We start from the raw sequence: 144,179 nt of genomic DNA on the forward strand, positions 1-144,179 counted from the left end.
CCAATGAAGCATGATTTGTGCCGCGCTCAAAACAACTGTTAAAACTTGATTTCAGTGAGTTCAAGACAACTGGAAATTCTGGGGAAAAAACAAGCTCCGACTGGGAAATACGTTTTGAACAGTCATCCAACTCGGAATTGTAAATTGGGAACTCGGGCCTCTTTCTAGAGCTACAACCAATGACGTCATCATGATTCGACCTTGCTTTTTTCAGAGTTCCCGGTAGTCTTGAAAGCACCATAAATCCAGAGAATGCCAGACTTTGATGACAAAATTTGCACACGAAGGACTGCCGTGCCACCTTCCTGTTCGAGCACAGCACAACAAGGTGAGTCCAAAAATGTCTTGTATGCTGCTGCATAAATTATGTAATATGCCAGGGAGATATGTATACTGTAGCTAAGAAAGTAATACTAAGTATATGTTGTGTAGTAAGCTGTTAGTAGCCCATGTGCCTCACCCTAATCATTTGGTTTATTTACCCCTCTTAATTTCACCTACTGTTCTGACTTGGTGGTGTACATGTAGCCTATAACCTGTTTTAGAGAAATGTAACGATCAAATTTTGTAAGAGCTTTCATTGTCTGCTTATATGTCCCCTTTATTTATCCTACGGTTCTGACTTGGTGTACTGGGAGAACACTGAAAGAATGGCCCATGTTCTGAATTCTGTCGCTGTACATTTTCAAAAGTGCTGAACAAATAGTTATATTGACTACAGTGGTAGTTAGTGCTGTTTATGTACTGCTTATGCTTTCAGTACTAGATTAATTCTCTGATCCTTTGATTGGGTGGACAACATGTCAGTTCATGCTGCACGACCTCTGAAAGGTTGAAGGATGTCCTCTGGAAGTTGACATAATTACTGTGTTAATCTATGGAAGGGGTTGAGAACCAAGTCACTATACCAAGAGGATGAAGGAAGCTAGCCGTCCTCCGGCTACAACATGGTGCTACCCTACAGAGTGCTGTTGAGGCTACTGTAGACATTCATTGCAAAACAGTGTGTTTTAATCAATTATTTGGTGACGTGAATATATTTAGTATAGTTTTATCTCAAAAAGGACAACCTTTTCAATGTCTTACCATTTTTATTTTTATGAAATTCACTGAGGAGGATGGTCATCCCCTTCCTCCACTGATTGACTGATTGAAGGATTGAAGGAAATGTGGCTGAATTAACTGTTTCGCTGCCAGACAAGGCTTGGCTGATCAAATCAAATCAAATGTTATTTGTCACATGCGCCGAATACAGCCTTATTTGCTAGCTAACGTTCCCCTGGACTGAAGTTAGAACCCCTTGCCCAGTACGTTTGTTGCCTTTTACACTATTTACCTGTCTTGTTAGCTAGATGAATAGCTATCTAGCTAATTGTGGTAGTGTTGGCATGACTAAACTGCTTGTCATTTCTCTCATCAGATTTTAAAAGGGATGAAATGTCAGGCTCACTGTGTATACAGTGTCAGACACAAACCACTGTGTTTAGTAAGACCTGCAACAGTTGTTTCTTTAACCATCCAAAAGAGATGTTACAAGCAATGCAGAAGTATGATTACGACTGGGGACACAATGATTGCACCCATTATAATTATAGCTCTCAGATATTGACTTCCACTAAAGTATTGGTAAGTGTTCCCCCTCCTCATATAACAATGTTAAACATAATAATACTCTTTTTCAAATGATAGGCAAGCTACTACTTTAAACCTGAGTGTCTGATTCTGTATTTCAGCTCTACAAATTACATACTCTGGGATTTGTTCCCCTTCTCCTGCTTGGTAAAAGGAGAAATGGAACAAAACATATCGATATGGATTCCTTTTGCCCTCACCCTCAAGTCATAAAAGAAACGGGCTCTATAGAAACTTTGAGAAACATTTATTTAGGTCTTCTGAATGGTAAGTGTACCACGTGTTTTTATTTTTTTATATATATATTTTTTAGAAGGGTTTTCTTTTACAATTTAGTATGGAGTACTAAATTTGTAAAAGAAAACCCTTCTAAAAAAAAAATTAATAATAATTTTTAAAAAACAAACACGTGGTACACTTACCATGTGGTACACTTACTCAGCTGCTAGACAAAGTGGAATATTGCATCAAGGAAAGATTCACCCGTTTTGAAAGTTATGTATTTTATCAATCCCGGGGTCATTTCATGTGTATCTGAGCTATTCGCCATTCAAGCATACAAGCCAGTATGACACATTTTGCATTATATGATGCAATGTGACGATATAACGTTAGAAATCTGTTAATCTTTCCTTTAAGTGTCATCAATATGACAGCTACAACAACAATCGGCGGTCACAATCAGTCTCTATCCAGAAATGGGCCCTAAATCTTAATTTGATTTATTAGGAGCTCCATTAGGTGATGCCAATGGCGACAGCTAGCCTTTCTGGGATCCGACACCAAACGAAAAAGACATTACAGACAAAAGACTTAACAATTTACTTTTATTGAGACATCTGTTGGAGGAATTAGCCTGTAAAAACGAATATTTTCCATGTTTATGGTGTTAATCATTTTTGATAGCTATCTGCGGAAGTAAGTAGGGGTGGGTAGGTGACTTGCATTCTGTGAATCATTTTTTGGGGACAGCCACCATACCAAACATCAGAGCCTGTTGTTCCTCATAGGATGATTTTAAAACAGTCTCTGAGCCACCGAAGAGAGCAAGTTCTGGGTAAGATTCAATGGCCCTCTCATATACCTTTTGAATAGCATTAAAAAATGTTCGCACAAAAGTCATGAAACCTCTAAGGCTTTACATCTGTCACACAGTGGGGAGACCTGGGCGTAAATTCTATGTAGTTTGGTTTTGGAGTAATGAAGCCTATGGATTACTTTGTATCAATTGATATCTGTCATTGGTGGAACATGAGTGAATTCTAGACAGGGTTTCTCCCCGGATATCATCTGAGATCTAAATATTTAACTCTTTAGCTACCCTAGGTCTCCTTGGGGTGACTAGTAGAGGCCTCTGTATAGTTGGAGAAAAAGGAGACAGACTGTGAGACAAGGTGTGTTGAGTTGGGAGGGCACTGTAGCGGGTGATAAAATAAATGTTGTACAGGGTGGATTTCAACATTTTGGATCTTCCCTTTGACATAGTGTCTTACATGTAAATAGCATAACAACAATGGGAATCTGTGTTCAAATGTGTTCTTTTAACTGGTTGAATGATGCAAATTGCTCATCTATTTGTTCTATTGTGGCCAGTCCCTTTCCCCCCCACTCAACAAATACCTTATCAGACCTGGATGGAACAAAATAATAATAATAAAAACATTGACGTGTATAGACGTATCGGGCTCCTTAAAAACATTTCTCAAAAGAAAGGTATTGCTTGTCAGTTTGTTTAGGCACTCTGTTTTTCTCCCGAGTGGCACAGCGGTCTAAGACACTGCATCTCAGTGCTAGAGGAGTCACTACAGACCCTGGTTCGATTCTTGGTTCGATCCCGGGCTGTATCACAACTGGCCGTGATCGGGAGTCCCATAGGGCGGCGCACAATTGGCCTAGCGTCGTCCGGGTTAGAGGAGGGTTTGGCCGGGGTAGGCCGTCATTGTAAATAAGAATATGTTATTAACTGACTTGCCTAGTTCAGTTTTTTTAAATGTATTTCAAAATGCATGGCTGGAAGAGGAATTTGTTGCGGTCTTGACTTCAATATTTAGCCACAGGGGGGCATCAGTGTCCAATTTATCAGGGAAACCTAATGCCCTGGCATTTGCAGCCCATTATTAATGTTTACAGATTGGTAGGCCTAGGCCGCCACTTTCCTTGGGCTTTTGCAAGTGAGCTTTACAGATACAATGGGCTTTGTTACCCCAGACAAATGGCATGATTGTTGAATCCAATGTTTAAAAATATATATATGAAGAGGTAAGGAACCTGGGAAGAGAAACCATTTTTATGGCATTAATGCACCCCATCATGGATAGTCCGTATTCTCCAGCTCTATGTTTTGTTTAAGATTAGTAACCAGCTCACTGTAGTTAAGCTTGAAGATGAGCTTTGGGTTTCTAGGTAGTGTACCTCATGTTTCTTTATTTGACATCTACATTAAAGCTTCTGATGCTCATTGTAGTGATATTTGAATAACTATCATTCTTTATAATGCAGTCACACTCGGCACCGAGTCCCAATGCCAGTGCTCCCCAGTGTCTTCAGAGCCAGACGGGACCCCCGCACCAGCCGAGGTACACAGAATACACATATCCATCCGACTGAACATAATACCCACACCAACAGAGACGTGCAAACCCAACACACTAATCAATCCAGCGGGAACCCCTACAACTATCAATCCAGCGGGAACCCCGGCACCAACCAAGCGAGACGGAATCCCCATATCTTTATGACTGAACCTAATCCCCACACCAACAGAGCCAGGCAAACCCTCCACACCAATCAATCCAGTGGGAATCCCTACCCCAACCAATCTAGTGGGAACTCCTACAGCAATTGATCCATCAGGAACCCCTGCACCAACTGTGCTAGACAGAATCCCCACATCCATCAGCCTGAACAAAATCGCCACACTAACAGAGCCAGGCATATATAAAGCAAAAGCAGACAAGAGAGACCCCTACCTCAGTCTCCTTGAATACCGCAACACTCCAGTTGACAACTTCAAATCACCAGCCCAGCTGTTGATGAGCCGCAGACTTCACTCAATCCTTCCCAGCACCAACCAGCAGCTGCAACCTGACGTCGTCAGCTACAAGGAAATTCATGAAAAACGTGCACAGAGACAACAACAAAAGCGATACTACGACAGGTCAGCTAGACCACTGCCACCACTGATCGACGGAGAGTCAGTTAGAATCCAAGAGCATGGCCTCTGGAAGCCAGCAGTCGTCATCCAGCCAGCTGACACTGAACGTTCATAACACGTCCGCACCGCAGAAGGAGCGGTGTACCGCCGCAATCGTCGTCACCTACTGAACACAAAAGAACACACTGATGAGATGAACTGTTCCCATGAAAGAGAGCGTGATGGACTAAACACACACAGCACAACATACACCATACTTACCTGCAACACCACAAGAACTGTTGACTTACACAGAAGCATGCTCAGCATCATATTGCACAAGGTCAGGAAGAGAGGTCAAGCCCAGAGCTGTCCTAGACCTGTGAAATGTCAAAGGGTGTAGGCGGATCACTGCCCTAAAAGAGTTCCAGACTGTAAACTTGTTATTGAAGGTTCACTTGAAATGCTTTGGTATTGTATTTGTTTGAAATGTTAAGATGTTATTTCTACAGTGAAAGCTGAGTTGCTGAGAATCCCTTGTTTGAAAAGTAACAGTATGTTGGATTATTGTTTGAGTCTGATTCAGTTGGTATAGTATGCAATATAAATGGTTACTTACCTTGAGTTCAAACTACAGAGCATGTATTCAAATGAATAGCTTATAATATGTAAACATCTTTCTTTTGTTTTAAAAGGGGGATGTAATATTCATGTGTAAACATACTGAATTGTAATTAGATGCATTTTACCGCCATATCATACTGTGCTATGATTGGTTAAGACCACCCAAATGGTTAGGTCATGGTCAGTTTGATCCTGGTTGGCGATACGTGAACATGCCAGTTATAGCTAGCTAATAAAGAGCTACGTTAAGAAATATCCTGTAGTACTGCATTTTATTATTTTGTACAAAGCGTGCAAAACAAGACATATGGTATAGCCAGGAGCCAATGGGGTTCAACTACCTTTCATCAATGCTGCCCCGACTGTGCCAGGTATGCTTTTTTTCTAGCAAATTTCGTAACATTTTAATATTCGCTAAATAGCTAAGTTGTACTCATAACTCATCCTGTTGTTGCTTCTTGGCTCACTCACTCTCTTTTTCTCTAGGAGGCTGGTACATTGGGAAAGTACAAGAACAATTGCTTCCGATCTTTGCGCGAGATCATGTCTGAACTGGTAGTTCCTTGAAAAGTTATTGAAAACCATCAATGGACAACAGAAAGAGATGTCAAATAGGCACTATGTGAGTCAAGGCAGTGACACGCTTCAGTTTTACTTCCTACCAGCAACATTGTCTCGGTCTTATACACAAATAGAGGGCTTGACAAGATGCAGACATACATATGGTGAGGACTTTGGACACTGAAGCTAAGGTTTAAAATTTTTTTGCTCTATATTCCAGAATTTTGTATTTAAGATGAATATGCGGTGACAGTCCAGAATGTAACCTTTAAATTGAGGTTATATTTTAGGTATAGATTTTGTTTTGCGCTGTGACTTTACTATTCAGAATTGTAAAGCTTTTTAAGCTTTCTTTTCACCAACAAGTTGTACTCTACTGGAAACTGTTTAACCATAATCATCCATTTAGAAAATGTAAAGTTTAGGAAAAAAATCTCAGCACTACGAAGAATGGATAAGAGGATATAGTTGCTTCTGATGGATAATAGGGGGAATTAATTTTTGTATGAGGATTTCTAAAATATACTTTTGTTTGTGACTGGAAGCAATTTGAGGTTAAACTTCCTAGATCTGTTTTTAAACTGGTAAAAAAAACATGTCTACACCACTTTGTATACCATCTCTTGTGGCAAATGGTCATACTTACAGCTGTTTAACAAATTAATTGTACCCTTCACATAGAAATTATATTTCCCTAATTTACAATTTCTATTGTTTAAAGGTTATATACCAACTATCTAAAATTACCTGTACCCCCTTATTCAAGATTTTGAACTATATATCTCTTTCTCAGAAAGAAATAGAACTAACAAAACAATTGTGCAAGCTATAAGAGTTAAGGTATTAATTAAAACCTCTACTGCTTATCTCTCCCGGATCCGGGATCCTCCTCATCAAAAAAGCTGACTAGCATAGCCTAGCGGGACAGGGATATCATATAATATAATTTTCATGAAATCACAAGTCCAATACAGCAAATGAAAGATAAACAGCTTGTGAATCCAGCCATCATTTCTGATTTTTAAAATGTTTTACAGCGAAAACACTATGTATTTCTATTAGCTAACCACAATAGCCAAACACACAACCGCATATTTTCACCATGTTTCTACCGCATAGGTAGCTTTCACAAAACCTACAAAATAGAGATAAAATTAGTCACTAACCAAGAAACAACTTCATCAGATGAGTCTTATAACATGTTATACAATACATTTATGTTTTGTTCGAAAATGTGCATATTTGAGGTATAAATCATAGTTTTACATTGCAGCTACCATCAAAAATATCACCAAAGCAGCCAGAATAATTACAGAGAGCAACGTGAAATACATAAATACTCATCATAAAACATTTATGAAAAATACATGGTGTACAGCAAATTAAAGATAAACATCTTGTGAATCCAGCCAATATTTCCGATTTTTTTTAAAGTGTTTTACAGCGAAAACACAATATAGAATTATATTAGCTTACCACAATAGACAAACACACAAACGCATTTATTCACCGCAAAAGGTAGCTTTTGCAAAAACCAGCAAAAGATATAAAATTAATCACTAACCTTGAACAAATTCATCAGATGACAGTCTTATAACATCATGTTATACAATACAATTATGTTTTGTTCGAAAATGTGCATATTTAGAGCTACAAATCCTGATTATACATTGTGAATACGTAGCATCGATTCACCAGAATCTCCGGAGATATTTTGGACACTCACCTAATCTGACCAAAGAACTCATCATAAACTTTACATAAAAATACTTGTTTTATGGCAAATGAAAGATACACTGGTTCTTAATGCAACCGCTGTGTTAGATTTTTAACAATAACTTTACCATAACATACAGCTTGCGTTATGGTGAGACAGCGCTCACCAAAACGGCGGAGAATAGGAGTCAACATTTTACACAGAAATACGAAATAACATCATAAATGTTTTCTTACTTTTGCTGAGCTTCCATCAGAATGTTGTACAAGGAGTCCTTGGTCCAGAATAAATCGTTATTTGGTTTTAGAATGTCCATTTCTTCTGTCGAATTCGCGCCACAAACATCCTCTCTTGGCGCAAAGAACGGAAAACTCCAAAAGTCACAATAAACGTTGAATAAACTGATAAAACTCGGTTGAAAAAAAACCTACTTTATGATGTTTTTTCTAATATGTATCAAATAAAATCAGAGCCGGAGATATTCGCTGTGTATACCGATCGCTTATCAGAAGACAATGTCGAGGTCCTTCGCGCGCCTTGGAAAACTGACAAAATGGCTGACCTGCCACTCCAAAAGCTCTTGTTCAACCTCAGATCAAGCTAGACACCCCATTCCACCTTCCACTGCCTGTTGACATCTAGTGGAAGGCGTATGAAGTGCATGTATATCAATAAATATAAGCCAGTTGAATAGGCAGGCCCTGAAACAGAGCCTCGTTTTCAGATTTTTCACTTCCTGCATGGAAGTTTGCTGCAAAATGAGTTCTGTTTTACTCACATACATAATTCAAACAGTTTTAGAAACTTCGGAGTGTTTTCTATCCAATAGTAATAATAATATGCATATTGTATGATCTAGAAAAGAGTACGAGGCCGTTTCATTTGGGCACGATTTTTTCCAAAGTGAAAACAGCGCCCCCCTATTAAGAAGTTTTTAACAAGAAGCATGGAAAACCAGATGAGCCAAACATATGTTGCGGGAAGGAACAAAAGGCCCAAGAGAAGTTGTAAACCATAGGGAACCAGGAATAAGAACGCATCGAGAGAACATTTGATGTAGAATATGAGTAATAACAAGTACATGTATTCTAAAGTGTGTAAGCATAGTGCACTTGATTACATTATAATTCTGGTCTACATGCATAATTGTAGCCTACTTCTCCTTCCCAGCACTAGGACTGCTGAATCAAGTGCACCTACGCTTAACAGCGCAAAACAAATAAATCGGAAAGCAAGGCTTTATCAAAACTAGGATAAGGGATTAAGCCAGGATATCTTGGTGATCCTGGCTCAATTGATCCGTAATCCGGTTGCACTAAAGATGGATAGGGGGCAGGAGGATATGTTATGGTATAAATTACCATGGAGATTTATTCTGTGGAGCTAGCCTGCTCCAGACCAGGCTAAATTCCAGGATCTATTTAATCTCATCCCTAATGTCAGTCAGCAGTCACCACAAATGGAAACCAATAGTTATTTCACTGCTCACTATACATTGTTATCACATATAACTAGACCCACTGTCATTATTTAAACGTTTGTGATCATTAATTTCAATGATTTTGGATAAAAAATAATTTAGATGTTGCTATCATTAGATAATTTACAGTTTCCCATAGACTATAAGGCTATATATAAAATGATAGAATATTAGGGCCACAGAGGGGAAAAAAACACAAGTAATAATATTGTAACCAGTTGTTTTAAAGGAGGACAGTTGTTAAAATGACAGATGTGGGGCATTTCGTGAAATTGTACTTCAGTATGGTTTCATAAACAAAGACATGCTGATGTGCCAGAATATTAAGTATCACATTGTCATAAGTATCAAAACTGTAAAAACAATATGTAGCTTTTCTGCAGAAAGAACCAGCCTCATAAATTTATGACTTTATCCTTTTTCTTCAGTGTGGCCCTAGTACTCTGTCATATAAACAAATACACATTCCATATGAATATAAAAACACAATGTGTAACATTATGTTCCTTTATTGAATAAGGACAAAACAAAGCAGGTAAACCATCAGCTCCTTTCGAAACTGAAGTCACAGTGACTCTACAAGATGGAAAGCACAGAATCCAAGCATATTATACAAAATGATACATACACATTCAAAGGTCTGTATATAACACACCCTGCATGTCTGCACACTAAAATAAATGCAGGACAAATCCATACACATCAACTGAACAGACAAATGAATGGATGCAGTAGCCTCCCTGCAGCCTTGTATTACACACAGTATACCGCACAAACATCATAAGAGGCCAAATTCGTAAAAAAACGAACCCAAAAAAAACCAAATTCCTCTGCCACCGCAGGACATATTTAACCAAAATTGAAAGCACACATACTAACTAAAATAATTCAACACATATTGGTCCCTCAGCAGCCGACCACTGTCGTCATCAGGGAAGATTGCCGGATTGTCCCAGTCCATGGCTGGTGGCACTCTGGGGGCCCTCTCCTTCCTCAGGCAGGCCACATTGTGGAGGACAGCACAAGCCACAGTAATATCACATGCCCTAACAGGGCTGACCCTTAATTTGTGAAGGCAGTGAAAGCGTGCCTTCAGGAGGCCAAAGGTCATTTCAACTCTGGCCCTGGTCCTGGCATGGGCATGGTTGTAGGCCTGCTGTGCTTCCTGGGGGTCTGTGAAAGGTGTCAGGAGAAAAGGCTGGCAGCCATACCCCCTGTCTCCCAGCAACACACCAGAGAATTCACCTGTCAACACAAAATCTCATCATTACTACCTCATAAACACAGTGATATTCTTGACACAGCCATGATGGTTATAAATAGGGGTTGTGTGGCTTACCTTGTGATAGGCACTGATAGATTTCAGAGGCCCGAAAGATTCTGGAGTCATGGACTGAGCCAGGCCATTTTGCCACAACATTGCTGATCACACAGTCAGCATTGCAGACCATCTGAAATCATAAGATGAGGAATATTACACCAATCAATGCACATCACTGGCAATGCAGAGTGTTCGTCAATGGACAATATCAAAAAGTTATGTTCACCTGAACATTAATGCTGTGAAAGGATTTCCTATTCACAAAAATCGGCCTCATGGGCACCTGAGGGGGCTTTTATCCTTATGTGTGTGCAGTCCACTGCACCAATGACATTGGGGAAACCTGTCACACAAAGTAATGAGTATCCTACTATGTGTTAACAGTTGTCCTGTAATTTGTAGATCCTCTTACCTGCAATCCTATAGAACTCCTCTTTGATGTCACAGAGTCTTCTGTGGCCAGGGAAGGAGATGAAGACATCTGCTAATGCTTTGATAGCCAGACACACACTCCTTATTGTGCGGCAAATTGTGGCCTTGTTCAGCTGTTCTGCATCCCCCACTGAGTACAGGAAGGCTCCACTAGCAAAAAAGCGCAAGGCCACACAAACCATTTGCTCCACACTCAGTGCATGGCTCCGTGCAGTGCGGTGCTTAATCCTGGGACCCAGTAGTCTGCATAGATACCTGATGCCATCTGCAGAAAACCTGTATCTTTCATATAGATGGTCATCAGGGAAGGCCAGTGGGTCCAACCGGTCCCTGAAGACCCTTTCTCGCCTGAAGGCTCTCCTCAGCACAAGTGCTTCTTCATCCACCACATCTCGCACGAATGGGCATGCCATTGTCAGAGCAGAAAGGAACACACAATTTTGGGCCTTCATATAGGCTAGTGGCCACACCTGGTGCTGGGGGGGTGGGCAAAAGAGGGCGATGCCTTATAACGATGACTTGGTTGTACTGATTGCTGGGAAAATAAAAAAAACCTTAGAAAGATGCCACAGTCCTGTGTGCTCACAATAAGATCTCATATGTCATGGCTCACTTGACTTTACGAGAATATACCTAATTTTTATTTTGAGCTGTGTCATCTTCTTGGAGCTGGGGGAGGAAAGAAAAATAATGATTAATACATTTGTGTTACAGTTAGCATACAGTGTACATTGAAGGCATATCTCACCTCCCTCTCAAGTTTTTTTATTTCAAGGTCCAGTTTCCTAATTGTCCTCTTTTTTATTTCGGACTCCAGTGCAAGATTTTCCATCTTTTTCTTCTTGTACTGAATGTCTATGTCTGCCAGTTCTATTTGGCGCCGGAGGTGGTTGCCATACAACTTTCTGATAGCTTGTGAGCTCTGTGAACACAATACAATTAGCGCAGCTGGAATTTGGCAGGATGTGGTGTCCTTTTATTAATATGCACTATGTTGCCAGGCTGGTTTTCCCACTGTATAGCATCTGGGTCCTGTAAAAGAAATTAGATTTTTTGATTTTGATGAGGACTCCTCACCATTGTAGAGTAAATAGTACTTTCACAGTCTTAACATGATACCTCATGCCTTCTGGAATCCAGAGAGATGGTCTCCTCCTCATCATCGTCTCCATCATGTGCTGTTGCTGCTGCACTGGGGCCTTCACCCTATCACATTTAATCAGATTCATATTGAAGCTAGTAGACAAGACATGCCAGGCCTACAGTATGCCTTTGATGGAGTACTCACTGGATCAGCATCGTCTGGTGCTTGTGCTGGTGGCTCTAACAGGAACACAGTGCTGCCAGACACTGCAAGGCAATAGGTAAACCAAAGTCAGACAGTCCAAATTGATTCAATATGAATGTGGTTGTATCCCATGTAGAGATGGAAGGACATACCTTGAATGAAGCGGGTGGCATATTGGGAGGAACCTATGCTAGTCTCTTTCCCCCCAGGGATCCCCTCTAAGACGGGCCTGCCTTTATTTAGTTCCAAGGCCATGTCCTCTGCTGGGGTAAGGTCAGCCTTTGGTGACCCACCACCCGTGCCTTGTCTGTGGGTATTCTTTTTCACTGCTAAAACAGTACAGACAATGTGTGAGCAGGCACCTTCTGGGTACAATATATGCTTGTGCTTTGTTAAATATTAGTCAGGGACCATACCATTCTGCAGAATGTTCTTGTATTTGATTTTGACCTGCTGCCATGTCCGTTTTGGCCCGTTCATGTTTAATCTACACACACACACACACACATCTAATGGAGTCACACTGCAAAAAATTACTTGGTATTTTTGTCTTGTTTTCAGTAAAAATATCAAAAAATTTATCATAGCTTTATACAGTGTGATGGAGTTACTATACACAATTTCACTCATATCTGCAGTGCATTTCAATTAAAAATTTAACCGTTTCATAATTACAGTACAACTGCATTTTTGGAGATGTGAATTAAATATTTGAATTGTAATTGTGATGTTTCAGCGGAGCGGTGACTGTGTAATTGTGCACTACTTATGCATTCAGGCGGTCTGCAATACTTTGCCACGCTTTTCCTCTTTGCTTTATCACTGTGGCGGTGTTGCCTTTCTTCTTAATTATATATTTTACCTCCTCGTATGCCTCCATGAGGATTTGTGCTTCCGACGGGGAAAAGTACGCGGCTCTAGTTGCCATGGTAAATCAGTTAATCTGTGATCTGTGGCGGGGTCTATTTGAGTGAGCCGTGAGCGCGCACCTATCCAGGATTGGTTTCACCTGGTTTAATGAATCCGTGTCTGCTCATCCTGGCTTGGTCTTTGTGCAACCAATTAAGCCTGGACGCACATGTTTTGGCTTCATTGAGCTCAGCTGAGTCATTTATCCCGGATGTCTTAATTCTACTTTTGTGCAACAGGCCCCTGGTCTTTGGGCTTATCGTTGTTTTTTACAGAAATGCTTGGAGATCACGATAGACCTGTTGGTAACCACTGTTGTAGCCTTTTACTTACGAAGCACATTGGAGCATAAATTGAAATAACTTTCCCCACTATAGATTGACCGTTTATCAGTAAGGAAGGGCAAAGGCCTGCAAATGACTAAACTTGATATTTGCCCAAAGGTACACAGAAGAATCTGTAGTAAAACCCAGACTCAGAATAAACTAACAAAATGAATAATTAGACGTTCGAAACCACCTGGAACCATTTACAAAATGATTGGAATGACCACACAAACTGAAATTGTCATTCATGGGCTGCGGGCAACCATAACTTGAAGCTGAAACCCACAAATCAGAATGTATATATTGCAGTCAATGACCACCCTGCTACTTGGAGAATATAACCATTATACAAGATGGAACTGTGACTGCAAGGATTGACCTAACATGTCAACGTTGTTTGTAGGAAAATGTTTTGTTTATGAGAATGAATGAAATACCTCGAGTGATGAGTTATGCAGTCATAGGTATACTGAGCTCATAAAGCATGGATGAAAAACGATCACTGAAGAATCATTTGATAAAATGGCAGTATATTGCAAAGTAGACTACGATTATGCGTGTAGGCCAACATAATGTAAAATCTGAATAACTACGCCTATAGACTTCAGGATACTCGTTTTACTATACAATACTGGTCCATGCTTGCCGGCAATGGAGTGTCAGGAAATGTAGAAACTGAAATTCCAAATTCAAGTGTTGTAGTTATCCATCTGACTAGCTTTTAGCTTTTGCACTCAACATGGAAATATAATTTTTGTATTGAAGAATACAAGGCTTATCAAGAGACTACGCATGATTATTCATGTAACACACCGACAGTGTTATAATACGATGAGCTATAATATAATCACTAGGCCTATGCATTGCATGCAGAATGTGATGAGTTACTATGAATGTCGTCAGATCGATAAGCATTAATTTAAAAAAGATTTGGATATATCTATGTTCACTTCCTGCAAAAGAAAGTTTGACACAAGACAACATATTGTTTTAATATATCATTTACAAAAATAAATATTTGAATATTAAAACATATCTCCTTGCAGTGAAGCAGCTCAACATTTACATTACATTCAGTCATGTAACAGACTCCCATCCATAGCGACCCACAGATGCAACCAGCTTCAACACCCTGCTCAAGAGCACGTCGACAGCTCTCCCACAAGGTCAAAAACGGGGACCCGAACCAGCGACCTATCAGCCACCGGCCCAAGCTCCCAACCAGCCCTCCAAGATCCACAGTTCTCCGAGAGCTGCCCCTCAACCATCCAAGACCCTGCCCTCCCATATTCAAAATGTGTGTGTATGTGCACGTGTGTGGGTTTGAATGCAAGTGTGTGTATATGCATGTTGTAACGGTTTTGACTTGAGGTTATTATTTATAGGGGTGCCAGGTAGATTGTGCCTACCAGAGAACACATTGGTTTCTCCTTTTGGTTTGGGAGGGAATGAGTCCCATCTGGTCCGTCAAGTCTACACCAATACAAAGGACTTATGTAAAAGTCAGGATGGAAATACACTTTTCATAAACCCTTAAAACATTGGAAAGAACTTCAAAAACTGTATTCTTTTGCGTGGGTTGTATTACCAACATAAATGATCACACATACACATTACAATATAACAAATAATGAGCTCTGGTTGTCCTGTACCTCGGGACTAAAAGAGTCCAGCCCGGTAAAGGAGTTCAGGGAACTCAAGTGACCTTAGTCACGCAATGTTTGTCCGTTCATACAAGTGTAGCGTAAAGCCAGTATCAAATCATACAATCAAAATAACAATTATTTTACCACACAACCATCGAGCGTATGAACTCTTAATAAGTCCTCAACTACAACTAACTACATAAATCATCGCGGTATACATCACCAAAACAAGTGAAATACAGTATACAAAAAGGTTGTCGTCAGTCGGTCAGACAATCCAATCTGCCAACAGATCTCCAGCGGAGAAAGGCCACGAAGAACAACGGAGAGGTGTAATTCCACGGACGCAAAGAGTGGATCAGATCCTGGGCAAACTTTCTATTAGGCTACAAAACAAACGGAATAGAGACGCTTCGGAACTGAGGGTTGACCACATCCTCTTTCACGTCTCCATCACAACCTCACTTTTGTGCAGCTGATGCTGGCTATTTAATTGGGAATTAAAGGGGAACCACTAATTAATTGGGAATTAAAGGGGAAGCGCCCTATTGGAAGGAGAAGCACTATTTAATTGGGAATTAAAGGGGAAGCGCCCTATTGGAAGGAGAAGCACTATTTAATTGGGAATTAAAGGGGAAGCGCCCTATTGGAAGGAGAAGCACTGAGACGGTTCAGAAAAATTCAGGGCCGTCACAATGTGTACAAACGTACAAAACCTGCGCGGCATCAGCCTCAGGCAAACAGGCATTACTTGTAACAACGTTGCCCCTCAGTGTTATTCAAACTTTATTTATTTTTTCAAAACTTAAAAAAAAACGTTTATCTTTGATGATCATTCTGTCCCCCGCCCAGCAACTCTACTCCCACTTGTCTCCAATTCCACATTACAACCCTCAGCCTATCCCACCCATCTCTGCTGGCCACCCTCTTCTGATTTCTACGTGCCATATATCTTTCAAATATGCTGTGATGTTTAACATACCATTCAAATCTATCTAATTGAATAGAATCCACAGATTGCGTGTTGAAGATAAGTACTTTTACTAAGAGTATTAGTAATTGACTGACCAGGTCTCTCCAGATCTCCCAACTCCCAACAACATCTATTTCTATAGTCAATTTTAGATTAATATTGTAATGACCTGACTAGATCATAAAGGAACAATTGTCCAGACAGAGGGTTGAGTTTACGAATTGACGGTTTATTAACCCAACTTTACACAGGCTACTGTTTGGCCGTAGCCCACGCCAAATAAATGAAAGATAACCTACAAGCCAACCGTGACCTTCTCTTGTGAAGCCCAGACGTAAGAGAGAGAACAATGGCTAAACCTGGTCTTAACTTCCAGTGCTCCATCCCCCTGCCCAGCCCCCCTCCACGCCACTCCGCCAAACACCAGGATGCCTGGCATCAGAACATTCCAGGCATCCCCGTGATTGGCAGATAGCAGGTTGATTGGCATGTCGGACCCCGCGAACACTGGTAAGTACAACACAACCCACTAATAGCCTACCACATAACACACCGCTGTCTGTGCGGGTTGCTACAATATTATGCTTTTTCAGCCATTCCTGAACCTGAGACCAGAAACAGGCTACTTGAGGGCAATACCAAAACAAGTGGTCTATTGATTCTGTATCCTCACAACGAAATCTGCAGAGCTGCGAAGATTGTATGCCCCAAATATTCAACATTTTGTTGGTGGCAAGAATTCTGTACCAACGTTGTAGCTGAAAAGCACGAAGTCTTGAATATTGCGTCGTTTAATGTATCAACTTATATACCCTGTACCATGGAATCGGTACATCAAAAATCTCTTCCCAGCTTTTTTGCTATCTGTATGGCACAGCTGTCAACATCCTGGTCCTCAACTGAAACTGGTATACTTTTCTATCTATGCTATTTTTATTCCTCTGCCACTTTGATGATTTATATTGGGCAGACAGATCAGTTCACTGCCTCCTCAGTTTTTGGGGTGTAATCAATTGGTTGTAATCTTGGATTGAGCAGACCTTCTCATACATTTATGATAACTTCATGAAGGACATTACTCTACCATTCCAATTTACAATATCTTTTAAAAACAAAATACCACTTTCAGACATATTGAATACAGGTATTTTATCAACCAGCACAATTGAGTTCAACCATAATATTTGTTGTGATATTTGTTCTGTCTTTTCAGGGGGATGAAATTGTAACCAGCTGCAAGTGCTTGTTTGAAAAATATAGATAGTAATAGTAATCTACTTGAGAACTGTATAGGGTTCAAGTAAAACTTTTGTGTAAGTGAAGCTTTTCGAGAGCGGTTTAGTGCTTTTGTATTTAATAATCTCAACCCACCCAGTTCATATTCATTACATAGATAGGCACGCTTTATCTTGTCTGGTTTAGCATCTCAGATAAAGTGAAATGTTTTTTGCTCATATGATTTGAAAACGAATCATCAGGAATTTGCAGCGCCATAAGTGAGTACATTGAGAAATTACTAATGAGTTAATCAGTGTAATTTTTCCCATAAATAGACAGGTATTTACTTGTCCATGGTTGCAGGACCTTGTCTATTTTTACTAAGTTTTCTATTGAAATTCATTGTTGAGAGCTCATTTATATCTTTTGTGATATGAATACCAAGTAAATCTACTTCACCGTCTGCCCATTTTATACAGTTGAAGTCGGAAGTTTACATACGCTTAGGTTGGAGTCATTAAAAATCGTTTTTCAACCACTCCACAAGTTTTGGCAAGTCGGTTAAGACATCTACTTTGTGCATGACACAAGTCATTTTCCCAACAATTGCTTACAGACAGATTATTTCACTTATAATTCACTGTATCACAATTGCAGTGTGTCAGGATTTGGCCAGGATTGTTCAGGTTTTGGTCACACTCGTGCTTTTTTGACCCTTTTGTTTTTTCCCTTGTTCCAGTTATTATTTGCACCTGTGCCTCATTTCCCTTGAAAGTATTTAAACCCTTAGTGTTCCTCAGTTCTTTGCTCTGTGTTTGTATGTTAGCACCCAGCCATGCTGTGAACATTTGTTTCTCTAGTTGGATTTTCTTGAGGTACTCTGGTTTTGTTCTTGTTTATTTTTGATTATTCTTTTGAGGTTTGTTTATTTCCCTGCTGTTCTTACCACTTTGTGGATTTTCCTTGTGTCTTGGAGGATATACATTTTTTCTCTTGGAATTACTTTTGACGTTGTGGATTTATATTTTTTGCCTGAAGATCTTTTACTTTTACTTTATTAAACCACCGTCTCTAATACTGCTGTGTCTGCCTCATCTTCTGGGTTCTGCCGACTATTAGTGGCTCAGTTTACTAAGTGACTGATTCTCACACCGGGTCCTGACACAGTGGGTCTGAAGTTTACATACACTAAGTTGACTGTGCCTTTAAACAGCTTGGGAAATTCCAGAAAATGTCATGGCTTTAAAGCTTCTGATAGGCTAATTGACATAATTTGTGTCAAAAAAGTAGTGATCCTAACTGACCTAAAACAGGGAATTTGTACTAGGATTAAATGTCAGGAATTGTGAAAAAGTGAGTTTATATGTATTTGGCTAAGGTGTATGTACACTTCTGACTTCAACTGTAGGTAAACTGCAGGGAAATGTAAAAGTTGTATTTTTTAAAGATCCGATACGTAGTTTTGTACACTTAGGTTTTAGCCCAGAAAAGTTATCTAGATCTTCAATGAGACATTGCAGGGATCTAGCTTGCGGACTTACTATAAAACTTGAGTCATCTGCATACATGGACACCTTTGTTTTTAAGCCTTGGATATCCTCTAAATATTTTACACCTAGGGTTGCTATACACTACTTTTACCCATTTTATAAGAGACTCGCCTAAATTGAAAAAAATCCAGGCATTTATAAATAAAATCCAGTCTTACTTTATCAAAGGCCTTTTCAAAATCTACTATAGATACCAAGCCTGGCTTCGTAGATGTTTCATGTTCTATTATTTCTAGTAGTTGTCGTATATTATCTGCAATGTATCATCCAGGTAAAAACCTGTCTGATCAGGATGAACAATACCTGGTAAAACCTTTTTAATTCTGAGTGCTATGCATTTTGCTAGTATGTTTGCATCACAACATTAAAGTGTGAGAGGCCTCCAGTTTTTTTTAGATGGACTGGATCTTTGTATTTGCCATCTGGGTCTTGTTTTAATAATAGTGAAATCAAACCTGTCTCCTATCAATACTATTGTAACCTTTGATATTAGAGAGAAAGAGACAAGAACGTAGTCAAGACGACTAGCTTGATTTAAGTCTTCAAATATCCACTATTTCTAATGTGTCCATAATATTTGTGATTTCCTTAAGGGCACTGTGATGATAGTTTGTAGAGTGATTTCCTTTATGGTTCATTAATGTGCTTAACACGGTGTTATAGTCTCCCATCATAATGAGTTGATTGTTTGTTATCTGTAAGTTCAATAATTGGTATAAATATTTTCAAAGAAGTATGGATCATCCTGATTTGGACCATATAGATTAATGAGCCAAATCTGTTTTTCATCCACTTTCATATTCAAAAGGAGCCACCTTCCTTGCAAATCATTCCTGACTATTTACAAATTCAGATTGACATTTTTGTAAATTAATATCCTCACACATTTTGAGTTCCTTTGTCCTTGACAGATTATTTTGCCCCCCCATTCTTTTTTCCACGCAACTTCATCTAAGGATGTAGAGTGAGTTTCCTGTATACAATCTATGTTATATTCCTTTTCTTTTAGCCACGTAAAGACTGATCTTCTTTCTTTATAATCTGCTAAGCAGTTACAATTAAAACTGGCTATACTTATTTCACCCCTTACCATAACTAGAGACTATTCTCAGTCTACATTTTTCATAATTAGTGCTTGTAAAGTTACTGCCATTTGAGGTATTATGAGATTTCAAATGTCTGATGTTTAGAATTGAAGAAACAGGTTCTAGCTATATATATGTTTTATTCCCTTGCCTGTTTGCCTTTGAGCCAATGCCACAGATGTTAGAAAATTAAGTCAAGATACTATGTGTGTAGTAGATCTGAGTAGGTTGATGTGTTATATTGGATGTGATTTAGTGAGAATGTATTTGATAAGAGTAAGATAATGTATAATGTGTGATGCCTAAATAAATAATAACCACAGACACTCAGCAATTTGCATGGCTGAGTGTCTGTGTGTAACATGAAATGAGTATAGCCTTGTAATCCATATCATATCACCATCATTGTTACGCTCGTCTGATGAAGAATGAGGAGTGGACCAAAGCGCAGCGTGGTACGTGTTCATGATTTTTATTTCACTCAGAACAATACGAACAAAAATAACAAAGAGACAAACGAACAGTTCTGAAAGGTAACCAAACTAAACAGAAAACAACTACCCACAAAACACAGGTGGGAAAAGGCTACCTAAGTATGGTTCTCAATCAGAGACAACGATAGACAGCTGCCTCTGATTGAGAACCACACCCGGCCAAACACACAGAAAAGAAAACATAGAACACAAAACATAGAATGCCCACCCCAACTCACGCCCTGACCAAACCAAAATGGAGACATAAAAAGGATATCTAAGGTCAGGGCGTGACAATCATAGTTGCATCTTTACATTAAACATCATTTTCATAGAACAACCCATCCCAGCATTTCCATAGCCATTGATGATGATGATTATGAGAGACCTTGCATTACTATAGAGACAGCTTCACCACAGTACAAATGTATCCCGAACAATATGTTATTATTCCCCAACGTCCCTGTTCTGATATCTTCCCATTGCTTGTTGTTGTGCAAACAAGCTAAGTGAGTCTAAATATTTATGATAGTGATTAAGAATCCCTAATGTAAAGAAACCCATTAGCCTATTAAGTGTGCCCCGAGAAATGCCTCGGAGACTACGTAAACATGCATTTACAAGAAGTGGCAGCATGATTGAGTGAATCAAAATGCCAGGGACATGCTAAGCAGTAATGAGAAACAAAAGTCTGCTACAGCAGGGGCGTAGGCACGGGTGGGCACAGGCCCACCCAATCAGATTGAGCTCTACTTGTTGTTCCCAACGGGACATTATTTGTCTTTTTACCTAAGCACAGTACTTGACTTGGGCAGGAGCTCACCATAACTGAGTTCTTGCTCCTCCTGTAGAATATTAGCTCCAAAGTAATTAGGAGTTCCTGCACCTAAATATAACTGGTACCGGCACCCAAAATGAGTACTGGCACCTATTTCAGTCCAAGTCAAGCACTGGCCTAAATATGCATACACCATCAGATTTCATAGCAAGCATTACACCCCAACCTGAGCACTCTGTTCTACCACATCTGGTCTCTTCGCCCTCCCACTCCTACAGGAGGGCAGCTCCCGCTCAGCCCAGTCCAAGCTCTTCTCTCTCCTGGCACCCCAATGGCAATGGTGGAAAGAGTACCCAATCGTCATACTTGAGTAAAAGTTAAGATACCTTAATAGAAAATGACTAAAGTAAAAGTGAAAGTCACCCAGTAAAATACTACTTGAGTAAAAGTCTAAAATGATTTGGTTTTAAATATACTTAAGTATCACAAGTAAATGTAACTGCTAAAAATATACTTAAGTATCAAAAGAAAAAGTATAAATCATTTCAAATTCCTTATATTAAGCAAATCAGACAGCACCATTTAAAAAAAAAAAAAATTATGGATAGCCAGGGGCACGCTCCAACACTTTTACAAATGAAGCATGTGTTTAGTGAGTCTGTCAGGTCAGAGGCAGTAGGGATGACCAGTGATGCTATTCACACACTTAATAAGTGTGTGAATTGGACCATTTTCTTCGTCTGCTAAGCATTCAAAATGTAACGAGTACTTTTGGGTGTCAGGGAAAATGAATGGAGTAAAAATAATACAATTTTCTTTAGGAATGTTGTGAAGGAAAAGGAGTCAAAAGTATAAATAGTTAAGTAAAGTTTAGATACCCCAAATAATTGCTTAAGTAGTACTTTCAAGTACTTTACACCCCTGTCCAATGGTGGAACCACCTTCCCCCTGAAGCCATCTTCCGAAATTACCTGAAACCCTACATCTTGCACTTGACCCCCCACCCCCTTCTAGTCTCACTCTATTAATTACAGGCCTATGGTTTATTATGTGTAGGTTTACGTGAGCCATATGTTAAAGCTAGAATATGTAACTTTTTGGGCGGCCCGACCAAATTCACATAGAAATGTTAGTTATAGATCTTTTATTATCATTGAAAGCAAGTCAAAGAAGCAGTAGATCTGTTCTGTGTGTAATTTCTATGCTTCCCGTTCTTAAGTTTAGTTTCTGCATCTTTTACTTTCGGTATTGTACACCAGCTTCAAACAGATGAAAATACTATATTTGGTTATGGAAAATATATTTCAAAGCAGTTGAGATGGTACAAGATTCTCTACACAATGACTGCTTGTTTTGTGACAAACTGAAATTAGGCGACCTATTATACTTTTAGCAACCAGGAAATGAGGGAGCGATTTCTGCATAGTGCTTCTTTAAATGCAAGAGTCATGGATTCACGTACACCTAAAAGACTATTTGATCTGTAATGGGAAATCACATGTTAGATGGTTGGTTGTGTGCAATCGATTACAGTAGGGTAGGCCTTTATAATTTACAGTGCATTTGGAAAGTATACAGACCCCTTGACTTTTCCCAAATTTTATTACATTAGCCTTATTCTAAAATTGATTAAATAGTGTTTTCCCCCTCAATCTACACACGATACCCCATAATGACAAAGCAAAAACAGGTTTAGAAATGTTGCACTTTTATTACAAATTAAAAACTGAAATATCACATTTACATAGTAAGTATTCAGATCCTTTACTCAGTACTTTGTTGAAACACCTTTGGCAGCGATTACAGCCTCGAGTCTTCTTGGGTATGATGCTACAAGCTTGGCACACCTGTATTTGGGGTTTCTCCCATTCTTCTTTGCAGATCCTCTCAAGCTCTGTCAGGTTGGATGGGGAGCATCGCTGCACATATATTTTCAGGTCTCTCCAGAGATGTTCGATCGGGTTCAAGTCCGTGGTCTGGCTGGGCCACTGAACGACATTCAGAGACTTGTCCTGAAGCCATTCATGCGTTGTCTTGGCTGTGTGCTTAGGCTCGTTGTCATGTTGGAAGTTGAACCGTTGCCCCAGTCTGAGCGCTCTGGAGCAGGTGTTCATCAAGTATCTCACTGTACTTTGCTCCGTTCATCTTTCCCTCGATCCTGATTAGTCTCCCCGTCCCTGCCACTGGAAAACATCCCCACAGCAAAATGCTGCCACCAACATGCTTCACCGTAGGGATGGTGCCAGGTTTCCTCCAGACGTGATGCTTGGCATTCAGGCCAAATAGTTCAATCTTGGTTTCATCAGACCAGAGAATCTTGTTTCTTATGGTCTGTGAGTCCTGGATCTGACTTTTGGCTGTCATGTGCCTTTTACTGAAGAGTGGCTTCCGTCTGGCCACTCTACCATAAAGGCCTGATTGGTGGAGTGCTGCAGAGATGGTTGTCCTTCTGCAAGGTTCTCCCATCTCCACATCTCAAAGTGACCATCAGGTTCTTGGTAACCTCCCTGACCAAGGTCCTTCTCCCCGATTGCTCAGTTTGGCTGGGCAGCCAGCTCTAGGAAGAGTCTTGGTGGTTCCAAAGTTTTGGAACCCTTCCCCAGATCTATGCCTCGACACAATCCTGTCTCGGAGCTCTACGGACAATTCCTTTGACCACATGGCTTGGTTTTTGCTCTGACATACACTGTCAACTGTGGGATCTTATATAGACAAGTGTGTGCCTTTCCAAATCATGTCCAATCAATTTCATTTACCACAGGTTTACTCCAATCAAGTTGTAGAAACATTTCAAGGATGATCAATGGAAACAGTATGCACTTGAGCTCAATTTCGAGTCTCATAGCAAAGGATCTGAATACCTCTGTAAATAAGGCATATACGGTTTCTTATTTTTAATACGTTTGCAAAAATAGTTTTGAACCTTTTATTTAACTAGGCAAATCAGTTAAGAACAAATTATTATTTTACAATGACTGCCCTCCAAAGCCCTCCCCTAACCCGGACGATGCTGGGCCAATTGTGTGCCGCCCTATGGGACTCCCAATCACAGCCGGTTGTCATACAGCCCAGGATCGAACGAAGGTCTGTAGTGACGCCTCTAGCACTGAGATGCAGTGCCCTAGACCGCTGTGCCACTCAGGAGCCATTATGGGGTATTGTGTGTTGATTGAGGGGAAAAAATAATTCAATACATTTTAGAATAAGGCTGCAACGTAAAAGAAAATCTTGAAAAAGTGAAGTGGTCTAAATACTTTCCGAAAGCACTGTATGTCACGGTCGTCTAAGGTGGAAACAGCAGACCAAAGTGCAGCGAGCGTACATACTTTTTTATTTTAAGATGTCGCCAACAAAACAATAAACATCAAAACGAAAAACGTGCCACCAACGTAGTGCTCACAGGCAACTATACACGGACAACTACCCACAAATACAGGTGGGAAAAAAGCTACCTAGGTATGGTTCTCAATCAGAGACAACGATAGACAGCTGCCTCTGATTGAGAACCACACCTGGCCAAACACACAGAAATACAAATCATAGAAAAAGGAACATAGAATGCACACCCAAATCACACCCTGACCAAACCAAAATAGAGATAAAAACCTCTCTAAGTTCAGGGCGTGACACTGTAAGTGCCCAAATTATGGCCGACCTACATTTTTGCTTGCCCTAAAATCAACAGATTTCTGACTATTTACATTTTTACATTACATTTAAGTCATTTAGCAGACGCTCTTATCCAGAGCGACTTACAAATTGGTGCATTCACCTTATGATATCCAGTGGAACAACCACTTTACAATAGTGCATCTAACTCTTTTAAGGGGGGGGGGGTTAGAAGGATTACTTTATCCTATCCTAGGTATTCCTTAAGGAGGTGGGGTTTCAGGTGTCTCCGGAAGGTGGTGATTGACTCCGCTGACCTGGCGCCGTGAGGGAGTTTGTTCCACCATTGGGGTGCCAGAGCAGCGAACAGTTTTGACTGGGCTGAGCGGGAACTGTACTTCCTCAGAGGTAGGGAGGCGAGCAGGCCAGAGGTGGATGAACGCAGTGCCCTTGTTTGGGTGTAGGGCCTGATCAGAGCCTGAAGGTACTGAGGTGCCGTTCCCCTCACAGCTCCGTAGGCAAGCACCATGGTCTTGTAGCGGATGCGAGCTTCAACTGGAAGCCAGTGGAGAGAGCGGAGGAGCGGGGTGACGTGAGAGAACTTGGGAAAGTTGAACACCAGACGGGCTGCGGCGTTCTGGATGAGTTGTAGGGGTTTAATGGCACAGGCAGGGAGCCCAGCCAACAGCGAGTTGCAGTAATCCAGACGGGAGATGACAAGTGCCTGGATTAGGACCTGCGCCGCTTCCTGCGTGAGGCAGGGTCGTACTCTGCGGATGTTGTAGAGCATGAACCTACAGGAACGGGTCACAGTGCCTATCCCACTGTGCTAAAGTAATACTTAAATGTCAAATGTCAGCAGGCAAATTGAAATATGACGGACAACGAGGATCTGTCCCAGTATCCGAGGTCCACCACTTGCATTAATTTTGCGCAAATAGCCTACAGTTATCAGCTCGTAAACCATAAATTCTGGATAGTGAAATGAGGCTGATCGAAATTAAGAAAAGTTTTCTTAGGCAAAGGCATTATAATGTATACTGACAAAATATACAAACACATCATGTAAAGTGTTGGTCCCATGTTTCATGAGCTGAAAAAAAAAATCTAGAATTTACCAAACGCACAAAAAGCTTATCTCTCCAATTTTGTACACAAATTTGTTTACATCCCTGTTGGTGAGCATTTCTCCTTTGCCAAGAAAATCCATCCACCTGACAGGTGTGGAATATGAAGAAGCTGATTAAACAGCATATTCATTACACAAGTGCACCTTGTGCTGGGAACAATAAAAGGCCGCTCTAAGCTGTGCAGTTTTGTGACACAACACATTGCCACAGATGTCTCAAGTTTCGAGGGAGCACGCAATTGGTTTACTGACTGCAGGAATGTGTGAGAGGAAAAATGACGTATTTACCTTTCTTGTTTAATATTAATAGTTAACTATTGATATGCTTATCAACAGTAAAGACATTTATTTAGTGCCAATGCTGTGCTTCTGAGAAAGGATGGTTAATCTCTTCCACATTCAATCCCCGCAGCTGGTCTAGGCGTGTAGTCAAGTACATGGGATAGAAATAAACTTGAGGAACAGATAGACCTGTACTGTTTTCAATCATCTTTGCTTCTGAGTAACCCGGTCACACGGCGTAAGACAAAGAGCCTCTGAGAAGTGACCCCAGTTCTTCAGTCCATCCTGTTCTTTTACTATCTTCCAAGGGCACAGCTGTCGGGAGATAGAAGAGATAGAAGTCTAGCTTGGTAGAGGAAGGAGTAAACGGAACTGCCGTTATCACTTGTTTGTCCACTATGACCTCACACACCCGATACACCTGGCCACAAGAAGAAAACAAGGTAGCTTATGATGCCCTCATCTGCCGGGGAGGGGTGGAACCTACCATGACCAAAAAATGTTGGGGTTTCTATATAAACCCCTTGCGTTTCTGTATTATTCGAGCACTCTATCGATTCACCATATATGTGTGTGTTGTATTGAACTGCTCCCTTGTTAACAAGAATCTCCTGATTCTTTAGAACTTCCACGACAAATGTCTACTGGAGCTGTTGCTAGAGAATTTAATGTTCAGTTCTCTACCATAAGCCACCTCCAACGTTGTTTTAGAGAATTTGGCAGTACGTCCAACCGGCCTCACAACCACAGACCACATGTAACCACGCCAGCCCAGGACCTCCACATCCGGCCTATTCTTCTTCTTTTTTGGGGGCGGCAGGTAGCCTAGTGGTAAAAGTGTTGGGCCAGTAACTGAAAGGTACAAATCTGCCGTTCTGCCCCTGAAAAAGGCAGTTAACCCACTGTTCCTAGGCCGTCATTGTAAATAAGAATTTGTTCTTAACTGACTTGCCTCGTTAAATAAAGGATAAATACATTTTTAAAAAATTGATACTGTGAGGAGATCCTGAGGCCCATTGTCGTGCCATTCATCCGCTGCCATTACCTCGTGTTTTAGCATGATCATGCACGGGCTCATGTTGCAAGGATCTGTACACAATTCCTGGAAGCTGAAAATGTCCCAGTTCTTCCATGGCCTCCATACTCACCAGACATGTCACCTATTAAGCATTTTTGGGATGCTCTGGATCGAGGTGTACAACAGCGTGTTCCAGTTCCTGCCAATATCCAGCAACTTTGCACAGCCATGGAAGAGGAGTACAGCTGTGAAGGACCTCGGCGTTACTCTGGACCCTGATCTCTCTTTTGACGAACATATCAAAACTGTTTCAAGGACAGCTTATTTCCATCTACGTAACATTGCAAAAATCAGACATTTTCTGTCCAAAAAGTATGCAGAAAAATTTATCCATGCTTTTGCAACCTCTAGGTTAGACTACTGCAATGCTCTACTTTCCGGCTACCTGGATAAAGCACTAAATAAACTTAAATTAGTGCTAAATACGGCTGCTAGAATCCTGGCTAGAACCAAAAAATGTGATCATATTACTCCAGTGCTAGCCTCCCTACACTGGCTTCCTGTTAAGGCAAGGGCTGATTTCAAGGTTTTACTGCTAACCTACAAAGCATTACATGGGCTTGCTCCTACCTATCTTTCCGATTTGGTCCTGCCATACATACCTACACGCTCGCTACGGTCACAAGAGGCAGGCCTCCTAATAGTCCCTAGAATTTCTAAGCAAACAGCTGGAGGCAGGGCTTTCTCCTATAGAGCTCAATTTTTATGGAATGGTCTGCCTACCCATGTGAGAGACGCAGACTCTGTCTCAACCTTTAAGTTTTTATTAAAGACTCATCTCTTCAGTAGGTCCTATGATTGAGTGTAGTCTTGCCCAGGAGTGTGAAGGTGAACGGAAAGGCACTGGAGCAACGAACCGCCCTTGCTGTCTCTGCCTGGCCGGTTCCCCTCTCTCCACTGCGATTCTCTGCCTCTAACCCTATTACAGGGGCTGAGTGACTGGCCTACTGGTGCTCTTCCATGCTGTCCCTAGGAGGGGTGCGTCACTTGAGTGGGTTGAGTCACTGATGTGATCTTCCTGTCTGGGTTGGCGCCCCCCCTTGGGTTGTGCCGTGGCGGAGATCTTTGTGGGCTATACTTGGCCTTGAAGATATCCCTCTAGTGGTGTGGGGGCTGTGCTTTCGCAAAGTGGGTGGGGTTATATCCTGCCTGTTTGGCCCTGTCCGGGGGTATCATCGGATGGGGCCACAGTGTCTCCTGACCCCTCCTGTCTCAGGCTCCAGTATTTATGCTGCAGTAGTTTGTGTCGGGGGGCTATGGTTAGTCTGTTATATCTGGAGTATTTCTCCTGTCTTATCCGGTGTCCTGTGTGAATTTAAGTATGCTCTCTCTAATTCTCTCTTTCTCTCCTTCTTTCTCTCTCTCGGAGGAACTGAGCCCTAGGACCATGCCTCAGGACTACCTGGCCTGATGACTCCTTGCTGTCCCCAGTCCACCTGGCCGTGCTGCTGTTCCAGTTTCAACTGTTCTGCCTGCGGCTATGGAACCCTGACCTGTTCACCGGACGTGCTGACCTGTCCCAGACCTGCTGTTTTCAACTCTCTAGAGACATCATTGAGAGTAGAGATACTCTCAATGATCGGCTATGAAAAGCCAACTGACATTTACTCCTGAGGTGCTGACCTGTTGCACCCTCGACAACCACTGTGATTATTATTATTTGACCATGCTGGTCATTTATGAACATTTGAACATCTTGGCCATCTTGGCCAACATCTTGGTTATAACCTCCACCCGGCACAGCCAGAAGAGGACTGGCCACCCCTCATAGCCTGGTTCCTCTCTAGGTTTCTTCCTAGGTTTTGGCCTTTCTAGGGAGTTTTTCCTAGCCACCGTGCTTCTACACCTGCATTGCTTGCTGTTTTGGGTTTTAGGCTGGGTTTCTGTACAGCACTTTGAGATATCAGCTGATGTAAGAAGGGCTATATAAATACATTTGATTTGATTTGACTCTCTGCTACCGCATGGAAAGCGATACCGGAGCACCATGTCTAGGTCCAAAAGCCTCTTTAGAAGCTTCTACTCCCAAGCCATATGAATGCTGAACAACTAATCAAATGGCTACCCGGACTATTTGCATTGACACCGCTGTTTATTATCTATGCATAGTCACTTTACACCTACCTACATGTACATATTACCTTAATTACCTCGACTAAACTGTACCCCCGCACATTGACTCGGTCCAGTACCCGCTGTATATATAGCCTCATTATTGTTATTTTATTGTGTTAGTTTTTTAAAACTTTTGTTTATTTAGTCAATCTTTTCTTAACTCTTATTTTTCTTAAAACTGCATTGTTGGTTAAGGGCTTGTAAGTAAGCATTTCACGTTAAGGTCTACCTACACCTGTTGTATTCGGCGCATACAAATACAATTTGATTTGATTTGTCACATCAACACCTTAAGGTGAAACGCTTACTTACAAGCCCTTAACCAACAATTACGTTTTAAGAAAAAAAGTGAGTTAAGAAAAATTTGTTTGACTAAATAAACTAAAGTTAAAAATAAAAGCAACAATACAATAAAATTACAACAAATAAGATTTGATTTGATTTTGGTTTGGTCGCCCAAAAGTCTTACATAACCATATATACCAAACGTAACATATCATACTCATTTGAGTGAACTTTACTATGTTTCGGCTAGTCTATAAAACTAGGCTGCTATAACAGCATTTTCAGCAGTTAAATGCAACAAGAAAACATTATTAATATGGTTTTTGAAGTCTGATTTGTTTACAAGCATGATAGCTCTACTTTTAATTGATGGTTGACGCAGCTTGTTTGCCATTAGCCAATCAGCGTTTCTCAACGAGTTAAATGCATGTGAATGTACACAACTCCTATTTACCGCTTCACAACTGATGATTACCACCTTTCCACTTGGTTAGGAACGCCGCATTATTATATTCGCAGAACGCCTCACTCGCTTTTGGGTTGGGTTGCCGACGTTTGTAAATTCAACCGATACCTTTCCTAGTGGGCAAGTACACTTCTAGATACACATTGTCTAAAAATGTAAGTCTTTAATAGATAGGGATAAAGATGGATTGAAAATTGGATTTAACAATGGACGTACAGTTGGCTATTTCTGCCGTTCTATTATTCATGGTTGCACATTTGCACATTGTTGGGCCAAATAACCATGTCGATCAGATGGCCACCGGACTAATCGTGAGAAATTATTTCAAGGGATAGATCGTTGTCATTGAGAAGGGCCTTGTTACAGTACCATTGCAACAGGTCTCCAGTAAAGACAACATCCATAATTGTGGAACGGGAGAATGTAAAATTAGAGCGGCTCGTGCGTATAATAGACGGGCGACAGAAAAAAGGAATAAACTAGATCCGATGTCACTGCTCTGTTGGATTATCGAATACGTGAAGGATTTAATATCCTCGAATCGAAGATAGCAGTAGCCAACGTTGCATGCGATACGTTGCCAATATGATGCCGGTGAGTTACTGTAACAGACTACATGTTCCTTTCATGTTCGTGTTATGATTGAGATTTCGATTAGACAAGACAGAATTGTTTAGCATGTGGTCTTACTCCTTAGGCTATGTTGTATCTCGTTCCTCAGCCTATACCATCCCCATTTCTGTTATATTGAGACAAAGGAAGGATAACCACACAAAATCTGAACATGTTTTTAGCACACTGACAGTCAACGTAACGAATAGCAGGTTCTGTAAATACTGTATATTTTTGTCATGTAGCAGATTTATAGGAGCAATTACCGTTAAGTACTGACAGATTTTTGACCTAGTCAAATCGGGATTTGAACCAGCGACGTTTCGGTTACTGGCCCAACGCTCTTAACCTCTAGGCTACCTGCAGCCTTCCATTTCCAATTGATCACTGGCAGCGTCAGTGACACTCAGTAAACTCAGTCGTCCAATCCAGAGTAATAATAATGCACAGTGGGCTATTAACTGTTTGTAACCTTACTAATAAACTCTGAATACCCCACATCTTGGCCAATTATGGGCTTCCTTGACCAGAGTGTTGTATACAACATTAGCGTGATTAACAATAGTGGAATCGGCTATTTGCCTTCAAAATAAAAGTCCCCCATTGAAACTGATGCAAACAGATAAACATTGTGGAATCATGACACAATTGTACTAGATACTGCTAAACAAGGTTGGAGTGTTGTTTTCATTCAACAAAAGACAACAACTCATTAATCTGACACAAAGTAAAAATCTGTTGAAATTGCACTGTGGATGTATAGACTTCAGAATTGCAATGGAGGCATACATATATTGCAATGTACAGCCTTACCTATGGATCTTGGGTCCAATAAAATTGGTGTATCAGCCTACCCAGTGACACCCAGAGAACAGAACTGTAAAGAGTTTTCACAAATATTAGCTGTCGTAGCTGATTGCGGGACTCTGAAACCACTGTGAAATTAGCAACATATTAAAGGAAAGGTTCACCCATTTTGAATGTTATATTGTTTTTGTGCATCTCTGGGTGATGTTCTATTAATTCCCTGGGTTATTTCATGTTTTCATGTGCATCTGAGTTATTGGCAATCAAGCAGGCAGAAATCCGTCTGGCATCCTTTAGCACAGTGATAGTCGCTCTCACTACACTGGAAGTTAATAGGAATACGAGTTTTAGATCGCGAAATGTCTATCATACATGTCAGATTTCAATACTGGCCGATGTCATAACTCGAGAGTATGTCTCCTCTCGAATCTGTCATTGATCATCTTTTTGTGATATTCCTACCTCGAGGAATGTGTCATTTTTAATGGAGGGTCTAGCTAATTTTTCCTGTTTGTCTGTCTCTTAAATCCAGGGTGCATTGCATGGTGTAGTTGACCAAGATATGGATTACAATGACTGAAGAAACGTATAACGCCCCACGCAGCAGACTGTCGACCAATCGCGTTCACGTTTTCATGACGCTTCACGCGGTTGCTAAACTAATCGTCACGCAATCCCGATAGTACGTAAAGTTACGATTCCAAAGCTTTTTTTAATTTTTTTTTTTTTTTTTTTTTACCCCTTTTCTCCCCAATTTTCGTGGTATCCAATCGCTAGTAATTACTATCTTGTCTCATAGCTACAACTCCCGTACGGGCTCGGGAGAGACGAAGGTCGAAAGCCATGCGTCCTCCGAGGCACAACCCAACCAAGCCGCACTGCTTCTTTAACACAGCGCGCCTCCAACCCGGAAGCCAGCCACACCAATGTGTCGGAGGAAACACCGTGCACCTGGCCCCCTTGGTTAGCGCGCACTGCGCCCGGCCCGCCACAGGAGTCGCTGGAGCGCGATGAGACAAGGAAATCCCTACCGGCCAAACCCTCCCAATCCCGGACGACGCTAGCCCAATTGTGCGTCGCCCCACGGACCTCCCGGTCGCGGCCGGCTGCGACAGAGCCTGGGGGCGAACCCAGAGACTCTGGTGGCGCAGTTAGCACTGCGATGCAGTGCCCTAGACCACTGCGCCACCCGGGAGGCCCCACGATTCCAAAGCTATACGATACTACAGATAGATATACAGATCTAACATCTTGTAAAAGATTTGTAATGTTGTACTTCTTGTTGACGAAATTCGTGCTAATGTTGGGTTTTTGAGCTACCGCCCAATAGACTCATTCACTCTTTGACTGAGAGCACTTCTTGTCCCAGAATGCACCCCACGGCCCATTGACGTAGCATGGGCAACGTTTCCCATCACAAAAGTATATCTGCCGTTGCGAATGTCAGACTCCGCTCTGTGAGGCACATCGATCTGCAGGTTGAGATTGTAGACTTCTAAATTGATAGCTGTAAAATTGCCTAAACAAAATACACCAACTATCTACATTACATGCTGATATTTCTTTGGTATTATTGAGTGTAGCTATGTTTGCTAGTTAGTTAGCCAGACAGCCAGCCAGCCAGCCAGCCCATGGAGAGCATTGCATTGTGGATTTTGTAATTGACTTGAGATGCAACAGATCTACACAACAATTTTCATTGTTGCTACCAACCTTTGTAATGCCAAAATGAAACATTTGTTCACAAAAAATATTCTTCTCACATTTGTATTTTTTAACACTGTAAATTCAAGAAATTAGTGGTTTTGGGTGGATTTTTCCATTTAAACTCACCAGTCAACCTACTGTATGTGTATTGAGCATGTACAGCCTTACCTATGGATCCTGGGTCCATAAAATGGGGATTCAGCCTACTCCGTGACACCCACAGATTACAATTCTAAAGAATTTGCACAAATATTAGTGCCGTAGTTCTTATTGCGGGACTTTATTTTCACTTGTTTCATCTGTTTGCATTAGTTTCAATGGCAGACTTTTATTTTGAATGTGACCTGCCGATTCCGCTATTGTTGCTCATTCTAATGTGGTCCAGAAATTCCATGTTTCTCTGAATGTCTAGCTAGCAGGTTTTGCTTTCCTTAAATCATATCTCATGACTAATGAGATACTAATTAAAGAATGGTTTAAAATCATGCTGCATGCATATGAGGTTAACTGCCAATTAGGCTACTACACCATATTTCGCAAGAAAAGCTTCAATGGACCACACACAAGTAAAATCCCAATTTTAAAGGTTTGTGGTTGTCTAACACAAACTAAGTGTACGCTATTCTGTCCGTACACAACATTGTTGGATGACATGGTGATAATGTTTTGACCATTGCCTTTTTGTGTGTAAATCCAATGAGTGTCAAATTGTTTGATTGTAATCTCGTAAATAAACAACAGCCTCCCGAGTGGTGCAGCGGTCTAAGGCACAGCATCGCAGTGCTTGAGGCGTTACTACAGCCCCGGGTTCGATCTCAGGCTGTGTCACAGCCGTCCGTGCCTGGGAGACCCATGAGGCAGCTTACAATTGGCCCAGCGTTGTCCGAGTTTGAGGAGGGTTTGGCCGGCCAAGATTTCCTTGTCCCAACGCGCTCTAGCGACTCCCTGTGGCAGGCCGGGCGCCTGCAAGCTGACGACGGTCGCCAGTTGGACGGTGTTTCCTCTGACAAATTGGTGCGGCTGGCTTCTGTGTTAAGCGAGCTGTGTGTCAAGAAGCACTGTGGCTTGGCAGGGTCGTGTTTTGGAGGACGCATGGCTCTTGACCTTTGCATCTCCCGAGTCCGTAGGGGAGTTGAAGAGATGGGACAAGACTGTGACTACCAATTGGGGAGAAGGTGTAGGCCTTCATTGTAAATAAGATTTTGTTCTTAACTGACTTGCCTAGTTAAATAAAGGTTACATTAAAAAATATATATACACACACACACACACACACAATTAGGCTTTGGTGATTACGTTTGCAATGGCAAAATCGGGAACAACCTCCAGAATCTTAATCTGTCAGATTTTCTTGTGTTTCCAAGTGAGTCTGGTCTGTTGTTTCCAAGTGAGTCTGGTCTGTTGTTTCCAAGTGAGTCTGGTCTGTTGTTTCCAAGCGAGTCTGGTCTGTTGTTTCCAAGCGAGTCTGGTCTGTTGTTTCCAAGCGAGTCTGGTCTGTTGTTTCCAAGCGAGTCTGGTCTGGTGTTTCCAAGCGAGTCTGGTCTGGTGTTTCCAAGCGAGTCTGGTCTGGTGTTTCCAAGCGAGTCTGGTCTGGTGTTTCCAAGCGAGTCTGGTCTGGTGTTTCCAAGCGAGTCTGGTCTGGTGTTTCCAAGCGAGTCTGGTCTGGTGTTTCCAAGCGAGTCTGGTCTGGTGTTTCCAAGCGAGTCTGGTCTGGTGTTTCCAAGCGAGTCTGGTCTGGTGTTTCCAAGCGAGTCTGGTCTGGTGTTTCCAAGCGAGTCTGGTCTGGTGTTTCCAAGCGAGTCTGGTCTGGTGTTTCCAAGCGAGTCTGGTCTGGTGTTTCCAAGCGAGTCTGGTCTGGTGTTTCCAAGCGAGTCTGGTCTGGTGTTTCCAAGCGAGTCTGGTCTGGTGTTTCCAAGTGAGTCTGGTCTGGTGTTTCCAAGTGAGTCTGGTCTGGTGTTTCCAAGTGAGGATGACTGTCCTTATAGACCTTGGACATGGTAGAGTACATAGTTACTGTGTAACAATATACCCTAGTGATGTGAGAATTGGAGCCAACGTGTCATCCTCAACAACATCTAAACATTTTCCCTTTTCCTGTTTAACCAGACACTGTTCTTTAAAAAAAATTGTGACTAATGAGTGGATGACATATATCTTGACAACAACAGTTGAACCCAGTGAAGAAGAAGATAGTTGCCTTATCAGTTGTGTAGTTTTGCTAGCTAAGCATGGGTTGGAAAGTAGACACAAAACAAGAAGTATAACTATTATTTGAAGAACATTGATCCTGCATTGTTAAACTGTAACGATGGTGAGAGAAATATAACTCTGCTTTGTTCCTCTTGGGAGCCCTATGGTGTTGGTCCGACACCTTGTATTTCTTTATATATATGTCGAGATCCTGCAAGATTATTATTAGCCCTGCTAGAATTCATAAATGTTGTGCTAAGGTTAAATATATTCCAGGCTGTTCCATCGTGTGGCTATGTGAACTGAGAATTGATTTTTACTCAACTTGAAAAGGACATCCTATCTATAAGTGAGGTATGAGCCACGGTTGGCACCAAAATAGTGACACCAGTTATATGGGGGACACATTTTGTGGTAACAACGCAAATATTTAGCAGGGTCAGGGGTGACACAGGTAGTAAATAATCAATGAGTTGATAGGCTCCACCTAACTCTGTTATCTGGTTCCAAATGTCATTGATTACCGTTGTTAAACTCATCCCACACCCGAGGTTACGGAGTGCCTTTGCAACTGTTACCAGTAACAGTAAGTGGCCAGTAAGCAAGCAAGCACACAGACAGACATACACACAATCTTCCTGCTGTCACATTTAGGCTATTTATAAATTCATTAGGCGATTAGTCAAAAGTACTGCTCCGTGGCTGTGGTGGAGATTGTCAATGACATTTACCATTGTCCCAAATGCCATTTGAAAATGTCAACTTTTCAGTGACTGGGTTGTGTTTGTTTTCACCCAGTACTGTGTTTCTGCTGCCAGAGTAATGCTCAGCACAGTGGGGGTTGGGAACGGGGGAGGGTTGCTACTGCTACGCTGATTCAATAGTAAAGTCACGTGAGCCTGGCCATATGGCCTGTGGGTCCAGGCCGCAGCTTAAAAACATTGGGAGCTGACCAGCGGTAATGGCTTGCAAACCAATCTGCCAACATTTAATAAAGATCCACACAACCACAAGTCAAGAGTTAGTGCTAATGTATTTTTTTAAACACGTAATGGAGAAAATGATTACCGCTTAAACTGAAAAGGTCCCCGTTTCAAGAGGAAACACAACCGTTCTTTGAAGTTGGACTCTGTAGGATGGCTTTGCCCGGATGATGCATGTATCGAACAGATGCTCATTTGCTGGATGCTGTTATTGGCATGAATAATGAATGACAGCAGTGGATTGGATTACTCCTGTAGCTTGTCACTGCCGTCACAGCAAACTTAATCAATATTCACTCTATTCCAATTAATTAGCTTTCAATTGGAGTCCGTCATGGCATATCGACAATTCACTCGACCTGTTTTATTAACCAAATGTAATGGTCAGTCCTATAACAACTTGTGTGTATCATTTCAACTTGTTCTCCTTACACGTCTACTTTTGAACGCTCTAGCATTTTTACCACCACAGCACAATAATTCACCAACAATGAATGTCACAATTTTTTTTACTTTGATTTCCTCAAGGCTTCTCATGCAATATTTTTATTTATATCTTTTTTTTAAATTTTGTGTGGGCGGGTGAATTTGCAGGCACAAGAAGGGCTTTGTCAGTAATTAGATTTTTGGATGAAGACCACAATCCATGATTAATTTAGTCTATCTCTATCAACAGTGATTTAGTCATGGTTACAGAATGAAATACAGAACCTTTTTAGTTGACATTTGTTACGGGAAGGTCGTATACAGTCTCTAGTCCGAGTCAACGTGGTCAAATGCCCATCTCACCTAATAACAGAGGAACAATTTGCAATTACAGCAAACATTTCCGAAGATTTCATAGCACTTAGCTCATCGCCTTATCCTCCACCAAATAAGAATCCCTATTGCTAATGAGGTTTGTTCTCAGTCACACTGATGCTCCATTAATGAGAAGCTTAGCCTAACCGATCTCATTAGATGCCCCACACTGTGAAACATTATTACATTTTTTTTACCACAGACTAGACATCGCAGGCCAATGTCTGATCGGAGGAGGGTTAAGTTGCCCCAGACGCTCATCATGGGTTAGTTTTGCATTTATTTTTTTTTGATTGGGGGAGGAGGAGCTGATCCTAGATGTGTACTTAGGGGAAACTTCACCCCGGAGCTGTCTGATCTGTCTGAATAGAAGGGCAGTGTTGTGTTATTAGGGCTGCACCCACATGCAAAATCAAAGTGCTCTGCCTTTCCCCAGCTGTGTGAATCAGGGGAATTGTATTCAATCAAGCCACCTGCCATAAGTGTTTTATATAGAACCTAGAATCCATAGAATAAGAATGTATTGTTTTCAATTATATCATGGCTTTGTTTATACAACTACAGCCTCCGCACGTCTATATTCTGAAAACTGGAATGATCTGTATGTGGGGGCTACCTGGAATACAATGTAGCCTATAGGACACATTCTCTCAAAAGCAGTAAAGTATTCTATTTTACTTCTGGTTCTCCAAAATATACGGCGGGGTCCAAAATTATTGACACCCTTGATAAAGATGAGCAATAATGACTGTAAAAAATAAAGAATTCAAATACTGAGCTATATTGTATTGCTAAAAAAAATGGGAAATTTGGGAAATGATATACTAATACAATTTGTTAGAGAAAGCGATATATTATCTTTTTCTCAAAGGTAGGGGTCAAAATTGACACCCCTAAAGATTCTTATAAATAAAATGGTAAAACGTTTCGTATTTGGTCCCATATTCCTATCACGCAATGACTACATCAAGCTCGTGACTACAAACATGTTGGATGCATTTGCAGTTCGTTTTAGTTGTTTCAGATTAGTTTGTGCCCAATATAAATGAATGATAAATAATGTATTGTCACTTTTTTATTATAAATAAGAATAGAAAATGTTTCTAAACACTTCTGCATTAATGTGGATTCTACCATGATTATGGATAATCCTGAATAATGAGTGAGAAAATTTAAAGAGTCAAAGATCATACCCTCAAGACATGCTAACCTCTCACCATTACCAATAACGGGAGGTTACCATGTGTTGGCAGCATGATCTTTGGTCCTCTAACTTTCTCAGTCATCATTATTCACGATTCATTCAGGATTGTTCGTAACAATGGTAGCATCAACACTAATGTAGAAGTGTTTAGAGACATATTCTATTCTTATTTACAATAAAAGTGACTCCAAAATGACACTACATAAATTACTATGTGTTTTTTACCCCCTTTTGTTCTCCCAATTACGATCTTGTCTCATCACTGCAACTCACTAAAGGGCACAGGAGAGGCAAAGGTCGAGTCATGCGTTCTCCGAAACATGACTCGCCAAACGGCGCTCCTTAACACCCGCCCGCTTAACGCGGAAGCCAGCTGCACCAACGCGTCGGAGGAAACACCGCTCAACTGACGCCCCAAGTCAGGCTGCAGGCGCCGGCCCGCCACAAAGAGTCGCTAGAGCGATGAGCCAAGTACCCCCGGACAAACCCTCCCATAACCTGGACGACGTTGGGCCAATTGTGCGCTGCCCTATGCTAGTCCTGGTCACTGCCAGACTGACACAGCCAGGTGTCGAAGCCGGGTCTTTAGTGACGTATCAAGAACTGTGATGCAGTTCCTGAGACCGCTGCGCCACTCAGTAGGCCCTCCAATTAATATCTATTGGCCACAAAAGGATCTGAAACACAACCAAAAAAGAACTGCAAATAAACTTTTTTTTTTTAAAGTCCTCTCACTGTCAACTGCGTTTATTTTCAGCAAACTTAACATGTGTAAATATTTGTATGAACATAAGATTCAACAACTGAGACAAACTGAACAAGTTCCACAGACATGTGACTAACAGGAATATAATAATATGTCCCTGAACAAAGGGGGGGACAAAATCAAAAGTAGCAGTTAGTATCTTTCTGGTGTGGCCACCAGCTGCATTAAGTACTGCAGTGCATCTCCTCATGGACTGCACCACATTTGCCAGTTGTTCTGTGAGATGTTACCCCACTCTTCGACCAAGGCACCTGCAAGTTCCCGGACATTTCTGGGGGGAATGGCCCTAGCCCTCACCCTCTGATCCAACAGGCCCCAGACGTGCTCAATGAGATTGAGATCCGGGCTCTTCGCTGGCCATGGCAGAACACTGACATTCCTGTCTTGCAGGAAATCACGCACAGAACGAGCAGTATGGCTAGTGGCGTTGTCATCTCAGGATGAGCCTGCAGGAAGGGTACCACATGAGGGAGGAGGATGTCTTCCCTGTAACGCACAGTGTTGAAATTGCCTGCAATGACAACAAGCTCAGTCCGATGATGCTGTGACACACCGCCCCAGACCATGACGGACCCTCCACCTCCAAATTGATCCCGCTCTGTAGTACAGGCCTCGGTGTAACGCTCATTCCTTCGACGATAAACGCGAATCCGACCATCACCCCTGGTGAGACAAAACCGCGACTCGTCAGTGAAAATCACTTTTTGCCAGTCCAGTCTGGTCCAGCGACAGTGGGTTTGTGCCCATAGGCGACGTTGTTGCCGGTGATGTCTGGTGAGGACCTGCCTTACAACAGGCCTACAAGCCCACAGTCCAGCCTCTCTCAGCCTATTGCAGACAGTCTGAGCACTGATGGAGGGATTGTGCGTTCCTGGTGTAACTCAAATCAAATGTATTTATATAGCCCTTCGTACATCAGCTGATATCTCAAAATGCTGTACAGAAACCCAGCCTAAAACCCCAAACAGCAAGCAATGCAGGTGTAGAAGCACGGTGTAACTGCAGGTGTAGGTGTAATGCAGGTGTAACTCAGGCAGTTGTTGTTGACATCCTGTACCTGTCCCCCAAGTGTGATGTTCGGATGTAACGATCCTGTGCAGGTGTTGTTACACGTGGTCTGCCACTGTGAGGACGATCAGCTGTCCGTCCTGTCTCCCTGTAGCGCTGTCTTAGGCGTCTCACAGTACGGACATTGCAATTTATTGCCCTGGCCACATCTGCAGTCCTCATGCCTCCTTGCAGCATGCCTAAGGCACATTCACGCAAATGAGCAGGGACCCTGGGCATCTTTCTTTTGGTGTTTTTCAGAGTCAGTAGAAAGGCCTCTTTAGTGTCTTAAGTTTTCATAACTGCGACCTTAATTGCCTACCGTCTGTAAGCTGTTAGTGTCATGACGACCGTTCCACAGGTGCATGTTCATTAATTGTTTATGATTCATTGAACAAGCATGGGAAACAGTGTTTAAACCCTTTACAATGAAGATCTGTGAAGTTATTTGTATTTTTACGAATTATCTTTGAAAGGCAGGGTCCTGAAAAAGGGACGTTTCTTTTTTTGCGGAGTTTACGTCCAACAACTTTGAAGAGTCACAAGCTTGATTTAGTCATATCTTGCTAGGAATATGGGACCAAATACTACACTTCTGACTACTTTATTTATAAGAATCTTTAGGGGTGTCAATAATTTTAACCCCTACCTTTTTGAGATTTTTTTATATTACTTGTTAAACAAAATCTCTTTCTCTAATCAAATGTATAAAATTATATAGTTTCACCAAAAAAATATTTTGTTGCATACAATATAACTCAGTATTTGAATTATTTTATACAGTCATTATTGCTCATCTTTATCAAGGGTGTTAATAATTTCGGACCCCACTTTTACATACAGTACGAGATCAATGGAACGTCGACCGTGGGGGATAGCACAAGGACATAGTCATTGGCACTCATAAAAAAAAAAAAAGCCATATTTCCATACGGACTGATTATTCTCTGAGGGGAAAATAAGATTTCCCCAATTCTGTTTAAGACTTGGTCATCCACTGCAAGGGTGCATCCAAAATGGTAACCTTTTCCCTACATAGTGCACTACTTTTGACCATATCCCTATGGGCCGTGGTCAAAAGTATTACACTGCATAGGGAAAAGGGTGCAATTTGGGACGCAGGCCAAGAGCCAGCAATGATAGCTCACCTATACGTTTGTGTATGGAAATACAAGTGTGCTACTTTGCATGTAATTTGATGTTCGGTCGATTTGTATTCGACAAGTCTTACAAAAGCACAACAGATCTCTTTACATGCCACGCATTCAGTGAGTGGTGCCAAGCAAACAGGGACATGCCAAGGAATTAGCAAAAGCCCCCAATGTCTGCGTCCCCTTTGAAAAAACAAACAAATAAGAACTAGAAAATGGAAAACCTAATTATTTCAAAATTGTAGTTGTAAATCAAGCTCATTCTGTTTGGGCATTTTTACTGCATTTTCAGTCCTTTTAGATGTCAACTGTCAAAGGAGCCTTAACAAGTAGTGTCCAGTTAATCTCTGATTGTCCTAGATGGCCTCAAGGCTCACTCAGATCTCCCAATGTGCCTACTGGTTCCCATAGCCCTTGCCCTATGTGATAAAATGAAGGCGTAGTGCAGTGAAATAGAAAATGACAGCCTACTTCTCTTCACTTGATCAACCTCTGACACCACATACCCCACTTCTGTATTGATTCAAGCATGGGCTTCCTTCAGATGTGTATTTAGTCCAACGTTTTCCTATTACCACTCAAATTAATACATTAGTATAAGTGTGGTTTGGTTGATGAACAGCGTTAGTTTAAATACATTTGCTGTTGAGAAGTGTGCTGTATACAGAGAAACAAGCTGGGGTCTATATATATATATATATATATATATATATATATATATATATATATATATATATATATATATATATATATATATATATATATATATATATATATATATATATATATATATATATATATATATATATATATATATATATATAGTTCGACCGATTAATTGGAATGGCCGAATTAATTAGGGCCGATTTCAAGTTTTCATAACAATCGGTAATCAGCATTTTTGGACACCGATCATGGCCGATTACATTGCACTCCACGAGGAGACTGTGTGGCAAGCTGACTACCTGTTATGCGAGTGCAGCAAGGAGCTAAGGTAAGGTGCTAGCTAGCATTAAACGTATCTTATCAAAACCAATCAATCTGAACATAATCACTAGTTAACTACACATGGTTGATGATATTACTAGTTTATCTAGCTTGTCCTGCGTTGCATATAATAGATGCGGTGCCTGTTAATTTATCATTGAATCATAGCCTACTTCGCCAAACGGGTGATTTAACAAGTGCATTCGCGAAAAAAAGCACTGTCGTTGCACCAATGTGTACCTAACCATAAACATCAACGCCTTTCTTAAAATCAATACACAAGTATATATTTTTAAACCTGCATATTTAGTTAATATTGCCTGCTAACTTTAATTTATTTTAACTAGGGAAATTGTGTCACTTCTCTTGCGTTCTGTGCAACAGAGTCAGGGTATATGCAGCTGTTTGGGCTGCCTGGCTCGTTGCAAACTGTGTGAAGACTATTTGTTCCTAACAAAGACAGCCATCATTTGCGGAAAAAGCACAATCGTTGCACGAATGTACCTAACCATAAACATCAAGGCCTTTCTTTAAAATCAATACACAGAAGTATATTTTCTTAAACCTGCATATTTAGTTAAAAGAAATCCAGGTTAGCAGGCAATATTAAACTAGGGAAATTGTGTCACTTGCGTTCATTGCACGCAGAGTCAGGGTATATGCAACAGTTTGGGCCACCTGGCTCGTTGCGAACTAATTTGCCAGAATTTTACGTAATTATGACATAACATTGAAGGTTGTGCAATGTAACAGGAATATTTAGACTTATGGATGCCACCCGTTAGATAAAATACGGAACGGTTCTGTATTTCACTGAAAGAATAAACGTTTTATTTTTGAAATGATAGTTTCCGGATATATATATATATATATATACACACACAGTTGAAGTTGGAAGTTCACACACACGTTTTTTCAACCACTCCACACATTTCTTGTTAAACCTTTTAGGACATCTATTTTTTGAATGACACAATTTTTCCAACGATTGTTTAGACAGATTATTTCGCTTATAATTTTGTGGAGGTCTACAATTTATTTTCTGAGGTCTTGGCTGATTTCTTTTGATTTTACAATGATATCAAGCAAAGAGACACTGCATTTGAAGGTACACCTCCAATTGACTCAAATTATGTCAATTAGCCTATCAGAAGCTTCTAAAGCCATGACATAATTTTCTGGAATTTTCCAAGCTGTTTAAAGGCAAATTCAACTTAGTGTATGTAAACTTCTGACCCACTGGAATTGTGATACAGTGAAATAATATGTCTGTAAGCAATTGTTGGAAAAATTACTTGTGTCATGCACAAAGTAGATGTCCTAACCGACTTGCCAAAACTATAGTTTGTTAACAAGACATTTGTGGAGTGGTTGAAAAACAATTTTTAATGACTCCAACCTAAGTGTATGTAAACTTCCGACTTCAACTGTATATGTGGACCCAAGCTTGTTTGTTTATTTATATATATATATAAATAAACAAAAAAACAATCTATATCTATATATATATTTTTTTAAAGCAGCTTTACAAGATACAAATAGGACTCAAATCAGCTATATACTGTTAAAGAGGGACTGCCTTCAAAAAGCAACGAATCCTCTATGTGGAATTGATACGAGACAGAAACAGTTATTCTAGTGTCAGAATTGACTACAAAGTGTATATAGGATCATTTTGGTCATAAAGTCAGTCTCGTCTAAAACTGAGTTTGGAACATCACAACAGGTAAAGGAAAGTTGGGTTTTGATTTAGCGATGTACATTTGCCCACTAACATGGGGTGAACAGCTGCAGTGATTGCTCTCTATCCAATAGCATAGACAGTGAAACAGACTGCCCAGCAGCCATACCTTGTTTACATAAGACAACACATCACACATTTTTTTTTTACTTGAGAAATACTGCACCAAACACCTTCGATGTAAAATTGCGCAACTAAAACATCCTCGGCAGAAACGTACACATTTATTTATTGAGTTAACTTAGATTTTTTTTTTTTTACTTGGATTTTGAGGATGTGAAATGGGGGACAAACATTTAACCAAACGTGGAATCGGTCAGAAAATACACCTCCATGATTGAAATCCTGTTTTTCTAATGAGCAACAGAAAAACACACGTGCCAATCGGCGTGTTCAGCGGCTCTTTAAAGACAGACCCTTCAGAGAAACTGGGAAAGTCAGCTGTGCAGAGGTAATGTAGTCTCACCTAGGCTAAGTGTCACTTGATCATTGAATAAAATACAAATACAATGCAACAGTGAAATGTCAGAGGTTAGCTTTACTTCTGGAATTGTACGCAAAATAGGTTAAACATGTATTAATTCTGAAGTTCCTTTCTCTCCTAAAACAAATATAGAGAGGAATGCATTTAAAGTGTTGTAGGTAGACTTAGGAAAATTACATTGTCATGCAAAGTGGGGTGACTTCCTCAATCAACAACAACAAACTGAGAATTGGCCTCTATTTGCCTCTCCCCAATGTGGGCATTCTCAAGAGAGGCCGAAAGTTGGGAAGTAGTAGTCTTTTTGCAGATATTAATTATCTTGTTTTCTGCATGCAGGAAGTCGCCTGGCTTTCCACGATGACGTCATATGGCGGAGTCTACCTTTTTAAGAGGGCACATGGCCATGATGTTATCCTAACTCTAATTGCCAGTCTGGTTTTCTTGTACTCCTACTGTGACTAGGACAGAAAGGCAGTCAGTCATATCGCCAGCTGTAGTCCGATCCAATGCCCAGATTGAGAGCATACTTTAAGAGGACAAAAAAGCCTCTTTTAATTATTATTATTATTTTTTTAAATCTATAGTGCACAGCTGCTTTAAACCGGATACTTGAATTGGTGCGTGGAGTATCAGCTGGCAAGCCTGTGTTTCAGTTTCACAAATGTCGAGTCAGTCGGCATTGCGAGTGGTTTAGCATTGTTACGCGTCTCTCAGCCACTTCTGTGAAATGCCAGATGTTTGTGGCGGATGTGGAAGGCTTTATTATTTTATACTGTTGCCTCAACATAATGACGTTTCTTTCCATAATCCACCTGTACTTGACATCATAGATTTATCACGAATGGCTTCAGGGTTGAAAACCTTCCACAATTTCAGGAAATTGGTAGACCGCTCAGTCTGACAAAGAATTTGAAAACCACTCAGATCGATAGCTTAGTCAATTATAAATCTCCTGATTTTATATGGATTATCTCCAAATTATAACTGGTTTTAGGCAGATGTTTTCTGAATGGTAGATTCTGTAGGTTGTTCGTGGGAATTAAGTTCTGCAGCAGTGGCAGAGTCTACAGGACAGCTTCCATCTTACAATCAGGATATGTCCCAAATTGAATTTTGGTGCCATTTGGAAAGCATCTTCAGTCTAAAGCCCATCTGTTATCTCAGTGGTATAGCCCTTTCAGGCCCCATGCCAGACCACCTCTACGAAGCAACAAGTCAATGATTGCTTTTTGCATCCTCTATATCTTTGGGCAGCGGAGCGTGTATGGCTTGGCCTATGGTGCGAAGAAATTGCTGACTTGCACGTTTGCGCATTTGAAATGAAACCATTGACCTATGTAGAATCTAGTGAAAGGTCAAATTCACAGAGGAATTTGACCACCTTCAAGGACCAGTGTGTTTTCATTTTCAGAGATTGGGGCTTGGCTCTATTGGAATTTGAGACCCAGTTCTCTTTGAGAAAGTTTTCAGAACTGCATTCGCCCATTCATAATTCCAGAAGGGGTTCTGGAGTAGGTCCCCATTCTGTCTTTGGGCTGGCTCACTCCAGATGTTGAAGCAACACCATTATTATTTGTGGAATTTCCTATGGTAATTTCTATGAAATGAAAGCTACGAGTCTATTTTTGAGAAATTAAGGCATATTTACGTTTCAACCATTTTCCATCCTCAAAATTAGGAATAAGCAAAGGCTTTGATTTATTGTCAATCAGATGGAAAAGGGGTCTTACAAAACATCTGTCAGAAAAAGTCTTAAAAGGTATTAGAAATGCATCAAAATACAATAATGTTGAATTAGACCCCCTGCCAACTAATATCACTACAAAAATATAAACGCAATAGGCAACAATTTCAACAATTTTATGAGTTACAGTTCATAAAAGGAAATCAGTCAATTTAAATGAATTTGTTAGGCCCTAATCTATGGATTTCACATCACTGGGGAGCCAGGCCCAGCCAACCAGAATGAGGTTTTCCCCACAAAAGGGCTTTATTACAGACAGAATAACTCCTCAGCTGTCCGGGTGGCTGGCATCAGATGATCCCACAGGTGAAGAAGCCAGATGTGGAAGTCCTGGGCTGGCATGGTTACATGTGGTCTGTGGTTGTGAGGACGGTTGGACATACTGCCAAATTTTCTAAAACAACATTTGAGGCGGTTTATGGTAGACAAATGAGCATTAAATTCTCTAGCAACAGCTCTGGTGGACATTCTTGCAGTCAGCATGCCAATTGCACGCTACCCCAAAATTGAGACATCTATGGCATTGTGTTGTGTGACAACTGCACATTTAAGTGGCCTTTTATTGTCCCCAGCACAAGGTGTACCTGTGTAATGATCATGCTGTTTAATCAGCTTCTTGATATGCCATACCTGTCAGGTGGATGGATTATTTTGGCAAAGGAGAAATGCTCGCTAACAGGGATGTAAACAAATTTGTGCACAAAATTTGAGAAAAAATATTTTTTGAGTATGGAACATTTCTGGGATCTTTTATTTCTGCTCATGAAACATGGGACCAACACTTTACATGTTGCGCTTAGTTTTGTTCAGTATAGTTTAGGATTGAACCTTTTCTGCCTTATGTAAGTTTAAGAAACATTGCCATGTGCCTTAACTCAGTTACCAAAAACCCACATATCTTTAAGATATTTTCACATTTCTCTCCCTCATGAGCCGCGGCGGATTAAGAAATCATAGGCCCCGGGGCTTAGTTCTTTCTATATAGGCCCCGTCAGTTAACTAGTGTTTTTATAGATGTCAATTTTATTTTCATGAATTATTAAATGATTCAAACTAAATTCTGTTACCAGATCGGTAACAGAGTTTCAAAAAAATTGTTAACGGAATGTCTGCAATTGAATTGGCTACAATGTGAAATCATAGTAGTCACAAACAACAATAGTATGCCAGCGGAAGGGAGAACAGTAGCAGGCGACCCAACTATGTTCAGCTGATACATTTTTTTCCTTTCTGTCATCTGGTTGTCAAATGTGAAAAGTCTGGACAACCTCTCTCTTCTCTCTATTCTCTATCTCTAATTAATGCAACCTCTCCTGGCTCTTACTGACACCTACCCATGAGCCCCCTCTCTTTACATTTTTTTATTTGGTCAGTCCGCCCTGGCCTTGATTTCAACGTCCACAGACGTCATGTCTTGGTCCGGACCAGTCTTGATTTCAGCTTCCACGGACATCTGGACCGGCCCAAACATTGACGTCCACGATTAGTTCAGATTTGGTCCGGACGCCAATGTTCCATTAGTTCGGACAACACAGTACAGTAAACAAAAGTAGAGTATAATTCAGCATAGTACAGTAAATAAAAGTAGAATATAGTACAGTAAGATACATTACACTTGTGTACTGTGCTATACTCTACTGTACTGAACTATACTTACTGTTCTGTGCTATACTACATAGCTCTACTGTGCTGTAATTTGATGTCAAAACTTGTGAAAAATAGACATCTATGATTGGTTCAGATTTGGTCTTGTTTGGTGGTGGAGCTCATTAAAATAATAGCCAGTGTGTAGAGTAATACATAAATATGCAAAGGATGATATTGCACCTTTGTGTATGGATTTAGGATTTATGCATTTCTGTGTAGCATAGGTCAAGGACCCATGATGAAATTCTGTTACCGGGTGTAAATTTACTTCACTTAATGTATACAGTTCAATAACCAAAATACATTTTTTTTTTACTCAGTGTCATGTCATAGCTGACATCCCATTCTTTCTGCAGACATCTTTGAATCTTAATTTGGAGCAGATTTTTGTGGCCAGAAAACGTGGTCACAAACTGAGGGAGATTTAACTGAAATTCTGTTACCAAACTTTGCATCTGCACAGTCCTTTCAGTAAATAATTTTCAGTATGTAAATTGTTAAAAGTAGTCCTTGTGCATAGAGTTGTGTGGTTTGTTAAACTTTTAAATCAATGGTTTTCGTTTGGCATACATTTTAAGTAAAAAATATCAGTCTCAGCGCAATTCCATTATCGTGGAATTGCCCCTATTAGAAAAAAGACCACATTGACAAATGACTCCCCGTAAGATTTTTGGATCCAAAATAGACATTGACCATCTGTTTGTTTCAAATAGAACAGGGACCTAGTGTGCTACTTATTCTGTTCTCACTAAAACCCATTGCAGTGGGGGTTTCTGAATTGGCTCAGTCTTTGTCTGGGGTTGGATCCCAATCTTCTCTAACACTGTTCTAATGGTCTATTTTCCACTGTCTGTGTCTTAGATGTTCCTCACCGTGTACCTCAGCAACAATGACCAGCATTTCACAGAGGTGCCCATTACCCCGGAAACCCTGTGTCGTGATGTGGTGGAGCTGTGCAAGGAGCCGGGGGAGGGAGAATGCTACCTAGCTGAAATGTGGCGAGGCTCAGGTGAGTTTCAGAACGGTTGTGACTCAGTCTTCTCAATTTTATGCCTTTTAAACTTGTCGTAAAGTGACAACTACTTAAGGATCAAGTTTATTGGACAGTAAAACGAGACAGTAAAGTAGGAGAGGTGCTAGAAGGGCATGGGCCAGATTCAAACCCATGCCGACACCGTAGTCATGTGTGAGGCTGTGGTATCACTGCTAGACCAGGCAGGACACTTCCTGGCTAACTTTTGATGTCAGTGTTTACTCTAGGTTGATGTTATGCGGGGCTGCACTCATCCAAGTGTTGAACTGAATGAAGCCAATCAAAGGTTTTCAGTGGTGGGTAGGAGGAACCCCAAAAAATCTTGTTCAATGTCAACTTTGGCCCAGTTCCATTTCACTCCCTAGCCCCTACAACTTTGGTGTTCACTAATCTTAAAGGTGACGTAATAGGTAAAAGCAGTATCACTATCCCGTCAGATGTGAATACCTGAGGGGTAAAGGTTGGGGGTAAGAGGCAAGGGACCAAAATGGAACCGTGCCTTGGACTCAAGAACCGCTTACTCAGGCATCTTTCTTTGTCACACCAGAGCGCGCCATTGGCGACGGAGAGCGAATGCTGGACGTGCTCCAGTGTTGGGGACAGCAGAGGGGGGAGGTGCGCTTCCTCCTGCGCCATGACCGGGCACCCTGCAGAGAGTCAGGTGAGAGCCACAAACACACATTTATCGATGCCCATCCACCACCAGTACCCTGGATGGTAAATAGTGTGGTAACTGAATGTGTCAAGCGTAGCCTGAAACATGGGAAAGCCTGGGTAGGCAGGTGTGTTTACTGGCTGTTATGTGTGTGGTGTACACAATGTTCTAGTCCATTACAGTTGAGCCAAAGTCAATACAGCCAGCTACTATTCTAACTGGCAGACACACTTCCTAGTCCCCATTGTTGGGATGATGAATTTCAATACAATTGTTACCATCTTAGAGTTGTTACATGGTCACAATTGGATTTTACTTTTTTCTCTCCAAATCAATTCAATCATTTTGCTTTGTATAAGGATTAGAATAACTGTCGCGTGAAGTAAAAACTCAAAATGATAAAGAAATTGAGTGATAAGATTGTATATCTTCATGTTATTTGGTGATGCATGTGGTTTTGACCATGGCACAGTGCCAAGCATTCTAAACATCGCTGAGATAATTAAAATCGCCATAATGTTTTGCGGCTGCTGGGAACATAGTTATTTAAGAACAGGGTACACTCTAATTTTCTGCCTTGCCTGCATTCTCTCAGGCCCAAAGGTAACTCAGGATTTTTCTGACTGGCTGCGTCCCAAATGGCCAATGGGCCCTGGTCACTGTGTAGTACACAATAAGGAATAGGATGCCATTCATGATGGAGCCTGTGTGTGGTGGTGATGATATGCCACAGGCAATGCCATGCCACCCTATGTGCCACATGGCCCACACATACTAAGGCTTATGTAAATGCGTGGCAGAAAGATTCTTTAGCCATCCTTAATCCTTCTTTTGCGTTTTCTTCTATATTTTGTATATTTTATATGAACTTGCCATAAACCAGTGGCACTATTGTCATAGGATCCGTTGTGGTTGTAATAACACAATCCAGTTTTTGAACACACCCCCATATGATGTACAATATTTAACACTTTAACACTTTAAAGGTGCTACACATGGGATTTGTATTTTATTTTTGCATTGTAATTTCAGAAATATTATGTACATTATCTGCAGTAATAGTGTAATGATAGTGTTTCACAGTATTACTTACCGCCAGTGTTGTGATTGGCTGTGATATTCGCCTATTGATATTCGCCTATCCTGCTAGGCCGGCATCTGTTGTCAAAATGGGGAAAGCTGTTTTGATTTTGTGGCTGTGTTTAGGGGAAATCAGGTCAAGTGGCCAATGTAGAAGTTGCTCTGTCATTTCCTGGGTGCTAAAATTCTACACTTTTCACTCAATTTCAGTTTGTGAGAAAGCAAACACTGAATAGTGTAGGGAATCATTGTAGTGTCTAAATCGCTGTGAAATATATTTTCAATAACAAAAAATAAAGTTGTTACTGCTGTTTGAAGGTGGTGGACCAAAACCGAAAGTAAAAGGTTCAAGTGCGAATCTCCACCATGTTACGGGGAAATGGGATGCGGGGGAGGGGGGTATTTGTTTTGAATGCAGCCTAGTCCTGTTGCAATTCACCAAGCTTCCACATGTGTAAGCACCTTTAACCTTTCTAGCCCAGGGGTTCCGCTAGCGGAACACCCACAACATTCCGCTGAAAAGGCAGCGCGTGAAATTCAAAAATATTTTTTAGAAATATGTAACTTTCACACATTAACAAGTCCAATACAGCAAATGAAAGATAAACATCTTGTTAATCTACCCATCATGTCCGATTTTTCAAAAATGTTTTACAGTGAAAACACAACATATATTTATGTTAGATCACCACCAAATCCAAAAAACACACAGCCATTTTTCCCAGCCAAAGATAGTCACACAAAAGCAGAAATAGAGATAAAATTAATCACTAACCTTTGATAATCTTCATCAGCTGACACTCATAGGACATCATGTTACACAATACATTTATGTTTTGTTCGATAATGTGCATGTTTATATCCACAAATCTCTGTTTACATTGGCGCCATGTTCAGAAATGCCTCCAAAATATCCGGAGTAATTACAGAGAGCCTCGTCAAATAACAGAAATACTCATCATAAACTTTGATGAAAGATACATGTTTTACATATAATTAAAGATACACTGGTTCTTAATGCAACCGCTGTGTCAGATTTTTTTTAACTTTAGGAAAAAGCATACCATGCAATAATCTGAGACGGCGCTCAGAAATACACAACATTTCTCCGCCATGTTGGAGTCAACAGAAATTACATCATAAATATTCCCTTACCTTGGATGATCTTTCATCAGAATGCAGTGCCAGGAATCCTAGTTCCACAATAAATCGTTGTTTTGTTCGATAATGTCCATTACTAGTGTCCAATTAGCTACTTTTGCTAGCACTTTTAGTTCACATGTCCAAACGCTGGCGCCGGTCCAGGCGAACTCGGACGAAAACTTCAAAAAGTTATATTCCAGGTCAAATTAAGTAGAGAATCAATCTTCAGGATGTTGTTATCATATATATCCAATAACGTTCCAACCGGAGCATTTCTTTATGTCTGTATAAGTAATAGAACACATGGCCATATCATGACTAGCGCGCATGACCAGGAACTAGCATTCTGCCAGACCACTGACTCAAATAGCTGCCATCCGGCCCCACATCACACTAGAGGCTTCATTCCACGTTCTACAGACTGTTGACATCTAGTGGAAGGCGTAGGAAGTGCAAACAGATCCATATATTACAGGGAATTGAATAGGCGATGACTAACATCGACCCTTCTCAGAATTCTCACTTCCTGTTTGGAAGTTTGCCTGCCATATGAGTTCTGTTATACTCACAGACATAATTCAAACAGTTTTAGAAACTTCAGAGTGTTTTCTATCCAATAGTAATAATAATATGCATATATTAGCATCTGGGACAGAGTAGGAGGCAGTTCACTATGGGCACACGATTCATCCAAAGTGAAAATGCTGCCCCCTATCCCAAACAGGTTTTTAACAACTTCACCTTGTAGTCTTAGGTACTGTAGCATGCTAACCGTTAACCGCCCTCTCAGCTGGGTTGTATTCATTACGGAAACCGTTTACCGTTTAAGAACCAAACGGAAGCAAACAAAGCAAAACATGTCTATATTGGACAAATTCAGGTAGGTCCCTCTCCGTTTTTGTTCCATTTGCTTCCGTTTAAGAAACGTTTTGCAACAGAATCGGTGTAATGAATACGCCCGTGTTAATGGTTAAAGTGAGCCCATAGGGAACAGTACACTACTTTCATTGCTGTGATTTTAGTTTTGTGCTTGTAATTTCTTCTGCGAATATCCGCATTACGTTTTCATGAGACGATTAGCTAAGGACATGTTCTTTTCAATGGTATCACTATGTGATGCCCCCGCATAATTTAGTCCTTTATGCAACTTGAAAACAACAGAAAACCATGTCTTTCTTAACCAAAGCTCTCTGGTCACTTGAGAACCTTGTGTAGTTCCATGTGTTTGGGTTTCTAGTTGCTTGGAACGGCCCCCTACGCAGGACAAAGCCATATTACGCAACAGAACAGTGCAAGGGGTATCACAGCACAAAGGCTTTATTATTTGTTCTTGGGACACGATTGTAGTCAATTACAACCAGTCTGGCTTGGCTCCCTGTTTAGCTTGTGCCGTTATTACCATATAAGGTGTAGAATTTGGGTTGTATAACTCATAAGCCTGAGTTGTGACCCCCAAAGAGCTTATTAAAGGGATCAGCCTTTTTGGGTTACCCATATAAGGAGTTCGCAAAACAGCATTGCATAACTGTCAGACACTGGCACGGGAAGAGCAGCTGTGTGGAAGAGGCCTGGTTCTTTGGCTGCTCAACCAGTTATTACATAATGAGCAGTTCTACAACTCATGCTTGTCCTTTTCATCCCGTATCCTCAGAGTATGACCCCTATTAATGGTGCAGTGCTCGGGTCTTGTGTCGATTTTCCGGTCACGTTTGTTCCAACTTTGGTCATAAACAGACTGTAATACACAAACAAATTGGAGCCCCCTTTTAGCAGAGATGCCTCCAAATGTGGAATTTTCCCCAAATAGCAATTAGCTTCTTACCTCTTTATACTTCCCATGATCAGTTGTGAAGTATAATGCACGTCCCTCTCCAACAGTTAGATATAAACACACACACTCACAAAACCGCTGTATTTTGTCTTGTATAGGCGGACCAAGGGTCTCCGATCACTCCGCTAAAAGGAACATGGTCAAGGTCCCTGTGGACCGATGCGTGGAGAATGGGGTGAGTGCAACAACGGTACTACAGTAAAATGAAGGAAGATAGAAGCCGATGGTTAAATGGTATGGTGTGACACATTATTTGTCATCATTAACCCCCCCCCCCCGCCCCCAGGTGGCACCACCTTGCATGGACATCACCCTCTCGGAGCTGCAGGAGTTGGCGTCACGGCAACAGCAGCAGATCAATTTGCAGCAGCAGCTCCTGGCCTCAAAGGTAGGGCAAGACATTGGCCATGTATCAGCATGATAAGTTGTGGGTAATTTGTGACTGACCGACTTGGCTATAAATCATAATCAGTAGTTATTTATGATGCAAGGGTGCAGTCGATGTCAAACAAGCCCGTTGACTCGTTTGGCAGAGGAGTACAGCCACTAAATAAGGTCAAGACATCTAATTCTTCACCTTGTCTCATGTCTAGGCCAGCGTGAGGCAGATGGGCCTATATGGCAGGGGTCTAGATGAGACAATGTCCAATAAAAACAAGTTGTTTCTTTCCCTTTCTTATTAGCTTGACATAGGCTTCCAGTTGAATAGGCCTGCTCTAGAGTATGGTTCCTGTCAAGGTTTCTTCCTAGACAGTTCCACTGTCTCCTCTGCCTTCTGTTTATTAAGCTCAATTAATAAAGACAAGTATTTTTCTTTAAAGGCACGGGAAGGGCTGTGTGTTCTTCTACACTGAGTTAGAAGGTTACAAAGGCTACATTAAAGGATGCTAACCTCTCACCATTACCAGTAACAGGGAAGGTTAGCATTTGACATTTGAGTCATTAAGCTGACGCTCTTATTCAGAGAGGGGGGAAATCATCGTTGTGCTTCTGACTTTCTCACTCATCATTATTCATGCTTCATTTAGGATTCATTCATAATCATGGCACCATCCATGTGAATATAGAAGTGTTCAGAAACATCTTCTATTCTCACATGCACGAAAAGTGACTCCAAAATGACAATACATTATTTAGTTACTATTGGGCAAGACATGATACAAAAGATACCCAAAACAAACTGAAAATGCTGAGTTTGTGTAGTCATTGTGTGCCAGGGATATGGGACCAAATACTACTACTTTGACTACATTTAATACACCATGTGGGTATTATTAAAAACTTTAACCTGAAAATGTTTTCTTGTTTGGTCGGCTAGGAGCAACGTCTGCGCTACGTGAAGCTGCAGGAGCAGCAGCAGCAGGCGTCAGAGCATGAGAGACTACGGCAGCTTCGTGAGAACGCTGAGAACCAGGAGACCAAGCTGCGGCGGGTGCGGGCCCTCAAGGGTCAAGTGGAGCAGAAACGCCTCAGCAACAGCAAACTGGGTCAGTGCCAATGGGAGAGCGAGGAGTCAAGACACTCGATGAAGAGGGGTTTGGGGAAGGAGCTGAGTAGGACTTTCTGGGTGACATGTTTTTTTTCCTACTTGACACACTTGACATTTTCTTTTAGCTGATTGGCTTAGGCCTACAGTGTACAACCAGCTAACTACTTTTGGTTCAAAAGAAGATTCCAGGTTTAGGTATCCAGAATATTATTTTGTCCAGTTATCTGTGTGTTCCCGAGAATGTACACCTGACGGTTATGGGAACCTGAAGGTTCAATTTGGTGGAATGTTAGCAAAAACATTTCTCAAATGTTTATATTTTTTTGATCTACCACACCAGACGTTCACAGAACATGTTTAGGTTTAAGATAAAATATTGACGTTAACGGAACATTCGATTTTGGTTTGACCTAACACATCATTAGCATTCTCTAAATGTTACTTTTCAAATTTGACTAACGTGCATGTCTGTCTGTGCTTGTGTGTGTTTGTTGATTTGCGTGCGTGTGCGTGTGCGTGTGTGTGCCTGGCTGTATAGTGGAGGAGATAGAGCAGATGAACGGGCTGTTTAAGAGTAAGCAGTGCGAGCTCCTGGTGGCCGTCTCGAGAGTGGATGAGCTGAGCAGGCAGCTGGAGACCCTGAAAAGCGTCAAGATGGAGCCCTCTCATGACGGCCCGAGCTCCGCCGGCGAGCTGGAGCGTCTTTACAAGGAGCTGCAGGTAAGAGAAGATCAGATTTGTCTGCTTCCACAGAAGTTTCTTTTTGTGGCATTTACAGGTAGACTCTGCAAAATAACATCATAACCACAGCACTGATGTTGGGTGATTAGGGCTGGTTCACAGTCGGCATTCCAATTCCCAAAGGTGTTCAATGGGGTTGAGGTCATGGCTCTGTGCAGGCCAGTCAAGTTCTTCCACACCGATCTCGACAAACCATTTCTGTATAGTCCTCGCATTGTGCATGGGGGCATTGTCATGCTGAAACAGGAAAGTGCCTTCCCCAAACTGTTGCTACAAAGTTGGAAGCACCGAATTGTCTAGATTGTCATTGTATGCTGTAGCATTAAGATTTCCCTTTACTGAAACTAAGGGGCCTAGCCCAAATCATGAAAAAGAGCCCCAGACCATTATTCTTCCTCCAACAAACTTTACAGTTGGTACTATGCATTCAGGCAGGTAGCGTTCTCCTGGCATCTGCCAAACCCAGATTTGTTGGTTGGACTGCCAGATGGTGAAGCGTGATTCATCACTCCAGAGAACGCGTTTCCACTGCTCCAGATACCAGTGTGCAGCTGCTCGGCAATGGAAACCCATTTCAGGAAGCTTCCAACGAACAGTTCTTGTGCTGACGTTGCTTCCAGAGGCAGTTTGGAACTCGTTAGTGAGTATTGCAACCAAGGACAGACGATTTTTATGCATGGCTGTGTGCTCAATTTTATGCACCTGTCAGCAACCGGTGTGGCCTAAATAGCCGAATCCACGAATTTGAAGGGGTGTCCACATACTTTTGTGTGTATATATCGTGTATAACCCCCAGAACAAAACTGCTGGCTCTGAAGTTTTCTTTTCACACTGTCCTTTTCAGCACGGTTCCAGCAACTATGGTGGGTATGTAACCAGGCAAACTCAGTAGAGATTGGTTTGGCTCGTCTCAGTAGTGGGAAAATCGCTATACACACACAACGCTGACTCGAGCTCTTTCTCCCTTCTCCCCCCGATTTTAAGCTGAGGAATAAGCTGAACCAGGACCAGAGTGCCAAGCTGCAACAGCAGCGTGAGAGCCTGAGCAAGCGCAACCTGGAGGTGGCCACCATGGACAAGCGAGTGGCCGAACTCCGCGAACGCCTGTGGAAGAAGAAGGCAGCGCTACAGCAGAAGGCGAACTTGCCCGTGAGTCAGGTCGAGGTTCAAAAGCTTTATTTGTTCCCTTAGGGCAGTGTTCATCAGACCACATTTTTTGGAACTAAGCTTAGGAATGGGGCCAGGGAAATGTACCACCACTCCAGTTCATAGACGGGGCTATCGATGCGAGACAGTCCATGAGATACATGTGATGTGCGCAGGAGGAATATTTTGTTGCCCCCCCCCCCCCCCCCCCCCACCACCACCACCATGCAAGTAAAACATTTTAGCAGCCCCCTCTTGACAGCGGCGACAGCAGATAGTTGAGACCCCGACTGAGTTCCTAAAAACATTATTATTCTATTAAAAAAAATATGGATATTGATCCGCGGGCCGCCAGTTGCCCATCCCTGGCCTACATAGGGTGACATAACATATACGGCTCATAATAAGATATTATAAAGGCTCATACATGCTAATAACAACTAATAAAGATTCATACCTGCTAACTTTAGATAATGTGTTACCCAAACATTCTCTCCAGGTCCCCACAAAGAGCCAGGCCCTGCAGCCATGTGGCCCTTCCAGGGTGGCGGCTGTGGGCCCTTACATCCTGTCCTCCACTGCGGCCCCAGGGCCTCCGGTGCCCAGCCGACAGGAGCTGCTGATCAAGCCTGCCTACCCCGACGGCACCACCACCTTACCCACGCCAGACTCCTCCATGAAGGCCCCTCCTAGACCGCTTAAACCCTACTCAGGTAAGAATGTTGTTTCGTTATGGATGATTTTACTTTGTGTGTTCAATTGTGACTGTATGTGTGCGCTTGTGGCTGTGTTAGTGTGCATGTGTGTAACTGTGTAGTAGCAGATTGTGTATATCTGCCTTTGCAATTCAAGTGCTCTTTCCATGTGTTAACACTTCTCCTAGCTCTGACAGGTTTCCAGTCATCCAAGACGTCTAAGCTGTCCGACTGGTCCAGCTCCAGTGCAGAGTCCAGCGGCAGTCATCATGGCATGTCCTCTACTCTGCCTCGCATGTCCAGCCTCTCCTCACAGGGCTCAGGTAACCATCTTCCTCCGACTTGGCTAGGAAACAGGGTTGGGGTCAGTTCCACTGCATGAATGAACAAATCCTAATAGAAATTTGCGCAATTTTGAATTAATGAAGGGAGTTCTTGCGAAGGCCATATTATTTCATTAATTTAGAAATGAATGTCAGGTCACCCCCTGAGATGTAGTGTAGTGTTTTATTAAACTGATGCTGGGAATATATTCAAAATAAAGACTGGCTCCAGGTTACAGTGATTTGTGATGTGTATGTGGTTCTGATCATCTTGATGTTTGATGGACGTCATATGGTTTGGATAATGTTCAAATAATGTTCTGATTTGGATGTCCTATGGTTTTAATAATGTAAATGTCATATGGTTCAGATAATGTTCTGATGTGGTTTCCTCTGCGGTTGCAGGAGATGCCGAGACCCTCAAGGACCAAAAGGGCCGTCACATTTCTATGTTTGACGCCCCGGCTCCCCTCCACTCACAGAACAATCAGAGCAGCGAGGACCTCTTGAGGGATACCCAGGTACTGCACTGATTTTCAGAAGCATTTTTAGGAACGTTCATACAATATACTTAAAAGATGCTCCTTTGCCATGTTCATCAAAAATGCATTTTTGATATACAGGGTTGTATTGTTTTTTTGGTTGGAGCGTGGTACTTGCAACACCATTTGTAGGTTTGATTTCCTCGTGGCCCTCATACTTAATACTGGATATGTGTTTGAACAGTTGCATTGGATAAAACCATCTGTTAACTGACATTGTTGCAGTTATATTATTATGCATTTAATTTATCATACTATGTATGTTACCATCTTCTTGACTTGATAGGCGGGTGGTAAGGCTCTCGGCAAGGTGCCACCTCCTATCCCTACCAAGCCCCCGACCTTCGGCAAACCGCCCTACAGCACGGGCACCTTCCCGGGCAAGGCAAAACCGTCTGCCTCCCTCCATCTGTGTGCACCTTCGCCCATCGCCATCCACAGCCACACCCTGCCTCTGCCCCCCAAGCAGGAGGCTCCTCCGGCGGCTACGGTGCGCCCCTTCACCCCGGATCCTCCAGAGTCCACAGCAGCAGTGCCTGTTCTCCAGAAGCCACAGACGGTGGCGGCCTCCTCCATCTACTCCATGTACACCCAACAGCCCAGGACAGGCGGGGGCACTCTTACACGCACGCAGCCCAGAGGTGAGAGAAGGAGCCGTGGGCTACTGTAGTGTCTTGGCTACTCCTGTAACTCCTGGATCTTTACTATGTTACTAAACTAAGTAATTTGTTAAAATCATTCTGCATTTTCTGTTATTGTTTTGGAAAATACCTGCCTTAAATTTCCCTACTTAACAAACTTACACTGTTTTAAAAGATGTTAATGGTGATTGTGTTAGCATGCTAGATTGACCATTCACTCTCTCTCTGATAGTGTATGGAAAGCCAGTCATCTCAGGCAGTGGGGGGCAGCAGTCACTCCTCCAGGACTCCACCTATTCGGGGGCCGGAGATTTCGAGGTGGACCAGGGGGGTCCCGGCCTGGCGTCTCCGGCCCCTGAGAGCCAGTGGGGCCAGGAGACGGAGCGGGCCCCTCGTCCCCTCAGCCCCACCAAGCTACTCCCCTTCATCTCGCACCCTCACCGGCACCCCAGCGACGCCGACCTGGAAGCCCTGCGCCGCCGACTGCACCATGGCCCGCGACCCCTCAAGAAGCGCAGCTCCATCACAGAGCCTGAGGGCCCCGCGGGGCCCAACATCCAGAAGCTTCTCTACCAGAAGACCACACTGGCCGCCATGGAGACTGTTTTGGGGTCCCCCTACGAGGGTGAAGGTGGAGGAACATGGAAGGAGGGGGCCAGTGCCGGTGGAGCCCCAGACCGCACTGGTACGTCCCAAGTTTTCACCGCTGCAGCGTCCCTCGCTGAGACCGAGGAAGACGCACAGGTGCCCCCTCGCTCGCCCATCCCAGAGCCCTCATCCTCCTCCAGCCACACCATGCCCCCATCGCTGGAGGAAGAGGAGCTGGAGCCCTGCCACCCGCCCCCCCATCAGCCAGAAGCCTACTTGGAGGAGTACCCGCCCTACCCACCCCCTCCATACCCCAGCGCGGGGGAGCAGGACTTGGGGGAGGACACCCTCAACATGAAGGCTCCGGAGGTCGCGGGACAGGTCACTATGCCACCGGTATGTAGCCACAGCAAATACCCCATACTAGCGTACTACATAGTATGAGGTCATGTTTTAGCCAAACATACTAAAAGTTGTGCTGGTATGGATATTGGGGTACATGGATGGTGAGATATTTGGTATTGGGAAACCATTTTGACTGATGTATTGTTTGTGTGACATCCACCTTAGCCAAATACATTTAAACTCAGTTTTTCACTATTCCTGACATTTAATCGTAGTAAAAATTCTGTCAGTTAGGATCACCACTTTATTTTAAGAATGTGAAATGTCAGAATAATAGTTGAGAGAATGATTTATTTCAGCTTTATTTCTTTCATCACATTCCCAGTGGTCAGAAGTTTACATACACTCAATTAGTATTTGGTAGCATTGCCTTTAAATTGTTTAACTTGGGTCAAATGTTTCGGGTAGCCTTCCACAAGCTTCCCACAATAAGTTGGGTGAATTTTGCCCCATCCCTCCTGACAGAGCTGGTATAACTGAGTCAGGTTTGTAGGCCTCCTTGCTCGCACACGCTTTTTCAGTTCTGCCCACAAATTCTCTATAGGATTGAGCTCAGGGCTTTGTGAAGACCACTCCAATACCTTGACTTTGTTGTCCTTAAGCCATTTGCCACAACTTTGGAAGTATACTTGGGGTCATTGTCCATTTGGAAGACCCATTTGTGACCAAGCTTTAACTCCCTGACTGATGTCTTGAGATGTTGCTTCAATATATCCACATAATTTTCTCTCTCATGATGCCATCTATTTTGTGAAGCGCACCAGTCCCTCCTGCAGCAAAGCACCCCCACAACATGATGCTGCCACCCCCATGCTTAACAGTTGGGATGGTGTTCTTTGGCTTGCAAGCATTCCGCTTTTTCCTCCAAACATAACGATGGTCATTATGGCCAAACAATTCTATTGTTGTTTCATCAGACCCGAGGAAATTTCTCCAAAAAGTACAATCTTTGTCCCCATGTGCGGTTGCAAACCGTAATCTGGCTTTTTTATGGTGGTTTTGGAGCAGTGGCTTCTTCCTTGCTGAGCGGCCTTTCAGGTTATGTCGATATAGGACTCGTTTTACTGTGGATATAGATACTTTTGTACCTGTTTCCTCCATTATCTTCACAAGGTCCTTTGTTGTTGTTCTGGGATTGATTTGCACTTTTCGCACCAAAGTACGTTCATCTCTAGGAGACAGAATGCGTCTCCTTCCTGAGCGGTATGACAGCTGCGTGGTCCCATGCTGTTTATACTTGCGTACTATTGTTTGTAGAGATGAACGTGGTACCTACAAGCATTTGGAAATTGCTCCCAAGGATGAAACAGACTTGTGGAGGTCTACAATTTTTTTTTCTGGGGTCTTGGCTGATTTCTTTTGATTTTCCCATGTCAAGCAAAAAGGCAGTGAGTTTGAAGGTAGGCCTTGAAATACATCCACAGGTACACCTCCAATTGACTCAAATGATGTCAATTAGCCTATCAGAAGCTTGTAAATCCATGACATAATTTTCTGGAATTTTCCAAGCTGTTTAAAGGCACATTCAACTTAGTGTATGTACACTTCTGACCCACTGGAATTGTGATACAGTGAAATAATCTGTCTGTAAACAATTGTTGAAAGAATTATGCAGAAAGTAGATAACAAACTATAGTTTTGGCAAGTCGGTTAGGATAACAAGAAATTTGTGGAGTGGTTGAAAACCGAGTTTTAATGACTCCAACCTAAGTGTATGTAAACTTCCGACTTCAACTGTATACAACATATACGGCCACCTGAGGATCTGTCTTTTTCAGCCATCTGCGTTTGAAGGGTGTCAAATCCACTTGTCAGTATGGCTGTTGCGGTGACCATATTACCTCCACAACGGCAGTCACGAGTCATGACCGCAGTAAAATTCCATGTAACCGTCGAGTCACGGTCATCTCCTCTTATGCACTCTGGACATGCGTTGGGGGTACCCAACTCGCCTGGTACTCAGCGCTCTATTGTCCCTCTAGTCGAACCACTCTGACATAAATGCAGTGGAAAATCACATCCAACGTTTATCAGAACAGTATCATGCTTTTAAAACTCACCTCACTGTGATTGGTCAATTTGAAGAAAGAAGTTCAGCAACAGCTTGAAACTCACTGGAAAACATGGTCATTGTGGGTGTTGTTTCAAAGCCTAACGCAACAAAATGGACAGCGCTTTCTGAGGTGATGAATCTTTCAAAACCCCAATACGTATATTGGAGCTTATGTATACGCATAGGCCTCTATATGAAATGCGTGTTCTTATAACCCCAGACTTTTCTATATGTAATCCAGTGGGAAAGCAGGGTTTTGATGGTTGCCACTAAAGAGGATACTGCTACTATATTTTATTTTCAGCTGCTCATATTAAGCACATGCTCCACTATAAATCTGGAGTAGCCTAACAGTCCGCCATGGCAGGAAAGCGGCCTCCATTCACTACTCGAGTGCAGATGTTTTTTGCCCCTGTTCCTGGCCATTTGATAAGGCCATTTGATTCATTCTAAATCGATACTAATTTGACTAAGTACATTTTACACTTTTTTGGGTTACTACATGATTCCATATGTGTTATTTCATAGTTTTGATGACTTCACTATTATTCTACAATGTAGAAAATAGTACAAATAAAGAAAAACCCTGGAATGAGTAGGTGTGTCCAAACCTTTGACTGGTACTGTATTAGTCAAAACGAGATTAAATTGATAATAGTCTGATGGGTGAAAATATGACCGCTTGATGAGAGGACAGCATGTGCAGTCTGAGGCTAGGAACAAGGGCGCAAGCTTTATTTGCGACTTTCTCAAATCATCAATAGCTTAACATGCAGCCCATATACAGTGGGGAGAACAAGGTATACAGGTAATGAGTGGAGAACAGGAGGGCTTCTTAAAGAAAAACTAACAGGTCTGTGAGAGCCGGAATTCTTACTGGTTGGTAGGTGATCAAATACTTATGTCATGCAATAAAATGCAAATGAATTACTTAAAAATCATACAATTTGATTTTTGTTTTAGTTTCCATCTCTCACAGTTGAAGTGTACCTATGATTAAAAAATTACAGACCTCTACATGCTTTGTAAGTAGGAAAACCTGCAAAGTCGGCAGTGTATCAAATACTTGTTCTCCCCACTGTATGTTTTGATTTGAGACATTCTAAGGTTTGTATCATTCACAACTAAAGTTGTCAAATAACGCTAAATCTAGCGTATAGGACCTGTTTCAAATGATCAGTTTTACGCTCAACATAGCCACTTCATATGTGCACTCGCTCCGGAATAGGAAAAATATCCTTTGCTTTATTCAGCTACAGTGCATTGGGAACTATTCTGACCCCTTGACATTTTCCATATTTTGTTACTTTACAGCCTTATTCTAAGATAAAATGCTTCCATTTTCTCATCAATCTACATGCAATACCCCATAATGACAAAGAAAAAACTGTTTTTTATACATTTTAGCAAATGTATAAAAAATATTTACACAAGTATTCAGACACTTTACACTGTATTTTGTTAAAGCACCTTTGGCAGCGATTACAGCCTCGGGTCTTCTTGGGTATGACGCTAAAAGCATGGCGCACCTGTATTTGGGGGTTTTCTCCTATTCCTCTTCGTAGATCCTCTCAAGCTCTGTTAGGTTGGATGGGGAGCATTGCTGCACAGCTATTTTTCAGATCTCTCCAGACATATTCGATTGGGTTCAAGTCCGGGCTCTGGCTGGCTGGGCCCCTCAAAGATATTCAGTGACTTGTCCAGAAGCCACTCCTGCGTTGTCTTGGCTGTGTGCTTAGGGTCGTTGACCTGTTGAAAGGTGAACCTTCGCCCCGGTCTGAGGTCCTGAGTGCACTGGAGCAGGTTTTCACCAAGGATCTCTCTGTATTTTGCTCCATTCATCTTTCCCTCGATCCTGGCTAGCCTCCTAGTCCCTGGTCTGAATACTTATGTAAATGTGATATTGGCAACAATTTCTAAAAACACTTTTCGCTTTGTCATTATTGTGTGTAGATTGCTGAGGGGAAAAATAATATTTAATCAATTTTAGAATAAGGCTGTAACATTAAAAAAATGTGGAAATAGTCAAGGGGTCTGAATACTTTCCGAAGGCGCACTAAGTTAAATTCCATTCTTATTACTATAAAACCATGTAATACTGTATAAAATAATAGCATAGGAATTATAAACATATCTTGTTTGCTAAATGAACTAGCCTACAGCCTATGGCGCATAGCCAAATAACGTACCTAGATCTGTTCTGTTCTTCTGAAATATATTTTCTTCATAATCATAATGTTTTAGACCTGCCTAAAATAAATAATGGATTTATTGTGATAGTGTATATTAAATAGATGTCTTAGACTTAAAAAAAAAATGTTTAGATGTTCCAAAGCACATCAGCGGCTTGTATTCGGCTGTATGCTTGGAGGCCTGGAGATGTTCAACATGTTTGTTAACTCACTGTCAGTTACCGTGAGACCGGTAGTCTTTTGAATGACAATAACTGGCTCACAACATTTCATGACCGCCACAGCCCTACTCGTCACTTAAATCTAGTTGATTGATGGTTTTCATTTTACTCCTGCGACTCTTTCATACTCTTGCTTGTGCCTGTAATTTTTTCCGGTTAACATTACGACTGTGGAAATGTTTGTAATGACCTGTCAAACACACCCCGGTAATGGCTGAAATGGGCTCAATGGAATACAGTACATTGGCTTTCTGTTGACTAGAAGAACGCTAAAGCTTTGTCTGGGATTTAACAGTCTCGTCACTTACGTCACAAGAAAGTGAATAAATATAACTTTATTTTGATGGGTGTTTTTGTGAAATTGAAAAGTAGTAATTTAATCCAGTTGAGGAAAAAAGATAACAAAATAGTTAACGAATTAGATTTCCCTGAAATAAAGCAACTTCCCGAAAATAAACACTCGGATTATAGTGATATTATGTCCAATTTCGCAAACAATGTAAAGTATGTTTAGACGGGTGTATTCTAAAGCAAGCGTGTTTATTTTTTTTATCCGAGGGTATCCTGCTATTTACACACTTGTTGAATTATGCAAGAGAATGTGACAACAGTAATTAATGAAGCAGTCTAGACAGTGCAGGTGGTTGCAGCCCTGTTCCACCCCTTTATGTTAATGGGTCATATATGCAAGTACATCCAGTGTATTTATGCATATGATGCACATATAATTCTATTTTTTAACACACACCAAAAAAAAAATACCTGATACAATTTTAAAATGTATATATTGGACAAATTGAATACCTGCATTTCCACAAGTCCCTGAACCGCATTCATGATTTGTCTGAGCCAGTAAAATGTTTTATGTGCTATAATTTAGTCAATATCTGATGGATAATACAAATTCTAAAAGTTTGGAGGATCTTTATCCATTGTCCAACTGTTGCATTTATTATAATTCATTTTAAAACCTTTTAACAATTTCGATGACCATAGCTAGCAGATGTCACTGCATTTATATTCTAATTGTGAAACATCTACACTCCTCTACTCCGACTCCACTCCTGCAGGGCAAGAGGACCAACCTGCGGAAGGTCGGCTCGGAGCGCATCGACCACGGCATGCGAGTCAAGTTTAACCCCCTGGCCCTGCTGTTGGACTCATCTCTGGAGGGCGAGTATGATCTGGTGCAGAGGGTCATCTATGACGTGAGTAGTCCCACTCCTTTTAATTGAAGAGATAGTATAGCGGTGGGAAGAAAAGGGAGGTGGGGAGTCAAAGGGCTGTTGGTCAGATTCTCAGTGATGTGAGTTTTACATCATTAGCCCTGCTAATTTCGGCTGTTTCAATGTTAATACCACAGACGACTCTTCCACGTAGACATCCCATAAGCAAAGGCTTTGCAATGCCGCTGCAAGTAATGCTTAAGTAGTACTCTTTAAGCAACAAGAAATGCTGGTCTATGGCCATCAAAATGCTTAGCTTAGAAGTTGCCCTTAGGCACAGTTATAGGACCTGCTAAAACCTACCCAAATCCTAACCTCAACCATGTTGCCCTTAGGGGACAGATCTAAGATCAGCTAATCCCTCCCCAAATCAACCGTAAGGGGTAAAGACCGATAACTGACCGCTTTCTAGGAAATGTCTTGAAGCCTATTAACTTTCCGCCTTATAGGTGGATGACCCCAGCCTACCCAATGACGAGGGCATCACAGCCCTGCACAACGCCGTCTGTGCCGGCCACACCGAGATCGTCAAGTTCCTGGTGCAGTTTGGCGTGAACTCCAACGCTGCCGACAGCGATGGCTGGTGAGCCGTTGTCACTTTACAGTGGCCATTGTCACGTTAGTTGCCGTTGTCCCTTTACAGTAACTTTATAGTGGTTGTTGTCACTTTACAGTGGCTTTATAAAACCTGTTGTCACCCCCAGCAACCAGTAGCACGTCACATCCAATGTTTTCATGTGGCTGATGTTATCCAGTCGCCCACTATTATTAAAGAGTTATTGTTTTTTTTTATCTCTCCCCTCCTTCACTCCCCTCACCCATCCTCTTGCTCTCATCTCCTCCAACTCGCCCACCTTATCTCCTTCTCCCTCTGCCCTCTTCTCTACCTCCTTCCCTTTCTTTCTTCCATCCCTACCTCACTCTACCTCTCCGTGTCTGTCTCTCTCCCAGGACTCCATTGCACTGTGCGGCCTCCTGTAACAATGTGCAGGTGTGTAAGTTCCTGGTGGAGTCCGGGGCTGCTGTGTTCGCCACCACCTACAGTGACATGCAGACAGCGGCAGACAAGTGCGAGGAGATGGAGGAGGGCTACGCACAGTGCTCCCAGTTCCTCTACGGTGAGACCGCTAGTGTTCTCTGACTGGAGACAAAGCACAAACATTATTTGCTCAAAACAATCAGTGTGCCTATTACTCTTTTCCCGTGTTGCACTCGACCCCTCCGCTTGTTTACAAAATGTAGCTACCCTCATCTACTCTAACATTCTGCCCTCCATAACACGTTTTAGCGGAAATGGAATCTTAACGGCTTGTTCCTGACGAGGTGGGTGTGACTGTGTCGATGCAGGTGTACAGGAGAAGATGGGCATCATGAACCGTGGGGTGGTGTACGCCCTGTGGGACTACGAGGCTGAGGACGATGACGAGCTGGCCTTCCAGGAAGGCGACTGCATGACGGTACTGCGGCGCGAGGACAAGGACGAGATCGAGTGGTGGTGGGCCCGCTGCGGAGACCGAGAGGGCTACATTCCAAGGAACCTGCTAGGGGTGAGCAGGAGAGAGTAGCCTGGCCACACATATGCTCCACCCCTAGTTCCTAAGCCATAGGCACTCCTGTAGATCTGAAATGATTGGATAGGTGTAAGAAATGTGGCAGAAATCATAGGCAGGGTGAAGAGCAGTCAATTTGGAATCCAGCAATAGTGTCTGTCTGTGGGCTGCAGCTCCATATTGTATTCAGAGCAGTGGTTTAGTATAGGAAAAGTGGACATACACATATCCAGTGGTTTTGACCAAGGGCCATTTCCACAAAGCGTCTAAGAGGAGGAATGCTGATCTAGGATCTGTCCATATACCTGTAAAACTCCCATTAAATGGCGAGCCTTCAACAAACTCCGGTCACTTCTAATGGCCGGGCATCGCAAAATAAATGCCAGTCTGTATTGAGTGTAGGGTCAAAACAGGGTAATTACTAGTAGGTTATGCATACACTGCTCCAGTGGAATTTCACAGCATCTCTACCAAAGAGTTCATAATTGTTTTTCAATCCTCTCTCTCTACCTCGCCCTGGATGATTGATCCCCATCTGCCAAAATGCAATAATTATGTCTGTGTAGCCAGCAAAAGAAACTGACAACCGTGTTTTTATTTATTTAACCTAAGGCAAGTCAGTTAACAAATTCTTATTTACAATGACGGCCTACATAGAGGTTGGATATTCGACAGACATTCAGCTCTATGGGGCTAGTTAGAGATATATCTCTAACTTCCAACCTCAAACTAACTTTACCATAATCCACTTTGCCGCCTTTGTAGCCTAACATTTGTAGTGCGTTCTAAATGTAAGTGTTTTAATTAGCAAACGGAACTGTTGGTGAACTTATTAATGACAGTAGGTGTTTTTATCAACTTGTAGAGCTAGAAACCCGATTTATAACAGGGTGAGCTCTGCGTATAAAGCAAATAATCGACCGGTTGCTTAAAGTGATCAATTTTGGCAAATTAAATGTGAAAAGTTCTACTCTGAGATGTTGTGAATACTGGCCCCGGTGCTGGAGGCTCGAAGAACATGTTCAGTGAAAAGCAGGGGCGGGGACGGAGACTGGGGACGGAGGGTACAAAACGAGGCAACGGTGTGCTTTATGACCATGCGTACGCCTCCAAGCGGTCGGGTAGGCTGCTTAAAGTGTTTATCCAACTGGAGAAAAATGTATAAGAATAATTATGTCACCCCCACTTCTAAAAACCAAAATTGTGCCCCTGTGAAAAGTGCAACTTGCAATCTATTTGGGAAGAAATTACCCTCGGGGGGTCTACTTCTCTGATTAGAAGACTGGGGAAAATCTAACTGTTGTGTATTGATATTCTAGTTTGTCCCTTTAGGGCACCTGTAACACCCTCCTGCTTACCTACGTTGGAATGCTGGGAATGTTTTGTCCTGTGAAACGCATTAAACAATGCCCACGTTAGTTTCTACTCCCGTCTAATGTCCTGTCCTTATATTAGTTGTATAAGTAATACATTGTGCTATGCAACGCTAACATTTCTTAGTCACGCATGCCTTGTAAAGACCTACCAGCTCTATGCGTAACCTCCTTGACAAAAACTCGTCTGCCATTTCACATGTGGAGATCATCCCACATCTGGCAATGATTAATAGATTTCTTTAACTAGTGGGGGAAATCCTGTCACTTAAGAATATTATGTAGTAATGCTGAATCTAAATTGAGACATCTAAATGAGAATCTCAGCCCCCTGCTTACCACAGTTATATGATCTTTAAAATTGTATTTTCTTATTTTTAGCTGTATCTGAGGATCAAGCCACGGCAGAGGAGCTTGGCTTAAATTATATCGGCTCACGTTCCACCCTACTCGCTGAAAACTACTCCGACTTGAAGTTCAACAAGAAGTTACTTTTGAAAGAGGAATGAAGAACCTAAAAGTCCAGTGCTACATTTCACGCTTCTGGTCTTTTTGCAGGAATGTACACACAGCGCAACTTTTTGTATTGGAGACTTCTGAACAGTGTTTTTTTTTTTGTAGACGTGTGATTTTCTGAGCAGAATCAATTTGTAAGGGTTTGTATAACTGTGGCAGTTGGAAATGTAAAGCGTTTTCTACGTCACGGCAAGAGGCACGCTTATATCCACACAATATACAGTATATAAAAACATTGGTTGTGTATTTGACAATCCTGCTGTGGGTATACAGTGCCTTCAGAAAGTATTCATACCACTTGACTTATTCCATATTTTGTGTTACAGCCTGAATTCAAAATGGATTAAATTAGTTTTTTTTCTCACCAATCTACACACAATAGCCCATACTGACAAACTGAAAACATGGTTTAGAAATGTTTGCAAATGTATTGAAAATGAAATACAGAAATATCTAATTAACAAGTATTCACACCCCTGAGTCATTACATGTTAGAATCACCTTTGGCAGCGATTACAGCTGAGTCTTTCTGGATTAGTCTCTCTCTAAGAGCTTAACACACCTGGGTTGTACAATATTTGCACATTATAATTTAAAAAATTCTTCAAGCACTGTCAAGTTGGTTGATCATTGTTAGACAGCCATTGTCAATTCTTGCCATAGATTTTGAATCCGAAGTCAAAACTGTTACTAGGCCACTCAGGAACATTCAATGTCATCTTGGTAAGCAACTCCAGTGTATATTTGGCCTTTTATTTTAGGTTATTGTCATGTTGAAATGTGAATTTGTCTCCCAGCATCTGTTGGAAAGCAGACTCAACCAGGGTTTCCTCTAGGATTTTGCCTGTGCTTAGCTCTATTCTGTTTTATTTTATCCCCAAAAAACCTCCCTAGTCTTTGCCGATGACAAGCATACCCATAACATGATGCAGCCACCACCATGCTTGAAAATATGATGAGTGGTACTCAGTGATGTGTTGTGTTGGATTTCCCCCAAACCTAACAATATTCAGGACATAAAGTTCATTTGTTTGCCACAATTTTTTTGCAGTTTCAGTTTAGTGCCTTATTGCAAACCGGATGCATGTTTTGGAATATTTTTTTTCTGTACAGGCTTTCTTTTTTTCACTCTGTCATTTAGGTTAGTATTGTGAAGTAACTATAATGTTGTTGAACCATCCTCAGTTTCTCCTATCACAGCCGTTAAACTCTAACTGTTTTAAAGTCACTGTTGACCTCACGTTGAAATCCCTGAGCGGTTTCCTTCCTCTCCGTCAACTGAGTTAGGAAGGACGCCTGAATCTTTTTAGTGACTGGGTGTATTTATACACCATCCAAAGTGCAATAACTTCACCATGCGCAAAGGGATATTCAATGTCTGTTTTTAAACATTTACCAAGTATCATGGCCATTCTTTGTGAGGCATTGGAAAACCTCCCTGGTCTTTGTGGTTGAATCTGTGTTTAAATTCATTGCTCGACTGAGGGACCTTGCAGATGATTGTATTTGTGGGGTACAGAGATGAGGTAGTCATTCAAAAATCATGTTAAACACTATTGCACATAGTGAGTCCATGCAACTACTGTGACTTGTTAAGCAAAAAAAATATCTACTTATTTAGGCTTGCCTTAACAAAGGGGTTGAATACCTATTGACTCAAGACATTTCAGCTTTTCATTTTTAATTAATTTGTTAAAAAAAGGGCATTGTGTGTGTAGACCCATGACACAATCTGTTTTAATCCATTTTAAATTCAAGCTGTAATGCAACAATGTGGGAAAAGTCAAGGGGTGTGAACACTTTCCAAAGGCACTGTAGTTCCACCTAGATTTGAAGCTCTGCAATGTTGTTACTTTCAGTTTTCCTATAAATGTTTATTTTTCAATATTTTGTGTGTACTGTATGTAGCCTGACATTCTGTGCTAATAATGTTGAATGCACAAGCTTCAACGACCTTGCTCAACATCACGTCCTTATTCCAATCCTTCATATCTTAAAGAGATGCTCAACGTTGTTCGTGGAAAGGTATCGTCCTGTAGGTTTTTGCTCCAACCATAATCTAGCCCACCCTATTTATAACAATTAGGTGGTTGATAAACTGAATCAGGTCAGTTACAACTGCGGTTGGAGCGAAAACCTACAAGAGGGTAGCTCTCCAGGAACAGGGTTGGGCAGCCCCGCACATGGACCAGACAGAATATGACCAGCATTTTTTGGTTACACAACTTTCATGATTAAGCCATTATAAATGCTTTTTAATCCTTATAAATACCTAATTTCAATGTAAATGATGAAATACATATTAATAGTATGTAGACCCTTAACTATTTATACATGTTTAGCCTATTCATGACAGTCATAAAAGTGTAAACACATTTTATTAATGGAATTGAGTCATTTAAACCAGTGACATTTCAAAAACTTTGCTTTCAGCCAAAACTGCAAAATTCACATTAAATGTGTTCTGTGAACAATCGGTGTTGACCATCAAACCAAATAAGTTCAGCTTTTAAAAAGTCAATAAAAATATGCAAAAGGATTGTCTTTGGATTTTTCTATGGTAGTCATGATAAAAAATGTTTATTTACACAACCTTGATGCAATACATACACATACTGCAAACTTGCCACTTGTCTCAACCGAATAGAAGCTAATAATACCTGTAATATTTAATATATAATCTAAAAGAATAGTGCTCTGCATGCTTTCTGTACTCAATCTGTATATTTCTTATGACAGTAAACATTTAAGATACTGTAAAGATCAGCTGATACTTGAATAAACGGCATACATCAGTGGTCACCAAGACCTCAATATGCATCAACACCGTGATAAATTGAATCCCGTGTTTCACTACTGCACACCTTAAAGCTCTCCCGGACTATGTTCGGTAACCTCTGGCATACACACAAACATGCAGAAGCTATTTAAAAAAAAATACAAAGTGCAAAAGCAACAACTCACTACAATTTTAGTGCTTCAATATGGTATTCAGAAGTTCAGGTACATTACATTCAATGCTTTAGTTGTAATTGCACACAACCCCGTAAAGGATAAGGGATAAAGTCAAGAGTTCAATAAATATTTGTCATTTAGAAGTCCATTTCGTCTGACAAGATTTTCACAAGTTCCTATTAAGCATGCGGACTCCACATGGGTATCTAGCTGCACAAAGCTCCCCTGTACACAGATGAGCCTGAAGCTATGACACAGACAGCATTGGGTTCAATGGGTTGACATTATAACAGGGTCACAAAAGCAGCGTCGCTACATCACATCCCTTCAAATACTTGCTCATGCACTTCTTTCAGAACGGGTTTGCAATCCAACAGTCTCTTGACTATGCCAAGAGTCTCGACTCTGCTCATTCTCAACCCTCACACATTACTGCTGCCCTACACAGACTTAGTTGAATTTGACATTTCGAAAATTAGCATTTACAGTTGGTGCTCGTGCCACTTGTGCTACCAAAATGGGTAGTCTACTTTTCATGAATACCAACCAAGACGAATGAAGTGCAGAGTAAACCACGTAATAAGGAAACTTTCATTCAAAAGCATGGTAAAAGAGCTCTTTGATTTGCAGACAGGACCACCACTGGTCAACTCCCCTGCTTTGCTCATGCTTTTGAAAGCAATGCTAACTGACACAACCTGTTTACACTAGCATTGCTACATGCTAGCCATTCTGGATGTTGGTAAATAACAAGCTGACAAACTTAAAAAACGACAACACCTTAGGTCAGGGTTTCCCAAACTCGGTCCTGGGGCCGCCCCTGGGTGCGCGCTTCGTTTTTTGCCCTAACACTACACAGCTGATTCAAATGATCAAAGCTCGAGGGTGAGTTGGTTAATTGTATCGCTAGGGCAAAAACCAAAACTTGCACCAAGGGGAGGGGGGCCCAGGACCGAGTTTGGGAAACCCTGCCTTAGGTAAGTCGACAATGACCTAATACTTTTAAAAAGCCAACTATCCCTTTAAACCTCCAAAGGATGGGTATGCTGAGTATGTTCCGCATCGTCCAGTATAGTAAAACAGGGAGAGCAGGCATTTGATCTATTGTATCTGTTATGAAATGACAAAGCGAGGGATGGGAATGGTTCCTTCAAGCAATCCACAGCAGATTAGATGAAAGTTTAGCCTGCCTTCGAGGAGGTCACCCGACTTTGATTTAAGACGCCGACCTTTGCCGAAGCCACACTCATCAAAGCGTCGTTCCAGAATCCACCACTGAGAAATATCAAGTGTTTCAATAGGGCTTCACATCTCTACATGGCACGAAGGGCAGATGTGGAAAGTACAGTACAGACACACTTAGATACACACAAATGGGGATTAAAATACCAGTGTGTGGTTCAATAACAATCTACTGGGATGACGTCCGGCGCCGGCAGTTCACACAAACTTACTCTGAGAGGGGGGGGACATGTTCAGGAGAGTTTATAATTTCCTCTCCTTCCCTCCTTTCTCCTCCTCTATCTCCCTTTGGTTCTGGTCATGCGAATCAGGCAGGAGGCTGGTGACGTGGCCGACGCCCTTGGTCACACCCTCCCTGAAGAGCAGCTTGGCGCCCATGCGGAGGTACTCGGGGTGTTTAATGAAGCGGAAGCAGACCACAGCCCTCTCTCCTGTGCGCAGCTCCTCCTGGTGGTGAAAACAGGGAAGGGGACATTCGTGTTGACTCATAAATCAGCAGGGCCACAATCAGTAGGCAGACGTTGTGGAACGTTGCAGATAGAAATGTCATGGACAGAGCTGACCTGATTCCTCTTTCTCTATATGGCAGAGAGGCATGTTTGTTCTATATAATAACATCTCTATCTGAACATTGCACAAAGTTGTGTCCTACTGAACGCGGCCCATATTGAGGCAGTGTATACTTAAGCAATAAGGCCCGAGGGGGTGTGGTATATGGCCAGTATATCATGGCTAAGGGCTGGTCTTGGGCACGACGCAATACAGAGTGCCTGGATACAGCCCTTAGCTGTGGTATATTGGCCATATACCACAAACCCCTGCGGTGCCTTATTGTTATTATAAATAGGTTACCGAGGTAATTAGAACAGTAAACAAGTAGTTTGGTCTGATATACCAGGGCTTTCAGTCAATCAGCATTCGGGACTCTAATTACCCAGTTTATAATTATTATCACTAACTTTTCCATGCAGGCACTCCACGTTAGCCGTCTGTCTTACGTTCCCCACGTGCACAGTCACTTGGAAGCCCAGAAGGAATGTTTTGACGTGAAAGAGAAGGACGATGGCCGCCTCAAACTGCCAGCAGATGGTGGGGTCCATCTTCGGGCTGACCATCACCATACCCTATTCAAAATACAAAATACAGTACAGACACACTTTTTCAAAACATGTCCTTCCCTCTGTTTCTCTCAGGCTGAAGAAGGAAACATTGAATATAAGGTACTCGTATACATTTCTTTCTTTTTGCATGTCATCTTCCCTTTCACCTGTAGCTAGTAATCAAAAGTCAAAACACATCCATGTATATGCATGCACGCTCTCAAACACGTGGTTCACTTGTTGGACACTTCTTGGTGGTGAAGTGCTATCCAGTGCTCTAACTTCACTGCAGCTGAAGTTGGTTTAAAATTTATATCAATAAAAAGTGAACCCCACACAAAACCGATTTGAACACCTGGCCACCCAGCTAAAATGGCGTCTTCAAGAGGGACGGGGCGAGGCAGTGTATCAGATTGGGGTGGAAGACAATGGTCTGCTTGTCAGACTGTCAGAGGGAGACATGAGAGCATCGCTGATGACCCTACGGAGGATGGCAGAGAAGTATGTCACTACCTCGTATGCAAATGTCACCAAAGGCACAATCTGGGATATTTTCTTCTGCTTAATGGTCATTTCAATTATACCCATTGATTCTTGAAGAAGCTAGTTTATAAATGTCTAATTTGACAGTTTGCCATTGTTACTGTATTTAACAGGTGATAAATGTGATAGCTCTGCCTCACCAAGGTTGGTGCTGACATCACACTTCTACGGGAAAGAGAGGTGGATTACGACTTGGACAGAAACTGCCGGAAAATCTCAGAGGCTCTTGTCCGAAAAGTTCCAGACGACCAACAGGTGGGATAAACAGCACCTTGTCTTATTTAAGGGACAGTTCTAACACTCCTGGCTCCTTGCACATATGCGACTCCCGGAGTCTGTGGTTCAAATCACTTCTCGCTGTCTCCTTCTCACCTATCTCCCATTCTTTATTTTCTGTCTGTCAATTAAGCATTAAAATGCGAAAGAAGAGTGACTTGTTTTGCACTCAATTATATAAATGGTCAATGGTAAGCTGTACATACAATGAAGGATTTCTGCCACGCCGATCTGCTGTAATTTCACTGCAGTGTCTCTTGTGTGTGTATGAGAGCAGTTCTTGGACCTGCGTGTGGCGGTACTGGGAAACGTGGACTCAGGGAAGTCCACGCTGTTGGGTGTGCTGACGCAAGGCGAGCTGGACAACGGGCGAGGCCGGGCACGCCTCAACCTCTTCAGACACCTTTGTGAGATCCAAACGAGCAGGACATCAAGCATCAGCTTTGAGATTTTGGGCTTCAATAGCAAAGGGGAGGTGGATAACAGCGTCTTATAGGTGACAAGATACAGAAGGAAGGATAAACATGCATGAGTTTTCCCCTCCTTTGAGCAAGGACATAAAAAAATGTATTCCTCAAAAACTACACTGATATAACAAAAAAAGTAGTAACACAAAAAACTGTGTAACAGCACACAAATCTTCTATTTGTTACTAAGGCCAGACAAAATTGATTCACTATTTAACGGATTTCCCCCCCAGAAAAGTGAGGCGAGCGAGATACATTTTTTTATAAAAAAAAAGAAAAGAATTATCATTAGGTGGATAAGGAATAACAGTACTTTACCACATTGTCCTAGGCTATATGGACATGGACAATAGGCGAAATATTCAATTTCAGACTGATTTTCACATTATTATTATTAATAGATTGTTATGTTATGAATAAGTTTGGAAGTTACTGGGAGCTAATGAAATTTGATGTAAGGCTTTTGGCTATTTCAATGAGGAAAGAAATTGCTCATGCCAAGAGAGAGAAAGAATATGTCATCATAAAGGGAATAATGGATTATACTAAAAAAACTGAACTAACTAATCAGGAATTACTGGAGCTATCATCATTGCAAATGCAGTTAGACTGTATCTACGAGGAAAAGGCCCGGGGAGCGTTTGTAAGAGCAAGATGAAAATGGATGGAAGAGGGAGAGAAAAATACAAAATATTTTTTTAATTTAGAAAAAAGGGCAGACGAAAATACTTCCATATGTAAATTAATGAATAATAATACTTCCAATGAAAATCCAAAAGAAATCTCAGCATGTTGCCCAGTTTCATCAGAATCTGTATACATCAGCCCAGTCAACTTCCAATATGGATCTTTTCTTAGACAATGTAGCAAAAATTGCTAAGAAGATAGATAATGATTTCAGGGATTTTTGTGATGATGAGTTATCTGAAATTGAGATAAACGACTGTATTAAAAGCCTCAAGGACAATAGGTCCATTGAAATTTTGGTTTAATAGGCATGTTTTATAAAGCATTCAATGATAAATTGATTCCTTTCATTCTTGCTATGTTTCAAGAATCAATAGAAAAGGGGGAGTTACCAGCTTCCTTAAAGCAAGGTGTAATTACTTTGATTCCCAAACCTAATAAGGATAGTCTTTATATAGGCAACTGGAGACCCATTAGCCTTTTGAATAATGATGTGAAATGATTTGCCCTTGTATTTGCTAATAGGTTGAAACAAGGCTTGCATCATATAATTGATGAAGAACAATCTGGTTTTATGCATGGTCGACACATTAGTAATAACATCAGGTTGATCTTAGATATGATTGACTATAATGACCTCATCCTTGATGATAGCTTTCTTATGTTTGTTGATTTTTATAAAGCTTTTAACACAGTAGAACATGAGTTTATGTTCAAAGTTTTGGGGTTTGGTGACTTTTTAAAACTTTGTATAGTGGTTGTACTAGCTCTGTAAAATTAGCTCACTGGACGTCCCAAAGATTTGATGTTGGCTGTGGCATTAGGCAGGGCTGCCCAATTAGTCCATTTGTATTTTTATTGGTTACTCAAATGATGGCTTTTCATATCAAGAAAGGGAATTTTCAAGGTGTTTCAGCACTTGGCAATGAATTTAAACTATGTCAACTGGCTGATGATACCACCATATTTTTGAGAGACAGGAATGAGGTTTCCTGTATTGAAGACTTTTTCTTCGTTTCGGGTTTGAAAATTTATATCAATAAGTCAGTCTTATATCCACTCAAGTATTGTGTTTTACAGAAAGTTTAGGGTATCCCAATTATAGATAAGATTACTTATCTTGGAATTGTTATATGCAAGCATGAAAAACAAAGGAGTGAATTAAACTTTAACTCCATTATTGAGAAAGCAAAGAAGAAATTGAACCTCTGGTTGCTGAGAGATAATTCGTTATGCGGTCGGGTGTTATTGTCCAAAGCTGAAGGGTTATCCAGCTCGGTTTATGTCTCGTTATCACTTTAATTATCCCTTAAAATTGTAAAGGACTTAGATAAGATTCTTCATAATTTTATTTGGAGGAACAAGCCTCACTACGGAAAGATATTCTCACTAATACCCAAGAACAAGGAGCTCTTGATGTTTTAGATTTCAATACTCTAAATAATAATTTTAAAATAAATTGGATTCTGAAGTAGAATGTATGAAGAGTATTTGGAATGTCTTCCCTAAGTATTTATTTGACTCTGTTGGTGGTTTAGAATTTTTGCTTCGATGTATGTAATTGTCCAAATTCCATAAGCAGGCAATTTTAGCTTGGATGTTAGTGTATAAACACAATTTTTCCCCTCACAGATACTTTCTATGGAACAACAAAGATATACGATTTAAAAATAAGTCAATTTTTTTTCGTTACTGGTTTGAGGATACAATTATTTTGGTGGGTCAGTTACTGAATGAGGATGGAGATCTACTCTCATATGGGGAATTTCTTGATAAGTTTAAAATCACAATAACCCCGAAAGAATATGCAATTGTTTTTGATGCGATTTCAAGGGGGTTGTATCTCTTTTAAATTCCTCTGTGGTACATGAAAATATATTAATTGGCAATATTACCATCAAAGATAAATGTAGTAATAAATAGACTAGGAATATTGTTTGTGATACTACAATTCCCTCAGCAAGATTATTTTGGTCAAATATCAATGGTGATATACAATGGGGGACAGCATGGAAAATTGCTAAGAAATATTGTATCAGTAACAAGGTAAAGGAAGTTTCATTTAAAATGTTAAATATAGGGCCTCCCGGGTGGCGCAGTGGTCTGTCGCACCCGGTCGCGGCCGGCTGCGACAGAGCCTGGGGGCGAACCCAGAGACTCTGGTGGCGCAGCTAGCACTGCGATGCAGTGCCCTAGACCACTGCGCCACCAGAGTCTCTGGGTTCGCCCCCAGGCTCTGTCGCAGCCGGCCGCGACCGGGAGGTCCGTGGGGCGACGCACAATTGGGCTAGCGTCGTCCGGGTTAGGGAGGGTTTGGCCGGTAGGGATTTCCTTGTCTCATCGCGCTCCAGCGACTCCTGTGGCAGGCCGGGCGCAGTGCGCGCTAACCAAGGGGGCCAGGTGCACGGTGTTTCCTCCGACACATTGGTGCGGCTGGCTTCCGGGTTGGAGGCGCGCTGTGTTAAAGAAGCAGTGCGGCTTGGTTGGGTTGTGCTTCGGAGGACGCATGGCTTTCGACCTTCGTCTCTCCCGAGCCCGTACGGGAGTTGTAGCGATGAGACAAGATAGTAATTACTAGCGATTGGATACCACGAAAATTGGGGAGAAAAGGGGATACAATTTATTTAAAAAAAATAATAATAAAATGAAATGTTAAATATAATTTATTGACTATAAATGTGATTTCTGTGGAATGGAGGAGACCATTTTTCATTTGTTTTTTTGCCTGTATTTATAGTAGAATTTTTGGGATAGTAGAATGTTTTGGATTGACATACAGAATTTTGTTACAAAAAAATAGAACCGGTTTTAATGGTTTTGATATAATGAGTTATTTCAGAAATTCTGACATTGATAAAGATGTAGCATATTTAATTCAACTGCTAATAATATTAGGTACATTTCATATTCACAAATGGTCTAATTCAAAACCTAACTTTTTTGCGTTTACCAGTTGGCTCACCAATAGGATATTATTTCGGAACCAATATTCTTAAAACAAAGAAATATTTTTATACAATATATCCCGATTATTCCATATATAATATCTGTGTGGAGAAAAATGACGCTTATAAATTAAGGACCATGACAAGAAAACCTGCCGATGAAAAGCAGAAAGTTTCACTGGAACTTGGTCAATATTATAATTGCAAACCAACATGAAGTTAAGGCCACCAAAAGTAGAGAAGACATGATGAGGAATAAAATTCCACATAGAAGTGGGTCTTCTTAGGAATTGTTTTATCCAATTGATCTTAAAAGTATTATTTAAGGTAGTAAAGTCCAGAAAATTCAGCCCACCATGCTCATACATGTTCATTACAACAGTTTTCCTAATGTAATGGGTAATAATCTCTTCAACTTTGATGGGTTCATCACACTGTTAAGATTCTATATCACTGATAGAGTGAACATTTTTTGGTGAGTCAAAAAACATATCTCTGGATTCCTGACAGTACGTATAGCTATACAATTTTCTGTAAAAATTGCTACAGTATTTAGCAAATCATTTTTGGTCATCTGTAATAACACCATCAATGTTTAACTTATGGATAGTGTTATTTATAGAGTGACATTTCTCAAGTCTAAAAAAATAGGATGAATTCTGTTCTCCCTCCTCAATCCATTTTTTCCTAGATCTAATAAAGGCTCCTTCTGCTTTTAATCTATATATATTATCCAGTTTATGTTGTAACTCAATCAGCTCCATCTTCTCCTCCCCCGAGAGGCCGGCTGGGGACCTCTGAGAAAGGGAAGTTATTTTAATGATCACCTTTTCCTCCTCAGCTCTTCTGGTCTTAGCAATATTACTACCATATTTTCTAAGGTATTTGGACACCTCAAATGTAAAGAGCTCCCAGTTCTTGCAATAAGATTTTTCTTCACAAGCCCTTTCCCAAAAGTGTGAAAGCAGATCTTTAACCTCAAATTTAACTAAATCATTATTTAATAACGAGCTATTTAGCTTCCAGTAGGATGCTCTACCAAGGTTAGTATCAGGGGTAAATATTTTGATATCAATGTAAATGGCCCTATGGTCTGTGAGCGGAGTAGTACAGATATTTGTAGTAACACACTCACTATCAATACATTTGGATATAAGCCAAAAATCTATTCTGTATTGTCTGGAACCTGTTTTGTTACTCCAAGTAAATGATCTGTCAGCCGGAAACCTTTCTCTCCATATATCAGTAAGATCAAACTTTTCCATAAAAAGTATTAAAGCCAAATTCTGATTGGTTGGCCTACCTGGGGGCCATCTATCAGTTGAATTATCTATGGTAATGTTAAAGTCCCCTCCTATCAATAATAACGAATTTGGAAATGTAGATAACCAATGAAGTATATGTTTCTCTATAGATTCAAGCAACTCACCATTCTCATGTTTGGTGTTGTACCCGTAGAAGTGTACAGTAATGAGCGTAATGTCATTGTAACAGATTACAAGACAAATAAAGTGACCAAAGGGGTCACATTCCGAGTGTAGAATATTACCACCAAAGGTATTTTTCATTGTAGTGACACCAGCGTTCAGATCCATGGGAAAGCCAAATATCGTTGCCCCACTGTGACCTCCAGAAATTGGCATAAGCCGAAATTGAGTGACTCTTGAAAAAAGCAAAAATCTGTTAGAAATTGTTTTGCAAATAAAAATAAGGCCTTGCGCTTTACATTGTTTCGTAACCCCCTAGCATTAAGAGAAACTATAAACAAAGACAAAACAACAAAGATTATATAAAAGTATAAAACTGTACAGTCGTGGCCAAAAGTTGAGAATGACACAAATATTAATTTTCACAAAGTCTGCTGCCTCAGTTTGTATGATGGTAATTTGCATATACTCCAGAATGTTATGAAGAGTGATCAGATGAATTGCAATTAATTGCAAAATCCCTCTTTGCCATGCAAATGAACTGAATCCCCCCAAAACATTTCCACTGCATTTCAGCCCTGCCAACACTGTAGGTTACACCTCAGTATGCTATTTTATTGAATGGAGCAGCTGCCTCTATTCTTAAAACTCTTGGATGCCATTTTTCATAGCACCCTTCATTTTATCACAGGAGACAGTTGTATTACTCATCACTGTATTCTTACCAAAAGGTTGGCTGGACCTCTTTTAAGTCACAATTCCCAATCTGGCCCTCAAACCATCATGGTCACCTAACAATCCCAAGTTTACAATTGGCTCATTCATCCCCCCTCCTCTCCCCTGTAACTATTCCCCAGGTCGTTGCTGCAAATGAGAACGTGTTCTCAGTCAACTTACCTGGTAAAATAAATAAAATAAAATAAATAAACATAGATCACATCATAAAGCGCCTTTTTACCCCACACAACGCCCTGCTCAGCAAATTTCTGACTTACCTGACATCAAAGGTTAAGATTAAAAATGACAAGTTATCAAACCCGTTCACAGGGTTGGTTAACTCTGGAGACTCCTTTAGTTTCCAGAGAGTTAGGTAAATCAGCTTTTAATTTCCTTGCACCTTTTCGTGTGGAATGTGGTTGTTAGGGGACATTTTTACAATTTTGTTTTGTTTTTTGTGTATTGTTGTGTATAATAATGTGTATTTTATTGTGTATATGAATGTGTAGTTTTTTTGTGTTTATTGTATTTCTATGTGTATTGTACTGCTATAAAGGGCTCATCTGGAAGAGAGACCTCGGTCTCAACATTGACTCCCTGTCAAAATAAAGGTTAAATAAATATAAAACAACGGATGTTGTGTACCGCTACATTCCAGATAATTTTTGGGACATTTGAGCAGTAGTAGGACCAATCTACCTTGTTTTATTAGGGCTCTAAATCAATACTAAATGCACTTTAAGAAAGCTTGAGGTAGCAAAACTCCCACCAGTCACAGTAAGGCACGGCTTTGTGTGTCCGCTGGTCTACCATCAACTTGCTTGTGCTAACAAAAGTGGGAAGGTTATGCACCAGTGTTGTGTTTTTCTCTTGTGTTCAGCCAGGCTTCTTGACTGAGTGAATCTCTTCCCACGCTGATCATAACCATAAGGCTTTTCTCCAGTTGCTGAGATTGAGCAAATCGCTTCCCGTAGTCAGAGCAGTGGTAAGGCTTCTCTCCTGTGTGTATTCTCTTGTGTTTAATCAGGATTCCTGATTGAGTGAATCTCTTCCCACACTGATCACAACCACAAGGCTTCTCTCTGGTGTGTATTCGTTGGTGAACTACTAAATCCTTAGAAGTACAGATCATCCTACAGTCTGAGCAGTGGTAAGGCTTTTCTCCAGTGTGTATTCTCTTATGTTTAACCAGGGTTCCTGAGTGAATCACTTCCCGCAGTCAGAACAGTGATATGGCTTCTCTCCCATGTGTGCTCTGTGGTGTATGGTCAGGGTTTTGGAGAAAGTAAAGCGCATCCCACAGTCAGAGCAGTGGTACAGCTTCTCTCCTGTGTGTTTACTGGTGGCTGTTTAAGTTGCTTGCCAGAGTAAAACTCATCCCACATTCAGAGCAGTAGTAAGGCTTCTCTCCTGTGTGTATTCTTTGGTGCAATTTTAAATGTGCCAACCTAACAAAACAATTCCCACATTCAAAGAAATGGAAAGGCCTCTCTCCAGTGTGGGTTTGCTTGTGTTTAATCAGAGATCCTGAATTAACAAAACTCTTCCCACATTCATCACAGCCATAAGGCTTCTCTCCTGTATGTATTCTCTGATGTGCTGCCAGGTGGCTTGAGTTAGTAAAGCTCATCCCACAATCTGAGCAGTGATAAGGCTTTTCCCCTGTGTGTATTCTCTTGTGTAGAGCCTGATGTGCTGACTGAGTGTCTTCCCACATTGATAACAGCTAAAAGGTTTCTCTGCTCTGTGTATTCGCTGGTGTACCATCAGTCCATCTAATCTAGCAAAACTTTTCCCCGTCAGAGCAGCTGTAAGGTTTCTCTCCTGTGTGTGTTCGCTGGTGAATTGTTTTATTCCCTAGAAGTAGTAAAACTCATTCCACAATTTGAGCAGTGATGAAGCTTCTGTCCTGAGTCTCTCCGCTAGTGTGATTTCAGGTTGTTTTGTTGATTAAAACTCTTCCCACAGACAGAGCAGTGGTAAGGCTTCTCTCCAGTGTGTATCCGCTGAAGGTTTATCAGGGAGTTGAATGTAGTAAAACTCTTCCCACATTGATCACAGCTGTAATACTTATTTCCCGTGTGTGCCAATTGGTGTCTTTTCAAATTACCTGGCAGCGCAAACTTCATCCCACAGTCAGAGCAGTGGTAAAGTTTTGCACCTGTGTATACTCTCTGGTACAATTGTAATGACTGTGATGTTGAAACTCACGTTTCACACTGAGAGCAGTGATAAAGGTTTTCTCCTGTGTGTATACTCTTATGTCTTTTCAGGTCCACTAACCAAGTAAAACTATTTCCGCAGTGGGAGCATTGATGTGGTCTGGCTGGTTTGGGCTTCTCTAGGTCTGGTTCCTCTGAAGGACTCTTCCCACTCTCAGAGCGAGAGTCTGGTCTCTCTCCTGCCAAAGACAGAGTATGCAGTTAAACAGCGAGACCTGAATGAAACCTCCACATGATAAATCCAACATCCTATTAGGTTCAATCCAAATCAGATCCCTTAATAACCTGTCTTTTCAGAACATTTAGGCTCATCTTTTCTTTTTTTAAACTTTGTGGCCATCAACACAATTGAGAATGAAAAAACAAATGATGTAGAGCTTCAAATCTAATCGTTCTCTCATGAAATGTCATGTATTTAGGCTGAGCAGAAATAGATATTGAGAACTACAATTAGGGATGCACGATATATCGGTGAACATATCGGAATCGGACAATATTAGCTAAAAATGCCAGCATCGGCCCGATGTCTAGTTTAACGCCGATGTGCAAAACCGATGTCAAAGCTGACGTGCATACCTATATAACCTAGGTACATGATGTAATGACACCACATAAAAATTTGTGCTACACGTGCAACACAGCATTCCTAACCTAGCCCACTATGTCTGCTGTGTGGATCGAGCAGTCAACAAGTCGAACAGTCACTTGAAAGAGTAAGAACATTTCCGTGAGACAACTCGAAATGTGAAATCCATTAATGGCAAGAATTTTTTATTTTTTTATTTCACCTTTATTTAACCAGGTAGGCCAGTTGAGAACAAGTTCTCATTTACAACTGCGACTTGGCCAAGATAGAGCAAAGCAGTGCGACACAAACAACACAGAGTTACACATGGGATAAACAAACGTACAGTCAATGACACAATAGAAAAGTCTATATACAGTGTGTGCAAATGTAGTAAGATTAGGGAAGTAAGGCAAATAGGCCATAGTGGCAAAATAATTACAATAATTAACAATTAAACACTGGAGTGATAGATGTGCAGAAAATGAATGTGCAAGTGGAGATACTGGGGTGCAAAGTAGCCAAAAAATCAATAACATTATGGGGATGGGGTAGTTAGGTGGGCTATTTACAGATGGGCTATGTACAGGTGCAATGATCGGTAAGCTGCTTTGACAGCTGATGCTTAAAGTTAGTGAGGGAAACATAAGCCTCCAGCTTCAGTGATTTTCGCAATTCATTCCAGTCATTGGCAGCAGAGAACTGGAAGGAAAGGCGGCCAAAGGAGGAGTTGGACTTGTGGGTGACCAGTGAAAGATACCTTATGGATCGCCAGCTACGGGTGGGTGCTGCTATGGTGACCAGTGAGGTGAGATAAGGTGGGGCTTTACCTAGCAAAGACTTATAGATGACATGGAGCCAGTGGGTTTTGTGACGAATATGAAGCGAGGGCCAGCCAACGAGAGCATACAGGTCGCAGTGGTGGGTAGTATATGGGGCTTTGGTGACAAAACGGATGGCACTGTGATAGACTGCATCCAATTTGTTGAGTAGAGTCTTGGAGGCTATTTTGTAAATGACATCGCCGAAGTCCCGTGTGTCCCGTGTGGCTCAGTTGGTAGAGCAGGGCGCTTGCAACGCCAGGGTTGTGGGTTCAATTCCCACGGGGGGACCAGGGTTCAATTCCCACGGGGGGACCAGGATGAATATGTATGAACTTTCCAATTTGTAAGTCGCTCTGGATAAGAGAGTCTGCTAAATGACTTAAATGTAAATGTAAATGTAAGTCAAGGATCGGTAGGATAGTCCGTTTTACAAGGGTATGTTTGGAAGCATGAGTGAAGGATGCTTTGTTGCGAAATAGGAAGCCGATTCTAGATTTAATTTTGGATTGGAGATGCTTAATGTGAGTCTGGAAGGAGAGTTTACAGTCTAACCAGACACCTAGGTATTTGTAGTTATATTCTAAGTTATATTCTAAGTTACACATATTCTAATCGTCCAGAGTAGTGATGCTAGACGGGCGGGCGGGTGTGGGCAGCGATCGGTTGAAGAGCATGCATTTAGTTTTACTTGCATTTAAGAGCAGTTGGAGGCCACGGAAGGAGTGTTGTATGGCATTGAAGCTCGTCTGGAGGTTTGTTAACACAGTGTCCAACGAAGGGCCAGACGTATACAGAATGGTGTCGTCTGTGTAGAGGTGGATCAAAGAATCGTCATCAGCAAGAGCGACATCATTGATGTATACAGAGAAGAGACTCAGCCCGAGAATTGAACCCTGTGGCACCCCCATAGAGACTGCCAGAGGTCCGGACAACAGGCCCTCCGATTTGACACACTGAACTCCATCTGAGAAGTAGTTGGTGAACCAGACGAGGCAGTCATTTGTGAAACCAAGGCATTCTGCCGATAAGAATGCCATGAATGACAGAGTTGAAAGCCTTAGCCAGGTCGATGAATACGGCTGCACAGTATTGTATTTTATTGATGGCGGTTATGATATCATTTAGGACCTTGAGCGTGGCTGAGGTGCACCCATGACCAGCTCGGAAACCAGATTGCATAGCGGAGAAGGTACGGTGGGATTCTAAATGGTCTGTGATCTGTTTGTTAACTTGGCTTTCTAGACTTTAGAAAGGCAGGGTAGGATAGATATAGGTCTGTAACAGTTTGGGTCTAGAGTGTCACCCCCTTTGAAGAGGGGGATGACCGCGGCTTTCCAATCTTTAGGGATCTCAGACGATACGAAAGAGAGGTTGAACAGGCTAGTAATAGGGGTTGCAACAATTGCGGCGGATTATTTTAGAAAGAGATTGTCCAGATTGTCTAGCCCAGCTGATATGTAAGATGTAAGATGAAACCCCACCTCTTTAAGGAATAGGATAAAGCAATCCTTCTGACCCCCCCCCCCCCCTTAAAAGATTTTGATGCACTATTGTAAAGTGGCTGTTCCACTGGATGTCATAAGATGAATGCACCAATTTGTAAGTCGCTCTGGATAAGAGCGTCTGCTAAATGACTTAAATGTAAATGTAAATGTAAGAGTTCAGATTTTGCAGCTCTTTCAGAACATCAGCTATCTGGATTTGGGTGAAGGAGAAATTTCAAAATTTTTGGTGGTCTTCCTAAGCCAGGATTCAGACACGGCTAGAACATCAGGGTTGGCGGAGTGTGCTAAAGCAGTGAATAAAACAAACTTAGGGAGGAGGCTTCTGATGTTAACATGCATGAAACTAAGGTTTTTATGGTTACAGAAGTCAACAAATGATAGCGCCTGGGGAATAGGAGTGGAACTGTGGAACTGGGGGCTACAGGGCCTGGGTTAACCTCTACATCCCCAGAGGAACAGAGGAGAAGTAGGATAAGGGTACGGCTAACGGCTATAAGAACTGGTCGTCTAGTGCATTGGGGACAGAGAATAAAAGGAGCAGATTTCTGGGTGTGGTAGAATAGATTCAAGGCATAATGTACAGACAAGGGTATGGTAGGATGTGAGTACAGTGGAGAGAACCTAGGCGTTGAGTAACGATGAGAGAGGTTTCGTCTCTGGAGGGTTAAGCCAGGTGATGTCTCCGCATGTGTGTGGGGTGGGGCGAAAGGGCTATCTACGGCATTTTGAGCGAAACAGCAGTAGACAAGGCATATTGACATTAGAGAGAGGCATAAAGCAATCACAGGTGTTGATCAGGAGAGCTAAGACAACAGTGGGTAAATGCGACGAATGGGCAGAGCGGGTCAGTTAGACACATACAGGACCTGAGTTCGAGGCTGGGGCCGACAGGTAAACAAAATGAGGTAACGTGTTATTGATTCATTGCCCTTGACAATCAACTGTTCTCTGTCGTGGGTGATGTTGGCACCGGCACACACTACCAAGTGCGCTATTTTTCAGATGTTGCCCTACCGGAGTTACACAGTAATAGCGTCACTGCTATTAGCTTCACGACTGACATTTGGAACAGCGATATCAGCCCCATGAGCATACTGAGTCTGACAGCACAGTGGGTCGTCGAGGATTTCGTAGAGAGGAAAGTCGTATTGCATGATCATGAATGTGCTGGTTGTCATATCGCTGATGCTATTTCAATGGCATTTGAGAACAGGTTTGAAACTTGGAAATATGAACACACTAGCTAGCTCCATTTGAACAACTGACTCGAGAAATAAGCTCATCAACTGCGCCTGCAGCAGGCGTGATACCCTCTGTCATGACATTGAAGTGCCTGCTCAACAAAACTGCCGTCACAGGCTGTGAACAAGCGTGGCATTCTGTCTTTACTGTGTCGCCACCATACTCGATGCTATGTACAAGGACCGCTACATCGATGCAGACAAGAAACAGGGTTTACGTGAAATGTTACATACACAGCTGGACAAGATGGAAGCTGGACAAGATGGTACACAGTGACAGTGCGCACCGAGGAAGAGAGGCCACGGACAGACAGAGCTGAAACTTCACTGCTTGACATGTATGATGAAATCCTGGTTGAGAATGAAACGACTGAACAAATGAACAACGAAACAGCACAGCAAGTAAGTGAAAGAAATAGGTTTTGATTATGTTTTACTGGTAATGGGGACATACGTAAAATAACTTTTTGGTCAATGTGGTGTGTGTATGTAACCTTTATTTAACTAGGCAAGTCAGTTAAGAACAAATTCTTATTTACAATGACATCCTACCCCGGCCAAACCCGGACGACGCTGGGCCAATTGTGCGCCGCCCTATGGGACTCACAATCACGGCCGGATGTGATACAGCCTGGATTCGAACCAGGGACTGTAGTGACCCTGCACTGAGATGCAGATGCAGTGCCTTAGACTGCTGTGTCCATGTGTGTGTGTTAACTATTTAACTGTACTAAAACGCTTAAAAGGCCGCTAAAATTGTAAATATTGATTACTGGTATCGTTTTTTTTGGCTAAGAAAATATCGGACATTGGTATCGTCCAAAAATGTCATATCTAACTACAATATTTACATCAATGGCATAGGATGCATTTGATCCATTGTTCATATTTTGTTGGTTGCCCTCTTTGATGGTATAGGCTAAACATCTTACAGAGTGTGGATTTAACAATTCCTACAGTACAGAACAACATATTCAAGTGTAGAACTTCAGTGGGATGCCACTTTAAAATCACACATCAGTTTAAGTCTCTGCCCGTTTTAAGACTACTCACTGGTGTTAAGATCTCCAGTCTCCTCTTCGTCACCCTCCTCTTCTTTCAATGAGACAGTCATCTCACCCTCCTCTTTCACGCCAACCACTGCATCCTCCTCCTCTTTCACTCTGAAAGCTTCCTCTTCTTTCATTGTAACTTCCTCAAAAAATGTTTTTACTGGGACAGACTCCTCTTCCTTTTCCATGAGAGCGTCTGTCTCTGTCCAGTCGACGTCCTTTTTTTAGCAAGAGGGAAGTAGCTTAGTGAGCTCATGGTCGGGGATGTTAGCTAGCTAGCTATCATTAGCGACTAGGCTAGTGCTAATCTAGGTTGAAGATAACCTATAGGTGTCAGTCAGCTTGCTGATTAATATGAAAATATGAAATTCCTGAGGTAACTACTAGATATGATACTAGTGTATTTAAAACGCACAGTGACTAGAATACCGAAAAGGTCTAAAAAGCTTCAACGTTCCGGAAATGCCGGATAGCAGCAAGCTACAAGAGGTGGGATCTGTTGTATTTTAAACAGCCAAAAGAACTGCGCCGTCCACTACTAGACACACATCGCCATCTGCTGACTTGAGTGCATAATGCAGTTGAGGAAAATATTTAGTTTTATTTTCAGACAGAAAAGTGCATTGCTTTCAAACACTTAGATTACATTATGACATTATGACATTATGAAGCGTACTGCGTACATATAGGCAAAGATGCATGTGTTGATTAATGCAAATTAATATAAGATGATGTTACATTAAATAAGATTCAAAAAAGGTACACATATTAGCCTCTATTTTCTCATTTGCAAGTGTGTATATAGCTAATAAGGCTTTTATGATGTATTATTAGTAGACCTAAATTAAGTGTTTCTTATTCAAACATTGTAGGTCATGTATTTACTGGTCAATCCGTAATAAACTCATAGCCATAATAAAGGTGTATAGTTAATAATAGTTAATAAAGGGCAAGTTTCACAAAAAAACTGATTATTAGTATGTTGTCTCAATGTTAGATTAATAAGGGCAGGTTTTTGTACCTTAAAATGTGTTCCCTATACACAATGTGACCATATTTTTACTTGTACAAATATTGTCCAGAAATTACCTCTGGATAGAAAGGGCACACCTCTAATGCTATACAGCCCAACAATCAAGTCTAAATTTGACAGAAACAAATAGCAACTAAACTTCCATATGAATAGCCTACTTCCAGCAATTGGTTTTTGATTTTAACCTATACCAATCTATTCTGGATCTAGTGTATGACTACCATAATGTATGGTTGAAATATTTTGTAATTTGTGATGGAATTATATAGTTATTTTGTCATTTGTGTAGGCCTATCTCATAGAGATGGAAAGGGGTATCTGTGCCATTATGGTGTCTGTGACAGCTTGGGCAGCACCATTGAGTCTATCTCCATTTTAAAGGCCCAGTGCAGTCAAAAATGTGATTATCCTGTGTTTTGTATACATTTCCACAATATGAGGTTTGAATAATACTGTTAAATTGTAACAAGTATGATGATGCCCTTTTAGTGTAAGAGCTGTTTGAAAAGACAACCTGAAATTTCTGCCTGTTTTGGTGGGATGTGGTTTTGGCCTGCCCGGTGACGTCACCAGGCGGTTAATTAGTTAATAGACCAATAAGAAAGAGAGTTCCAAACCTCTCTGCCAATAACAGCTGGTTTTCAGTTTTCCCCTCCCCCCTCAGACCACTACCAGACAGTCCTAGCAAAATATTTGCTTGAGAAATTGCTCTTTGCTAAGAAGCTGTTTTTGTTTCTTTTTGACTATTATATTTGAAAACACTCACAGTACGGTACTTAATTGTTGCCTCGAAATGATTGGATATTGAAATGAAAGCGGCTGCATTGGACCTTTAAAGTAGTACATTTTCTCCTTCTTTAGTGATTGAAAAAAAAAAGCGATTTAAGGCCACCTGCTGTGCTGGAGTCCTGAACCAAATATTGTGTGGCATTCATTTATTGTGGCCACACGATGGCGTTGATATAGCTTAAATCCATTTACAAACCATAGCATCCTATTTGAAGAAGAAGACAATGTTCGAGTCAATGGCTGATCTCTCCTAACCAGTTGACTAATTCAAAATGAGGGGATTCGATTAATGCCCCAGACCGTTGATTGTATTGGTTTCGGAACCGGGCTGCCTCCCAGGCGTGAGCCAGGTTCCCAGTTTTGGCCGAGGGTGAAGTCGGCTCAAACAAAAGTGACATAGGTTAAGCATGTGGAGTAATGAGTAGGATTCTGTGTTTTCACATGCAAAAGTAATTTCTTTAGCTGCCTTCCCAATGAAAACAAGTTAAAAAAATGGAACATATATTTTATTGAAAAGAGATGTATGTTTCTGAGCGATGCTGCCTTGAGAACATGACCGGAACAGATTACTGTTCGATTTGAGAAAGGTGCTCCTCCCTCACCGCTTTTTCCCGTTCACTTCACGGGCCATAGCCTGGTGCACTTAGTCGAACTCCCTTAATGGTGGAAGCCTTCAATGGCCATGTTCATTCTAAAACGTGTTGAGTCCTCTAATATCTCTATGGCCTATCTAGAACACAACCATTCCCTGCGCAACATTAACGCACTCGAACATGCACTGATGAAAGTCATTTGACTACTCGGATAAGAGAAAATTCCATTGACGAAAGCGATAATTGTCCCAGGAAATGGAGCTGGAGATGTAGAGCGGTGCAATTGGTATTGCTGGGCTAAAAAAACTGAGAAATAAGGTGCGCACTGGTAATGTATAGGAAAGTCTAACAGCTTGCGCCTGCATGCTCCCCATACGATATGTGCATAATGTGGCTCCTATGATTTTGAAAACGTTTTAATGTAACGTTATTGATTACTCTGCTTGTTACATACATTTTGGGACTTTTAGAGTAATGATATGTAAACACCAAGAAGAATATAACTTATATAAATGCCTCATGAACTTAACTCTAGGAACCACTTGTTTTACTTTAACCAGAAGATACCTGATCCTACCTTTACACTTGTTTACACTGAGCTGCAACGGGGTCAGAACGCTATCGTGGTTACATTAAGACAGCATAAGCTCTATACAGAGCCCTGCATTTTGGATGAGTGGATATCCTCCATACAGGGTTCTAATTGACAAGTGCAATGCATGGAAGAGATATTGTCTCTGATTGTTCTGGCAATTATCCCATAGAAACTTCATTGGGAGGAAGAATGTTTGATACGCTTTTTACATTTGTATGACAAATAATTTCTGAGAATTATATGATGGAAGAGTATGATGGACTATGTCTAGATTTGGAAATAAAACATTTCGCATGAATTTATTAAACATTAAAAATATTAATATCTCAAAAGTACCCTTTTTAATTCTGTACATTTTTAGACACAATTTTTTAAGCAATATACTCTACAAGTACATCACATTTTCACTGGGTGCTCTGCTACTTTTGAAGTTATGACACATTGAATGGGGAAAATGGATTCAAAGGGAACTTCCTCTGCTGGTGATTTGCTGAAATATGACATATGTCAATTTCTATGGGTCATATCTTCAAAAGTAGTAAAGCACCCACTCTGGAAATGTGATGTTTGAAGAATATATTGTTCCAAACAATGTCTAACAATAAGCTATATCAAAAAGGGTACTTTTGAGATATTCATATTAATATTTTCAATGTATGTGAAAAATGTAATTTCAAAATTTTGACATACTCCATGTTTTAGAGCACACTAAGGAGTATAATGAAACCAAGATGGCTGTATCATGTGCGGTTCACAGATCATAGGGTCTTACAAGAGGTATAGTTCTAAAAAAGGGCCTAGAAATGCAACTTGCCACTTTCATCATGCTTTTCTCAGAAATGGTTTGTGATGCAAATGTAAAAATCCTATCAAACATCCCTCCTCCCAAAGAAGTTTCTATGTGAGAATTGCCATAACAATCTGAAATACCAATTTTTTGGGGGGGCTATCCTGGCGTGGAATCGCCCATTTTCAACCTTTACTTACTTATACTTCATTAGGTATTAATAGTTAACTTGCTGCCCTGTAGATTCTGGATAAGACCTGCCTGTTGAGAAACATGCCTGACTCAGGTTTGTAGAATGAAGTTCAGGATTTAAACCCATTCATTTTGGGCCTCCAGTTTCATTACTGTGAGGTGCTAATACTGTATTTTTATAGTGACAGACAGAGAGCATTTGGCTGCCATTCATGCAGGAGGAGCTCGAATGTGATGAGGAGACTGTCATCATTGGCCACAGCTCTGGGGCAGCTGCAGCTATGAGGTAGGATAGATATTACAAAGAATTTGAGGATATTCCTCATGCAAAATACTCTTCCTTTTTGTTTGTTTGAAGTGACTATACCTAACTTTGAGGAACCATGCAGGTATGCAGAAACGCACAAAGTGTTTGGCCTCATTCTGTTGGGTGCCTATACCTCCGACCTGGGAAATGAGAATGAGAGAGGTGAGTTTACAGATTTCTTACCAGTGTCACTTCCAATTAACTGCAACAACCACTTTTCTAATTGGATTCCGGCATTCAGGTTGGATTAAATCTTAGACTTGGGTATTTCAAAACTGAAAAATGTGATTCTGATCATTCGGTGTGTAGTGATGGAAAATCTGGATAATCTTGATCCCACTGGAAGGGTGGATTTAAAAAGGTATTATAATGGGGACATTTCAGAGAAATTAAAAAAGGTTAGGGTTAAATATTCCATTATGTTAAATTGACTGCAGTACAGGTATGTGGTCAGTTGTTGTATTGAGAAGTGTCAAATAAAAGCATGTACTTACAAGTGACAAGAGAAGCAAGCTCCATTTACAGTGGGGGGTAAAAGTATTTAGTCAGCCACCAATTGTGCATGTTCTCCCACTTAAAAAGATGAGAGAGGCCTGTAATTTTCATCATAGGTACACTTCAACTATGACAGACAAAATGAGAAAAGAAAATCCAGAAAATCACATTGTAGGATTTTTAATGAATTTATTTGCAAATTATGGTGGAAAATAAGTATTTGGTCACCTACAAACAAGCAAGATTTCTGGCTCTCACAGACCTTCTTTAAGAGGCTCCTCTGTCCTCCACTCGTTACCTGTATTAATGGCACCTGTTTGAACTTGTTATCAGTATAAAAGACACCTGTCCACAACCTCAAACAGTCACACTCCAAACTCCACTATGGCCAAGACCAAAGAGCTGTCAAAGGACACCAGAAACAAAATTGTAGACCTGCACCAGGCTGGGAAGACTGAATCTGCAATAGGTAAGCAGCTTGGTTTGAATAAATCAACTGTGGGAGCAATTATTAGGAAATGGAAGACATACAAAACCACTGATAATCTCCCTCGATCTGGGGCTCCACGCAAGATCTCACCCCGTGGGGTCAAAATGATCACAAGAACGGTGAGCAAAAATCCCTGAACCACACGGGGGGACCTAGTGAATGACCTGCAGAGAGCTGGGACCAAAGTAACAAAGCCTACCATCAGTAACACACTACGCCGCCAGGGACTCAAATCCTGCAGTGCCAGACGTGTCCCCCTGCTTAAGCCAGTACATGTCCAGGCCCGTCTGAAGTTTGCTAGAGAGCATTTGGATGATCCAGAAGAAGATTGGGAGAATGTCATATGGTCAGATGAAACCAAAATAGAACTTTTTGGTAAAAACTCAACTCGTCGTGTTTGGAGGACAAAGAACGCTGAGTTGCATCCAAAGAACACCATACCTACTGTGAAGCATGGGGGTGGAAACATCATGCTTTGGGGCTGTTTTTCTGCAAAGGGACCAGGACGACTGATCCGTGTAAAAGGAAAGAATGAATGGGGCCATGTATCGTGAGATTTTGAGTGAAAACCTTCCATCAGCAAGGGCATTGAAGATGAAACTGTTGAATCTGCAGACGTGTTGCTGTGCGATTTGCTGCGAACTTTACTTTACTTTGCTAGCTGACAACTTTACGTTTTTTGTTTTGTTTCTGTTTTTAATTACCGTTTATATTTTTAGTTTTTCCCATCGCAACTTTTTTCCCTCATTCAACCTTTTCACTCCGGACGCTTTATCTGGACATGGTTCGTCAACACCTTCAACAGCCGAAGCTAAGTAGTAACATTAACATGATGTCTTCTAATTGCAGTCGCTGTACTCATAATATACAGGAGAACGATCGCCTTACGGCGAAAATAGCTGTGCTGCAAGCCCAGCTTCAGACGCAATCGTTAGGCAAGGGTATTTTCAGTGTAGGAAAGGAAGAAACAGCGTCTGTGCCACCAGTAAGTACAGATAGTAACGTTAGTATAAATCCCCCCGCACAGTCCCCGCAGCCGGACAACTTTCTCATGGCTTCTGGAGGGAAATGCTGTTGGAATGCTCAACCGGTGTCGCTCATTCAGCCGACAGAAACTTTCAACCGGTTTTCCCCATTATGTAGCGAGTCGGAGTCTGAGTCTGAGTCTTCTCTTGTCTCTACTCCTCCCGTTACGGGGTCTGAGACGCCGAAGGCTCCCACCGTTAGCTCTGACAAATTGAAAACCCTAGTCATTGGCGACTCCATTACCCGCAGTATTAGACTTAAAACGAATCACCCAGCGATCATACACTGTTTACCAGGGGGCAGGGCTACCGACGTTAAGGCTAATCTTAAGATGGTGCTGGCTAAAGCTAAATCTGGCGAGTGTAGAGAGTATAGAGATATTGTTATCCACGTCGGCACCAACGATGTTAGGATGAAACAGTCAGAGGTCACCAAGTGCAACATAGCTTCAGCGTGTAAATCAGCTAGAAAGATGTGTCGGCATCGAGTAATTGTCTCTGGCCCCCTCCCAGTTAGGGGGAGTGACGAGCTCTACAGCAGAGTCTCAGCACTCAATCGCTGGTTGAAAACTGTTTTCTGCCCCTCCCAAAAGATAGAATTTGTAGATAATTGGCCCTCTTTCTGGGACTCACCCACAAACAGGACCAAGCCTGACCTGCTAAGGAGTGACGGACTCCATCCTACCTGGAGGGGTGCTCTCATCTTATCTACCAACATAGATAGGGCTCTAACTCCTTTAGCCCCACAATGAAATAGGGTGCAGGCCAGGCAGCAGGCTGTTAGCCAACCTGCCAGCTTAGTGGAGTCTGCCAATAGCACAGTCAGTGTAGTCAGCTCAGCTATACCCATTGAGACTGTGTCTGTGCCTCGACCTAGGTTGGGCAAAACTAAACATGGCGGTGTTCGCCTTAGCAATCTTATTAGGATAAAGACCTCCTCCATTCCTGCCATTATTGAAAGAGATCGTGATACCTCACATCTCAAAATAGGGTTACTTAATGTTAGATCCCTCACTTCAAAGGCAGTCATAGTCAATGAACTAATCACTGATCATAATCTTGATGTGATTGGCCTGACTGAAACATGGCTTAAGCCTGATGAATTTACTGTGTTAAATGAGGCCTCACCTCCTGGTTACACTAGTGACCATATCCCCCGTGCATCCCGCAAAGGCGGAGGTGTTGCTAACATCTACAATAGCAAATTTCAATTTACAAAAAAAAAAATGGCGTTTTCGTCTTTTGAGCTTCTAGTCATGAAATTTATGCAGCCTGCTCAATCACTTTTTATAGCTACTGTTTACAGGCCTCCTGGGCCATATACAGCGTTCCTCTCTGAGTTTCCTGAATTCCTATCAGACCTTGTAGTCATAGCAGATCATATTCTAATTTTTGGTGATTTTAATATTCACATGGAGAAGTCCACAGACCCACTCCAAAAGTCTTTCGGAGCCATCATCGACTCAGTGGGTTTTGTCCAACATGTCTCTGGACCTACTCACTGCCACAGTCATACTCTGGACCTAGTTTTGTCCCATGGAATAAATGTTGTAGATCTTAATGTTTTTCCACATAATCCTGGACTATCGGACCACCATTTTATTACGTTTGCAATCGCAACAAATAATCTGCTCAGACCCCAACCAAGGAGCATCAAAAGTCGTGCTATAAATTCTCAGACAACACAAAAATTCCTTGATGCCCTTCCAGACTCCTTCTGCCTACCCAACGACGTCAGAGGACAAAAATCAGTTAACCACTTAACTGAGGAACTCAATTTAACCTTGCGCAATACCCTAGATGCAGTTGCACCCCTAAAAACGAAAAACATTTGTCATAAGAAACTAGCTCCCTGGTATACAGAAAATACCCGAGCTTTGAAGCAAGCTTCCAGGAAATTGGAACGGAAATGGCGCCACACAAAACTGGAAGTCTTCCGACTAGCTTGGAAAGACAGTACCGTGCAGTACCGAAGAGCCCTCACTGCTGCTCGATCATCCTACTTTTCCAACTTAATCGAGGAAAATAAGAACAATCCAAAATTTCTTTTTGATACTGTTGCAAAGCTAACTAAAAAGCAGCATTCCCCAAGAGAGGATGGCTTTCACTTCAGCAGTAATAAATTCATGAACTTCTTTGAGGAAAAGATCATGACCATTAGAAAGCAAATTACGGACTCCTCTTTGAATCTGCGTATTCCTCCAGGGCTTAGCTGTCCTGGATCTGCACAGCTCTGCGAGGGCCTGGGATCGGGAGAGACACTTAAGTGTTTTAGTACTATATCTCTTGACACAATGATGAAAATAATCATGGCCTCTAAACCTTCAAGCTGCATACTGGATCCTATTCCTACTAAACTGCTGAAGGAGCTGCTTCCTGTGCTTGGCCCTCCTATGTTGAACATAATAAACAGCTCTCTATCCACCGGATGTGTACCAAACTCACTAAAAGTGGCAGTGATAAAGCCTCTCTTGAAAAAGCCAAACCTTGACCCGGAAAATATAAAAAACTATCGGCCTATATCGAATCTTCCATTCCTCTCAAAAATTTTAGAAAAAGCTGTTGCGCAGCAACTCACTGCCTTTCTGAAGACAAACAATGTATACGAAATGCTTCAGTCTGGTTTTAGACCCCATCATAGCACTGAGACTGCACTTGTGAAGGTGGTAAATGACCTTTTAATGGCGTCAGACCGAGGCTCTGCATCTGTCCTCGTGCTACTAGACCTTAGTGCTGCCTTTGACACCATCGATCACCACATTCTTTTGGAGAGACTGGAAACCCAAATTGGTCTACACGGACAAGTTCTGGCCTGGTTTAGATCTTACCTGTCGGAAAGATATCAGTTTGTCTCTGTGAATGGTCTGTCCTCTGACAAATCAACTGTACATTTCGGTGTTCCTCAAGGTTCCGTTTTAGGACCACTATTGTTTTCACTATATATTTTACCTCTTGGGGATGTTATTCGAAAACATAATGTTAACTTTCACTGCTATGCGGATGACACACAGCTGTACATTTCAATGAAACATGGTGAAGCCCCAAAATTGCCCTCGCTAGAAGCCTGTGTTTCAGACATAAGGAAGTGGATGGCTGAAAACTTTCTACTTTTAAACTCGGACAAAACAGAGATGCTTGTTCTAGGTCCCAAGAAACAAAGAGATCTTCTGTTAAATCTGACAATTCATCTTGATGGTTGTAAAGTCGTCTCAAATAAAACTGTGAAGGACCTCGGCGTTACTCTTGACCCTGATCTCTCTTTTGACGAACATATCAAGACTGTTTCAAGGACAGCTTTTTTCCATCTACGTAACATTGCAAAAATCAGAAATTTTCTGTCCAAAAATGATGCAGAAAAATTAATCCATGCATTTGTTACTTCTAGGTTAGACTACTGCAATGCTCTACTTTCCGGCTACCCGGATAAAGCACTAAATAAACTTCAGTTAGTGCTAAATACGGCTGCTAGAATCCTGACTAGAACCAAGAAATTTGATCATATTACTCCAGTGCTAGCTTCCCTACACTGGCTTCCCGTTAAGGTAAGGGCTGATTTCAAGGTTTTACTGTTAACCTTTAAAGAGTTACATGGGCTTGCTCCTACCTATCTTTCCGAGTTGGTCCTGCCGTACATACCTACACGTACGCTACGGTCACAAGACGCAGGCCTCCTAATTGTCCCTAAAATTTCTAAGCAAACAGCTGGAGGCAGGGCTTTCTCCTATAGATCTCCATTTTTATGGAACAGTCTGCCTACCCATGTGAGAGACGCAGACTCAGTCTCAACCTTTAAGTCTTTACTGAAGACTTATCTCTTCAGTAGGTCATATGATTGAGTGTAGTCTGGCCCAGGAGTGTGAAGGTGAACGGAAAGGCTCTGGAGCAACGAACCGCCCTTGCTGTCTCTCCAGGGCCGGTTCCCCTCTCTCCACTGGGATTCTCTGCCTCTAACCCTGTTACTGGGGCTGAGTCACTGGCTTGCTGGTGCTCTTTCATGCCGTCCCTAGGAGGGGTGCGTCACTTGAGTGGGTTGAGTTACTGACGTGAACTTCCTGTCTGGGTTGGCCCCCCCCCTTGGTTGTGCTGTGGTGGAGACCTTTGTGGGCTATACTCGGCCTTGTCTCAGGATTGTAAGTTGGTGGTTGAGGATATCCCTCTAGTGGTGTGGGGGCTGTGCTTTGGCAGAGTGGGTGGGGTTATATCCTTCCTGTTTGGCCCTGTCCGGGGGTTTCTTCGGATGGGGCCACAGTGTCTCCTGACCGCTCCTGTCTCAGCCTCCAGTATTTATGCTGCAGTAGTTTATGTGTCGGGGGGCTAGGGTCAGTTGGTTATACCTGGAATACTTCTCCTGTCTTATCCAGTGTCCTGTGTGAATTTAAGTATGCTCTCTCTAATTCTCTCGTTCTCTCTTTCTCTCTGAGAACCTGAGCCCTAGGACCATACGTCAGGACTACCGGGCATGCTGACACCTTGCTGTCCCCAGTCCGCCCGGCCTTGCTGCTATTCCAGTTTCAACTGTTCCTGCCTGCGGTTACGAAACCCCTACCTGTCCCAGACCTGCTGTTTTCAACTCTTAATGATCGGCTATGAAAAGCCAACTGAGATTTATTCCTGATTATTATTTGACCATGCTTGTCATTTATGAACATTTTGAAAATCTTGGCTCTCTCTAATTTTCTCCTTCTCTCTTTCTTTCTCTCGGAGGACCTGGGCCCTAGGACCATGCGTCGGGACTGCCGCCCGTGGTGACTCCTTGCTGTCCCCAGTCCGCCTGGCCTTGCTGCTATTCCAGTTTCAGCTGTTCTGCCTGCGGTTATGGATCCGCCACCTGTCCCAGACCTGTTGTTTTTCAACTCTTAATGATCAGCTATGAAAAGCCAACTGAAAATTATTCATGATTATTATTTGACCATGCTTGTCACTTATGAACATTTTTGAGCATCTTGGCATAGTTCTGTTATAATCTCCACCCGGCACAGCCAGAAGAGGACTGGCCACCCCTCATAGCCTGGTTCCTCTCTAGGTTTCTTCCTAGGTTTTGGCCTTTCTAGGGAGTTTTTCCTAGCCACCGTGCTTCTACACCTGCATTCTAGCTGTTTGGGGTTTTAGGCTGGGTTTCTGTACAGCACTTCGAGATATTATCTGATGTACGAAGGGCTATATAAAATAAAATTGATTGATTGATTGATTGAAACGTGGCTGGGTCTTTCAGCATTACAATGATCCCAAACACACCGCCCGGGCAACGAAGGAGTGGCTTCGTAAGAAGCATTTCAAGGTCCTGGAGTGGCCTAGCCAGTCTCCAGATCTCAATCCTGTAGAAAATCTTTGGAGGGAGTTGAAAGTCCGTGTTGCCCAGCAACAGCCCCAAAACATCACTGCTCTAGAGGAGATCTGCATGGAGGAATGGGCCAAAATACCAGCAACAGTGTGTGAAAACCTTGTGAAGACTTACAGAAAACATTTGACCTCTGTCATTGCCAACAAAGGGTATATAACAAAGTATTGAGATAAACTTTTGTTATTGACCAAATACTTATTTTCCACCATAATTTGCAAATAAATTCATAAAAAATCCATTCATAGTTCATAGTTGAAGTGTACCTATGATGAAAATTACAGGCCTCTCTCATCTTTTTAAGTGGGAGAACTTGCACAATTGGTGGCTGACTAAATACTTTTTTGCCCCAATGTATATTAATATCTTTATACATGTAGTTTAGTGATCTGTAGTAACATTACCTGTCCAGTGCATGGCAAGGTGTAGGCCTTTTCAAAGCACTGAAAATACAGATTTTGTGATGTTGAGATGTTAATGTCTGGATCAGAATGACCCTATCCAACCATGTTCTTGCTCAAAATTACCCAGGTTGATCTGATCCTGGATTGTAAAATAGGGGGTTACAGAATCCAGATCATTATAAAAAACTGGACCCAGGTGTTTAGACTAGCCTAGTGTTCATTGCTGAATTGGGATACAAGAGTGCCACAGAAAAGCTTCCTAAATCCAGTTTAATGTAAATCACCACTCACCAGTCGTTTATCCATCCCCCACCTCGAGTCACATCCCAGGCTGCCTACATTGCCGTCAAATTGTGCAGATTATCATATCGTAAATCATATTGAAGTAATTGGTTTACTGTACAACTCCATTTCCTCATTTGTAGAGATCTGAGACCAATCAGATCTGTATCCGATCCCTGCAAATGTGGAAGTAGTGTTTGATATAATTTAATGATCTGATAATCTGCGACTGCAATGTAAGCAGTTTGGAACACGCCCGTTAGGTCTCCCTGTGTATCTCTTCACTCAGGATATTTTAGTCAGCCATGGGAGTGGGAGCAAATGAGAAGAAACGTTGGGCACATTGTTTAGTTTGGCTCCAAGGAAGACCCCTTCCTGCATTGGGAGGAGCAGCAAGTTGTGGCCGAGGGCTTGGGTGCAGAGCTGCACAAGTACATAGAATGAGGACACTTCCAGAACACAATTCCCTGACCTCATTGACAGTGAGAAAGCTGAGGGCAGCTGCTTAAAAAGCAGCAGAGTATGACACACAATGAGGACAATATGACACACAATGAGGACAATAGCCCAATTACGATTCTCTGTTCAGTTGCTCCCTTCATTCTGTGTCCCTCTGGGGAATCCTCATGTGGATCTTTATGATTACGATATGGATATTCCAATTTATCAAGTGCAGTTCATTGTCATCAAAGTGCTCATCTTTTGCTCCATTACGTTGAGTGCTCTACGGAAGACTCGCCAGTTTTGATTCACCTGTGTTTCCGTCAGTTTGAAAGAGTTTCAAGCAAATATTTTAAGATTCACCCATATGCACATTTTACTGACAGCCGTGAGTTTCCATCAAACTTGCGAATAAAATGCTGTGTAAAGATGTTTTTATAACTAATTAAACAGAAGTTCTATGTATTTCCATCCCTTAACTATGTTGATGGTTTTGGCACAAAAAGTCTGCGACATGTGTGCCCACTCTGGCCTTGGCGCTTGCGCTCTAACAGAATATACAGACAAATCATTAGGGTAATCACTTGCACATGCTAACATCAAACTCAGGTATAAAAACACATGCTATTTGAACCCTTCAATACAACAGTGCCAAACAGGAATACAACTGATTACAGTGATCTAGTGTACCCAAATTATCTACATCATACTATTCCTTTTCTTCAATCAGATTGAGATCTACATAAGGCCTTCAGAGTCATGAAGGAACATACCAGTCAGCCTTGCCAGATCCCTGTGAATCTGAGCCAAAAGCCCTCTAAGATACTTCATATTCCCAACAATCTTCCAAGATTACAAGCGTGGGATTGTCTGAAGCACTACCCTTCAATCTGTAAGCAAGGGTTTTGTAACATCGTCATAACGCTCATGTCTATTTAAGAGTTGCCTCGAGTGATCTGTTCTTGCAGACACACATTTTGATTGCAAACACATTACACTAAACGCTTTAGTTTGAGATATTTGACCTTTTTCAGTGTTTTTGGTGAGACTTTGCTCGTGTTTTTTCTCTTACATCTCTCCCCAGAACCTAATCGAGCATCTGACAAAATTACGCAAGATTTTAGTTCTGGGCTAGATTTTGCAGATATTGCAGGTAAAACCTTGAATTTGTGATTTAGTTTTACTTAAAATGTCCTATAGTTGCTGTAGATAATGGTGTCTACTAAATGACTGACTTGACCTTTGAAGCTAAGAAGGTTCATTTTGAAACGTTGTCTGACAAAAAGATTTAGGCTATTGCAATGCTGTGCTTTATCATGTGTGCTGAAGAAGTAAAACAATCTTGTTTATTTCCAGCGCAAAAGGAATGCTTTTGCAAAACGTGTCTGTCCCGGTTTTCTTCCCGGGATGAAGGAGAGGACCAAAAAGCAGCGCGGCTAGTGTTCAACATGTTTAATTAGACGAATAAACGGTAACACTAATACAAATAACAAAATAACAAATGTGAAAACCGAGACAGCCCTATCTGGTGCAGACAAAACACAGAGACAGGAAACAATCACCCACAAAATCCCAACACAAAACAAGCCTCCTATACATGATTCTCAATCAGGGACAACGATTGACAGCTGCCTCTGATTGAGAACCATATTAGGCTGGACACAGAAACAGACAAACTAGACACACAACATAGAATTCCCACCCAGCTCACGTCCTGACCAACACTAAACAAGCAAAACACATAAGAACTCTGGTCAGGACGTTACAGTACCCCCCTCCTGAGGTGCGGCGCTGGGAACGCACCCCTAAAACTCAAGAGGAGGGTCTGGGTGAGCATCTGTCCGCGGTGGCGGCTCCGGCGCAGGACGAGGACACCACTCCACCATTGTCTTTGTCCCCCTCCTTAGCGTCCTTTGAGTGGCGACCCTCGCCCCCGACCCTGGTCTAGGAACCTTCACAAAGGTCCCCCCTAGATAGAGGAGAGAGCTCAGGACAGAGAGGTAGCTCAGGACAGAGAGGTAGCTCAGGACATAGAGGTAGCTCAGGACAGAGAGGTAGCTCAGGACAGAGAGGTAGCTCAGGACAGAGAGGTAGCTCCGGACTGAAGGGCAGCTCCGGACTGAGTGGCAGCTCATGACTGAGTGGCAGCTCATGACTGAAGGGCAGCTCATGACTGAAGGGCAGCTCATGACTGAAGGGCAGCTCATGACTGAAGGGCAGCTCATGACTGAAGAGCAGCTCATGACTGGAAGGCAGCTCATGACTGGAAGGCAGCTCATGACTGGAGGGCAGCTCATGACTGGAAGGCAGCTCATGACTGGAAGGCGGCTCTGGCAGCTCCTGACTGGCTGGCGGCTCTGGCAGCTCCTGACTGGCTGGCGGCTCTGGCAGCTCCTGACTGGCTGGCGGTTCTGGCAGCTCCTGACTGGCTGGCGGCTCTGGCGGCTCCTGACTGGCTGGCGGCTCTGGCGGCTCCTGACTGACGGACGGCTCTAGCGGCTCCTGACTGACGGACGGCTCTAGCGGCTCCTGACTGACGGACGGCTCTGACGGCTCTGGACAGACGGGCGGCTCAGATGGCGCTGGGCAGACGGATGGCTCAGATGGCGCTGGGCAGACGGATGGCTCAGACGGCACTGGGCAGACGGATAGCTCAGACGGCGCTGGGCAGGCAGGCAGTTCAGACGGCGCTGGGCAGACGAGCAGTGCAGGCGGCGTTGAGCAGACGAGCAGTGCAGGGGGCGTTGGGCAGACGGCCGACTCTGACCTGCTGAGGCGCACAGTAGGCCTGGTGCGTGGTACCGGAACTGGAGGTACTGGGTTAGAGACACGCACCATAGGGAGAGTGCGTGGAGGAGGAACAGAGTTCTGGAGACGCACAGGAAGCCTGGTGCGTGGTGTAGGCACTGGTGGTACTGGGCTGGGGCGGGAAGGTGGCGCCGGATATACCGGACCGTGAAGGAGTACACGAGCTCGTGAGCACCGAGCCTGCCCAACCTTACCTGGTTGAATGGTCCCCGTAGCCCTGCCAGTGCGGCGAGGTGGAATAGCCCGCACTGGGCTATGCTGGCGAACCGGGGACACCATTTGTAAGGCTGGTGCCATGTACACCGGCCCGAGGAGACGTACTGGAGGCCAGATATGTTGAGCCGGCTTCATGGCACTTGGCTCAATGCTCACTCTAGCCCGGCTAGTGCGGGGAGGTGGAATAACCCGCACCGGGCTAAGCACACGTACAGGAGACTCCGTGCGCTCTTCCGCACAACACGGTGTCTGCCCGTACTCTCGCTCTCCACGGTAAGCCCGGGAAGTTGGCACAGGTCTCCTACCTGACTTCGCCACACTCCCCTTTAGCCTCCCCTCATGAAATTTTTTGGTGAGCCTCTCGGGCTTCCAGCCGCTCTGCCTTGCTAGCGCCTCATAATGCCGCCTCTCCGCTTTTGCTGCCTCCAGCTCCGCTTTGGGGCGGCGACACTCCTCTGGCTCTGCCCAGGGTCCTTTTCCGTCCAGAATTTCCTCCCATGTCCATTCCTCCTGGTACCGCTGCTGCTGTCGCTGCTGCCTGTTTCCACGCTGCTTGGTCCGAGTTTGGTGGGTGATTCTGTCCCAGGTTTTCTTCCTGGGATGAAGGAGAGGACCAAAATGCAGCGCGGCTAGTGTTCAACATGTTTAATTAGACGAATAAACGGTAACACTAATACAAATAACAAAATAACAAATGTGAAAACCGAGACAGCCCTATCTGGTGCAGACAAAACACAGAGACAGGAAACAATCACCCACAAAATCCCAACACAAAACAAGCCTCCTATATATGATTCTCAATCAGGGACAACGATTGACAGCTGCCTCTGATTGAGAACCATATTAGGCACAGAAACAGACGAACTAGACACACAACATAGAATTCCCACCCAGCTCACGTCCTGACCAACACTAAACAAGCAAAACACATAAGAACTCTGGTCAGGACGTTACAGTGTCCATCTTCAACACTTTCATAAGTGCTAGATGAAAATGTAGCGGCAGGATACAATTGAGCTTGTTACATTTCCCAAGGAGAGTAGACATTCTCAATCAGGTCTTAAAATATTTATTAAGCCCTGTATAAATAAAAAATATATTCAGATGCATCAAAGGTTGCTAGAAAAAAAATACACATGAAACTTTCTCCACAGAGAAACTAAACAAGCTAAGTCACTGGTCAAAAGTCCAGCCACTCTGCCATATACACACAGTTGGAGGGGGATATCTCGCCTCCTTCGTGACAGTCATCAAACACCTAAGAAAAGAGACGTAAATAAATGTACACTCCTGGAAGAATCCTGCATCATCAAACCTACATAATACTTAATTTCCCTTTTTCTAACACTTCCTGCTGGCTATCTGGCTACAGGTGAAGTACCTTTTAATAGAATTGGTAAAACACTTAGGATCAGAAATATGCAGGTCTCCTTCCTTTCCTTCTTTCTGCCCAGCCCTAGGTCAAAACATGCCGTTCTAGTATTTGACGAGTGACTGGGCTCTCCAATGTCCACACTAGCATACCACTTACGGCCAAACTATACAGGGCATGTGTGTTTACGTGTTTTCTACATGCGTCTCTGAAGCGTTCTCAACTGATAAAGTGGCTGGCGTTTTAATTTGTGCCTCTGTTTGCTGTTTTTGGTGCAGCAAACTATAAACAACGCTAATGAAGGAAACCACAACACTAGTGATGTAGTTTGGGTGTTAGAAACAGTGTACAAAATATTAGGAACACCTTCCTAATACTGTTGCAACCCCCTTTTGCCCTCAGAACAGCCTCAATTAATCTGGTCATGGACTCCACAAGGTGTCAAAAGCGTTCCACAGAGAGCCATGTTGATTCCAATGCTTTCCCACGGTTGTCGAGATGTCCTTTGGGTGGTGGACCATTCTTGATACACACGGGAAACTGTTGAGCGTGAAAAACCTAGCAGTGTTGCAGTTCTTGACACAAACCAGCGCGCCTGGCACTTACTACCATAACCCGTTCAAAGGCTCTTCAATATTTTGTCTTGCCCATTTACTCTCTGAATGGCACACATACACAATCCATGTCTCAATTGTCTCAAGGCTTGGAAATCCTTCTTTAACCTGTCTCCTTCCCTTCACTGACACTGATTGAAGTGAATTTAACAAGTCATATCAATAAGGGATCATAGCTTTTACCTGGTCAGTCGGTCATGGATAACGGTGTTCCTAATGATTTGTACACTCAGTGTATATCCCAATTGCAATGTTTAATACCAAGTGATATGCTGGTATGGATATTGAAACGGAGCCACTTGGCTGCTGTTGCCTGTGAAGGAGGGCTCACCGGACAGAGGCCACAGGGCGCCTTGACCAGGCCTGTGGGCTGGATGATAGGGTTGACCCCTCTGTACAGCTTCATCTGGCCGTCCACACTGCCCACAGTGCCCTCCTTGGCCGCGATGATGGTCATCTCCACCTTGCCGTCGTAGATGAGCGTGTTCAGAATAGTCTCAATGTCCTCCATAGACAGGTCCACCTGCACAAAGTGCAATATTCAGACTTTCAACCTCCATAGGAAATACAGTTGAAGTCGGAAGTTTACATACACTTAGGTTGGAGTTATTAAAACTCGTTTTTCAACTACCACAAATTTCTTGTTAACAAACTATAGTTTTGGCAAGTCGTTTAGAACACCTACTTTGCATGACACAAGTAATTTTTCCAGCAATTGTTTACAGACAGATTATTTCACTGTATCACGATTCCAGTGGGTCAGATGTTTACATACACTAAGTTGACTGTGCCTTTAAACAGCTTGGAAAATTCCAGAAAATGATGTCATGGCTTTAGAAGCTTCTGATAGGCTAATTGACATAATTTGAGTCAATTGGAGGTGTACCTGTGGATGTATTTCAAGGCCTACCTTCAAACTCAGTGCCTCTTTGCTTGACATCATGGGAAAATAAAAATAAATCAGCCAAGACCTTAGGAAAAAAAACTGTCGACCTCAACAAGTCTGGTTCATCATTGGGAGCAATTTCCAAATGCTTGAAGGTACCACATTCATCTGTACAAACAATAGTATGCAAGTATAAACACCATGGGACCACGCAGCCGTCATACCGCTCAAGAAGGAGACGTGTTCTGTCTCCTAGAGATGAACGTACTTTGGTGCGAAACGTGCAAATCAATCCCAGAACAACAGCAAAGGGCCTTGTGAAGATGCTGGAGGAAACAGGTATAAAAGTATCTATATCCACAGTAAAACAAGTCCTATATCGACATAACCTGAAAGGCCGCTCAGCAAGGAAGAAGCCACTGCTCCAAAACCGCCATAAAAAAGCCGGACTACGGTTTGCAACTGCACATGGGGACAAAGATCATACTTTTTGGAGAAATGTCCTCTGTTCTGATGAAACCAAAATGGAACTATTTAGCCATAATGACCATCGTTATGTTTGGAAGAAAACGGGGGAGGCTTGCAAGCCGAAGAACACCATCCCGACCGTGAAGCACGGATTGGTAGCATCATGTTGTGGGGGTGCTTTGCTGCAGGAGGGACTGGTGCATTTCACAAAATAGATGGCTTCATGAGAAAGAAAAATTATGTGGATATATTGGAGCAACATCTCAAGACATCAGTCAGGAAGTTAAAGCTTGGTCGCAAATGGGTCTTCCAAATGGACAATGACCCCAAGCATACTTCCGAAGTTGTGGCAAAATGGCTTAAGGACAACAATGTCAAGGTATTGGAGTGACCATCAAAGCCCTGACCTCAATCCCATAGAAAATTTGTGGGCAGAACTGAAAAAGCTTGTGCGAGCAATGAGGCCTACAAACCTGACTTAGTTACACCAGCTCTGTCAAGGGGAATGGGACAAAATTCACCCAACTTATTTTGGGAAGCTTGTGGAAGGCTACCCGAAATGGTTGACCCAAGTTAAACAATTTAAAGGCAATGCTAGCAAATACTAATTGAGTGTATGTAAACTTCTGACCCACTGGGATTGTGATGAAAGAAATAAAAGCTGAAATAAATCACTCTACTATTATTCTGATATTTCACATTCTTAAAATGAAGTGGTAATCCTAACTGACCTAAGACAGGAAATGTTTACTAGAATTAAATGTCACGAATTGTGAATTGAGTTTAAATGTATTTTGCTAAGGTGTATGTAAACGACTTCAACTGTACACAGCAACTGTATTCTGAAAGGTGAGACTGTTACAGTTGTTACATTTGACCCCCTCACATTGTACCCTTTTCACCGTATTTGTACAGAGTACCAACCATACTGTAATGAAACCACAGGGAGCAGGTCTCGAACCCTCAACCTTCTAGTCCGAAGTCCACCGCGCTATCGACTGTGCCGCAAAAGCATGCTCGAGCGGCAGAGTCGATATCCACGCTTATAAACCCAGGGTCGTTACAATACTTTGTTGGCTTGGATATTTTATTTTCGCATGGACCTTTCCAGCCCATTACCTGCAACTATTGCAGACTCATAACCAGGCCAGCGCAGACAGTACAGCTCTGTTTGGTCAATAGTGTGAAAATAGTCATGTGGACAATTATCCCCCGGTCCTCACCAACCAGTGGAGGATTCCACCCTGGTCTTGACAACTTTGGCCGTTATTGGCAAAAACGTGACAAAATTGCGGTCAAAACCGAACAGAATGTCACCAGCAGCAGTCTCACCTTGCTGATGCCGAGTTCACAAATATACTTCCACACTTCGTGAGAGGTGGCAAAGGAGCTGTTTCTTTGGACCATGGGGTTCTGCTTGCTGTCCCTCGCCACCTCGGCCTAGAGGGTGACAAATAAACCAACATGACCGTAGAAGTTATGTCCTAATAAACTCTTGGTTACCAGATAGCCTATAACTAGGAGCCAGAGTTGTTTCTGGCTATGTCAACCAGCCCTGCATTTAGAATTAGAAGAATTTTAGGGTGCATTCCAAAACAAATGCTAGTGCCCCAGAAGCCGTATAGATTGTCTTTATGGCATAATCTATTAGATTGAAGCATGCTTCACACTGTTCCCAACACTGATGTGCTCATATCAGTTAATTAGTAACCTTATTTCCAAACATTTACACGACAGAACACACCCATTTCATTTCTGTGACTTGTCCATTGTAAGACATTTGTCCCACTCCCATTCGGTGGACCCTTCACCTTACTCTGAAGGAATTTGAAACACTGCTGATTGAGAACCTCCACAAACTCAGACTCAAAGTCCTGGTCACTGTACCAGGCTCCCCCAGTCACCGAGCGGTCTGGCTGCAGGTTGTACAGCATGTAAACCTTCTTCTTTGACGCCTGGACAAACAACAACAACTCATTATAGGTGAGACTAAACACTTACAGAGTTTGTATAGCATGACTGCTGATGCATTCATATTATTAAATTATTATTAAATTATTAAGTGGTACTTTTTTTGATTCAACCATATCTCTGGTTTTTAAAACATGTATTTTAGAATATCTTAGTGTTTGGAGCTCGACTCACAGCCACTGATTTCACAGCCTTGATCAGCTTCTTGCTCTCTAGGTTCTTGAGGATCTTGTTGATCTCTGTCAGAGGAAGGTTGCTCTTATATCTAATGTCCCTACTCCAGATCCCTGTGTGAAGGCAAGGGGACAGTTCATGAATATACAAAATGGAAAGAACATTTCAAAGAAATACAACAACGGAAAATAATGTTGTGGTGGATACTGTGAAGTGTCAAGTGTGAACTGTGCGAGTTGGCCAGGTTTGAATGGACTTGATGGCCCCATCCAAAGACAACACCCATCTCTTACCCCCATAGCACTTGAGTAGATTGGAGAGGATCGGATAGATGTAAACAATATGCGGAAAATGTCACCTAGCCTATCAGAGGGAAAGGTGAAGCATTTGCTTATACCTGTCTGATCCACCCAAGTAGGCTACCTAAGGGTGTAGGGGCTAGGGGTTGTCTGGACAGGACGCCTCTGAAAATCCCTACCTTTGTTTCCTGCATCCTCAATGACCTGATAGACCAGCTTCTCTTGATTGTCGGAGCCTTTCATTTTGCTTTGGGACATAACAAACACAGCTGAAGTTCTGAATCATCCAGAAATAAAAGTCCTTCCTGAAGGCTTCCTTCAAAAAAAAAAAAAAAAAAAAAACATTGTTAAATGTTGAATGACGATGCTGACATTTACCTTGCTGCCTGGGCATCCTTCATGCGGTATAGAAGACCTGAGCTGTTTCGTAGAAGGTCCAACTGACCCTGTGTGCACAAGATTAAACTCGGTTACAACATTCCCATCCTCAGCATTGCGCTGTCAACCAGAACTATTGAGCCAATGTTTGGAAAATCTGATCATTGATGAACACATGGATCTATCGTGCATCATGTTCTTTACCCTCATGTTTTTGTTACTGACCAACATGAACACGAGGTCATGACAACATTATCGTCCAACGCATATTACGGTAGTATCATTTATTGAGGAGAATTGACAGTTATCGTCGTTGGTGACAACATTGTGATGTGACAGACGATAGCCTAATCTATTTCAACTTGACTGGCAGTAAAGCGCAGAGTCAGGCAGCCCTCAGCAGGAAAGCGCATTGGTGGACATTCTGAGTAAACTGCCTATATTCCTATTTGCTAATGCACACTCCTTAACTAACCTGTGTCTACCCGTTTTTAAAAAACGAATTTTTCCCTTCAATAGGAATACAACTTTAGGCTATAGGCGTACATACACTTTCAGTTTTATGCATTCTGGCTTTCATGCAATGGAACAGTGAATTAATCTAACGGAGTTCCCTTTCAGAAAGTTGTTTGAATTGCTTCAAAACATAATGTAGGGGATTCATAGTTTGAAAGACAAACAATAGTGGTTTATAGAAAAACTGTTAAAAAAAATCCATAGGCCTACAGTTGAGCAACGCTTACTAAGAAATAAGTTATCCATGCCAGGCCAGCTTAATCGCTCCATGCGAATTGGCCCAACAGTCCTCCTACCAGGCCAATCACAAAAGCTTTAAGACAAGTTAGTTTTAAACAGTGTATAGCCTAAGAAATTGTCCTAAAAAGTTGCCACTTTCAAAAATACACAAATTTAAGTCGTAGGCATGTTCTAAGTACATAATCACGATGGAACAAAGGCTGATATCGCCCAACCCTAATGTACAAATCCACTCAACGTACCCATGACAGTGAGATCACAAACTCCTCTGTTTGTGATCTTGTCAACACCATTCTCATTGTCAAGCCAAACATGTTTGGCATGACAATTACATAAGGAGTCGTTAAGAGAGCAGAAACGGACGGGCACCCAGGCTACACCTGTGCCACTTACCAATGACAGTAGTCTGTTGATGGCCATGGCTCTCTGTTGAGCCTCCAAATTAGGCATGTCATTCTGGATCACCTGGTCTGTTATTCCACGAGGGAACTGTTGACAGAGCGCCTTTATCCTTTATAATATCAGAGTATACTATAACGTTACATTAACGTTAGTTAGCAACCTAGCTAGTCAGGGCATCAGATTTACTATAAACTCAACTATAAATATCTTACTGCTTACTTAAATTATGATTGATGTAGCTAGATAGCTAGTCTAACTAGTAGATGAAGATCATTACAGTAGCTAGTTCATGTATTACACAGTCATGGCCAAAGGTTTTGAGAATGACACAAATATACATTTTCAAAAAGTCTGCTGCCTCAGTTTGTATGATGGCAATTTGCATATACTCCAGAATATTATGAAGAGTGATCAGATGAATTGCAATTAATTGCAAAGTCCCTCTTTGCCATGCAAATGAACTGAATCCCCCAAAAACATTTCCACTGCATTTCAGCCCTGCCACAAAAGGACCAGCTGACATGTCAGTGATTCTCTCGTTAACACAGGTGTGAGTGTTGACGAGGACAAGGCTGGAGATCACTCTGTCATGCTGATTGAGTTCGAATAACAGACTGGAAGCTTCAAAAGGAGGGTGGTGTTTGGAATCATTGTTCTTCTTCGGTCAACCATGGTTACCTGCAAGGAAACACGTGCCGTCATCATTGCTTTGCACAAAAAGGGCTTCACAGGCAAGGATATTGCTGCCAGTAAGATTGCACCTAAATCAACCATTTATTGGATCATCAAGAACTCCAAGGAGAGCGGTTCAATTGTTGTGAAGAAGGCTTCAGGGCGCCCAAGAAAGTCCAGCAAGCGCCAGAACCGTCTCCTAAAGTTGATTCAGCTGCGGGATCGGGGCACCACCAGTACAGAGCTTGCTCAGGAATGGCAGCAGGCAGGTGTGAGTGCATCTGCACGCACAGTGAGGCGAAGACTTTGGAGGATGGCCTGGTGTAAAGAAGGGCAGCAAAGAAGCCACTTCTCTCCAGGAAAAACATCCGGGACAGACTGATATTCTGCAAAAGGTACATGGATTGTACTGCTGAGGACTGGGGAAAAGTCATTTTATCTGATCCCCTTTCCGATTGTTTGGGGCATCCGGAAAAAAGCTTGTCCGGAGAAGACAAGGTGAGCTCTACCATCAGTCCTGTGTCATGCCAACAGTAAAGCATCCTGAGACCATTCATGTGTGAGGTTGCTTCTCAGCCAAGGGAGTGGGCTCACTCACAATTTTGCCTAAGAACACAGCCATGAATAAAGAATGGTACCAACACATCCTCCGAGAGCAACTTCTCCCAACCATCCAGGAAGATTTTGGTAACGAACAATGCCTTTTCCAGCATGATAGAGCACCTTGCCATAAGGCAAAAGTGATAACTAAGTGGCTCGGGGAACAAAACATCGATATTTTTGCTCCATGGCCAGGAAACTCCTCAGACCTTAATCCCATTGAAAACTTGTGGTCAATCCTCAAGAGGCGGGTGGACAAACAAAAACCCAAAAATTCTGACAAACTCCAAGCATTGATTATGCAAGAATGGGCTGCCATCAGTCAGGATGTGGCCCAGAAGTTAATTGACAGCATGCCAGGGCGGATTGCAGAGGTCTTGAAAAAGAAGGGTCAACACTGCAAATATTGACTCTTTGCATCAACTTCATGTAATTGTCAATAAAAGCCTTTAACACTTATGAAATGCTTGTAATTATACTTCAGTATTCTGTAACATCTGACAAAAATATCTAAAGACACTGGAGGCAGCAGACTTTGTGAAAATTAAAATTTGTGTTATTCTCAAAACTTTTGGCCACGACTGTACAGTAACGTTAGTTAGCTCACTATAGCTACATGCATCAAACTGTCATTGTCAAACTTGTGGGACTAGGAGTCAAGGGTTGAAAACATTGGCTGAAAGAATTGAAACGCCTTCTTTAGCAGATTTGTTTAGTTTTATAAGGCAGATTTAAAAGTATCTAAGTCCCTTGGTCTATGTCTTGCTAGCTAGCGTTAGTTGGCCAGATGTATCCCATTTGAGCAAGTGAAAATAGATAGGTAATTTAGCTAACTAGATTGTGTGCTAGCCTATGCTAGGGACTTCTTGACAGCGACAAACCTGTTTTCAATGTCTACAGGATCTGAGGATTCTTTCTTTACTTTCTTTACATCCGCCATCGTGGAAAGTTGTACAATATTATATAGGTAACGCTAGCTAGCTAGCAATGCAATTCATCAACAATTGAACATGTGACTCTGAGTCCAAGTCGCATTTGGGTGGCTATATAGAAGCCCGGAAATTGCCTTTTAAAAACGTAGAAAATACCTTTCACTGTAGTAGTTCAATTAATTTATATATGTATTTCTTTCCTAAGCCTATTGTCATCAGTATTTTAGTATTTAGTGAGTGATTTGGTGCATTTTGTAACAATAACACATTCTTTGATAATGGTTTATTATAATGAAAGAGCGTGCGAGACATGCATAGAACGCGGTGGATTACATTTCTATGGCGCGGCCATTCAACGTTTTCCAGGTATTTCAGGAATAGCAAGATGATAGCTAATATAATAAAAGTTGAGAATAAACGATGAAAACATCGTGAATCCTGCCATTGGCTGTGGTGGTTGCTAAGGTGTAACGTTATGTTTCTCCGTTGCTGCATCGCATCTGCTTTGTAACATCAGCGGAAACTGTTCAAAGCAGCTATAGCAGGTTAAAAAAAATATTTTATCTGTCTTAAACACTTTATAATAACACATGTCACTTTTGCAATGGTCTGATGAAAATGTTTTTATCGCGGCATTTTTATTATAGGACCGAACATGACAGCCGGTTGCATTGTGGTGCCTCATCACACCGATTCGAATCCCCCCTCCTGGTAAAGCTAAGCATGAGATAGACACCACAACTCCTCTTGAGATCAAATCATGCGTGTATCCATAATGTGTGGAGGATGCATTAATATATTGTATGTACCGCATTTATGTTTGAATATTGTTTTCACATTGTTTCATAGTTTTTTGTGTGTGATATCCACAATGCACTGATAGATTACATCTACCCTAGATTCAAAGGTTTTTGACAAACAACATATATTGCTGCCTAGATATCCCAGATGTCACTATCTACTACACTCTGGATGGTACTAAACCAGAGGTGATGAAGAGACCAGGGTTTGGAGAGAACAGCACTTTGAAGTATAGCGGACCAATATGCTTACCTGAGGACAAAGTGTCAGTCATAGCTCTGGCTAATACCAGGTTGAATTGTGAAAGGATTCTACAAAAATATATCACACAAAGACATGTATTGTTTCATTGCCATTCAGTCCTGGGTTAAATAAGATTTTGTTTCCCTTGTACCGTGGAATTAACATAAAAGTCCAAGCAGGGATACCCTAAATACTTGACTTTTTTGATCCATGTCTGGTGCTGTTATATTATTATAATTGCTATTATGGATAATAGATGACTGAAACTGACCTTATGTTTATCAGCCTTGTCACCAAGCTATTTCTGGTGGAGTATGTGCCCTCAGACGAGCCACCTTCCATTGAGGACAAGGAAGAGAACTTTCTGAAGGAGTATGAAGGAGGCCTCCCTAGACAGGTATAGTCAGGCATATTTGCATGCTAACTACTTCATGTCAATGTCGTTTGAAGTTTGACATGTAATGACAACTTATGATAAGATATGTCAAATTGCCGGTTTGCATTACAGTTGCTATGAAGCTAAAGAACTTGACTAAAATGTCATGCTTCTTCACAGATTTGTTGCAGAAGCCTAGCAATGACGTGACATAACTGACACAACAGTTATTACATGTTAGGCTACACCAGGCATCCTCTTGAAAACTGTATACATCACAATGATGGAGCATTCAAACAAATGTGTTACCATCTGCATCAATATGTGTTCTGAACAAGCTGAGGTGAAGCTGAGTATACTGTTACTGTGGATCTATTGTATTGCTCTGTTTCTCACAGGAGATGGGGACAGAGAACGGTTCTGGAGATGCCTCACTGAAGCTTCAAGGTATGTCTAATTTAATAACTTTTACTAATGAGCAATTTACACTGCCTAAACAACATGACAAAGATAGCCCTTTAGGGAAATTAGTATTGAGCTATTTCCCAATGCCCTATAAAAGTAAAAGTCACAAAAATATTTGTGTATACTTGACCATACTGCGGTCATGCTGTAATGTAAGTACTAAATATCATATTCATATGCAATGCACAACACTGTTATAAACTCTATCATAATTTATAAATGCTTGTCTCAATAAGTGCAAGCTGCTGTGTCAGTGCATACCATTGAATTAAGAATTAGAATAGGATCTCTGGTGCAAACACTGTCAAACTGACATTTACTATATATATATATATATATATATATATAAATATGGAGATTCATATAATACTTATAAACTTTATAACATTCATAAGCTATCAATAATACCCTTTATAATATGAAGGGGATTATTGATCGTTTATGAATGTTATGCAGTGTAAGAGCGTGTACGTTTTGGTAATAGCTGTGTGTGTCTTCTTTAGTCCCAAAGACCTGCAGGCCCCCTTAAGGTCCATGGTTCCTCAGCAGCCGTCTAGGGCTTATGTCCCTTGCTCCGGAGCCCATGTCTTCACATCGTTCTCAGACACTGGTACATTCACCAAAAATATATTGTGAATATTATTTAAGCAATAAGGCCCGAGGGGGTGTAGTATATGGCCAATATACTACGGCTATGGGCTGTTCCTAGGCACAACGCAACGCCCGGTTTATAATTCTATTTATATTATCAATTATATTATATCATTATTACGGTGATGATGGTGACTGGTAGTAATATGGTCAATTATCAGAATCTGCTAAGAGTTAACAAATACATTCATGTGACCCATGTGGGAATCAATCCCACAACTCTGGTGTTCCAAGTTAGCCTATTAGCCTATTCTACCAACAAAAAAACAAAAAATTCTGCATGGACATTCAACATGAGATCACAAACAGGCTGCCATGCAAAGATGATCAAATCATATGAGCAAATACAGCTCCTTACTTAGAACGCCACAGAACATGAATTATTTGCTGTTGAATGCTCTTTCAGACTGCAAGCTTGGAAGACAGTCCTTTCAAAAACCTAACCAGCACTCAATGTCAAGGATCCAAAGGGAGACAGACTGTCTGAGGTGAGTGAACAGAAAGCGAGAGAGAAAGAAAGAGAAAAAGCATGAGACAAAGATGCAGAGAGATGGTTTCTAATGGAGAAGCGAATGATCTCTCGCAACTTCTACCTTTTCCCAGGTGTGCTAAGTGCTTGAGCCATCGCCCCTCAGACCCCTTTGCCCGATTTTGTCTGCAGTGTGGCATCGCTGTGCCGCCTGTGCCAGGCCAGAGGCTGCCACCCACAGAGGGCAGACAGGTATCACCCCAGTCCTAAAACCACCTTCTACTATTAATACTGCTACTATTGTTAACATTTTGTTGATGGCCTACTCTTTGATTGTATGCACATTTTACAGTGTGGCATTTAACATTAGGTCAATCTTACTGTGTTTGTTTTACCCTATTAAGATGCAAAAAAATGCCACCACAAAATAATAGGAATTCAGGGAAAATCCCGAAAAGTATTTGGAGATACTTTTGCATATTGCAGTATATAGCTGCAAAATGGAAATGCAGTTTTGTGTTATGCAGTGTTTTAGGTCGTTTTTCCACTTTGTCACCCAAGGCTAACAGGTCTGTGTATTCTTTCAGGCCTTTCAATTCAATGTTCAATTTGGCCTGTGTGTTCATTCTGGCATTTCAATTCAATTCAATGTTCATCAGCCCAGGTTTGGGTTTCTCTTTTGTCTTTAGATGGGCTTGTGTGTCCACTGTAAAACAATGGTAAACAATGGCCTGTCAACACCCCCACATGTATGGTATGTGAGGCCTCCAGCTCCAGCCTCAGGCCAGGTAAATATGAAGTTTACTGCCACAAACACTCCGCTTTCAAGCATCTTGTGACTATGCACATCTACACGTTTAAATATAGACTACTTTATTTGGGGGTGTGTTAACATTTACCTTTTACCTGATTGTATTAGAGTAGCCTAATTATCCTTATTATGCTTAGTTTAGACTTGTATAAATGCCTAGGTTTTTGTTGTGGTATGTAATTAGTCAGAAAGCAAGTGATGGTCAATTTCTTCAACAAATGATCAGGTCTATATAATTATCAAACATACATTAGTAATGGAAAGGAAACACAGACTCTTTGTTTAAGTATTAAAAATACTCCTTTAGTAATACAATTTGAAGGCAGAAGTTGGTACAGAGTACAGTATAACAGTATATGATAGTTTCTCCCCAAGTTCTGCAAAATGTCTAAGACATCCTGTAACTCATATAGCCTCCCCAATCCCCGGTACGTAACTTTCCCTGGCAACAACATTTTAATAAATCTAGCCTCCCCGATAGCAAGAACCATCTTATCAGCAAGTAAAAACTCAGAAGTGGATTTGACCGAAACTTGGCCTTTCATCACAAGGTGAACAAGTGTAAGCATCTTCTGACAGGGGGATGGTTTCATCAGGTCTGTGGCAGCCTTGTGTTCTCAGAAAACCAGATAACCACGGTGGGATCCAGACAGGAGGAGTCTGAATGTAGACACCTTCTGATAGTGTCTGAAGGTCACAACACTCAAAACAGGTTAACACACATCATAACATAATTTATTAACCCTTTAAAAGGTATAAGGCCTTGGTTTAACCCTATTTACAAGCAAACTACAAATAAACTCAGCAAAGATAATTAGTAACAATCCAAATAACTTCACAGATCTTCATTGTAAAGGGTTTAAACACTGTTTCCCATGCTTGTTCAATGAACCATAAACAATGAATGAACATGCACCTGTGGAATGGTCGTTAAAACACTAACAGCTTACAGACGGTAGGCAATTAAGGTCACAGTTATGAAAACTTAGGACACTAAAGAGGCCTTTCTACTGACTCTGAAAAACACCAAAAGAAAGATGCCCAGGGTCCTTGCTCATCTGCGTAAACGTGCCTTTGGTATGCTGCAAGGAGAATGAGGACTGCAAATGTGGCAATAAAGGCAATAAATTGCAATGTCCGTACTGTGAGACGCCTAAGACAGCTCTACAGGGAGACAGGACGGACAGCTGATCGTCCTCGCAGTGGCAGACCACGTGTAACAACACCTGCACAGTATCGGTACATCCGAACATCACACCTGCGGGACAGGTACAGGATGGCAACAACAACTGCCTGAGTTACACCAGGAACGCACAATCCCTCCATCAGTGCACAGACTGTCCACAATAGGCTGAGAGAGGCTGGACTGAGGGCTTGTAAGGCTTGTTGTAAGGCAGGTCCTCACCGGACATCACTGTCCGGACATCACTGTCAACGTCGCCTATGAGCACAAACCCACTGTCGCTGGACCAGACAGGACTGGCAAAAAGTGCTCTTCACTGACGAGTTGCGGTTTTGTCTCACCATGGGTGATGGTCAGATTCACGTTTATCGTCGAAGGAATGAGCGTTACACCGAGGCCTGTACTCTGGAGCGGGATCGATTTGGAGGTCGAGGGTCCGTCATGGTCTGGGATGGTGTGTCACAGCATCATCGGACTGAGCTTGTTGTCATTGCAGGCAATCTCAACGCTGTGCGTTACAGGGAAGACATCCTCCTCCCTCATGTGGTACCCTTCCTGCAGGCTCATCCTGACATGACCCTCCATGACCCCTGCGTGATTTCCTGCAAGATAGGAATGTCAGTGTTCTGCCATGGCCAGCGAAGAGCCCGGATCTCAACCCCATTGAGCACGTCTGGGACCTGTTGGATCGGAGGGTGAGGGCTAGGGCCATTCCCCCCAGAAATGTCCAGGAACTTGCAGGTGCCTTGGTGGAAGAGTGGGGTAACATCTCACAGCAATAACTGGCAAATCTGGTTAAGTCCATGAGGAGGAGATGCACTGCAGTACTTAATGCAGCTGGTGGCCACACCAGATACTGACTGTTACTTTTGATTTTGACCCCCCCTTTGTTCAGGGACACATTATTCAATTTCTATGGAACTTGTGGAACTTGTTCAGTTTGTCTCAGTTGTTGAATCTTGTTATGTTCATACAAACATGTTAAGTTTGCTGAAAATAAACGCAGTTGACAGTGAGAGGACGTTTATTTTTTTGCTGAGTTTATATGTAACCAAGTTGAATTAGGTAAACGCACTTCTCAATTCAGTCACATTAGTTTGCGAGAGAAGATTTTTATGATAGCCTAGCGGTTAGAGCATTGGGCCAGTAACCAAAAGGTTGCTGCCTGGTTTGAATATCCGAGCCGACAAGATGAAAAATCTGCCGATGTGCCCTTGAGCAAGGTACTTAACCCTAATTTGCTCCAGGGGCGCCGTAGTACTATGGCTGACCCTATAAAACAACACATTTCACTGCACCTATCCGGTGTATGTAACAATAAAACATATATTAAAACATATATACTGTACATATACTGTATACTTTAGTTATTGTATAATATGCTACAGACAGCCAGCTTAATGTAACTACACTCCGAATATTTTAGAGTTGAATATCACACTTACCTTCTGAGAAGTATCTCTCTCAACATATTGAGAGCATGAACTACCATGCGGAGTTTATACAACCAGGTTTCTCCCATTCCGCTCCTACTATTACTAGTACATAGCCACTGGGTCTGCAGGCTTTTGTTCCATCCCATCACTAACACACCTGTTTCAAATAATTATCTAGTCATGGTTTCAGTTTGGACTACTAGAATCAGTGGTGTTAGTGAGGGGCTCGAAATGAAAGCCTGCGCATCCAGTAGCTCTCCAGCACCCACCCTGTGATAGACATAGTGAGTCTTGTGCATTATCAGATGTAGGCCTACATGTTGTGATTGTACACATTACAGGCTGACTACACCGCTTGCGTTGCAAAATACATTTAGAAATATATATTATTCAATTATTGCACCCACACTGCTCGCGCGTGTGCCAACGAGCGTCTGCGTTGCCACGGGCTAAAATAGAAGTCAGTTCTATTTCTGACGCAGATCGCGCTGCAAGTCCTGCCTCTCCCATCTCCTCATTGGTTTATAGAAGCAGGTACCCACGTGCCATCTCCTCATTGGTTATACCCACGTGGGTGACTGAAAGACGAACGAGGTCGGTGGCGGTTAATGCACCTAATTTATGAAAGTTGCCAATCGCAATATAAAGTCAAGAGAAGAAAAAGCCTAGAAGGAGGAGAGATGACTAGATTTGGTTGACCGTTTTATGTGTGGATTAATTGTTGCAGTAGAGAACCTTGTGCATTTCAGGTAAAATAACAACTCAATATTTATTTCCCAGGACAAATTAGCTAGCAACAGCAAGCTAGCTAAATCGGAAAATTAGCTAGCAAGTGCAAGCTAACTAGCTAAATTGCCATACATGTTTAATGCTTTTCGACCTGTCCCCAAATTAATGTAATTGGTTCAGAGTTTGTTTTGATATTTTAACCTTTGTGTAGTGATCGCGTTTGGTGTGGGGGGACAAAATAAATGTATGCACGATGGCGCACACGGTTTGGATTCCGTGTAAGAATACATTTTTTGAGAAGTCAAGGTGCTACCTTAGGTTTTTTTTACATTTTTCTCTCTAGGTTGTTTTGGGCAGTCAGAGTGCCCTGCCACTTCCATCTGGAGAAGGCAAGATGGTGTCCTGTTCTAAGTGCAGTATTGGTTGTAGCCAAACTGACACTCAAAAAAATGGCTGACCAATGGAGAACCATCATCCACACCTCCCACTAAAGCCCGCCCACAGCGGTGGGGTCAAAAGTGCAAACGAGGAACTAGTTTCAATCAACAAAAAGTTTCAAAAGCAAAAAATTAAAAAAGATGCACTGCAAGCAAAGGGGCAATCTAGCCAAAATTGAGGGTGGTTGATAGCGAAATGAAATTGGAGTTTTGTTTTCAAATACATTTTTTGTTCTCAAAATCTTTTTTGGGGAATAAAATGCATAACGTTTTGCGCTCTATTACAAAATATTTTATTGCAAATTGTATTCATTTAAAAAACATTTTTTTTATTACTTTTGAAGCCTCTTTTTTTTCTTTCAGAACAATTCTTTTTGATTGAAAATAAAAAAGTTTTGCTCTAGACAAATGTACCTCCATAGTTTTGGCTCTGTACTCCAGAACTTTGAAATTAAACAATAACTATGAGGTTAAAGTACAGACGGTCAGCTTTAATTTTAGGGTATTCTCATCCATAGAAATTACGGCACTTTTTGTACATAGTCCCCCCCAGTTTAGGGAACCAAGAGTATTTGGACAAATTCACATAATCAGAAAGCATTCATACCCCTTGACTTATTCCAAATTTTGTTGTCTTACACCCTGAATTTAAAATGGATTTACATAATTGTTCTCTCTTACCCAACTACAAACAATACCGCATAATGACAAAGTGAAAACATGTTTTTAGAATCAGAAGTATCTCATTTACATAAGTATCCACACCCCTGAGTCAATACATGTTAGAATCACCTTTGGCAGCAATTACTGCTTGGAATCTTTCTGGGTAAGTCTCTAAGAGCTTTGCACACCTGCATTGTACAATATTTTCCCATTATTCTTTATACAAGTCTTCAAGTTCTGTTAAATGGGTTGTTGGTCATTGCAAGACAACCATTTTCAAGGCTTGCCATAGATCTTCAAGCATATCTAAGTCAAAACTGTAACTCTGCCATTCAGGAACATTCACTCTCTTCTTGGTAAGCAACTTCAGTGTAGATTTGACCTTGTGTTTTAGCCTATTGTCCTGAAAGGTAAATTCATCTCCCAGTGTCTGGTGGAAAGCAGACTGAACCAATTTTTCCTCTAGGATTTTACCTTTAGCTTCATTCCATTTTTTTTCTTCTTGAAACTCCCAAGTCTGTGATGATAACAAGCATACCCATGACATGATGCAGCCACCGCTATGCTTAAAAATATGGAGAGTGCTACTCAGTCATGTGTTGTATTGGATTTGCCCCAAACATAATACTTTGTATTCAGGACAAAACATGTATTGCTTTGACACATTTTTTGCAGTATACTTTTTTATTCTGTACAGGGATCCTTTTCACTGTCAATTGCGTTAGTATTATGGAGTAAAAGTACTGTAATTTCTAAACGGTTCACCCAATATGGATGACAATACCCTCAAATTAAAACTTTAACCTCAGTCATTGTATAATTTCAAATCCAAAGTGCTGGAGTACAGAACCAAAAGAACAAAGAATTTGTCACTGTCCAAATACTTTTGGATCTCACTGTACAGTATATTCCAGCAAGCAAATGAAGACAGAATTTGCATTGTGAGTGAGTTTTTCTTTAAATAATTGCCACTTGGACTGCAGAATTTTTCAGAAATGCAAGTGTACAAAATTACAATCAAATATCGTCCTTCAGTCTCTTCTGTGGATCAACAAAAATACACCTCACCATAGGTTCTCACAAATATAATGACCACAAAGAAATGGTGTAACATAAAATGGATACACTGAATAGCACAGGCATTTCCAGATGTATTTTTTCCTCCTTCTGACTGGTTGCCTGTATAGAAATATAAACTCTACAACAGACAAAGCTCCACAGACAACGACAATTTGACTAGTACACTCAATATGGCTACCAGTTCACTAATGGAACGTTAACTTACATGGGAATGTCCATTCTAGTAATTATATTTCTATGGCCTGAATACTGTCCTATCCCGTTTCCTGTCTCACCGCCGTAGCCGCAGGAAGAAGGCGTGTCGGCACTCCTTGCTGTCCAGCGGGTAGTATTTGTCATAAAAGTCCAAGATGTACTCCTCAGTCTTGAAGCCAAACTTCTGGTATAGGAGCATGGCGGGGTTACTGGCCGAGACGTGTAGAGTGACGTCTTTTCCCATGCAGGTCTGTGGGGGAAAGAGAACCTTGCTTGAAAAGACACCTTCCCTTTTTTCAACCACTTAACCGGTGCTGTTGTAGATCGATCCAAACAATTTAAGTGACTTTCATGGTTATTTATTTATAGTTATTTCTAGCAGTCTCGAGCTGACTCGACTAATTCTAATGTAGCCGTTGGGTCAAGTTAGTCCCTGGTCTAAAAAGCACTAACCACCAGTACAGTGACTTTACACAGTGTACAAAACACCTTCCTAATATTGAGTTGCACCCCCTTTTGCCCTCAGAACAACCTCAATTTGTCAGGGCATGGACTCTTCGAGGTGTTGAAAGTGTTCCACAGGGATGCTGGCCCATGTCGACTTCAATGCTTCAATGTTGTGTCAAGTTGGCTGAATGTCCTTCGGGTGGTGGACCATCCTTGACACACATGGGAAACTGTTGAGTGTGAAAAACCCAGCAGCATTGCAGTTCTTGACAGACTCAAATCGGCTCCTGGCACCTACTACCATACCCCATTCAAAGGCACTTACATTTTTTGCCTTGCCCATTCACCCTCTGAATGGCACACATACACAATCAATGTCGTAATTGTCTCAAGGCTTAAACATTATTCCTTAACCTGTCTCCTCCAATTCATCTACACTGATTGAAGTAGATTTAACAGGTGACATCCTTAAGGGATCATAGCTTTCAACTGGTCAGTCTGTCATAGAAAGTGCAGGTGTTCCTAATGTTTTGTACACTCAGTGTCTATTACAATGACGTGTATATGATGGCAATATGGCTCTATATAATGTGGTTTAGAGACTATTAAAGCTGCACTTCACCACTTTATGTAGACGCCAGTATAGTGCTCTTTTAACTGCTGCTTGCAACTGTAGTATAGTTGTTTTAATAATCATTATTATGATTTTGTTACCATACCTGAATGAGATGGTAGATCATGAATGTAGCGATCCCAGCCCTCCTCCACTCGGGATGCACCAGCAGGAAGGAGATGTAGGCCTCGTTGTACTTCACATCCGGCACCATGAACCCAAAGCCGATCACCACCTTCTTATAAAGGACCACTACGCTGAAGTCTGGGTACTGGAGACACTCAGAGAGATCCACGCCTGATAGGAGATTCAGAGAGAAAATCAGCCATCAATCTAAAACTGAGGGAAATATGCCTCAACCCCAAATGAATGGAAAAGATAATAACTGACTAAAATCAGGAAATTAGATGATGCTCATCTTTTCCATTCATTTGGAATTGAGGCATATAGCTGGATCTACACAACGGATGGCCTGGAATATAACTCGACACAAGCATACTTTTGAGGTCTGGAACATCTGACAGACTTAATTTTTTAAAATTAAATGTCCCTTTTAAGTTCCCAGTCTGACATGTAAAAATGATCAAGTAAAATCAAAAATCAAAATGTGATAGTATGGCCCTGTTCAGTCTCCTACCTGGCCAGAAGATGTCGTGGCACATGGAGTTAACGGAGGGGATGTGGTTGGGCCGGACGTAACAGTAGTCGATGGGGGCCTCTGGCTTGGGGACCCAGCAGGGGTCCTTCCTGTGGGGGTAGGCACGGATCTCCGCCAACAGCTTCAGCTTCATAGGCTTGTTCTCGTAGTCCCTCCTGGTGATGGATTCATTAGTGCACACCGTAGCAAAACGTTTTGCAATGGGAAACATTTCGCAACCAAAACGAGAGTTTCTTATTGGAGAAGTTCAAATAGTCACTCTGTTTCAGTCCATTTTTTTTCTCTCGATTTGGTGTCTAGTGAATATAACCAAGGAGATGGGATAGAAAATAAATGCCATGAATAGAGCCAACATGATTTCTTAATTTATGTGTCAGAGAGGAATGACTATTCTTCATAATGTATTTCAATCTGAATGTAACAAAGATATTGGCCACGTTCAGGAGGGCTACATACTGCACGTAATAGATTAGAAACGGCATGAATTGAGCCACAATAATATTGATTCCTTCCATGCTGTGATTGTTATACCTCACCTTGAGTATCAGGGTTTAATTACAGGTTAATGTCATAGGTCAGTTGGTCACAAATGTCTCTTACCATATTAGGGGTATAAAGGCTGCATGTGGTGTGCCTCATGAAGGAGGTAAGGGCGTGTGGCATACCTTATGAAGGGTTTGAGGATGCGGGAGGTGTACGGGCTCTTGATGCCTTGGTCTATGCTGGCGTCGGAGCCCATGAGGCGATGCCAGAAGGACACTGTGGGCTGGTGGTACCCTCTTCTGCTGGACACCGTTGTCTAAAGGGATCAAATGCATTCCATAGACGTGTGATTGAAGCAAAAGACGTATCACGCATGTGATATAATGTGTTTGGAAATATTCAAACCATTCCTCTCGTTCGTGACCACTCATAACAAATCTGAATTTTATCATAAATCCACGTAGCAGAGTTTTTATCCAAAGTGACCAACAGTACAGAGAGTGCATATATTTGTGTATGTGTGTGATCTGTGCACAAATTTGACATCTGTGCTTGTGGTAGTGAAGGTGTACCTGGAAGCGGTCGAGGATTCGGAGGTCCTGGCTGGTGGTGCGGTACTTCCCCGCGCCGGAGCCCTCGTAGCGGCCCTGTCCCCCCTCCTGGGCCCCGTACAACCCTCCCACCAGACTGAGGGTGGCACTGACCGCCTGGTCAATGTCCAGCAGGGGGAGCCCTCTCTGGCGCTTGGCCTTCCTCACCAGTAGCTTCCTGTGCAGCCGCTTGGCATGCGCAGTCACCGCCAGCGCTTGTGGACAAGCCTCCAGGCGCTGCAGCAGCACACGCTCCTCATACAGGCTGAGGGGGGCAAACCGGGGCTCTGAAGGTGGGGAACCCTTCCCCTTCTCTGTTAAGGCCCCCCTCCTCCTCTCCCCGCCACCCCGGGCCCCCCTGGCCACATTGGATTGGCCATCGCCGTGCCCCCGCCTCTCGTCGTCTTCATCATTCCGGCCGCGGCCCTCCTCGTCGTCACTCTCTGCTTCCTGCTTGATGTGCGCCCCTGCCACCCCAGGCCGCAGCTTCTTGCGAATGACAAGGGCGCCAGTGCCCAGGGACATACTGGGTGAGGGGATGTACTCGATGCCGGGATCGATGACGCCTTCGCCGTCCAGCTCCTCGTCATCTGGAGTTTCAAATCAGAAAGGGGAAATATTAACGATACATTCTGGGAGATTTCCAGCCATTCACTGATAATTTCAACTAATTAAATACCACTTTTGAGTGGTATTCATTCCTATAGCACTACAGACAGATACTGTATATCATAGAAATCAATTGATATTTTGGCTTGTAATGCACCTTGGAATATTGCTTCATTGTTGACGTTTTTTGTTGACGTTCATTGTGCCATTAAATGCTATCAGACACCATTTCTCATCTTGCCTTTTCTATCTAGACTAAAAACTCCAAGATCAAAGGGGACCCCGACTTCTTACCGTGAAAGAGCGCCATCGGTGGCATGACGTCAGGGATGAGGTCAGCCTCCGACAGCAGGCTGGGCGTGGCTGAGTGGGAGGCGGGGGTGCCGGGTGCAGAGAAGTCCGGAGAGGGCGACGGCGAGGGGCTGGTGAGTGGCGTTCGGTCCGATGAGCTCATTGAGGAGAAGTCCACCACCTCACCTTTCTCCAGGACCAAGTCGGGTCTCCGCCCGCCGCCACGGCCGCTGAACTTGACAGGCGTGGAGGAGGCGCTGTGATCCATGTACCCTGCCGCCTCCTTCTGCGCCCGCCGGATGTCCTTCGCCTCGTGGGTGCGTGAGCGCTTTTCTTTCAGCTGCATGGCGCTTTCCACCGGATTCCGGCCCACGCGCTTCCGTAAGCCTTCCACCGTGATGATGGGGTCCAGGGTTGGCTTGGAGGCGGCTGAGAAAGTAACAAACGCCAGCTAAGCAAATTGTTAAACAAAAAGGGCTCTAAATGCTCAATCAAAAACACATGCATGTACAGTCGCCTGGAGGGGTGAATTTATTTTATACAACAGTAGCTGCTTATCCCTCAAAAGCATATAATTGATTCACACAACAGACTTTGCACAATTCTGCAAACTGCTTAGGGTTAACTACCTCTAACAATAGAAGTGTGAATTTATCCCTGTCATTTTTAAAGTCATATCCCTCCTTGACTTTTCCTAAATAAGTCTATTTAACACACTGACGTTATTATAATTTCTTTTATCACCAAATAATATTTTGGTTGTGTCTGAAAATGTGAAAACTTAAGGTTATTTATGAGTGTTCTGCAGTTCACCTTTAGACTTTAGGGAGGCCACCGAGGACTTGTCTCCATCTGGGCGCAGGGTGGGTGGACGATTCTGCACCAGCTTCCACCAGCCCGGCTCGCCAAACTCCTGGGCCCCTGAGCGGAAGAACGTGGGGCTCCCCACCGACAAACAGCCCGCCACTGTGCTCCACCATGTGGAAGTCTTCTTTCTGCAGGTGAAGGTGAGGCGTCAAAAACACTAACCATTTACAAAATACTAGACTGGAAAAGAATAATTCAAACATAGCTCTTCTGTCCACAAAGGTTGGGTCAAGTTCCAAATCTGTCCGCTCTTGATATTCTGATAATTGACTGAACGATTATCAAGTTTTGTTTACACTTTTAAGGTTGTATGCAAACTTATCAAAACCTTACCCACTGACAACCAAATTAATGTTGTTCTCTTTCTAACCTGCTGCCCAGTAGGAAGGTCCAGTGTCTCCCAATAAAGGCACAGATGTCCTCCTTCCATCTAAAGTAGCCTTGACGCCCCGTGCCCTCCAACGAAAGGTTGTACATGGCCAACATAACCACCTGAAATAAAACAGAAAACAAATCGAACTGCAATGAAAACCAGGAAAATAAAATATGACATTCGTCCAGTACTCATTTCAGAGTGCTGTTGCCCAGAACAAATATAATCACTGAAATAAAGTCTACAGCAATATACCATACTTTGCAATTTTATACTTGTTCATACTGTAGATAAGGATCTTGCCCCATATGTTTTTATTAAGGTGTTCCTCTTTTGACCCTGTTCATGTTATTATCTTATGTAAGCTGCACTACAAATCAGTTCTTTATTGTAAACATTGTGGCACATATACCTGTTGCCAGGTGAGTCTCATCCTCTCAAAGGTCTCCTTGACATCTTCCGTACAGTCATAGCAGGTGAACTTGAAGAAGTTGTCTCCTTTCAGGTAGCTGGGTTGCTCTCCGTGCAGCTGTGCTGAATGGTGGGGATGAGAATAAATAGACCGCTAAGAGACAAGGCATTCTGTTCATTTCATTCTCATTCTTTATTTGAAAAGCATGTACGGTGCAACAGGACACGACATCCAAATAAAGACTTGTGCGAATTTATAGAGAAAAGCAGCAGCCCATTTTAATATCTATGGATGGACAGATAAGGCCAACCCCACTGAAATTACTGAGGAAATAACTGCGCAAAATATACTCTGTCCAAATCGTTGTGATTTGCAATTGTCATGTGATATTGAGAAAGAATTACGCCCCGTCACAGGGAGAGGTCGCTCTCCCTCCCTGCTTTCGGTGCGCCCCCAGGGACTGCCTTGCCTTCCTCTCACCGATGGGGATCCACTTGTGGCACTTGTCGCAGTAAAAGGCCATGTCCTCGTTCCGGCCACCCTCGGTGTCCTCCCCCAGATCGCTGTTGAGCGAGTCACCGCTCTGGTCGTGCGAGAGATCCACCGAGGCTTGGTCTTCCGACTCCACGATGAGCAGCGTCTCACCCTCCACCTCACCCTCCTCCAGCCCCTCCGAGGCAGAGGTGCACATGGCCTCATCTTCCACTTGGCCCCTCTGCTCACCACCGCTTTCCATCATCACCAGGTGGAGTCAGACAGTCTAATCCTGTGCAGAGTCAAAAGTCACAATTGTGTAAGAACATTACCTACTACCTAACTAAACACTATGTATAGCCTACCTTTAGGGAACTAACTGCATGCTACGCATCGGCCTACATGTTCAAAACCAGTGACAATCAATAGCTATCCAGAAGGGTGGCAATGGCTTCTGCAGTGTCAGCTAGTTTACTCCAAACCTGTAATTGATAAATCATTGGCCAGAGTCTACAAATATGTCTAAGGCATGGGTGCTCATTTGCACAAAGACAGCCCAGTTTGAAAGAAAACTACGGTGTACTACATCGCTTTATCAATATTCTAACACGAACATTAGCCATAGCTACATAACAATTGTGAAGGCTGTTGTCAAAGTAGTTGTTGTTATGCCTGTGGTTGGTCGGAGCCCTACTGCCCTGATTCTCTCCTGTCACGCTCTGCCTTGAGCTCCTTGGTCAGACTTCGTTGCTCGAGCACTCGCAGATTCTCTCTACTCTGTCTAAAATGATGGCTAGATGTGCTGTTGCTAGCTAGCTACCGTTAGCTGTCTGCTAGCAGAAAAGCATGCAGATGCTAACGTAAGCTAAGCAAAAGGTAATGTTTCTCCCGACAACGTTCTCAATGTAGCTAGCTAAGTTGCAACGGACTTTTGCATGGGAAACACTGTACCCTGCTAAGATACATGGCTAGATAGCTAACGTTGTCTGGGAATTGAAGCATACAGTAATTGAGCTGGTCCGCAGGCGAGCTAATTTTTTACCTCTTGGTCCCAGTTTTGCTTGAGATGCACTCCTGCAACGGTGCTCAGCGTAAGTGTCTCAGAAACGCCTAGTACAACTTTAGAGGTTGTATACATAGCTAGCTATCTAACGTAGTATTGCATGTAGTTTGGAGACACAGGGAATTGCTAAACAAGGAGTTGGATAACGTTAGCACAGCACAGGACATCTCAGAAACGTGTCGATGAGTTTAGGCTGTGGAGTAGAGTACCGAGCAGAGTACCGAATCTGGAGACAGTAGAACAAATCGATGTAATCAACTTTGTAAACAATTATGCAATTCATAATAGTAATAATAATTTGCAAATATTCTGGACATAAAACACGAATTAAATCATGTAAAACATACAAAATGTGTTTAAAGTCTAAAATATAAGTGGCTAAATGAGATGCATACAAAGCTCCCCCTCCATTTGGCAAATCTGACCATAATACCATCCTCCTGATTCCTGCTTACAAGCAAAAACTAAAGCAGGAAGCACCGGTGACTAGATCAATAAAAAAGTGGTCAGATGAAGCAGATGCTAAGCTACAGGACTGTTTTGCTAGCACAGACTCGAATATGTTCCGAGATTCCTGCAATGGCATTGAGGAATACACCACATCTGTCATTGGCTTCATCAATAAGCCCATCATCGATGACGTCGTCCCCACAGTGACCGTACGTACATACCCCAACCAGAAGCCATGGATTACAGGAAGCATCCGCATTGAGCTACAGGCTAGAGCTGCCGCTTTCAAGGAGCGGGACTCTAACCCGGAAGCTTATAAGAAATATCGCTATGCCCTTCGATGAACCATCAAACAGGCAAAGCATGAATACAGGACTAAGATCGAGTCGTATTACACCGGCTCTGATGCTTGTTGAATGTGGCAAGGCCTGCAAACCATTACAGAGTACAAAGGGAAGCACAGCCGAGAGCTGCCCAGTGATACGAGCCTACCGGACGAGCTAAACTACTTCCATGCTCGCTTCGAGGCAAATAACACTGAAACATGCATGAGAGCACCAGCTGTACCGGAAGACATATGTGTGATCACGCTCTCCGCAGCCGATGTGAGTAAGACCTTTAGACAGGTCAACATTCACAAGGCCGCAGGGCCAGATGGATTACCAGGACGTGTACTGCGAGCATGCGCTGACCAACTAGCAAGTGTCTTCACTGACATTTTCAACCTCTCCCTGTCCGAGTCTGTAATACCAACATGTTTCAAGCAGACCACCATAGTCCCTGTGCCCAAGAACCCAAAGGCAACCTGCCTAAATGACTACAAACCCGTAGCACTCACGTCCATAGCCATGAAGTGCTTTGAAAGGTTGGTAATGGCTCACATCAACACCATTATCCCAGAAACCGTAGACCCACTCCAATTTGCATACCGCCCAAACAGATCAACAGATGATGCAATCTCTATTGCACTCCACACTGCCCTTTCCCACCTGGACAAAAGGAACACTTATGTGAGAATGCTATTCATTGACTACAGCTCAGCGTTCAACACCATAGTGCCCTCATAGCTCATCACTAAGCTAAGGATCCTGGGACTAAACACCTCCCTCTGCAACTGGATACCTGACTCCCTGACGGGCCGCCCCCAAGTGGTAAGGGTAGGTAACAACACATCCGCCACGCTGATCCTCGACACAGGGGCCCCTCGGGTGAGTGCTCAGCCCACTCCTGTACTCCCTGTTGACTCATGACTGCATGGCCAGGCATGACTCCAACACTATCATTACATTTGCCGATGACACAACAGTGGTAGGTCTGATCACCGACAACAACGAGACAGCCTATAGGGAGGAGGTCAGAGATCTGGCCGTGTGGTGCAAGGAAAACAACCTCTCCCTCAACGTGATCAAGACAAAGGAGATGATTGTGGACTACAGGAAAAAGAGGACCGAGCACGCCCCCATTCTCATCGACGGGGCTGCAGTGGAGCAGGTTGAGAGCTTCAAGTTCCTTGGTGTCCACATCAACAACAAACTAACATGGTCCAAGCACAACATGACAGTCATGAAGTGGGAACGACAAAACCCTATTCCCCCTCAGGAGACTGAAAAGATTTGGCATGGGTCCTCAGATCCTCAAAAGGTTCTACAGCTGCACCATCAAGAGCATCCTGACTGGTTGCATCACTGCCTGGTATGGCAACTGCTCAGCCTCTGACCGCAGGGCACGAGAGAGGGTATAGTATATCACTGGGCCAAGCTTCCTGCCATCCAGGACCTCTATACCAGGCGGTGTCAGAGGAAGGCCCTAAAAATTTGTCAAAGACTCCAGCCACCCTAGTCATAGACTGTTTTCGCAAATGGTACTGGAGCGCCAAGTCTAGGTCCAAGAGGCTTCTAAACAGCTTCTACCCCCAAGCCATAAGACTCCTGAACATCTAGTCAAATGGCTACCCAGACTGTTCACATTGCCCCACCACCTCCCCTCTCCACACCACTGCCACTCTCTGTTATCATCTATACATTGTCACTTTAATGAACTCTACCTACATGTACATGTCTGTATTTTTTTAAACTGCACTGTCGGTTAGGGGCTCGTAGGTAAGCATTTCACTGTAACGTCAAAACCTGTTGTATTCGTCGCATGTGACAAATATTGATTTGATCTTAAACTGTGACATGTGCAAAAACACACCTGACAAAGGCCACCATCAATGAGGTCACCCAATGACTGGGGAATTTTGACAAAGGGGGTGTCAGGGGCAAAGTCAATCCTTGCCTTTTCTTCTTCCCGTGAATATTCAATCAGGTATAAATTGCAGTGGTTTAATCACTGGTAGGTAATCTGCTCCCTTTGTATCTTTGCTGATAGAAAATGTACAGTGCATGCAAAAGTATTCATCCTCTTTTCTTATTTTGTTGCATGACAACCTGTAATTTAAATGGATTTTTATTTGGATTTCATGTAATGGACATAAACAAAATAGTCCAAATTGGTGATGTGAAATGAAAAAATTACTTGGTTCAAAAAAAAGTATAATATTTAAAACGGAAAAGTGGTGCGTTCATATGCATTCACACTCTTTGCTATGAAGCCCCTAAATAAGATCTGGTGCAACTAATTACCTTCAGAAGTAACATAACTTGTCAAATAAAGTCCACCTGTGTGCAATCTAAGTGTCACATGATCTGTCACATGTTCTCAGTATATATACACCTGTTCTGAAAGGCCCCAGTCTGCAACACCACTAAGCAAGGGGCACCACCAAGCAAGCGGCACCATGAAGACCAAGGAGCTCTCCAAAGAGGTCAGGGACAAAGTTGTGGAGAAGTACAGATCAGGGTTGGGTTATAAAAAAATATCAGAAACTTTGAACATCTGACGGTGCAAAAAATGTCAAGAAAATAGCACCGTAACAAACCTGCCAAGAGAGGGCTGCCCACCAAAACTCGTGGACCAGGCAAGGAGGGCATTAATCAGAGGCAACAAAGAGACCAAAGATAGCCCTGAAGGAGCTGCAAAGTTCCACAGCGGAGATTGGAGTATCTGTCCATTGGACCACTTTAAGCCGTACACTCCACATAGCTGGGCTTTATGGAAGAGTGGCCAGAAAAAAAGCCATTGCTTTAAGAAAAAATGAAGAAAACACATTCGGTGTTCGCCAAAAGGCATGTGGGAGACTCCCAAACATATGGAAGAAGGTACTCTGGTCAGATTAGACAAAAATTTAGCTTTTTGGCCATCAAGGAAAATGCTGTGTCTGGCACAAATCCAACACCTCTCATCACCCCGAGAACACTATCCCCACAGTGAAGCATGGTGGTGGCAGCATCATGCTGTGGGGATGTTTTTTCATTGGCAGGGACTGGGTAACTGGTCAGAATTGAAGGAATGATGGATGGCACTAAATACAGGGAATTTCTTGAGGGGAAACCTGTTTCAGTCTTCCAGAGATTTGAGACTGGGACGGAGGTTCACCTTCCAGCAGGACAATGACCCTAAGCATACTGCTAAAGCAACACTCAGGTGGTTTAACAGGGAACATTTAAATGTCTTGGAATGGCCTAGTCAAAGCCCAGACCTCAATCCAATTGAGAATCTGTGGTATGACTTAAAGATTGCTGTACACCATCCAACTTGAAGGAGCCGGAGCAGTTTTGCCTTGACGAATGGGCAAAAATCCCAGTGGCTAGATGTGCCAAGCTTATAGAGACATACCCCAAGAGACTTGCAACTGTAATGGCTGCAAAAGGTGGCTCGACAAAGTATTGACTTTGGGGGGGTGAATAGTTATGCATGCTCAAGTTTTCTGTTTGGTGGTAGGTGGTAGGCATGTTGTGTAAATCAAATGATCCAAACCCCCAAAAATATATTTTTAATTCCAGGTTGTAAGGCAACAACAGGCAAAGGTGTGGTTGAGAAAGGCAAATTATTTTTACAGTAAAATATTTGCTTTTCACTGTTCCGGCCATTCTTGGGTGCTAACTTTAACCCTGTGATATAAATCGTGTACACATACAGTAGCTATGTTTGTAGTACATTTTCCTTCTAAAGGGGTACAGAAAAGCAAGGCCTTGAGTTATTTCTCTCTTCCAACCCAAATGTAGTTTAACAAGTGCCCTGAAAGCACCCCCTTTTGCTCTCAGAACAGCCTCCATTCGTCGGGGCACGGACTCTACAAGGTGTCAAAAGCGTTCCACAGGGACGTTGGCCTATTTTGACTCCAGTGCTTCCCACAGTTGTGTCAAGTTGGCTGGATGTCCTTTGGGTGGTGGACCATTCTTGATACACACAGGAAACTGTTGAGCGTGAAAAGCCCATCACTGTTGTAGTTTTTGACACACTCACCTACTAGCATACCCTGTTCAAAGGCACATATGTCTTTTATCTTGCCCATTCACCCCTCTGAATGGCACACATACACAATCCATGTCTTAATTGTCTCAATGCTTAAAAATCCTTATTTAACCTGTCTCTTCAACTTCATCTACACTGACTGAAGTAGATTTTACAGGTGACATCAATTAGGGACCATAAATTCACCTGGGTAGTCTATGTCATGTTTTGTGCACTCAGTGTATATAAAAACATGTCCATGCATCTAAATCTACAGCTGTCTGGATTTAAGCGCAATTAAGTCCAGGACTCTGCTCTATGTCTATGAAACATACAGTTAATGTAATATAGAACTATATAGGATGCATCTAACCACATGGTCAGCTAGATAAAACCTAATAATGAAACCTATACATGGTGATGTTAGAGTAATGGAACTAGAGAAAATGCAAAATGGCACAACAGAAGGTATAGGCAGATGAGAAAGCATACAGACAACAAGCACAATGCAGCTGTTAGTATTCTGAAAGCTTGTAGGCCAACTTGGTCTCAGAGCATTTTGTATTATTCTGTACGTAAACCGAGACACTCTTTTATTTGTATTTATTTTATTTAACCTTTATTTAACTAGGAAAGTCAGTTAAGAACAAATTCTTATGTACAATGATGGCCTACCAGAAGGCAAAAGGCCTCCTGCAGGGACGGGGGCTGGGATAAAATAATAAAGGAATAATATATAAAATAATATAGGACAAAACACATCACAACAAGAGAGACACCACAACACTACATAAAGAGAGACCTAAGACAACAACATAGCATGGCAGCAACACATGAAAACACAGCATGTTAGCAACACAACATGACAACAACATGGTAGCAACACAACATGGCAGCAACACAACAAAATAGCAGCACAAAACATGGTACAAACATTATTGGACACAGACAACAGCACAGAGGGCAAGAAGGTAGAGACAACAATACATCACATGAAGCAGCCACAACTGTCAGTAAGAGTGTCCATGATTGAGTCTTTGAATGAAGAAATGGAGATAAAACGGTCCAATTTGAGTGTTTTTGCAGCTCGTTGCAGTCGCTAGCTGCAGCAAACTGAAAAGAGGAGCGACCCAGGGATGTGTGTGCCTTGGGGACCTTTAACAGAATGTGACTGGCAAAACAGGTGTTGTATGTGGAGGATGAGGGCTGCAGTAGGTATCTCAGATAGGGGGAGTGAGGCCTTAGAGGATTTTATAAATAAGCATCAACCAGTGGGTATTGCAATGTGTATACAGAGATGACAGTTTACAGAGGAGTATAGAGTGCAGTGATGTGTCCTATAAGGAGATTGGTGACCAATCTGATGGCCGAATGGTAAAGAACATCTAGCCGCTCGAGAGCACTCTTACCTGCCAATCTATAAATTACGTCTCCGTAATCTAGCATGGGTAGGATGGTCATCTGAATCAGGGTGAGTTTGGCTGCTGTGGTGAAAGGAGCGATTACGATAGAGGAAACCAAGTCTAGAATTAACCTTAGCCTGCAGCTTTGATATGTGCTGAGAGAAGGACAGTGCACCGTCCAGCCATACTCCCAAGTACTTTAGTGTGATATGTTACATTTTTTATGGTATGTATTCATTTGTGGATGTCCAGCACCCATTCCGTATGTTATGTTACAAATTACAATTCTTATTATATGTTACACATTTAAAAAATGTACTATTTGTTTCGATTTAGAAAAACGCACAATATGTTACGAATTCTAGCTAGGTGGCTAACGTTAGCTATGCTAAACGGTTAAGGCTAGGAAAAGGGTTAGCTAAAAGGGTTAAGATTAGGGGAAGGGTTAGCTAACACACAAGTAGTTGCAAAGTATCTAAAAAGTAGTAGCAGTTGAAAGTTGCTAAGTAGCTAAATTGCTAAAGTTGTCCATGATGAGATTCGAACTTGCAACTTTTAGGTTCGCTAGACATTAGCATTATACGCCTACCCATCCACCCCTACCAACCACCATACTTTTATTTTTGCCTTAAGTAATTAAGTCTTATTTAACCATACTAAATTGAGTAACCCGGATTTAGCTTCATTATGTTACGTCTAGTCTATGAGACCAGGCTGTGTAGGCACAGGACAATGTCTTTAAGCCCAGTGTAATCAATCCCTATTAAAGAACTACAACATTTGATCAACTGTAGCAACACAACCATATCCAGTTCTGGGATGTAATTGTACTGGATTTCAAAGTTAATTTGGTCCCACTTCCTTTGGATAGTGCCCCACAAATGATTTGTGAATGCCCAAAACTGACTATCAACAGACTTGCAGATTTCCTGTACGTGGTGATAACCGATGGCTTATGATCCTTATGGTGCAATGGACCAAAATTTGTAAAGTAAATGCAAGTCTGAAGACATGCAGGAATTTATGTCACAGACATGTCACAGACATCTTAGAGATATTTTACCACTCAAAAAAGTAGTTGTTGTGTTGTCTTTTGTTGTGTTATGTTATTTTGTGTTTGTTTAGTAGGCCTACAGTAGTCTCATTTATCTTTTTAAAATCTGATTTTAACCCTAACCTAATGTTTTCGTATATATATATATATTTTTACGATATATTGACTTTGTGGGTGTGGTAACTAGTTGAAACCTTTAAAAAGATAAATGGTAGAAATAGGCGGTTTTTTAAAAACTTTGTGGCTGTGGTAAGTAATGAAGACACAGTTTTAGGCTGCACGAGACAGAGGAGGTGTGACTGTCCAATAAAGCCCGACTTTTGGGATTTGTAGTCTCAAATTTAGGTCTCCATATCTATTTCTGTTGGACTGTTCCAGCAGTATCTATTTATCTCTCCCTCTCACTTCATTTTGTTCCCTCCCATTTAAGTGAACCTGAATTCCCAAGTACTATGCATATCCACATAGCGCACATGCATTAGTTTAAATGCCTTTGACTGATCTCCCTCTACCCAATGAAATCGCTCTTTGAAATTCGTTTTTTGGGCAACGGGATGGCTTTTCGCCAGCTCAGAGAAAGTGCCACGACTCCACACTCAGCGGCTATTCAGAAAGAGTGAATATTGGTGGTCGGGGTAAGAGTTTCTTTGTAAAACAATTTGAGTCATTTAAAAAAAGAATAGGACATTGTCTTAACTGAGCGTAGTGTAAGGAACAGTTGTAACTCAGCCTCGTACGAATAGACAAATGCATGTCGGAAAATGAACTGATTATTTTTCCCGTTGAAAAAAATATATTCTTAACTTTGATTTCGGAACTATCGATGATACAATGTTGCTTGATCTTTATATATATATTACATAGTCAAACCAAGTGACGATGTATTTTAATGGTTGTATTGATGGTATCGGGAAAGCCTTATTTCCTCGCTCATATACTTGAGTTAAAGGACTCAAGATCAAACAAATTGAGATGCTGCGGTCAATGAGTGATCAATCAACGGGCTCTAATGATTGTTGTGGGCCGTCTCTGGAGGACACGTAGCTAAGGATACGTACACTGGAGTTAAGTTTTTTTTAGCTAGCGCCAACGAAAACAAATTTCCCAGTTTCCCAAATTTCCCAGTATTTCGTGTGGAGGAGATGCCTGATGTTTTAAAATGTAAAACTTTACAGAATGAGACTAGTTTATAAAGTACGCTATTGTAGGCCTGCCTGTGGTGAAACACCACACAAACCTATTCTGAATAATATTCTCAAACGCTTTTAAATTATTAATTGTCTAACTGTAATGGGTAGCATATTGGAGGTACTGTAAGTTGTATGATGCCAATAAACTTTGAAACTGGCAAGTGGTCAAGTAAGCTATGTGTTGAAACGTGAAAGCAACTGTGCTCTTCTTGTTACATAACAAGGGGTTAATTGTCTGTAGACACGTAAGCCCTTCTACACACTCTGGAATTCAGCATTATCTACAGTTAGGGTAAATGTCTGTAACGTTAGTGTATTTTGATACATTAGGCATTTTTACATTAGAATGATTAGCTACAGATTGTTACACCAGAATGTGATTTATCCAACAATTGTTGGTATCCATTACTGGGAGTTCCAGGTTAGGTACTGTTTGGTGCAGTACAGATCATTTTCGACCATTGATTGAAACAGGTGGGTCCACTCCCTAAGTGTCATGAGACTCAATTGTCTTGATCTAATGGAAGAATTGAAGTAGAAAATATGGCGGCGTACGTATTGTTGGATTACTTCATGGAGCAACATTTTTATTTTAATAAGGGAGCATTTTCTAAATTCAACCCGACCATATGCAACTGGACAAGGACATTTTAAAAGATGCATGTTTGATCGTGTCGAGAACGAAAATAGTATCGCCAAGTTAAGGTTGGTCGAAAATTCTCTGTCCTACACGACACAGTACCTAAGCTGTAGGTCCCAGTAATGGATACCAACAATATTTGGTGAAATCGCATTATCTGGTGTAACAATCTGTAGCTAGAGAACGACGTGAAGGCTTTGGATACTTTTATTTATTGTTTTTTGTTGACATTTTATCTCATCAATATGGGCTACTGCATAATCACTGCACACCCACATTTTTGTTTTAAAGCAGCATTGGAGGAGTAGTTGTTGCCCATTGCAAAACCAATTGTTCAGTGACCCTATTTATCTATAGGCTAATGTTGATATAAATCAACTGTTTGCTCCTTTAGGAGTTTATTTCAGATTGAATGTCTCAATCACCTTATCAAGTAATTTAAATTCAACACTAAAGCATTTTATCCCAAAGTATCAGTTTCAGAATGGATACCCAAATGCTTGTGTTCCATAAGATTGCTACAATTGCTTTCTGATCTATTATGAGTATTTGACTATTGAAGAGAGGGAGAAAGCGTGTGTCTTTAACTCCTTTAGAGTCAGCATTTTTTCTTCACCTGAGGTCTTGTTTACGTCCCAAATGCAACCCTATTTCCTATGTAGTGCACTACTTTTGAACAGAGGGCCCTGGTCAACAGTAGAGCACTACATAAGCAATAGGGTACCATTTGGTAGGCAGCCCTTATCTACTGTATTGAGTCAGCATGGCCTATGAGTGGCTGAAAGCACACTCTTGAAGGAGTCCTTCTCTAGAATGGTTCCTAGTCTAGTAACTCATAGGGAATTTGTGCAGAGCAACTGCATACAGGTGTATCAAATTTATTTATATAGCCCTTCGTACATTAGCTAATATCTCGAAGTGCTGTACAGAAACCCAGCCTAAAACCCCAAACAGCAAGCAATGCAGGTGTAGAAGCACGGTGGCTAGGAAAAACTCCCTAGAAAGGCCAAAACCTAGGAAGAAACCTAGAGAGGAACCAGGCTATGAGGGGTGGCCAGTCCTCTTCTGGCTGTGCCGGGTGGAGATTATAACAGAACATGGCCAAGATGTTCAAATGTTCATAAATGACCAGCATGGTCAAATAATAATAATCACAGTAGTTGTCGAGGGTGCAGCAAGTCAGCACCTCAGGAGTAAATGTCAGTTGGCTTTTCATAGCCGATCATTAAGAGTATCTCTACCGCTCCTGCGGTCTCTAGAGAGTTGAAAACAGCAGGTCTGGGACAGGTAGCATGTCCGGTGAACAGGTCAGGGTTCCATAGCCGCAGGCAGAACAGTTGAAACTGGAGCAGCAGCACGGCCAGGTGGACTGGGGACAGCAAGGAGTCATCATGCCAGGTAGTCCTGAGGCATGATCCTAGGGCTCAGGTCCCCCGAGAGAGAGAAAGAAAGAGAGAATTAGAGAGAGCATACTTAAATTCACACAGGACACTGGGGAAATACTCCAGATATAACAGATTGACCCTAGCCCCCTGACACAAACTACTGCAGCATAAATACTGGAGGCTGAGACAGGAGCGGTCAGGAGACACTGCGGCCCCATCCGATGATGCCCCCGGACAGGGCCAAACAGGAAGGATATAACTCCACCCACTTTGCCAAAGCACAGCCCCCACACCACTAAAGGGATAGCTTCAACCACCAACTTACCATCCTGAAACAAGGCCGAGTATAGCCCACAAAGATCTCCACCACAGCACAAACCATCCTCTGCAAACTGGAGATTGAGTGTGTGGTTTTTACATGAACGTAGATGGGGCGGGGGTATATGTGTCTTTCGAGGGGTTGCGTAACATGAGTTCTCTTGTGGGTGAAATGTTGCATGCTGAACTCTCAGTCCTCTGTGAGAAGAGCTTTACTCAGACATCTGTTTTTCTTTAACCCTACTAGAAGTTCAGGAGCTGGTAGCATGGCAATGGAGAGATTGTTGTTTTTACCCAGCAACATTTGGTCCATCTTTACCAATGTTGTGACCGGAATGTGTGAGACGCATAGGCACTAGTGCATAGGCACTGGGCAAAAAAAATGTTTCCCTTTCCTCAAAGACTCTGACCAAAGCTGGGCCACTAAAACAAGAAAGTCTAACCCTAAACGATAAGAATCTGGTTACTGTTAGAAAATCCCAATAAATTAATCAATTGATAGATGACCATTAGTTTAGGTTGATAATCAATTACTTAATTTTCAATAGTACGCAAATTGTTACAGATTCAGTAAAATGTATGATTATTGTAATTAGTGCCTTTCGTGTGTCAGTCTTCTCCTGTACCGCAGGGGACGAATAGCCTACTGGTATGAACTTCTCAAGTTCTGCGAGACACTCATGCGTGCCATCTCTACCCCTGCCTGTAATTTTCCTATTTGACTGATCATTGTAATATGTTAGATCAGTGAGCCAGCCAACACATTTTTCTAAATGAATAAAGGCTTTTAAACATTATTGCACATGAGCGAGCACATTTTTGGAAGTTTTGCTACCAGCTTCAACTTATTTTTGCTTTAACTTTTCTAAATATTCTGAAACCACAAATGTTTAATAAATGTTATCTCCAAGAAAAACTGTAATGGCATAGATCAGCATTATTGATAAACCAGAAATATAGGAATTATATTTTAGAGGTTACCAAAGTTAGCTGGCTAACTTCTTAATCCATCTTAGCGAAATGTCACCCTGGTGATTGTTAAATATATTGAGAGGGGGGAAAAACTAAATTGTGAAGGGGCTGGTATTCAACCCATTTACTAAAACATTATGTTGTGACTTTTTTGATGATTATGGCTCGCATCGTTTGACACCTAGCTAATCGTGACCTCTGCTTTTTTTGTGCTAGGCTTTGCGGAGGGACAAGATTGAAAAAAGACATGGACGTTTACGACTCCCAAACCCTCGGTTTCATGGTCTTTGGTGGATTCATGGTAGTCTCCGCCATCGGCATTGCTCTGGTCTCCACGCTCTCCATGAAAGGGTCGTCGTACGGGGAGGCCCTGGCCAAGCACCGGCGCGAGCTGGGAAAGTCTGCCCAGACTCAGCTCTCTATGAAGCAGAAGACGTTGGAGAACGAGCAAAGGCAAGAAGAAGGAAGAGCGGCCCAACGGGAATCTCCCAGAACCGGTTGCAGAGTCCGCTAGCGAGCCCGAACCTGAGCCTCTCGCTGCCCCCGAGCTTGAACCAGAGCCCGTCATTGCTGCCCCGGGGCCTGTCATGGTCGCTTGTGCTGCTCCTACCCCAGTGGCCGTGGAGGCTGTTGCCCCCTCCCCGAAGAAGGTGGCCAAGGTGGCACCGGCACCTGCCGTCGTCCCGGAGACCATAGCCAAGGAAGTGCCCGTCATGGTCGTGCCACCTGTGGCGGTTGAGGTTGCCCCGGTGACTGCTGCGCCCACTCCGGTGTCCAGTGACAGTCCCGCCGCACCCTTTGCCAAGGCAGAGGAGCTCAAGGCTGAAGCACCTGCTACGAATAAAATATCCAAGGCAGAGGCTGAGCCAGGTTGGTAGTAAATAATTACATAATTACATTTTTACTTCATTTTATATGAAAACTCTTAATATACAACTATTGCAATTCATGTACTCTATAAATGAGGATTGGGGTCAATTTGAATGACATTTTGAATTTTTAGAATTTTAGTCATTTAGCAAAAGCTCTCATCCAGAGCAACTTACAAGAGCAATTAGGGTTAAGTGCCTTACTTCAGGTCACATCGACAGATTTTTGGCTCGGATTTGAACCAGCTCCCTTTCTATTACTGGCCCAATACTCTTTACCACTAGGCTACTTGCCAAATTCAGGTAAGTCAATTCAGGAAGTTCATTGAATATAACATTTAGGAATTAAAAACTTAACATAGCTTCTCCTTTTATGTTAATCAAGAAGTCATTGAAAATAAATGCAATTTTAAATTTACTGCAACGCTGCTAACAACCGCTGCATTCCTAGAGGAAGTTGTTAGCTCAGTTTCTCTCTAGTTAAGTGTTGGTATCATGATGAAAGGCCAATTGAAGCAATGGGTTCTGGTTGTGGATTAGACCCTATATCTATGCTGAAAAAAAAAATTATAAACGCAACATGTAAAGTGTTGGCCCGATGTTTCATGAGCTGAAAGAAAAGGTCCCAGAAAT

At 42.1% G+C, this 144,179-nt stretch overlaps 4 protein-coding genes and 1 long non-coding RNA gene across 9 annotated transcripts; 2 read left to right on the forward strand and 3 right to left on the reverse strand.

Annotated features, from left to right (window-relative positions):
- Nucleotides 1–9,640: 9,640 nt before the first annotated feature.
- LOC129839500 (uncharacterized) lies at nt 9,641–10,573 on the reverse strand. The gene is made up of 2 exons (XR_008757039.1): nt 10,487–10,573; nt 9,641–10,392 (listed from the first exon to the last, which is right to left on the reverse strand). It is a non-coding gene; the product is annotated as an uncharacterized LOC129839500 (long non-coding RNA).
- Nucleotides 10,574–30,078: 19,505 nt separating this feature from the next.
- Nucleotides 30,079–71,963, forward strand: LOC129839118 (apoptosis-stimulating of p53 protein 2-like). Of its 2 annotated transcripts, none has more exons than XM_055906384.1 (18): nt 30,079–30,704; nt 48,843–48,990; nt 49,562–49,675; nt 53,822–53,898; nt 54,010–54,111; nt 55,042–55,210; nt 55,751–55,932; nt 56,938–57,102; nt 57,599–57,812; nt 57,983–58,117; nt 58,523–58,638; nt 58,946–59,300; nt 59,533–60,284; nt 65,830–65,967; nt 66,435–66,568; nt 66,937–67,103; nt 67,333–67,532; nt 69,290–71,963. In XM_055906384.1, the coding sequence occupies exons 1-18, from the start codon at nt 30,678–30,680 to the stop codon at nt 69,329–69,331; spliced, it is 3,237 nt and encodes a 1,078-aa protein (XP_055762359.1). In that variant the 5' UTR covers nt 30,079–30,677; the 3' UTR covers nt 69,332–71,963. The 2 variants fall into 2 exon arrangements, with proteins under 2 accessions (XP_055762359.1, XP_055762361.1); XM_055906386.1 differs by having other exon boundaries at nt 30,079–30,230.
- A 34,077-nt stretch (nt 71,964–106,040) lies between these two features.
- LOC129839029 (DNA-directed RNA polymerase III subunit RPC6) lies at nt 106,041–114,614 on the reverse strand. 2 transcript variants are annotated; one of them, XM_055906287.1, is made up of 9 exons: nt 114,461–114,614; nt 112,299–112,416; nt 111,150–111,217; nt 110,951–111,018; nt 110,473–110,585; nt 110,139–110,282; nt 109,660–109,767; nt 107,305–107,496; nt 106,041–106,245 (listed from the first exon to the last, which is right to left on the reverse strand). In XM_055906287.1, the coding sequence occupies exons 1-9, from the start codon at nt 114,517–114,519 to the stop codon at nt 106,168–106,170; spliced, it is 948 nt and encodes a 315-aa protein (XP_055762262.1). In that variant the 5' UTR covers nt 114,520–114,614; the 3' UTR covers nt 106,041–106,167. The 2 variants fall into 2 exon arrangements, with proteins under 2 accessions (XP_055762262.1, XP_055762263.1); XM_055906288.1 differs by having other exon boundaries at nt 112,299–112,394; nt 114,461–114,551.
- On the forward strand, nt 114,614–129,236 carry LOC129839030 (double zinc ribbon and ankyrin repeat-containing protein 1-like). 3 transcript variants are annotated; one of them, XM_055906291.1, is made up of 9 exons: nt 114,796–115,056; nt 115,159–115,222; nt 115,841–115,952; nt 116,330–116,378; nt 117,454–117,535; nt 117,651–117,768; nt 118,206–118,304; nt 127,705–128,748; nt 128,990–129,236. In XM_055906291.1, the coding sequence occupies exons 2-8, from the start codon at nt 115,167–115,169 to the stop codon at nt 127,747–127,749; spliced, it is 561 nt and encodes a 186-aa protein (XP_055762266.1). In that variant the 5' UTR covers nt 114,796–115,056; nt 115,159–115,166; the 3' UTR covers nt 127,750–128,748; nt 128,990–129,236. The 3 variants fall into 3 exon arrangements, with proteins under 3 accessions (XP_055762264.1, XP_055762265.1, XP_055762266.1); XM_055906289.1 differs by lacking the exon at nt 115,159–115,222 and having other exon boundaries at nt 114,614–114,877; XM_055906290.1 differs by lacking the exon at nt 115,159–115,222 and having other exon boundaries at nt 114,614–114,877; nt 128,993–129,236.
- On the reverse strand, nt 122,427–131,154 carry LOC129839028 (cysteine-rich protein 2-binding protein-like). Its single transcript, XM_055906286.1, has 11 exons — nt 130,910–131,154; nt 129,874–130,159; nt 129,394–129,515; nt 128,979–129,100; nt 128,555–128,736; nt 127,745–128,170; nt 126,824–127,431; nt 126,434–126,567; nt 125,748–125,923; nt 125,217–125,407; nt 122,427–124,300 (listed from the first exon to the last, which is right to left on the reverse strand). The coding sequence occupies exons 2-11, from the start codon at nt 130,130–130,132 to the stop codon at nt 124,127–124,129; spliced, it is 2,394 nt and encodes a 797-aa protein (XP_055762261.1). The 5' UTR covers nt 130,133–130,159; nt 130,910–131,154; the 3' UTR covers nt 122,427–124,126.
- Nucleotides 131,155–144,179: the final 13,025 nt, after the last annotated feature.

Source organism: Salvelinus fontinalis, chromosome 40 (assembly GCF_029448725.1).
Source record: "Salvelinus fontinalis isolate EN_2023a chromosome 40, ASM2944872v1, whole genome shotgun sequence".
NCBI lineage: Eukaryota > Metazoa > Chordata > Actinopteri > Salmoniformes > Salmonidae > Salvelinus > Salvelinus fontinalis.

What these genes read in the sequence shown, in the direction of transcription:
- LOC129839118 (XM_055906384.1), top strand. Translation starts at nt 30,678, where the DNA reads ATGCGATACGTTGCCAATATGATGCCG. An exon ending in GTGCTCCCAGTTCCTCTACG is followed by an intron (nt 67,104 to 67,332) that starts GTGAGACCGCTA and finishes GTGTCGATGCAG; the next exon opens with GTGTACAGGAGAAGATGGGC. An exon ending in TTCCAAGGAACCTGCTAGGG is followed by an intron (nt 67,533 to 69,289) that starts GTGAGCAGGAGA and finishes TCTTATTTTTAG; the next exon opens with CTGTATCTGAGGATCAAGCC.
- LOC129839029 (XM_055906287.1), bottom strand. Translation starts at nt 114,519, where the DNA reads ATGGCGGATGTAAAGAAAGTAAAGAAAGAATCCTCAGATCCTGTAGAC. An exon ending in AAGGATGCCCAGGCAGCAAG is followed by an intron (nt 111,019 to 111,149) that starts GTAAATGTCAGC and finishes TATGTCCCAAAG; the next exon opens with CAAAATGAAAGGCTCCGACA. An exon ending in AGGCTGTGAAATCAGTGGCT is followed by an intron (nt 110,283 to 110,472) that starts GTGAGTCGAGCT and finishes TTGTTTGTCCAG; the next exon opens with GCGTCAAAGAAGAAGGTTTA.
- LOC129839030 (XM_055906289.1), top strand. Translation starts at nt 114,822, where the DNA reads ATGCATAGAACGCGGTGGATTACATTTCTATGGCGCGGCCATTCAACG. An exon ending in GGCCATTCAACGTTTTCCAG is followed by an intron (nt 114,878 to 115,840) that starts GTATTTCAGGAA and finishes TATGTTTATCAG; the next exon opens with CCTTGTCACCAAGCTATTTC. An exon ending in CACCCACAGAGGGCAGACAG is followed by an intron (nt 117,769 to 118,205) that starts GTATCACCCCAG and finishes TTTTGTCTTTAG; the next exon opens with ATGGGCTTGTGTGTCCACTG.
- LOC129839028 (XM_055906286.1), bottom strand. Translation starts at nt 130,132, where the DNA reads ATGATGGAAAGCGGTGGTGAGCAGAGGGGCCAAGTGGAAGATGAGGCC. An exon ending in ACCTTCCTACTGGGCAGCAG is followed by an intron (nt 128,737 to 128,978) that starts GTTAGAAAGAGA and finishes CTTCACCTGCAG; the next exon opens with AAAGAAGACTTCCACATGGT. An exon ending in CCACGACATCTTCTGGCCAG is followed by an intron (nt 125,408 to 125,747) that starts GTAGGAGACTGA and finishes ATCTCCTATCAG; the next exon opens with GCGTGGATCTCTCTGAGTGT.